Below are 111,536 nucleotides of genomic sequence, written 5' to 3' on the forward strand. Positions count from 1 at the left end.
CTGCAGTTATCAAGCTGTAGAAACTGTTATTAGTATGTAATATCACTTTGGCGTCTTCCCAGCTGTGATGGTATATAATTCCGTTTGGTTCATGTTCGTGGTCGGAAGCCAGCATAGCGATGCGCTCACTTACTCACCACTCACCTTACAACGTTGGCGTGGCCTGTTATGACCATAAGATAAAGTGACCACATTTTCATTGAGACAAAGCGAGACAAGTGGAATGAAATGAGAATTATAATTTAGTTATGAAAGCAGACCAATAATTCAAAAAGCATATTTTATTATATACATTTATATATTTTTCTATAAATATACAAAAATATATTTATTATTAACTATTGGTAACTAGAAAAATATTTGTAAAAAACAATAATCCGAACATTATGTTTTTTAATTAATTTAATATTTTATTTAAAAAATTATGATTTTCTTTCACGCTCATATTTTTTATCCGAGTGAATACTTTGCAATAGATTCGTATCATTTATTAAAATGTGAAATTTCTCACATGAATTGGTCAAATTATATTTTAGGCTTAATACAGATTTTAAAGTTTTAATGTTCAACTGCGTTTTTTCAATTGTCCATATTTATTCATACTAGAAAAAATACGTTCTGTTGCTACATTTGTTCCTGGAAGGGAGAGCGTGTGTTCTACAGTTTTCAAAATATTTTCATAAGGAATATTATTTTGTTTAAAATGTAGGAATAACTCAGTCTATTTTTTGTCTGTTTCCACATTTGCAGACAACCAACATTTAATTTTTTTATCAGTAACGTATCTTTTTACCAATGACACCTCATCAAAAAGATCATTTTCGCAAATATTATTTTTCGCAAAATGCTTACTAATATATTAAAAAGACTTTTCCACATATTCCCATAAAATCTCCTTTTTTAATGTCACGCAATGAAAGTTTTTAATATCCTCGATTTGAACTATCCGTTCTTCAAGATATTCCAAGCAATTATCATAAAAATTTCTGACTTCTTTCAGAAAATCGGGTCGTTTAATAGGGCACTTTGTTCTTCCAACCTAGTGATGTCCTTTCAATTCTCGCAATTTTGTTTTTCAGTTATTAATTTCGTTTGACACTTCCGTAATGGAAATTTTGTCCCCTTCAATAATTTTCACAGCATTGTGAAATAATGTAGCTTGGTTGACAAATTTGGGATGTGTCATTTTTCAAAAAAATAGCTGCAATATTCTTGGACATATATCTTGTGATAAAAAGTATGATTTTAATGGTTCGCATATTTTTTAAATAGTTTCTACAGTTGGTAAAAGAGCTAGTCATCGTGTTTTGTTGTAATCAATGATTCTTTATATTCAATTTCTCCGCTTTCACAAAAATCCTTCAAACTTTCGACAAGCACAGTATATATATAAAAATAATGAAAATACGCATAAATTTTTGCAATGATATTTTCAACATCCACTGGAAGTAAGTCAGATGCTGTTTGAATATTATTGTGTAGAATGTGCGCTGCACAACCTACTCGAATAATGTTTTGGTTCAAACGTTCGTTAAGTTTCGTAAAAACGTTATTGATGACTCTTCTAGCTTTTCCATCAAAATTTGCGTTAGTTTCAACAATAAAATTATTCTTTTTCAAAATAGTACTTGAATAAAACTTGACTTTTGTACATGATTTTGTACTTGACAAAATATTATTGAATCAAAAATTACTTGTGAAGTTTCACCCGGCAGCCGCCCAGACGGTATAGTTGCTTTAGGGGAGCCTGACTGAGATATGTAACTGTCCGTCCCTCCATAGGAGGCAATGGTGGCCCACCTATTAGGTGTCTCCATAATAAAGAGACCACCACATCTGGCCTTAGTATAGATTAATGGACTCTATCACAAAACTGTAACTGTTCACAATCTGCCATTGGAAAAGAAAAAGTTTCACCCGGCAATGAGAAAAAGTCTAATATTCTAACTGTCGCGTTTGCTTACTAGAACTTTACTTCCACGAACGCCCTCTGGCGAAAGAGACTAAAAGTAATCAGTTGAACGGCTGACGCGTCTAACAGATGTATAACGATAGACCGTCTCCGTATAAATTATGCTTGTAATCATTATAACTTGTAAATATTTTGTAGATATCTTTCATACGAATTAAAATTTCTAAAAAAATGTTTATAGCTGTGTTGCGCAGTGAATCGAAGTTCATTATAGAGACGGATACCGACAAGAAGGAAAGAAAGCAGTTCAGTGCAGCTCTATTTAGAAGGTAAGTGAACTTTCACTTATCTATTTAATGATCAAAAAATTTTAATAGTGCAAAGTTGATAAAAATTTTTAACATGGCGCCCGAACAGGGACTGCCAGTAACTGCTGTTTTCCTAACTATTGAAACTGTCTAAATTGATATCAGTTATATAGATAATACATAAGCATAAATAATTAGTGAATTGCTGATACTTGTTGAATTGTTGAATATTAAATAATGACGGAATTCATCGATAGATTGAAAAGGAAACGCGGCCACATAAGGGCTGCCGTTACAAAATTAATTGGCCGAATCGAAACTGAATTACCAAAAACAGAAGTGAATGCAGAGGAACTAGAAATTTTTCCATCCCACGACGGATACATTAGATTAGTGAAACTGAAAACTGCACAAGGGGAGATTATAAGACCTACTAAGAACCTCATACCTCTTGAACTCAACTTTACACCTGAGTCGGATATGCTAGTGAGGTACAGAACTCGACCTATGACGAAATCTCAAAAGACTTGAACTACAGGTCAGTTGAGGTCCATCCTCTGTTGATACTGGACCTCAAGGTGGGAGTGTCGCGTTTGCTTACTAGAACTTTACTTCCACGAACGCCCTCTGGCGAAAGAGACTAAAAGTAATCAGTTGAACGGCTGACGCGTCTAACAGATGTATAACGATAGACCGTCTCCGTATAAATTATGCTTGTAATCATTATAACTTGTAAATATTTTGTAGATATCTTTCATACGAATTAAAATTTCTTAAAAAGTTTATAGCTGTGTTGCGCAGTGAATCGAAGTTCATTATAGAGACGGATACCGACAAGAAGGAAAGAAAGCAGTTCAGGGCAGCCCTATTTAGAAGGTAAGTGAACTTTCACTTATCTATTTAATGATCAAAAAATTTCAATAGTGCAAAGTTGATAAAATTTTTTAACACTAACTTTAATTCCTGTTTCTGGATCAAAAAGTCTAACAATTGTGGGAAATAATTTTAAATCTTTGTGGTTGTAAGCATCGTAATTTATGGATGTAAATGTGTATTTAATCTAATTCTTTCTGAAATTGCGAAAACGAATATGGTGGAAAAAACATTACAAATAATTGCTTAGGTTTTTCTCCTTGAACGTGCAATTTTTTGTCGTACATTGTTTTGATCATTTGCGACGTACAATCAATTGATCTGAAACTTTGATTGTTGTTTATGGTGTGGAAAGCAAATAGCCCTTCAGATAATGCTAGCTGTTCCTCCGTTAACAATACATATTGACGAGAGTAACGACAATGATCGAACACCACCGAGTAAATCTATCTCGTTACATCGCCTACTTTAGTTTACTCTGCATGCATTTTATGTGTTATTTTTTATTTCTTTATATTCACTGTAATAATTAATAAATAATAGGTAATATAATTTTACAGTACATTTAAAATAATAAATGCAGATGTTTTCTAAAAAGCGGGACATTTTTAAAAATCGGCGAGACGCGGGACAGTCCTCCAAAAAAGCGGGGCTGTCCCGCCAAAATCGGGACGTGTGGTCACTTTACCATAAGACCAACTTGTTTGGTTAGGTGGGTCGGGCTGCGCCCACTTATAACCTTATAACTTTAATCGTACATGGTTTCCATCAATTTCAAGCAATGAAATGTAACTACTGATTGTGCTCTGTGATATTGAAAAGTTCGAGTATTTTTGTGAAACGTTCCAGAAGTATAAAGTGATCATTTTGGTAAAATAAATTTCATCAAGGTATCATCGTTTCTGTATGCATCGAAACCTATTACGATCGATTAAAGAAAAGTTATAAACAAGCGTTTTTTTTTTTTTTTTTTTTTTTTTTTTTTTTTTTTTTTTTTTTTTTTCTTCTGTCAGACATCAAAAACTGTTGAATATTCAAAACCCTTTTTAGAGTTTAAATATTGTCAGAATTAAAAACAAGCCTGCCTTATTATCGCATTCAAGTGTGACAGGTTTTCATTCTTTGTGCATTTTCATTTCTTTCATTTCATTCATGCTGACTGATAGCAGATCTGTTAACACCTATCATCAAAAGCATAAAAATAAAATGAAAAAATTATTTACAATTGTTGATGAGTCGTACCCTGGATGTCACTTTATTCTTTGAAAGCAATTTATAATACTCAATAAAAGTAATGTATTCGCAAATATATAGGTCCCAATTTTATTGATCACAGTATCTGTGTAAATGTACTCGTAGCATTCAAAACTTGACTGGCGAACTACATACTTCTGTCTTCTTAATGCAGCTTAAAGTTTTTGGTAAGAGATTAAAAAAAGTATTCCCCAATAAAAAATAAATAAATCAGGGAGGTCACGCAATGAAGCATTCTTTTAAACGCTCTGTAATTGCTGGTGTGAAAAATTGGGTTAAGGTAGAAAAATAACAAAACTTGTTTCAAAAAGATTAATAACAATTAACAGCTTTCAAGTACTTTTATTTTCTCGTTATGCCGGTAGTTGTGAATTATTTAAACCAGTATGAAAGGTAACAATTTTTTGTAAAAAAATTCTTTTGCCTCATTTCTATTATTTAGTTTTTCAGATATCAGTAAATCGGCTGATAAATAGTTTGTAGATATATATTCGGCTAATGTTTTTATTTGTATTGATTTATTTTAGTTCAAATATACACAATAATTTCAAACTGTTATCAACGTATTTTTATAAGATTATTTCTCATTAAATGGGGTAAAGTTTCCAAAATGATAACATTTTTTCTGTTTCAAATTGTGTGTTTCTGAATGTTTACTCTGAAATAAGGTTAGAAAAATTTGAAATTCCAAACTAAAACCAATTACGTATTGGAATTAAAGAAAGTTTGAGTTACTGAACAAATCAAAAATTAAACAGCCAGAAATGAAAATACATCCAGCTTCATATATTATACTGTATCTATGAAGACTGACAATCCAAGAAATACGCAGAAAATTTAAATTTTCTAAAATATGGCCCTAAAGTTTAAAAAAATGCTATGATTGATTAAAAAGATTGTTGCGGGCATACGGGCTCTTAATCGATTGAATGCATACAGAACCGACGATAGCATATAATAAAAAATTTAATGTTTCCAAGAGAAACACTTTGCAGTTCTGGAACTTTCCACAAAAATACATGTACCGCTCTTCTCTAGTAAGCACTTCAAACTACTAAGAACGTTGCATAATACAATGCAAAGCGTATAATACAATGCAAAGCGTATCCAAAGAGCGAAGCTCGCGCAGAGATCTCCTAATCGAAGTCAACTCTAAAATAAAAACTGAGAACTGACTCTCCGGGATTAAATACATTTCCCCAGCCATCGAGAGATATCTAGTACCTTCCTTTCTCGAAATTACTGAACATACGGTTAAAGTTACATTTAAAAGCAGGATACGGTTACAGTTACAGAGAGGGATCAATAACAATAATTCAGTTGCACTGATTGCCCTATATCACTGTAGCGATTACAGTTCTATAGGGTCCAAACAAAATATCTTTAAGTTTAGAGACATAAAAATATCAGTCGCCAAAACCACTAAACTTATCTTTTGTGCCCTGGGGTGTTGTTCAGTTCTTCTGTACGTGGCCTTCCCCACCGCAGTTCCAACACTTTAGGGATGGTTTCTTCTCATTCCTATTCCGTCTCAAGACATTGAGTAGTCTCTTTAAATCGTCTTCTTATTTTCTGTGGCCTGGGGTGTTCTACAGTTCCTTTGCACATGGCCCTCAGCACCGCAGTTCAGGCACTTTAGTATCAATTTCTTCTCAGTCCTACTCCGTATCAAAGCATTGACTTGTTGGGTTAAATCACCTAAACGAGCAACCACTTGATCTACTGGTTCTTGGACTCGAGCACCTCTAATTGGGTAACATCTCTAAGAGTTGCTTGCTGGATTGCCTCGAATTTCATGGCCTCGAATTCCAGTCAGAGCGCCTTTTAAGTCCTTAACATCCGCTATTCGTAGAGCTTTCTGTATTTAAAGATTTCGGATGCCGTCGATGAAGTATTGCGTGACCAGAAATTTCCTTGTTTCTGTCGGGCAGTCTGAAAAGGAGAGATTGGGCAACCTTTCAACATCCGTTTCGAGCTCCAGAAGTGTTTCCATGGTTTTCTGTTGACAGGATTTTAATTGAAGCCTACTGTAGTCTTTTAAACGTTTCTCACCGAAGCGCAGCTCCAACGCGCTTTTTTAGATACAGCGTCGAAATCTAGCCACTGGATTTTCGAGAAGAGTCTAAAGGATATTCGCTGCGTCTGCTCTCAGAGAATCGGAGAGATGACAGGCCATAGTTTGGGAATTCCATCCATGCGCGTCCGCCACGCAGAAAATTGTGTCTTATACATTTGCTAAAAGCTCAAAGAAACAGTTTAACAATTTGCAATTCGCAAAGTATAAAACCAGTAACAGAGGCGGATAATTTATCTTTTTGTTGTTGTTGCTGCTGCCATTGTGATTCCGTAAAGAAGCAACTAAAGATGCCATTACGACGATATCGAAGACTTTACAGACAACTAAACGACTTCGAACGTAGTCGCATTGTAGGGTTTCGTGAAGCTGGGTGGTCATACCGAGCAGTAGGCCGCCACCTGCAGGTTACAGACACTGCTGTGCAAAGATGTTGGCAGCAATGGTTACGACAAGGAAACTGCTGACGAAATGAAGGCTCTGGATGGCCAAGGAGCACAAATGCGAGACAAGATAGGATGACTGTTTGCCAGGCCCGAACCGCCCCAACGATATTATTGCCGGCTATTCAACGCACTACAGCCACGTCTATACCCCCCGTGGTACAGTCCACCATTTCATGGCTCTTGTCTGAGCCGGGGTTACACTCACAGAGGCCTTTAAGACGTTTGCCTTTGACCCCACAACATCGGCGGAGTCGTCTAGAGTGGTGTCGCAGCCGATCATCATGGCTGCCATCAGACTGGCATCGTATAGTGTTCAGCGATGAATTCCGCTTCACTCTTGAAGCCCATGACACCGGGTTCTTGTCTGGAGAGGACGGGGCCAGCAGTTCCACTCAGCTTTTGTTTTGCAAAGGCATACAGCCATAACCCTTGGTGTGATGTTGTGGAGTGCTATTTCTTATGACAGCAGGTCATCTTTAGTCCTCCTCCGTACATCTTTAACAGCTCAACGATATGCTGATACCATCCAGAGGCCGGTTGCATTACCCCTTCATGGCACTTCATCCTGGGGCTATTTTCCAACAACTTCATGGCACTTCATCCTGGGGCTATTTTCCAGGCCACATACCGCTCTCATATCTCTGGACTGTCTCCGTGCGGTTGATACTCTTTCTTGGCCAGCAAGGTCACCAGACCTTTCACCAATCGAGCATGTCTGGGGTATGGTAGGCCGCCAGTTTCGAGCACCACAAAATATCGCAGATCTGGAGCGATAACTGATGAATGACTGGCAGAATGTGTTGCAGGATGACATTAGGAAACTCTACCATTCCTTGCCTCGACAAATTCAAGCATGCATTGCTGCCAGGGCCGGTTCGACCAACTACTAATTTGAACATTCAATGGGTTATTGTGAGCCGTGAACATGTACTATGACCTTGATTTTTTAATCATTTTATTATCTGTATATGAGCTATAAACATATTCAATTTCATCAAAAACAACCACTTCCTTCATGGTGCTTCGATTTTTTTTCCCCCTAAACAGTGTATATTACGTAAAATGGCAGAGAAGCCTTTTTTTCTGCGTACAACCTGCGCAATTTTTTTAATGGAGGACCCTCGCTCGGGAAGAGTGGTAATAATTTTCTTTTTATCTGGGGTAATGGGTAGTCCACGAATCACGTTTTGATGAGTTAGCTGTATCTAAAGTTGATGGCATAATGTTCGATAGTTTTCTCTTTGTAAAGAACGCTTATGACTAAATGAATGCTTTCGTAGAAGGAAATATTATTAGATGCTCGCCATTCAGTTTGCCAAGGAATTTGGCTTTCATATTTTTAGCTAGTTCACTGCGTCTTCGAAGATAAGTTGCCCGGATTCATTATTATGGGGGGAATCTCCGGAACTCTAGTGTCCGGCTGCTGCTCCTCAAGAAGAAGGAATTGAAGGCGCTTCTGCATTGGTACCAGAAAGGACCTCAAATTTATTTTGGATGAATAGTGATTCCTTAATTTTATCTGTTTAAGTTGCTTGGCAGTTTTAGCGAATATCTTGTAACCCTCTTCCTCAGAATTAGTATCTATTCTGGATTCGGGGATGGGTATTGCAATTTTGCGGTTTTCCTCTATTTTTAATTAATCCGCAAGTATTTAAATTCAATTTACGCCTGATGTTCTTTGCCTCTTTTCTTAGGATTGAAAGCTTGTTGAGCCAATATGTCCGTGACGAAAGTGTCGGAGCCAAAGACTGGTCGTCGTTTTTTGGTAAGCCATCATCGTGAACTTATGTTTATATTCAGCTACCATCTCTTCGAGTTTAAGTAATAATTTTTTTTTTATCTGCAGTCAAGCCTTTCTCGACAGAAGTAACTGCTTCAGCATTAATAGGATCAACTCGAATGTTAAATCATTTAATCACAACATTTTTCGTAACTTAAATTCTGTTTTCGGATTAAAAAAAAAATTTTTTTTAAATGCTTTTCTTACCTCCTTTGAAAAGGAAATTTTCACTTGGTCATTGGTGTTAAATAATGAATTTACAAAGATCATGAATTAGTTGAATTTCAGATTACAATCTAACACTTGAGAGGAAGATTTTACTATTAAAACAAAGTCTGAAAGTGTAGACTGAAATAACCTGTGAATTGATTGGGCATTAAGAATACTAGACGTCATTGATGAATGGACACGGATAGAACACTTTGGAAGTTGTCATGTTGAAATCAGCTGCAGGTCACTGTCACGCAAAGAAATCCATTTCGACAAGTCTCATCTCCAGCAATGGTGCAAATATTTATAAAAGTTATCATTTGGATGTATTTCAAATTGAACTAACTAAGTGTATTATGAAAGTAAATATATGAATTTTTAAGAAGTATATTTATTTCTCTTCAATCACTCACTTTCTTAAGCAACTAAATTAATAATTTGGAAGATGAATTGAAGATCTTATGCCACGTTGAAAAGCAGCATCACAGAGAGCTGTTAATTTGCCAGTACGCACGAATGATAAATTTAAAAGCTTACGCTTTCAAAAAGGAGGCACTTGCTAAGCTAAATGCCATCTAATGATTAAATTAAGTCTTCGTGAAAGTTTACTGTTTTCCTGTTTAATTCTATATTTTATTTTCAGTAATCAATTATTAAACAACAAAATGTTTTTGTGCATTACAGTTAATAACAATTAGGAATGAATTAAAATAGCGTTCTAAAAGTATCGCTTTTTATCAGGTTTGTCAAAGTATATTGTGGAAGAGGAAATTTCTACTGCAAAAATAAAATACAATGATAATAGTTTTAAGAATTTTTTGGCGAGCTTAAACAATTTTTTTCGATAAGTAAAATATTTAAAACATTAACTTTTTTTGAGGGGAAGGGAATCTCAGAATAAACCCCTACCAACTCCAGGCTCTTACTGAGAATTCATCTCTGCAACAAAATTATTAACGGTTAAAGAATAAGCATTTATTCTGCTTTTCGTTTGCTTTTCGTTTCCTGATCCCATTACACATATTGATGAATAACTCTTTAATCATCACAATAATCCCTTATTTATGTGAAAAGATTTATCCTTTCAGTGTGGAATCTCCGCCACTCCCTATGGTATTTAATAAATAGCAAATTTTGCTAAAGAATATCCACGTGTGGCCCTTCACCATCCGAAAAACTCGAATATAGGTGAAATTATTTCTTCTAACATTCGAAATCAAAGAAAAAATTATAAAGACGATTAATTTCTTCTAGAACATCGGTGAAATGAGTGAGTGCAAATGCGTGAAAATTTTATTTTCATGGTAATTTAGTATTAAAACAAAGTTTGAAAGTGTTGTGAATTTCCTTACTCATGTAATAGAAATATGAATCACATCTCAATTGAAGGCAATCTCAAACTCAAACTGTACTCAGACTGAGTACACGATATGAAAGCTGCTGATGAGTCAGTATTTTTATATAAAATGAAGTTTTTTGAACAAAATGTAATTTTTTAATAAAATCTTAAGTTTTATTTACTAAATATTTATCAAAGCATGTATAAACAGTAATGATAATGATGCAAAGAAAAAAATTCAAATTTATCCTTATTTTCTGTCTGAAATCCTCATTCATCTGGAAGAAGTTTCTATTGGTTACACTTTAAGCTTAATTACAGCTAAATATTAATTTTCAGACTGATATTTATTTCAAATAATTCTCAGAAATTAAATTAGCCACTAAATAAATTATTTTCATTTTAATAAATAAATCACAAAAACTTATTAAATAGGTTAAGCGGCCCCGGGCGCCGCTCGCAGAGAGGCGCCAAATGGTCTCCAACAAGATTTTCGTCATATCACTGTGTTTTTTCCATGGAGGTCCATGGTTTTTTCGTGAGGGGGTGCCAAAAAGGTATTTTGCCCCGGGCGCCAGTTATGCTAGCTACTTCACTGTACTTGCATGGAAATCATTTTAATTTTCTTTATTTCTTACTAAAGCTCATGGCATTTCGATTTTCATAAAGTTTCTAACCTTGGAGAAAAAAATTATTAAAAACTATCACAAAAACTGTAGATGCTCTCATTGTTTATTAATAGTGTGTAAATATTTCTGTGAATTACACCGGTTAGCATAGTTTTTGATGTTTCTATATTTTGCCTTATTTCTAGAATATTTTTGATGCTGATTTCAGAAATATAAGTATTTTTTTAATTTTATTGAATGATGTACATGGAAAATATGTATTTGCAGTTAATTTTCTTTCCAATAGATGGCAGCACCTTATTTAGAATAGTTTACTCATGTGATTCTTTTTAAACTCATTTTTTTTTCTTAGTCTTAAATTAATTGTTAAGTTTCAGGTTATTTTCAGTCCTTTTAATTAGAATTTTATGAAATATGACTTCTCGTAAATGTGTAAACGATGCCTATATATTCTGTTATGTTTGTGGTAACTATGCACTAGTAAAACAAAGACAAAATATTACAGATTTTGTTAAAACGCATACTTTGCGCATTTTGGTATTAAATTAGGTGATCAAAACAATCCGTGGGCTATGCATAAAGCGTGTCTAACTTATATTGATACTTTGCGCCTTTGGAGTAAAAGTTGGAAAAATTCAATGCCTTTTGCAATTCCAATGGTGGTAGAACAGTGGTTCTTAACCGGGGGTGCCCGCACCCCAGGGTTGCGGGAATGTATTTTGGGGGGTGCGGGAGAAGCCCCTACATAGCCATAAAAATTATTAAATATCATTTATTAAATTTCTTATAATAAAATATTTGAGATCTATAATAGTGTCCCCAATATTGAAGCTCAAAAATTGGTAGCACCTAGCTCACTTATCGGCAAAAGACACAGGAAAGAGCCGGTGCCGATGGGCGTATACACTACGCTATGAAAAGGAATAAAACGCTACAAACGAACGCGAACAGGCAGCTAGGTGACGGAGAAAGAAAAAAAAAACTTTGTGGGAATACAAGCGGGGAACGTTATCCCAGCTTGCGCATGCGCTGAGTTCAATATGTGCTACTCCAATAGAATCTACGAATTCACAGATTTGTATCTGGATCTACTGCGGCTGTGTTAGGTTGAGTCAGTAGAGTCAACTATTGTGTCTGCGACATGTGTATTGTGTATTCTGACTTATCAGAAACCTCTTGAGACTAATACATTCTTAATTGCCCGTTCAAGCCGAATAGGATTCAGTGATATTACAAACGTAAAAACATTATATATATTATATTACATTATTTCTAAATAATTAAATCGATTATAGTGAACCTCACTATGTCAAAAAAAGACAATGGAACGATAAGTATGCCGGTTATGGATTTAACCTGTACAACCGAAAAAGATGGCACACAACGACCGCAATGCATCTTGTGTTTCAGATATTTTCAAACAGCAATCTCAAACCATCAAAGTTATTAGAACATTTCAACAATCTGCATGGTGGCGAAAAGCGCATAGCATGAACAGATTGAAATCAAAGAAGGCTCGGTTTGATACCAGTGGAACTATCCTAAAATTGTGCGGACCAGCAATTCAAAAACCTTTATTAGAAGCGTCATATCACGTGGCATATTTGTGCAAAAAAAAAAAGGAAAAGAAAGAAAGAAAGAAAGCTCACACGATCGCTGAAGAGTTGATTAAACCTTCTGCTTTAATTATTGCTAAAACAGTTTTAGATTCGGAAGCACATAAAAAAATCCAACAGATTCCATTATCGAATGATATTATACGATCGCGAATACAAGATCTCAGTGAAGATATTTTAATGCAAGTAATTGAAGACATAAAAATCAGTCCACTAAAAATAAGCATGCAACTGGATGAGTCAACTGATGTTGATAATTGTAGCCAACTTTTGGTATTTGTCAGGTATGTGAAGGAAAAAGAGGTTATAGAAGAATATCTATTTTGTGAGCCATTGGAGGTGAATACGAGAGGAATTGATGCTTTCAATCGCATCAAAGATTTTTTTACTAAATATCAATTACGAATGAATGTGATTGGCTCAATATGCACTGATGGAGCCCCAGCAATGTTCGGCAAAAATTCAGGATTTTTTTCACACATGAAGAGAGAATTACCGGAAGTTATAATAACGCATTGCATGTTGCATTGTCATGCATTTGCGTCGAAAGCATTGCCATAAAGTTTAAAACAACATCTAAACTACAGCAGTAAATGTAGTAAAATACATCCGAGGGCGAGCGCTTAATCATCGCATTTTTCGTGCATTTGCGAAGAAATCGGTGCTGATCATACCGTGCTCCCATATCACACCGAAATACGATGGTTATCTAAGGGTCCGCATGCTTAATAGAGATTTTGAATTGTGTCGAGGAAATTATTCAATTACTGAGTAGTCAAAACTGTTATTTAGTAAAAGATTTTGAGAGTAATGATGCAATGCTGAGGCTGGCCTACTTAGCAGACATATTTAGCCATTTAAATGAATTGAATCTATCACTGCAAGGATTTGGTATAAATATAATATCTAGTGAAAAATTATCTTCATTTATCGCAAAATTAGCAAATTTGGATACGTCGAGTAGAAAAGGGAATTTTTGCAAACTTCCCTTGCTTGATTCTGTTATTGCGAAAAATGAAAAGAATTCAATTATACCCAACATTGTAATGCATTTGAGACGATTGAGCGAATCATTCAATGGATATCTTTTCTACCGGAAATATTACCAAAACTCAGAGATGGATACTGGATCCATTTCTATTTGACTTAAATTTGATGGATGATAGCGATCTGAAAAATGATCAACTTATTGAAATGCGAGCAGTGGACATGTTCAAATGGAATTCAAACAATTAGAATTGCAACAATTCTGGTGTTCACAGTTACAACGTTATCCAGAGTTGGCGAACGGAGCACTGCAGTTACTCTTACCCTTTGCTACCACCTACTTGTGCGAAATGGGATTTTCATTGCTTTTGCATATAAAAACTAAAGCGAGAAATCGCTTAAATGCAAGTGAAGACTTACGCGTATGTCTTTCAAAAAAGGAACCTCCCTTCGCCAGTATTGAATAATGAACAAACAACAATAGACTAGTCATTAAGAAAAATAATATTGTTTTGTATTTATATAAAATGTACAATGTCTTTCAATAAACAATAAGTTTCGCAAAAAAAGGTATTTTTCTAGACTAAAAAAATTAAAACGCATTTTTCAATGGGGTGCGGAGATATATTTTCAGATTCAATGGGGTGCGACTCGCTAGAAAGGTTAAGAAACACTGGTGTAGAAGAGAACAAAACCATTATGACGACTGTTATTTTTATGTGACAAATGTTACTGGTAATAATGCAAAAAATACAAGAGGTGTTGTATACCTAATCTAAACCTACCGTATAGCAATGAGACCTATAGGTCATAATGCATTCCTCATCCTTAAGCTATTATGAAGAACATAAGTGATATAGAAATTTATTCAGATTTGCAAGTAATTGAAGAAGAGAAAGCTGTATATACTTGAAACAAATGAAACTATACCAATATTAGTGGTTCATGCCTTAAAGCTAAAAATTCACTACTACCACAAACACACTTTTGATGTTACAGACACCGTGAAAAAGAACTGATACCATAATTTTTTGGAAGAAAGCTCATTTGTGTTCTGCAATGATGTAAATGCAACAATGAATTTCTTTAGTATTAATCACAATTTTTCTGATTGGCAACTATTTATAGATTCCTCAAAAAGAAGTTTGAAGGGAGTTTTACTTCATAACGGAAATCAATATGGATCGATTCCAGTGACACACTCTGTTCATTTGAAAGAAACATATGAAAACACATCATTTTTATTAGACAAGGTAAATTATAACATAAATGGCTTTTATGTGGTGACTTGTAGGTAATGGAAACGTTATTTGGATAACAAACTGGTTACACTGAATTTTCATGTTTCCTATGCGATTGAGATAAAAAGAAGCACTGGCGAAAAAAAGAAAACATTGGCCTTTCCGAGAGTGTCTATCACTTGGTTTTAAAAATATTCTTCACAAACCACTAGTTGAATCCAAAAATATTTTGTTTCCTCCACTTGACATTAAATTAGATATTATGAAACAGTTTATCAAAGCTTTAAATAAAGAAAATTATAGCTTTAAGTATATTTGTGGCAAATTTCCTTTTATTTCTGATGCTAAACTTAAGGAGGGAATTTTTGTTGAAGCTCAAATTCTAAAACTTTCTAAGCTCAAATTTCAAAACTAATTCTAAAATTCCGAATTTGAAGTAACGATGAATGATTGTGAAAAAGAAGCATTGTGGATTAAAACAGGTGAATGAATATTTTTTAGGAAACAGGAAACAAAGATTACAAAATTATTGTAGAAGACGTGCTGTAAAAATTAAGATTTCTTGAATGCAACATGAGTATCAAATTACATTTTTTACTGCACCCAAAGGTTACTTTCCAGAGAATCTAGAAAAAAAATCAGTGAAGAACAAGGTGAACGATTTCATCAGGATATTATAAAAGACATAGAAATACGGTACCAAGGAAAGTGAAATAAAAATATGATAGCAGACTATTGCTGAAAAGAGAAATGTGACCTAGTGAAGAAAGCAGGCGAAAATCAACCAAAACAAAATTCTTGCCAATGCTTAGCTTTAACACATTCAGCTAATTTTATAACATACATTGTATAAGAGCAATATATGGAAGTATATTTTCATGTTCTTTCGATTCAATTATATGCTTTATACAGTATACTAAATCTATTTATATATTTTATAAAGCATATTAAGTAAATTTTTGTTATTTTGCAATTTATTTATAACTTATATCACTAAAATAACTTCATTAATATAAAGCAAAACACAAATATTTGTGAAAATATAAAAGCTCCCAATTTGCAAAAAATCTTGACATGGTACAGAAACTCGGATTCCATGTTTTGAATCAGCACTAAAAATATATGAAATTACCTTTTAGTTTTAAAACATCAGCATTTTTTTTAGATGCAGACTAGTGTTTTTATTTTGATATTTGTGAATACTTTGATTTTGATTCTATAAAAAGCTCCTGTAATATCTGGCAAAGCATGTGATTTTATGAAACTGATATAAATAATCCTATAATTTACCCAGAGCAGCTTTTAAGCTAAATAATAATGATACATTGTTATAGCGAATTATAGCGAATAAAGTATGATACATTGTTCGCTTGTAGCAACCCTGGATTCCAATGCATTTCCTTCAAGGGTCTTGTATGTCCATGTAACTCGACAGCAATTTTTTTAATTAATGTCGCATTTCCTCCCAGGCCAGGCCGTGGTGTACTGAGAGCAGATATTTTCCTCCAGAACACACGCAGTAACAGCTTAAGCATAATAGTGTTGTCCTCACGGGGTGAAGACAGCAGAGACAATCTGGTTCTTTTCAAAGACATTAATTTTTATCCTAGAGAGGGCAATTTCACACATAAATGTAATTCCAAAAACAAAATGGTTAGTTTTATTGCAAATATTCGTAACTGAGGAGGTTTATCTTTTGACAAATACGAATAAAAGTAAATCAAATCTGTATGTTCAAATCTTTGAATACGTTTTATAGCCCAATGTAAATTAATTAGAGCCATGATTTTTTCGTGTAAAGTTCTCATGTTCGTTTTTGTAATGAACATAATGTAAAATTGATTTCAAATCTCTAAAATCTTTAATTTGTTTTTTCAAATTCTTGTCATAGTAATGCTAGTTTTTTTTATGGAAATGAATACATTCCCATAAATTAACCAGCATTATAAATTTGCGCCATTGCTAGTATTATATATATATATATATATATATATATATATATATATATATTTGAATTTAACAAACATTCTTTATTCGTAAAAAGCAAATTTAAAGTTAATTAAATTTTAAATGAAAGTGAATTACAAATAAATGTAATATATATAAATTAACTAGCGTTGCATATTCGGCCCGCGTAAAATTCGCGGCCGAGTAAAATTGCTTTAGGAACTGCATACGGCCCACAGACTGACAGTTTGAGACCACTAATCTACAGTAATCTTCATTCAGTAAATCTCTCTGGAATACTGCATATAAAATCAAACTTTCAAAACGCAACTCTTTGGTTGTCGGTTCGATATATTTTATGCAATTAATTGTTATCGAATTGTTTAATTAATTTAATTTCAAGTTCAATACCATCTTTTCAGAAATATGGAAATTTTACATATGACAAACATAATTTAGATTACTCTTCTATTTTTTTTTTCAGAAGTAGTGCTAGGTACGTTTCTAATATTGTTTAGCAAAGAATAAAATTCTCTGTCTATTGAAGGTTTATATACCTTTCACAATGTAATAAAGGGAGCTAAAGATTAAATAAACATTGGGTACCATTAAAAGCTAAAAATATTTCAGTATCAGCCTACCTCATAGAACGATAAGACTTCATTTGTTTCTTTGTGTTGAAGAGTGGCAAATATTTATCTTCTGCTTTTACATGGAAGCTGAAATTAATTGCAAATTTATGGCTTAAAAAAAGGAATGAGAACTGTTTGTATCATGCATATCGAGCGGGGAAAGAACGTTCTGAGGCTGTGCATGAAGTGCGTTCTGTATAGCTTTACGTTCTTATTTTAAGTTCTTATGCATACTGATGTATAGTAGTTATCTTTCAATGCTCTTTACATTAAAAAAGCGGAATGCATATCTGTTCTAAGAATGTAAATACATCTGAGCTTAATCAAGGTTTAATCTCTAGAATGGGAAGTGCTATGGAAGGCTGTCAAGAAGGGGAGGGAAAAAATAAATAAATAAAATAACTAATACAATTTTTAAAAAAAATCCGAAGGGTTTCAGATTTTAAATTACCTCCAAAGGGGCATTTTTTAACATTTTGTGTGCTACCTTTATTTATTAAATATCATATTCTTCGCACTTAAACCATAAAATTCAGTTCAAGATCAATATCACAAAATAATTTTAAATTGAGCATATCTTTAGAATTTCCAATAGACAGTCTCACGCGCTGGAGATAAAAATGTTTTATCTGTACAACGTTGCCATTACTCGCTTTGAAATCCTTGATTGTGTTAATCAGCAATTCATTAAAGTTTTACAAAATATAAAATCGATCATAAAACAAATTCTAAATTTCAAATTTGGGCTTCCAGATGCCCATATTCACAGTAGGATTGGGTCATTCAAAAGTGGATGGCTCTAGGTACCGTTGTTTTATCGCAATGCGAGAAACATAGATACATTTATGAAAATTCTTCATTATTTAATTTCTTCAAATATAATACAGGGCGATAATATTTAATGGCAACAGTTTGAAAAGTAATACAGCTTGTTAAAGATTTCATCGCAAAATGCCAAAACGAAAACAATAGTCCCTCAGGGGCAAAGCTCCTTTGGACTAATAATTAAAATAATAAAATAAAAATTCAATAAAATGTAAAGATATAAAAATTTATGAAATTATTAAATTTATTCTGGTATACTTTGGTAACATACACTAATTTAAATTCCTAGTAGTCTGGGAGCAAATTATCGCTGCTTCTGAAGTTTAAACAGTCTTGGGAAGGTTTTAAAACAAACCTTTTTATGAAATCCAAACTTGAACATTAACGCACGAGTTTGCTTAAAACTCAACCACCACTCGTGGCAGTGCAACTTAAGTAATAGTAAAATTCAAATATTAAAAACTAACTTACGTAACAGTCAAATTCATTATTAAAACCAAGTCAAGTAGCAAAGGCTGCACAATTTATGTACCGCGAAGTTGGCTCGAAAATTCTCCCCAGGTTAATGTCAGCAATTAATACAAAATCGAAGACTACATTCTTATCTGAGCTAGCAAAACCTAGTAAAGTGGTCTCGATAGCCAAACCCACGCTCTGACTTACAATCCGAACAACCTCAGGTTAAATATTCTGAAACTAAATCTGCATTTTGGTAGGGAAACGGAAGCGAGAAGTGACTAAAGATCTAAATCATAATATAACTGATTACACGCAATTATTACAACCTTACAAATTAATAATTAATAGTTAAATAAAATGAAATATATGACCTCGTTGTATGGGCTTCGGTTGTAATTACAATTTCGCTCGAAAAGTAAGAAACAGCTCAGCTAGCCTCCAGCTGAAATTAAAGCGCTTAATATACGGTATAATGTACTATTTCAAGAGGTAATAGGAACAGAAATAACTCTTTATTGAGCCCACCAATGAAAAATGGTTAACGGTAGTAATTGAACCGTCACTAAGGAGAACAGAGAGATTACCAGTAAAAATATGAGAATGTGGGAAAAAATTTGAACATAAAAATATAGCTTCGAAAACAAAGAGAAAAAAGTTACACATTCCGACCTCAATGCTCTAATTCTAGCATCAAGAAACATTTGACAGTCAGTGGAAAAAATTTCCTCCGATTCCGATCCGATAGCAGTGTGAAAACAAATGTGGGACTCTGGTCCCCCGTACAAATAGATGACGGCTTTAAAAGCTTCATCCTCTGTCAAAATGTTTGTACTGCTGGGAAACCATAGCACTAGAGCTCTTTTATTTTCTCAATATTAATAAAAGAATTAACATGGCAATAATATATCGTGTCAGTTATACTAACCTTCAAAATAAAAGTTGCCATCAGCAGCTACTTAAATGCTGACATTAACGAACAATTTTCGACATGCAGTGTCGAACACTGCGACATGCATACAATCGCGGGTTTTCTTCAGCTTCAGAATATAACCTTATATATTAATAATATATTTAATGTTTAGCAATATTATTTTTAGCCCAAAGGGGCAATTTGTCCAGAAGGCTTATTAATTTCGTTTTGACATTTTGGTTTGATTCGCTGTAAACGGCGAATTACTTTTTAAATAGTTGCCACCCAATATCAGAGCAGTGTATTATATTTAAAGAAATTAAATAGCGAAGAATCTGCATAAATGTATGTATGTTTTCCGCATTGTGATAAAACAACGGTACGTAGGGACATCAGATTTTGAATAAAGTACGTCTCCACCCGAATATGGGCATCTGGAAGCCCAAATTTGGAATTTGGAATTAATTCTATTATCTGTTTCATGTTTTGTAAGGCATTTATGAGTTTTTAAATTAAGAAACTCAACGATTTCAAAGCGAGCAATGGCAATAATGTACGGGAAAAAAATTATCTCCAGCTCGAGAGACTGTGTATCGGAAATTATAGAGATATGCTCTTTTAAATATTTTATGATATTTCTGTTGAATTGAATTTTATAGTTTAACTGCGAAGAACATGATATTTAATAAATAAAGGTTGTTAGCGGATGGAAAGTAGACACAAACGTTCGTTACTGCGTTTATTAGACTGTGTGAAGAACAAGTTCGTACAATAGATATACAAGTAGTTCGGCACTCGCAGGCGCCCTCTTGCAGGGAACAAAATCAAAATTTACATAAGGCGCGAACATGCCGCCCACTTTGAAATACTATTTCAACATTTAATGCTTAAAATTCAGTAAATTTAAAACACAATACAATATTAAAATTATGATATAATACTTAATTTATAATACATGAATTAAAACTCAAATTGGTAATGGACACAATTTTGTAATATTTCTTTTAACCATGCCATCTGAAGTCTTAATAGTCACAACCCTAACAACACTATCAAGACCAGGATGTAACTGAGTAATTCTACCCATTTTCCATTTAGTTGGAGGTAAGTTATCCTCCTTTATGAGACACAGATCATTAACTTGAAGATTTTTAGTTGGCAAAAGCCATTTTGGTCTTTGTTGTAATCGACACAGATATTCTTTGTGCCAACGCTTCCAAAATTGTTGAACCATTTTTTGAATATGTTGCCATCTGGTGAGATGGGAAACTTCAATGTAATTTGGTTCAGGAATGCTTGTTAATGATCTACCAATAAGAAAATGACCAGGCGTTAATGCTGACAAGTCATTTGGATCATTAGACAAACTTGTTAAAGGTCGCGAATTAAGACAAGCTTCTATTTGTGTGAGAAATGTTTCAAATTCTTCATATGTCAATCTCGCCTCACCAACTACTAGTTTTAAATGGTATTTTGTTGATTTTATGCCAGCTTCCCAGAGTCCACCCATATGTGGCGCACCTGGAACGTTTAGATGCCATTTAATGCCATTATCAACCAAATATCTGCTAACATTTTGGTTATAAGTTGCAGACCTAGCAAGCCTTTCAAATTCCATCAGTTTGCGTTTTGCTCCAACAAAATTGGAACCACAATCGCTATATATATCACTGCTTTTGCCTCTGCGGGAAATGAACCTCTTAAGAGCTGCAATAAAAGCATCTGCTGAAAGATCAGTCACTATTTCTAGGTGAATAGTTCTTGTCGTAAAACAAACAAATAGAGCTATATATGCCTTGAATGACCTAGAGCCTCGACCCTTATTTGCTTTAATTTGAAAAGGACCTGCATAATCCACTCCACAGCGCAAAAACGCAGGAGCAGGCGAAACGCGACTAGACGGCAAATCGCTCATCAATTGATTAGTGACAGATGCTCTAATTTTGCAACACTTTATACATTTCCTAACTAAATCTCTGATAACAGCTCTACCATTTATGATCCAATATTGTTCTTGAATGCAAGATTGCATAAGTTGTGGACCTGCATGCAAAAGTCTTTCATGGTAATGTCTAACAATGAGATGAGTTAAAATGTGCTTCTTTGGAAGCAAAATTGGATGCCTAAAACCATATGCAAGGTTTGCATGTCGCAAGCGACCGCCCACCCTGAGAATACCTAAATTATCTAAAAATGGATTCAAAGATAAAATTTTGCTTCTACCAGATAATGATTGATTTCTGCCTAAAGTGTTAATTTCATTCTTAAATTCAACATATTGCATTAATTTAATTAACACATGCATAGCTTTAATTAATTCACTTGTTTTTAGAAATCCACTTACCTGATCTTCTGAATTTTTACAGTTATTTACAAACCTTGGACATAATGCTACAACACGTTTAAGTTTAGTGAGAGGAATATTTATAAAATAAATCATAAGCGTCTGTCAAGTGACTGGCAGCAGTTGTTGACTGAAAAGCACATCTTTGCTCTGGCACAGAATCATTCAATAGTGGTGCAGACAATGCTTGCTGAAAAGGAAATAAATTATACAATAAATCTGGACCACGTAGCCACAATGAAGAAACCAGTGCAGATGATGACACACCACGCGTTGCAAGATCAGCAGGATTAGCATTTCCACTCACATGATGCCACTGGACAGGAGAGGATAAAGTCTGGATTTTTGCTACTCTGTTGGCGACGAAGGTCTTCCATCGGCTTGCTTGAGATCTTATCCAGGCTAATACAACAGTGGAATCAGTATGAAAATAAACTTGCGATATAGGAGTATTTAAAGCCCTACAGGTGAAATCCATTAATTTAGTCAACAGTAATGCTCCACAAAGTTCCAATCGGGGAAGTGATATGGTTTTTAGTGGTGCAACTCTTGTTTTGGCTATCACTAACTGAACATTAATTTGTCCAGTATCTAACACAGAACGATAATAAATTGCAGCGGCGTAGGCCTTCTCTGAGGCGTCACAAAACCCGTGCAGATGAAACTGGTTATCTGATTCAACCAACAAGAATCGTGAAATTTTGATACTTTTAATGGATAACATATCTTCTGTAAGTTGTTTCCACTCACATTCAATATCTGGAAGAACCTTTTCATCCCACTGAAACTGATGTTTCCACAATCTTTGCATAATCAATTTATACCGAACCGTGATCGGTGCCAACCATCCAAGAGGGTCAAAAGTCTTTGCGATTATTGAAAGTAATGTTCGTTTGGTTAAGACTTCAGGATATGATGAATTGACTTTGAATAAAAACATATCTGAAGCTGGATGCCACAGGATACCTAACGTTTTTACAGTATCATCATTTTCTATGTTCAAAGAAACATTTGATAAGCACAAATCTGGATTAATTGAATTCAAGACTTCTTTGCTGTTAGAAGCCCATTTTCTTAGAACAAATCCTGCGCGTGACAACATCTGATTCAATTGCATTTGTAATTCTATAGCTTCAGTAACTGAATTGGCTCCGGACATCAAATCATCCACGTAGAAGTCCCTAACACATGTCTTGGAAGCCAAAGGAAAATTAGTTGCTTCATCTATGGCTAACTGCTGTAAACATCTTACCGCAAGGTACGGAGCTGATGCAGTACCGTAAGCAATCCTAGTTAATCGAAAATCCTGAATTGGTTTATAAAGTGAATCACGCCAGACTATTCTCTGAAAGTCTGCATCTTTTAATATAATTTGTCTGTACATTTTCTCTATATCTGCAGTTATAGCTATTCTGTGAATTCTGAAACGAATAATTAATGTTGTCAGATCAGTCTGAAACTGTGGACCAACCATCAATTTCTCATTAAGAGAAATACCGCTAGAAGATTTTGCAGAACCATCAAATACGACTCGAAATTTATCACCATTTTTATCCGGAACTGAATGGTGCGGAAGGTAAAAACTAGAATTAGCTGGAACATCAATTTCATTTTCTGGAATCAATTCCATATGACCAAGTTTTTGATAGTCCTCCATAAACTTGTGATATTGACTGGAAAGAGATTTATTCTTAATAAATTGACGTTCAATGCTTTGTAAACGATGTACAGCAACATCCCTTGATGACCCAAGTTCATTTCCCGATCTACGAAATGGAAACTTAACAACAAATCTACTTGTTGAATCACGAAAAAAATTCCGCTTGAAATGATTTTCACATTAAATTTCCTCTTCTGTGTAATGCTTTATCTCCGAAATTTCTTCCAATTTCCAAAATTTTTCAAGCTGGAGCTGAACATTGGTACAACTAGCATGATTCGATACAATTGTCTGCGATACACTTTCAGTCTTTCCGATAATGACCCAGCATAATATTGATTCCAAGGCTGTTAACGAATGACCCGGAACAGTTAAACGTCCATGAAGCATTATCTCGCCAAATACATCTGCGCCCAAAAGAATATCTATTGGGTCAGTCTGGAAACAATTTGTATCTGCCAACCACAAATGTTTGAAAGATGTCAAAACAGATCTATCAACTTGATATTGAGGGAGGTCACACGTGATCTTGGGTATAGTTAATGCATTAACTGAAATGCTTGCGTTTTTATAAAATGGAGATGTTACTTGTAATTGAACTGAACTTGAAACCTTTCCAATTTTTTGCGAGCTCAGGCCATTTACACTTATGTTTGCACTAGTGCACTTTAACTGCAGTAAATTTACACAGTGCTCTCGAATAAATGAGCCCTGGCTACCTGAATCAATTAGAATCCTGCATTTTTGTAAATCGCCATTAATATCTTTAACATAAACAATCGCAGTAGGCAATAAAACTGCTTGCGCAACGGGCACCGTGGCGTTATTGCTACTAATAGCAGAAGTTCCGTGTTCCATGGGTATATGACATTTTTCATCATTTGAATTTTTCCGAACATAACACTGTATTATGTGGCTTTGAACAATATTTACTGCTTGCGAACAATATTTATTCCTGCACGACATTTAAAAATGGGATGCGTTTTACTATCTTTCAAACAATTAGCACATAATTTATTCCTTTTAATAATATCCCATTTTTCTTTGATAGGGAGTTCTAAAAAACTATCACATTTAAATAACTGAGAATGAGAATTACTCTTACAATGAACGCACACATTAGCCACAAGTTGGGACGAAAAAGCGTATCTGCTACCTGAACCGCGAGTTTTAATTTCAGAAGGCAAAATTGACTTCTCCCTCTGGCACTTCGCCAAAGAGGCAATAGCATTCGCTCTGTTTAGAATAAAACGCTTGAATTCAGCGAAAGCAGAAATTTTCTTGTTCGAATGCTCTATCGTCCACTCTTTTAGTGTTTCATAATCAAGTTTTCCTTTTAACAGAAAAATAATCATAGTACCCCAATGCTCTACCGGCTGTTTAAGGATTTTTAATGTATCAATACACTGTTGTGTTGTATCAATTAATCTCCGCAAACCTGAAGCTGATTCATGTTTTAGAACAGGTTGTGAAGTTAATTTATTTAATGCTGCGTTTATTATTTCTATTTCGTTTTCATAACGTTCAGTAAGCGCTTCCCATGCCTTTTCATAATTCGCGTTTGAAATTTGAACTGATTGTAGTAAAACAGCAGCTTCACCTTTCACAGAAAGCTTAAGATATTGCAATTTTTGACTGTCACTTAATGTACTATTATTTCCAACACTGGCCAGAAATAAATCCCTAAATGATATCCAGTCAACATAATTAGAAGTAAACACTGGCAATTCCACGCGAGGAAGTTTCAAGCCGTTTGCATTAGGATTTATTATATCTTTGCCTGAATTTCTAAGTTTTCTTGATTCTTCCTTTAAAGTAATTTTTAATGCATCTAATTTGGAAAATAGTTCATTCATTTCTATTTCATATTTACTAAACTCTGCGTCAGAACAAGTACCAAGAATGTTATCGTTTAAACAGTTCACTTCAACACTTAATGCACCAACATCATTTTCGTACACTTCAATGGCAGAAAAAGAATTTTCTTGATTTTGTAAACTATTTATTTGTGATATTAAACGAGTCAACTTACCCTTAATAATTCGCTTTTGCTTTAAAATCGACTCCATATTCCTTCTGCTGTTTTCACAATCCAGACAAAATATAAATCCGTTTTCCCTGCACGAAATGTCCTTCTATACCAGAACGTTAAAATTGTCTTGACACATCATCCAAAGAAATGCGCTGGCTCACGACGGACCATGTTAGCGGATGGAAAGTAGACTCAAACGTTCGTTACTGCGTTTATTAGACTGTGTGAAGAACAAGTTCGTACAATAGATATACAAGTAGTTCGGCACTCGCAGGCGCCCTCTTGCAGGGAACAAAATCAAAATTTACATAAGGCGCGAACAAAGGTAACAAAACAAACGTTAAAAAAACGCCCCCTGGGAGTTATGTAAAATCTGAAATCGGTCTGATTTTTTTATTTTTTACTTTATATTTTGTAAAACTTACAAATTTTTGATTAACAAACTCTACGATTTGAAAGCGAGCAGTAGCAACACTTTTCGAAATAAAGCATTTTTATCTCCAACGCGCGAGACTTGCCACTCGGAAAAATGAGTGCGAAAATAAGTATTTTCAGAGTTTTTAATTAATATCTCGGCTGACTAAAGTCGCACGAAGATGGGAACAGTCGAAATGGCTTCCCACGAATTTTTTGCAATCGGTAATAATATGTGTAATGTTTGGCAATGCTATTTTTATTTTATATTTTGGAAAACTTTGAAATTTTTTATTAACAAAGTCTACGATTTGAAAGCAAGAATGGCAACATTTCTCGAAATAAAGCAAGATTTTTATCTCCAGCGTGCGAGACTGTTGCCACTTGGAAAAAGAGTGAAAATTAGCGTTTTCAGACTTTTTAATTAATATCTCCGCTAATTTCGTACGAAGGTGAGCATGGTCGAAATGGCTTCCCAGGAAGTTTTGGAAGAATGCCCAGAAGGGCTATTAATTTCGTTTTGACATTTTGCGTTGATTCGCTGTAAACGGCGAATCACTTTTTAAATAGTTGCCACTCAATATTAGGTACCTATCGAAATACCTAGTGTCCAGGGTATCCGGGGGTACCTATCGAAATTCAACTCTCCGCCGTTCTGGAGGAGATAATCCCCCGAAGAAACAAACAGACGCGCATAGATTGCAAGAGTATAGTTGTTTTAACTAAAATAGATAATTTCACCAAACAAGATCAAAATGGATTGTAAGATCTCCAAAATGACAGTGAAATGTCGCCAAGTGAGGTGTTACATTGCTAAATAGCTTTGTTTCGATTTCAGTCAAAATTTAAAATTAGGCTGTAAGATATTTCTCCCGCTTTCCTAGCGTGCCTTTGTAGTGTATTGGTTCTGCACACTGGGACGGTATTCCAGAGGTCCATGGTTCGATTACCGGCGAAGGAGGTTTGCTAATTTTTCATCTTGCCCGCTTCCGAAAAATCCTAATGTCTCTACAGTGGCGCCTGAACTAAGAGGGTGGTGGCTGATGCTTTCTCCCCACCCAGGATTTGGCGATTGGGTTACCTAAAAACCCCAGTCGTTCTTTAAAAAGGGGAGTATATAAGGTATTTCTTCCGCCTTCCTAGCGTGCCTTCGTAGTGTAGTGGTCAGCACACTGAGCCGGTATTTCAGAGATCCGTGGTTCGATTCCCGACGAAGGTGTTGCTAATCTTTCAATCTCTCTTGCTTCCAAAAAATCCTAATGTCTCTAGAGTGGCGCCCGAACTAAAAAAAGTGTTGGATGATGATTCTTCTCCCCCAGGATTTGGCGATTGGATCCCCTAAAAACCCCAGTCGTCCATTAAAAGGAGGAGTATATAAGGTATTTTTCTCGCTTTCCTAGCGTGCCTTCGTGGTGTATTGGTTCTGCACACTAGGCCGGTATTCCAGAGGTCTGTGGTTCGATTCCCGGCAAAAGCAATTGCTCATTGTTCATCTTGCCTGCTTCCAAAATGTACCTAATGTCTCTACAAGGCAAAGAAACAACCTTAACCTGCTTTCAGATTTTGAATAACTGTCGATTTTGATGGCGATCAGACAAGTCTTTTTTTCTTTAGGAACAAAGAAAAAAAAATACAATTTAAGAAAACCTGAAAGGTTTAAATTTTAAATTACGTCCAAAGGAGCGTTTTTTTTTTAACGTTTTGTGTGTTACTTTTATTTATTAAATATCAGGTTCTTTGCACTTAAACCATATAAAATTCGGTTCAACAGCAATGTCGCAAAATAATTTTAAAATAAGCATATCTTTAGAATTTCCGATACAGTTCCGCGCGCTGGAGATAAAAAGTCCCCCCCCCAATAGAGTGTTGTCATTGCTCGCTTTTAAATCGTTGAGTTTGTTAATCAAAAATTTGTTAAAGTGTTCCAAAATATGAAATCGATAATAAAACAAATTTCAATTTTAGGCTTTCAGATGCCCATATTAGCAGTAGGATTACGTCATTCAAAATTGGATGGCTCTAGGTACCGTTGTTTTATCACAATGCGAGAAACATACCTACATTTATACAGATTCTTCATTACTTAATTTCTTCAAATATAATACCGGGCGATAGTATTTGGTGGCAACGATTCGAAAAGTGATACACCGTTTATAGGGTTCCGAAGCAAAATCGCAAAACGAAAATAATAGTTCTTCAGGAACTAAGCCCTTTTGGACTAAAAAAATTAAAATAAAGGATTGGTTTCAGATTTTAAATTATGTCCAAAGGGGCATTTTTTTAATGTTTTGTGTGTTACCTTTATTTATTAAATACCATGTTCTACTTGTTCAAACCATAAAATACAGTTCAACAGCAATATCGCAAAATAATTTTAAAATGAGCATATCTTTAGAATTTCCGACACATATTCTCGCACGTTGGAGATAAAATTGTTTTTGTGTTTTCCGTACAGTGTTGGCATTGCTTGCTTTGAAATCGTTTAGTTTTTTTAAATCAAAAATTCTTTGAAGTGTTACAAAATATGAAATCAATATCAAAACAAATTTCGAATTAAAATTAGGGTTTCCACATGCCAATATTCAATGGAAGATTACGTTATTAAAATTTTAATGGATCTGGATACCGTTGTTTTATCACAATGCGAAAAACATACATACTTTCATGCAGATTTTTCGTTATTTCATTTCTTTAAATATAATACAGGTAGATAAAATTTGGTGGCAACAATTTGAAAAGGGATTCACCGTTTATAGTTTTCAACGCAAAATGCCAAAACAAAATTAATAGTCCTTCAAGGCAAATTGCCCCTTTGAACTAAAAAGAATTCTGTAGAATTTTTCTATTTGATTGAAAAACAAATTCTTTGAAACGAAAAAATATGATCGCTTTTATTTCTTAATTTAAAATTTTACGTTAGTATGTTCCCTTCCAATTAAAAATGCTCTCCGGATATTAAGATTTGGGCTTGCATCGGTCAAATAATTTTCAGAAACGTTATTAAAAGTCCATAAACAAGATTTTGTATTTTCCTAATTAAGATGAAAATTCCCTATACATATAAAAGGGGACCGGAAAGTAATGTGGCTTTCTTACATTAAATTCACACGAATAAATTTTTAATACGTTTTTGTTTTTAATCAATAATGTAATCACCCTCGTTATCAACAACCTTTTGCCATCTAGCGTGCAGATTTTCAATCCCCGGACCGATATAAATCAATTGGTTTTTGAGTAAAATTTCTCAAGATGGCATTTCGGAAATCATTCAAATTTTCAAATTTTTTGGCACTAAGAAAATGTTGTAGGGATTAGAATAAATGGAAATCCGAGTGTACGATATCGAGCGAGTATGGTGGGTGATGCAGCACCTCCCATCCCAATTCATTCATTTTTTCCAGTGTCCGTCTTGCACAGTGCGGTCTTGCACTGTCGTGTTGCAGAATGATGCCTTTTGTATTGATAACCGCCAGATATTTTTCGATTAAAGATTAGTTCACTCGATCCAATTGTTCACAATAAAGATCTGCATTAACAGTTTGTCCAGGTTTCAGCAATTTAAAATGAACAATTCCGCGAATAGTCCACCAAACACACAGAAGCGCCTTTTTTGGGATGTAAACCCTTTGTAACCCCTATTAAAACTGCGTTTTGCGTTTTGTATTATCATATAGAACCCATTTTTCGTCTCCAGTAATCAAATGATCAGAAAACGATTCTGTATGGTGCCGTTGAAGCAATACGTTGTATGTGATGGATCGGTTGGCTTTGTTCTCTTCGGACAGATTAGGGGGGACTCAAACTCCTGCTTCGCTTATTTTTCCATTCTGCTTTAAATGTTATTGGGTGGTCCACCAAGGTTGGTTAAGAGTGTTTGACATGGATTTGCTTCCACTTCTGCCCTTACCATGTTGTTGTCGACATGCGCAGAAACGACATTACTTTCTGGTCCCCCTATTACACTGGTGTGCAAAAATTAAGGACGAAGTCGAAAAATTAGCATATCAGCTGAACGAAGAGGCAGAGCGGACAGAAAGACCAATCAGGAGATTAAGTAAGGTGATGTACGGTAGCACATGCGCAGATATGCAGGTAGACGTAATGGGGGAGTGTCTGAGTAGTATAAAGCATGTTGTCGGTGTAAGATCAGTATTTCTGGCAAAGAGATTGCACGCCGTATAGCAGTTAAAATCACACCGAGTTGCTGCCTCAGCGAGAAATGGCGAATAATCAATCTGTTAGACGACATCTGGATGCTTTTACCCGAGGTCGAATCATTGGGAAGTTGGAGGAAGGCCGCAGTGTCACAAGTGTGGCTGCAGAGTTCGGAATTGCTCACAGCATCGTTTCACGACTTTGGAGACAATTTCAAACTACAGGAACAGCTATTCGGGGGTTTAGTAGTGGTCGTCCACGAGGAACCACACCCGCAGATGATCGGTATATTGCCTTACAGGCCAGAAGAAACAGGCGGCAGACAGCGGGAGAAATCGCTAGACACACGACACAGGCGACTGGACGACCGATATCGCGTTTTAGCGTAGCCAGAAGACTGCACGGTAGTGGTCTCTTTGCATGACGCCCTGTACGGTGTGTACCTCTAACGCCTGCCCATCGGAGAAGGCGTTTTCTGTGGTGCCGGGAACACCGGAATTGGAGAGACAATGAATGGGGACGAGTGCTCTTTACAGATGAGAGCAGATTCAGTCTGAGTAGCGATTCTCATCGCATACTCATCTGGAGAGAGCGGGGAAGCCGCAATCATCCCTCGAACATCATTGAAAGGGACAGGTATGGAGGTGGCGGTGTTCTCGTTTGGGGAGGCATCATGCTTGGTAGTCATACAGACCTTCACATCTTCGACGCAGGTTCAGTCAACGGGACCCGTTATTGTAACGAGATTCTTCTTCCATATGTGCGTCTTTTTAGAGGCGCTATGGGTCCGCAGTTCTTTTTCATGGACGAAAATGCACCATATCATCGCACAGTAGCTGCCGAACAGCTCTTAGAGAGTGAGGATATTGAACGTATGGATTGGCCGGCACGATCTCCGGATCTCAATCCCATCCAGCATGTATGGGATTTTCTAGGCAGACGCTTGGCAGCTCGTACCTTACCACCAGTAACGATTCCAGAGCTTCGATTGGCGCTGCAAGACGAATGGGCAGCAATGCCTCAACAACTCATTGACACCCTCATTCTCAGCATGGCAAACGCTGTGAAACCTACCTAGCAGTCAGGGAAGATCATATTCCCTATTAAAGACCGGATGTTTCTTGCTGGACACCCATCACAGGGATGTTTCGGCCTTCAGTCGCATTGCGCTTCATGCTACTTTTTCAATAAAGCTTCTTTTTATCCCTCTGATTTCTCTTTTAGTAAGTGTTGCTTACATTACTCATGTCCTTACGTATTGGGGATCTTACGGTATTGAATGTGTTGATTTGGAAAGCTTTTGTACAAAGTTATATTGAAAAAACCGTCTCGTCCTTAATTTTTGCACACCAGTGTATATAAACATATATATGTTTCATATTTTTACATTACATCAGTTAAATTCCTTTGCTATTTTGAAGGACTTTTTTCTCATCGTTTAATTTATCAAAATAACGGTGAATAAACGTGATCACATTAAAGTTGCACCTACTGTATGTGACAACTGGAAAAAAATGGGTGGACTCCAACTGTGCGAATGTACATCCCCCCCCCCCTTCGTCCTGGTATAGTCCAACTGCACAAATCAAAATTTCTTCCCCCCGTTGCCTATAGGAATAGAATTTTACTTTTCGAAGCCAATTATAACCAAGAGGAAAATAAAAATAAAGAAATAGAATTACATATATTACATATCACAATCACAAGAACAAGTAAAGAATATTTAACAAGCAGGCTATACTTGAGTAACAGTAATAAATGCGAGAGCTAACAAAGAAAATAAACTGTATTATTAAACATACACATTAGCATTACAAACATCTTTCATTATTTACAATATTACAGCAAGGAATATTATAATAATATCATAAATTAAATAATTATAAAGCATACCAATTGTATTTTTATAAATGACATCAATAATAGTCATGATGTCTGAACTAGACTGGAAAATTTAGCATAGCTCACTGGCGTGCAAAAGATTATTCCGGATCAAAGTGTGCTAGAAATATTTTTTGTTAATTAAAGTAATCATATAAATATTTGCAGAAATTAATAGTTAAATTTAGAAAAAAACCTTAGCATGAAATCTATTATAACAACATTACTATGCGTTTGGAACTCCGACAGATAAATTGTAAATAAATTTTAATTATCCTGATAACCTACATATGAAACTTGAATACAGTGCAACAGTATGTGAAAAAGGAATGGATTAAAAGGGAACTGAAAATCCCAAGATATAAAGGAGTTAGATTTTTTTTAATTATGAAAATTCTGAAGACGCTCATAATTATCAATTTATTAATTAAATGTGCATTAGAAATTAAATATATGCCAAAGTACATCAGGTAGGAATACAGAATAAATATTTAAACATTTCTAGTATTAAAATATGGAATCTGTAAGAAAGTTAAGTAAATTTAAAATAGCCATAAATAATAAACCATAAATAGATAAATAACTTCAATGACTAAAATGGAAAGCATCCAATTTTTAGATTTAATAAAGAGAATTGTTTAAATTAAATTAGAACTGTTTACCTAAAATGAAAATTTAATAGGTAAAAACCATTCTGCTACCTAAGATAATTTGTTAATATTTAATTAGACAAGCAACTTATTTAAGGTGCGCTACAAATCCGATATTTGATAGGTTGATTATGAATCAGTTTTGTGTATGTCATTAATCTATCAATTTTATTATTCAGAACTGATATATATAGATATATATATATATATCAGCGACTAAAATCTACAACTTGGAAAGTTTTTAATTCTTACAGAGCATCATAAAACTTCAAAATGAGTGTAAAAGAAATTCATTTTTACTTTAACACACGCCAGACTTTAAATTAATATTTGTTTTGTATGCACAATTTTTACAATATTGATAAACGAAAATAGAGGCCTTGCATTCTCAATAAAATGTCCCATTAATTCCCATTAATGGGGATAAATGACTTTTTCTAGCACCCAATCTTTTTGGTAAAGAAAGAGGGACAGGAAACGTCGCACAGTTCGTGGATTAGATAAGAGGGGAAGGAGGGGATCTTCGATCAAAGTTCGCGCAGTTCGTACCCTACCAAAAAAATTTTTAATCTTTAATTGTGGGGAGGGGGATTTTTTTTATTCTTCCTTTATATCTGCAATCACTTACTACCTAAAATTTAAATTAGTCATTGTTTTAAAAATTCGTATAATTTTAGCAATATTTTTTTAACAATTTATAATGTTCGGTTCCTTATCTGTACTCAATAACCTTAATGTGTAAAGTAGTTATTTTGTTGTTTGTTCTGCCCGATATGTCCAAAATCAACTTCCAAATGATCAGAATCTTCTCTATTAATGTCAGTTTTAAGAAACTGGAAAACATAAATTTCACACTCTTGGTTACCTTGCGTAAGCATCTATTTTATTATTATTCCATTGTTATAATGTATATATTTTCTATTTTCGTTTTCATTTATATTTTATCACAAAAATGGGTTGGATATCAAAAGCATATTACAAAGAGATTTATATAAGGAGCATCAATTTCTGCATCACTGTACAAGAAGCATCACTATAGAACAATGATTCTCAGCCTTTCTTTGCTCCATGCACCCACACCATTGCTAGACGATTATCCCCCCCCTCTTTTCCAAAACACTGAAAATGCATATACATTTATTTAAATTTAGATTATCTTTAATGTGTTTCAAAAATTAGAGAAGAAAGATATAGAAATTATTGATAAATACCAAATTTCTAATAAAAGTAGTTTTTATATTCATAAACTAAAACTGAATATTTAACAGATATATAAAAGACTGACCGCATTATCTCCCTCAAACTATGAAATTCTCCCAGGTTGAGAAAACCTGTTATAGTATCATACAAATCAATAAAATATTTTAATACATATGCTCAAATAAAAGTAATAAAATGCAAATTATATTAGCTGCCAGTTATTATTCAAAATTTGCCAAATACAATTAATTTAAATGCGCATTCTACTAGAAACTCTTTGAAAGGAAGCAAATTTCAGAGACAAATTAAGTAGTTCATTTCGAAGCAATTTATTGAAAGCCCCTCTTTAGGTTCGTAATTATTCTGAGTGCGTGACATCATAATTTGGCAAAAGTGACGTCATATTCCATTTAGATCATTTCGTAAAGATCGAAAAATTAGATGTGGATGCATAAAGTACTATAAGTATAATGTCAGTCTCTCATGATTGCTAACGTAAGTATCTCTTTTACATTTTCAGAATTATTTTGGTACTTACTAATAAAAACTCGTAAGCTCAGATAATTTTGAGGAAAAAGAGCTTAATAATAGGAAGTTTGATAACGGAAATTATAGTATAAGTATTTCAGAGGATAAGTGACTGTGCGTCTTGAAAATATGTCCAAGAGTAAAATTTTGAGTTGCACTGAAGATAACAGAGTGTTTTCTTTTTAACACTCTGTCTCGATTAGTTATGTGTATGCATAAATACAAATCTAGGAATCCTAAATTTTTTTAATGTGGAAACTATATGTTTCTCGAATCTTTCAAATTCTTCTTGTGAGAAGAAAAAAACTTTTATTTAACGATAAACGTTTTTAATTAAAGCAAAACTTGAAATATGCCTTTAAAAAAGAAATATTTAAGAATATAATTTTAAAAAATACACTTATTTGTATTAAGAAGATGAAAAGAAAATTTAATTAATGTAACACATAGTTAAAATTTTAAAATCTTGACGTTATTTTCTCACTATAATTTGACAAAAATATTTGAGTAATAACAGTTCAATTTGTTTTTTACGTTTTGTAGAATCTTTTCAATCAAAGCAAGTACAGAGAGGGCAGAAATATTTCAAAAATTATTACATATATGCATTAAATTGGAATTCTGAATTCTGTAGAAGATTAAAGTGAGGACACTTAGGGCTGATATGAATTGATACTGGTATCAGAAATCTTTTATAATATTCGTGGAACTTGCGGGTTCATTTATTTCAACCTTTAAAACTTTTATATTTCTCTATTAAGAAATTCCATTAATATATTTCCTGCGTAAATATACATCATTTACTTAAATATAAAATAATGTTTTCCATTTGACATGGCCTACAGGAAACCATATCCGTACATGCTTAGTCTAACATTTAAATAATAGCACATGTCATTTATCATTTATGCCTTAAATTAAAGAATTAAGAATTAAAGAATGCATTAAAAGAACGACGGTAAAAGAAACGACATTAAAAGGATGGCTTTAAAAATGTTAAAAGAATTAAAGAAAGCAATTACTTAGTTTTACTTTATTGTATGGTTTTTACCAAAGTTTGTACCAAGTTTACTTTTTTGTAAAGCATTTTATATCTACCAAATTTATATATATGACTTATCTTCGTTTGTATGCTAGTTTTTCCAAATTCCCGCAGGTCTATACTGTATTCTTTTGTTTACAAGTAAAACTACACGCTCCGAACTGACGTATTTTACGGGGTATTTAATTTTCTTCAGAGGTTTTGCAAACTGAAATCTGCCCTTTTTCAGACAGCTGAAACGGAAAATATATGGAGTTCCAGCCAAAGCACCGGATTTAATATGCCTGAAAGAGTAATTTATTCTTATAAATATATAATATTTTTACATACTTACAGCATTTAAATATTCCGATTTAAGAATGTCCAGTTTGATCTGACTTGGCAAGACTGGAATTTTATCACTGTCAGTTCATTTCCTTGCTTAATTGTAGTCGGCTTGGAGAGCTGTATAAGGAGCAAGTTTTAATTGTAAAAACTCAGTGCAAGAATGGCGAGTTTTAACTGATAGGAAAAGTCTTGCAATCTTTGGATGAGAAAGTGCACCTAAAGAAACAACAGTTCGAGGGGTGATAAAGAAACCAGAGGACATTGAATCACCATGCTTTTGATCCAACCGGTTATCGCTATTTTAAACATCGCTATTGTGCTTAACATTTTTCTCTTTAATTTCGGATTTTTTTAGACTTGCAATACACTGTTGTGCGTAACAGTCATACTCCAAGTATTAAAAAAAATCCGAGATTAAAAAAGGAAAAATAAGAGAACTTAAAAAGGAAATTAAATAAACCCTTAGCCACCTCGATAGGCCAATAGGTGAAAAAGTTATTACAAATTTCATCGAGAGATTGCGATTCTGCAAGTCGCAGAAGACATATGCTGTATATTCATCACGTTTCGTTCTTAAATCGGAACAGTGATTCTATAGGCTGAGTATCTAGGCTGTTTCTCTTGAAACAGCCTAGATACTCAGCCTGGACTCAGAGTCACCGGTGATTTCCAACTACAAGCCATTGCGATTGGAAAACCTTAAGGATGTAATTAGTTAATATTTGAATGTTTCACCAAGTTTCTTATTTACAATAAAATTGTTGCTATTTATTTACTATAAAATTTCTATGCTAATTAAAAAGGGGAAAATGTAGTTTTATCCATCTATTAAAAATAAGATATGATCTTTAATTTTCCTTAATTTCGATAACGAAATATTTACAAATGCTAAGAAAGTATTGTAAGGATTATTTTAATTTTCTAACAGTTATTTTTAATTTTCTTTAAATTCTTGTTTCTCATTTACAACTCCCTACCAGAATGAGTTTTAAATATCGCGTTGCATGTACATGGGGTAGAAAGAGAATAAGGAAGTTTCGCTTTACTTGTGGAGAAGAGCTTAGGAGCCCTTAGTAACGCGAGTTTGCCGTCAGGCCACTTCGTGGTTAGGTTCACTATGCTTGGCTGTATTGCACGTGCCTGATGATATTCGCTGGCAATTTAATTAAGGACTAACTAAATTATGTAATTGTGTATAGCTTCGGCTTAATTTAGAATTAGATTAGTTTTCTTATTTTACTATTATCTTGAGCTTAAAGCCCAAGTGGAGGCTTTTCTGTAAGTCCGAGAAAGGAGCCTACTGTATCTTTAGTTTGAGTGAATAAAAGGATGTTTTAAACATTTTTGGGCTTTATTGTTTACATACATGAACTCAGCGCTAAGTCACTACATAGCTCAATAAGTTCCAGTACGTTCAGCATAGACAAAGTAGTTAGGAACATTAAATTGCATTAATCTATGCACTTATCGAAGTAGCATAATTCTGCTTAGTGAATCCTCGTTCTAGTACACTCAGCACTAAGTCACTACATAGCTCAATAAGTTCCAGTACGTTCGGCATAGACAAAGTAGTTAGGAGCATTAAATTGCATTAATCTATACACTTATCGAAGTAGCATAATTCTGCTTAGTGAATCCTCGTTCTAGTACATAAAAAGGAACTCTCTAAGATCCACAGATAAGAAATGTGACGTCATTTTCAATGTTCTGAAAATAATCTTTATTGGAAACAAGAACATTGGAACTTCACATTTACAAAAAGGTATTCAAAGTAATCCTTGTGTATATCGACTTATGCTTGGCTCACCATAGAATGATTTACTGAATATAATCCAGCAGGTTGCAGTTACAAAAGGGAATGCAGCATAAAGACAAACAGCTAAGTACCTTTCTGTAGTAAATGAGGTTACATACATCATTTTCTTCAAGAGGCCTTTTAAGAAAAAAATTCCGAAGGGGTCAGGCCTGACGATCGTGACAATCAATGAATCTCGAAGGCGACTGTAACGCCAACGTATTCCTTATCCAATAACCACGTACAGGAAAACTAACATATGTCGGCGTTCCATAATGCTGGAACTATAGGCTATGTAATATCGATAAGGATATATCATCGAAAGAAATAATTACGGATACCAAAAAAGCTCGAATTCCGCCACGCAAACAGCAAAGAAAACAAATATAGCCCCAAAATAACATTACCCAGTATGTCAAGTGACACATTTAGGGATCAGCCGACTGTCGTCTCTCCGTGGGAGGGTTGTATGAGAATTTTATTGCGACTATACGCACATGTTTTGTGGACTGAAGATTCCGTCACATATGATACATGCTTCATCGGTCCACAATATTAGTACAACGAAAGTATTGTCGGTTTCATGCTGTTGCAATAGTCGATTCGTCACTAAAGTCACACAAGTCGATTCGTCACTAAAAATCATTTAGAATGTGCATAGCTTTGTTGCATGTAATATCTTTTGCACATTACTTCTACTCTCATTAAATTGTTCAGATAGTGCGCATATGCTCACCTCCATATTTGCTTCCTGTGACAGGATAGACATAAGTTCTGTTCTCCTATGTTGCGAAAAATTTTTTGTAGCCTCAGCTGTACCAATATTTCTGAATCTGTCATCAAACCTGAGGATGATGACGAGGTGGACAGAGACGAGCCTACTGCCTCGCAGCATGAAAAGCATTAATCATAACATTTCCGAAAGGTAAAATGTGCATGTCGTAACACTTTCGAAAGAAGCACCTTAACGCCAAGGGAAAAATTGCTCTTTTCCAGTAGTCTCTATAGATCCCGCCTTTTTACACGAGACAAACAAAGTTTTTTCATTTACATTGTAGGGTTTATATTTATTTTAAGTTTAAGCTATCTTTCCTGTCAAGCCCTACTTTCCCCTGGAATTGCCAATGCCAGAGTATGTAAATTTTAGTAGAACGCGCAAAGTATTCAAATTTTTAGCAGAAGTAATTTTGAGTTAAATACAAGGGAAACGAGTTTGTAGGTGTGCTTTCTTGATTCACGAGGGTGAAGGTTGCTAGGTAGAAATTTAAGAAACGCGCGTTTCGGCCTGTGTGCTTGCTTCGGCAGTTAGTTGAATCTTTCAACGTTTTATTCAGAACGTTTGCTGAAATCTCAGCTGTATCTTAGAACGGGGTTAAGTTAGTCACGTTTAGAGAGCCTCGTAGGTAGTGACTTGTCATTATTCATTTTTAGTTGTACTTTCTTATTTTTATTTAACCGCCGGGTCGACGTAGTTTATAAGCGTCAAGTGAACGCATCTGTAACTTCTAAAGTGGAATGAAAAGGGAGTTAAACCCTTCTTAAGAGTTTGTGTACTTTCCAGTTGATAGTAGTCACTACTATTGTTGCGGGCAAGCTGGGGCCACGAAACACCACACTGGCGCCCGAACACTTTTCGAACTGAAATGGCCGAAAACTGGATGGAAGCTCCTGGACAAGTCCAAAAACAAGAAACGGCGAGCCAGTTGGAAGGATTTGGATACCTGGTCCAGACGATGAGAGCATCAATCAAGCCAAACGTCAATTTCGACGGAAAAAATTCGGTGGCGATATTCTTAGAAGGTCTCGAAAATCATTTCCAGCTCTACCCTGTGCCTCAAAGACAAAAAGTTGCCATTGCCACATCTGCACTAAGAGGACAGGCCTCACTATGGTGGAAGAATATAGGTAAATTTTTATTAGGGGAATTCGGAGGCCAAACATATACCTTAAAAAATTTCAAAAAATCATTATTAAAGTCCTTCCCCATAGTGAAAGACCGAGCAAAGCTAGAAGCCGAACTATATAGTTTTTATCAACGGAATATAGAAGAGTTGACGGACTTTATTCTGCGAAAAATTAAGCTGACGGATATGCTGTATGGGAAGAACCCCGACGCGGAGATTATTGAAATAATCTTACCAAGAGTGCTACCTGCTGTTCAAGATTACTTCGAAATTCGAAACCCAAGCACATTGCAGGAACTCTTCGAGTTGGCGGTCAAGTTCCAAAATCGCAGAATAGCGGAAAAAGCTAGAGGGGCATCGTATTCTCAAGGTCTCCGAAGGCAATCCTCAAATGAACAGACCGGAAACACAAATCGCTCTTAAAGGGGAAAGAGCTATCCTGCTAACTCATCGAAGCTCGAAGGTCAAGGCCCAAAAAGGAAATTTGAAAACAACCGTCCACGTAAGTTGAAAGGAAAGCTTTAAACGAGTAGAGGGGCCTGTAAAAGTGAGGGTCCATACACCGGAAGTTTCGAAAAAACTCTCAAGAAGATACCTAAATACGGTCGTGGTAAAGAATTCACAATTACCAATTATACAAGTCCTGGTTGGCGATGTACCAGTGGAAGCTCTCATTGATACAGGAGCAGAAGGTAATTTTATGAGTGATACATTTTTCAAGAAGAATTTTAATAGGTTACGATTATTTAACAATAAAAACACAGAAATTATAGCGGCGCAAGGAAAAACCTGTCAATGTATCGGGAAATTATGATTAAAAATACAGGTAAAAGATGAGAGCCTCAAAGTATTAATTTTTGTGGTGAAAAATTTGCAGAGTCCAGTCATCTTAGGCATGGAGTTTTAAAGGCCGCGAAAGCCAAACTAAATTTTCAGGAGAATTCGATTATGCTGGAAATGGATCGGAGGGTGGTGGAGCCAGTGAAACAACCGCAGGTAGACCTTAGCTATTTGAATGACCATGAAAGCCAAGCCATCCAGCAAGTGGTGAGTACTTTTTCGAACTTGTTTTCAGAACGGCCTGCTAACTGTCAAATTGTTACGTGTGATATACAGTTAACTGCCGACAAACCCTGTAGGACTAAACCTTACCGGTATGATAAACAAAAAGATCAAATTATCGAAGAACACATTCAGGAAATGTTAAAGAACCAGATAATAACGCCCATAAATAGTGAGTACGCGAGTCCAGTCGTACTATGTAGGAAAAAGAATGAGTTTCCTCCTTCGGATAAAAGGGCTTAGAGGTTTGCTATCGATTACACAAAACTTAATAGTGTTACTAAGTTCCCAGTTTAACCTTTGCCGGTTATAGAGGAAATTATTAGAAAGATTAAGTCTACGAGATACATGACTATGTTGGACTTAACGTCTGGGCTACTATCAAATAGCTATGAGACCCGAAGACTTACATAAAACCGCGTTTATCACAAAATCGGGCACATATGCATTTTTACGCATGCCCTTTGGGTTGTGTGGGGCCCCGTCAACATTCCAGAGATCTATGGACATTGTTCTAAAGCCTGTCCTAGGAAAATCGACTTTAATCTATCTAGATGATATAATTATAACGAGTAGTACGTTGGAACAACATATTAAAGACTTACAAGAAGTTTTTAAATTATTAAAAGTGGCCGTTCTTACAATTAACGCATCAAAATGCAAGTTCGCAACTAAAGAACTTAAGTATTTGGGTTATAAAATTTCGCAAAAGGGTATAGAAACTCAGGATTCAAAAATAAAAGCCATCAAGAATTTTCCACCTCCCAACACAGCCAAGAAACTTTCTTCTTTCCTTGGGTTATGTTCTTATTATCGGTCGTTCATAAAAGATTTTGCGAATATTGTTGAACCATTGTTAGTAATTAAAAGAAAGAAAAGTAAATTCACGTGGACAGCAGAAGCAAATACTGCATTTGAAAGGTTAAAAGAAGCGCTCATCAATGCCCCTGTTTTGAAATTCCCGGAAAAGACGAAAACCTGGAAATTGCAACAGATGCGTCGGACTATGCTGTAGGTGCTGTTCTCATGCAAAATGACCATCCTTTGGCATTTTTAGTAAAACTTTGAACCCTACGCAAAGGAATTATACAGCTACAGAGAGAGAAACATTAGCCGGCTGTACACAAATTTCGAGTTTATTTCGGCAAAGCGCCAGTAACAGTCTTTTCGGATCATGCGGCTGTTGGTAGACTTTACTCGGGAAAAAACCTAATGCCCAGGTTAATAAGATGGGCTTTAAAACTTCAAGAGTATAACCTCATAATTAAATATAAACCGGGTAAGGAAAACAATGTAGCTGACGCACTATCTCGTATAAAACTGGACGATGAAGGCAATGAACTCAAATACGCTGTGTTGACTTCAAAAATTTTAGATTCTAGAGAAACAATTATTTCTGAATTGAAAGCTGATCCTGAATTTGGAAGTATCTATGCATATTTGAAAGACCCCGAAAGCTTTGAACACACAGATATCGATGCGATAAGAAATAGAGCAGAAAACTATGAAATAATAGATAATTTATTATTTTATACGAAAACAACAAACGAAAATTTCGAATACAAACCAGTCATCCCAACCTCGCTTCGATTAAGCATTTTGAAGGAATTACACGACGCGAAAACAGCGGGTCATTTAGGGGTCAGAAAGACTTTAAATAGGGTACGCGAGGCGGTATATTTCCTGAAATTATACAAAATAGTAACTGCGTATGTCAGGTCCTGTAATCAACGTCAGTTAATAAGTGATATTAATTACAGCCCGGCCGGGTACTTAAATAGCATTCGCGCTACATTTCCGAATGAAATTTTAGGCATAGATCTTCTTGGTCCTTTCCCCTAGAGTGAGTTAAATAAAAATCGTTTTCTTTTAGTAATTGTAGATCATTTTTCAAAATGGACAGAAATTGTTCCACTTAGACGCGCGTCAGCCAAAACAGTCTCAAATGCATTCTTACACAGATGCATTTTAAAATACGGTGCACCGATAAAAGTCATTAGCGATAACGGTAAACAATTCGTTAGCCAAATATTTGAAAACATTTGCACTGGACTTGGCATACGCCATATCAAAATGGTTCCGTATAGACCACAGGCAAACATCACAGAAAGAGTTAATAAAAATATTGTAAAAATAATTCGAAGTTATGTTAGCACACATCACAAGCGCTGGGATGGCTACATAAATGAGTTAGCTTATGCTTTAAGAACAGCAAATCACGATACTACGGGGAAAACTCCAGCAGAGTTATTTTTAGGACGGAAGTTAATTACGCCACTAGATAAATTATTCTTTGTGCAACAAAGAAGGCAAGAATTTAAGCAAAAACTCATTGATCAGGCGGTTAAAAGTTCGGATACAGCAAGAAATAGACAGAAATTGTACTATGATAGAAAACGCCGTGAAGCAGATTTTAAAGTTGGGGATAAAGTGTTAAAGCGGAAATTTTCTTTATCAAGTGCCCCAGACAATTTTTCTGCAAAGTTAGCTCCAAAGTTTGAAGGCCCCTATGTAATTCAGGAAATCAAGGGAGTCGTATTGTACCTTAAGAACGAGAGAGGGGAAATCTGTAAAGCAAGTCCCGACAAGGTGAAAAAATATTATAATCAAAATGATTTTGAAATCCTTAAAAGTTTCTTGCAGGACTCAAGCGCAAAAGAAGTGGAAGGTCCAGAAGTAACGTCACCCGCTCCACCACCCAAGAAGCAGAGAACAGAAGAGGAACCTAGCCCTTCTACAAGTCATGCTACGGTCCCGAAAAGAAAAAAGGAAAATGTTCAGACTCCAGCATTTAAGAAATACAAGAAAGCAAAGCCGCCGTGTATAGAATCTTTGGTAAAGAGGAAAAGACCAGTTACAACGCACCGCAGTAGAAATTCTACGTCGAGGAAACCACTTCCAGGGCCAGATAGTCAGAAGCAAACAAGGCCGCCGCTCACGAGACAAAAAAGACAGCAAGAGGAACGAAAAGACCACCACCAACAGAAGAAATTCAAGCACGATTCCAGACCGGACGCCGCCAAGACCAGCCGTCCAGGGGCAAAACGGAAAAGACAGGAACCCGACGACTACCACTCCAAGAGGCCGGCGTACAGAGGGCGAAAAAGAAAAATCACCATGGGCGAAACTCGAAGAACACAAAGGAGACGACTGACTTCTATGACCTTCATAACGTGGAAGCAGTTCTGCCAGAAGAGGATGTCGGAGTTCCAATCATCGAAAACTCAAAGATAAGTTAAATCTTCTATAATTTTTTTTCTTTTGTTCCGAAATGTTATGCGTAAATACGAAGTTCTATGTTTTGACGGAAGTCAATTTGTCTCGGTTGAGACTTAGTTTTGTTTTACTTTATTTAGCTAAGGCAAAAGTATTATTTTCTTTAAATATAAAATCTAATAACAAGCAGTTCCTTCTGGTCGAAAGACTAATTCTGTTATGTTAAAGCCAAAATTTGGCTGAAAGTAAAATAACTTCGTATTCTTGTATTAATGAGAAATTTAGTTTCAGTGCCGCCAGCTTGGCGAAGAATGTGTGAAGTAAAATTTTATTTTTATCTTATTCATTGTATGGTAAATTGTAAAAATCATATGTATTAGAATTTTGTAAATATACGTAAATACTTGAAAGTTATGTAAAAGTAGAATTTAATCTAGAAGCATAAAATTTTAGATGCTAAAAGTAAATACTCAAAGAAATGAATTGAAATTTAAGTATTAAACTGTAGATAAAATCATGCTTTAGAGCCTGCATGTCTAAAGATGAATGAGGGAGAAATTAGAATGAATGTGTTTTGTAGGGTTCTCCACCTACACTTGAATTTTAAGAATGTTAAATATAGCTCATCGAGTTTCAGTATGTCGATTAAGGTGTGTCTATTTGGTCGTCGAATTCTAACAAATCATTGTGGTTGGGGGAAGTGTTGTAATACTAAAACACGAATATTTCCGTGTGACACCACACATGGTGGAGAGCCAGGGTAAAGTTAAATTCATGTTTGAATACTTGAATGAATGTGAATTAAGCAGTTAATTAAGGAAAATAAAACGATCAAAAACAAAAACTTTATCCAGTGTTAAGAAAGTGTAAATTATAATGTATTTAGAAGATACTGATACTTATTCCTTCCAGATGCTGGAAGGAAGAGAACAGATTGATTGCTGAAATCCAGGAAAGGTTGCTGTAAAAAGAGATGGTAAAATGATTATCTACAGAAATTTATTCTAATTTGTGAGAAAACAGTTTGGTTTATGTAAACGAGGCTCTTGAATTTTAGTTCAGAATATGGAAACTTTTCAACAGGTCGTTTCTAGGTCTTCCAAGTTTACCAAATTCTGGCAGCGGCAAATGTAGGGTTTATATTTATTTTAACTAAAATTTATTTTAAGCTCTCTTTCCTGTCAAGCCTTACTTTCCCCTGGAATTGCCAGAGTATGTAAATTTTAGTAGAACGCGCAAAGTAATCAAATTTTTAGCAGATGTAATTTTGAGTTAAATAGAAGGGAAAAGAGTTTGTAGGTGTGCTTTCTTGATTCACGAGCGTGAAGGTTGCTAGGTAGAAATTTAAGAACCGCGCGTTTCGGCCTGTGTGCTTGCTTCGGCAGTTAGTTGAATCTTTCAACGTTTTATTCAGAAAGTTTGCTGAAATCTCAGCTGTATCTTAGAACGCGGTTAAGTTAGTCACGTTTAGAGAACCTCGTAGGTAGTGACTTGTTATTATTCATTTTTAGTTGTACCTTCTTATTTTTATTTAACCGCCGGGTCGGCAGCGTCAAGTGAACGCATCTGTAACTTCTAAAGGGGAATAAAAAGGGAGTTAAACCCTTCTTAAGAGTTTGTGTACTTGCCCCAACTTGCCCGCAACAATAGTCACTACTATTGCTGCGGGCAAGTTGGGGCCACGCAACACCACAACATAACAGATACTCATCTATCATTAATCACTTATGAAAATTTTCTATTTCAAAAGCATAATGATAGGTAAAGCCTACATTTATTTTATTTTTACATGTTGTGCCCTTATATGTAACCAATTTTTTTACATCGTATGTGATGTTATGTTTTTCTTTTTCATCTTTCTTGAAAATTATAAATTATAGAAATATGGTTTCTGTACCAAATTGTATGTACTCGGAATGAAGCCTCCTGCGTTTCAATTTCTGAAGTCTCGATTAGATAATCTTTATGTGTTAGTAAGTGCTTGGACATATATCACATTTCTATTGCGAAAATTTTTCTAATGACTTCTATAATCGTTCTGTTTTATGTGTTCATACATGTCTAAATTTTAATTTTGTGAAATGCAATTCGAAATTTATAATATTTAATTACAGAATTTAGATCTTCAAGGTATCAGCTATGCCTTGGACCAGAAAATTATCTTTTGGGGCATATGCAAAAGACGTTTTAAGCAGTTCTTCTATACGCCCAGTATCACAGTTATTCTCCTCAAGCAGCCACTTTTCAAAGGCATTTAATATATTTATATTTGCCATCAGTATTTCGGGATGCCTATACCAATTAATAATATTCCTATCCATGTATTTTGAGAACCCAACTATTGTGGAAGCATATTTGACTACACCAAGCAGCATGCTCTTACCTGCCGTTACTTTGTGCAACATCAACGGGTAAGTCTACTCTAATTCAAGATGTCGAAATGAATATACAAATGATTAACAAATATGAAGATTTGATGAAATTTTGAATTTATATTACACCATAATAATAAAAATGAGATAAAAAAGGCTATTTTCTTGGTAATGATCTGAGAACTAAATAAAATGACTCTGTTTATCAAGAAAAGGGTTTTACTTTACCGGATATCATTAGATGATGACTATCGAAGTTATAAACCGATATTTTTCGTGATGATGTTGGCATGTTATAGATATTTCTATCATGTCTCTTTACATCCTCCTTTTCCATCATCTTTTAAATTCCCCTTATTTATTTTATTTATTTATTATTTATTATTACTATTATTTATTATTATTACTATTATTTATTATTATTACTATTATTTATTATTATTACTATTATTTATTATTTATCATTAGTCCAAAGGGACTTTGTCCCTGAAGGACTATTGTTTTCGTTTTGCGATTTTGCGTTGAATCATTGTAAATGTCCGTTTCACTTTTCAAATTGTTGCCATCAAATGTTAGAGTCCTGCATTATATTTGAAGAAGTTAAATAATGAAAAATCTGCATAAATGTATGTATAATTCTCGCACCGTGATAAAACAACGGTACATACAGCCATCGAATTTTGAATCACATATTTCTCCTACGAATATGGCCATGTTGAAGCCCAAATATGAAATTTGGAATTTGTTTTCTTATGTATTTCATATTTTGTAAAACTTTAACGAATTTTTGATTAACAAACTCAAGGATTTCAAAGCGAGCCATGGCAACGTCGTGCAGAAAAAAAAACATTTTTATCTCCAGCGCGTGAGTCTCTGTATCGGAAATTCTAAAGATATGCTCAATTTAAAATTATTTTCGAAAAAAAAGCCCCTTTAAACGTAATTAAAAATCTGAAACCTTGCAGATTTTTTTTTTTTTATGTTTCCTTCTTTCTTTATCTATTTATTTATTTTATTTATTTAATTAGTTTATTTTTTATTTACTTTTTAATTGATGTTTTAACTATACAACTGATTATGTCACAATGTTTGTGAGCAAGAAATAGTTAGTAATGAAATGTCTTCAATCTAAGAAAAAGTTAAATTGCTCATGAAATTAAATATTCCATAAAACGTCGGTTTTTATTTTTGTATGGACGCAATCCGCCAAATATTAAAAGCGTCAGGAATTGTTTTGCAAAGTTTCAAAGAAACGGGTAGCATTGATGACCTTCTAAGAAGTGGTAGGTATACTGTTAGTGATTAGACCGCTGACAATGTTCGCGATTCGAATGGAGGATGTATCAAGGGCGACCTTTGGCACTTTATTTCCAGTTCGTGGATATTGATACTTTGAAGGGTATGATAGCAGGCGCTGTGCCAAATGTTACAGAGCAAATATTGAATAACAAACACCTAGCGAAATCTAGAATTCTATTTAATATTCTCCAAAGAAAGCACGCGCTGAAATTTATTAATGTAGTATTTTTCAAAAAAAAAAAATACCTTAATTATTGCAGCTATCTTTATCAAAAAATCATTTATGTGTAATTAAGATAGTTTTCCCTATATAAGTTTTTGTAATCAGGGACAGACTTTAAGCTCACTCTGTATAACACAAGCAGAAGAATGTCGATAAACAGCAAACTAACGTATGCTACATTCGAGTAATTATGTAATAGTACCAGATGTTATCACATAATATTTACACTGTGAATGTGTTCGCCTTCGCACCGAATCGTTTTATTATATTTTAAAATGATATCGTTCAAGTAATTGTCTGAAGCCATATACACTCTTGAAATCAGCTATAAAGTCTGAATAGTTCTTGCTGTTTCCTGAGGTTTTATCGTACATTCCACTCATACCGCGTCCATGAACTTGTCAGTAGTCTGATGTTTTTATCCATAAAACGTCCATAAAACGTCGGTTTTATGGAACAGGACCGTTTGTTTGTTGTTTGAGGACTTTTGGATGTCCTCCAGAGGCAGAAAATATAATTAGTGGAAGTTTTGTGAATGCGCCAATCACGAGATGTTACCATGCGATGCTATTAGACGCTGCTGAAAGCCAGTGCTTCAGAACTTGCAAGAGATGCTTTTGTTGCAAAGCATATTTACTCATAATTTGCATTAATGCTAACAAATGGCATAGTATGCTCCATCTGTTTGGACAATAAAAATTTACATTTCATCTCTGCATTATTTCAGATTACGAAGTATTTCCTGCTGAAACCTTATGTTTCAAATTCTCAAATAATTCGCCTCAAAATATTTATTTGTTCAAGGTATAAACTACAACAGCAGATTTACATTGATACCATAAAACATATAATTTTTATACTGAAAACATTTATCCTGTTTTAATCTCTAAAGTGTTTTGTCTGATTACAGAATCTCACGAACTGATTACTGTAAATTGCACCCTTGTCATGTAATTCCGAAAAAGAAGTTGTGTAAAAGGTATCCTGTGTATTGTCTCCTGAGTTTCAATAACGATCTAGATGATAAAGTAAGTTTCTGGCATTATCAAAGTTAATCATAACTAAACTGAAAAAATTCATAAAATAAGCTGAAATGTTTCTTATCATGCTCATGTGCATGAGAAATAAAAATCTAGTAATAGGAAGAGGTCTCTAATTATTCTATTCTTCAGTTCTCTTTGGGGGTACGGCCATGCACTAATGAAAAGAGAATTAAATTCAACGGACCTGCATGTATATGTGCCCAGCAGGTTTACCGATTCATTTCTCGTTCTTTTCTTTTGTGATGCTTTAAGACGCAGAACAAAAGGTATATTCTCCTGCAACTCGTACTACAGAGTCATGAATTAAGTAAATTTTATTAACTACAAGTAACCAAAACGCTAAGAATTAGGTTAAGTATTTGATTTCCTATGAGGATACTGCTTTCAGATTGGTTTAAAACGAGGAAAGCTTTTTCAATAATATGCGACGTGTGCAAGTAAAGTAATGAGACTTGTTTTTTATGAATTTTTTTAAATTATAATTGCCATAAGCTGGGTCGGTTACTGTCGTTTCAATGTTTTATAGATTTCCAAAAATCTTGGGAAAAGATAAAGGTCACACGGACTTAAGTCAGAGCAATAAGGGGGCGGAGGTAACACAGGGATGTTTTAACTTACCAAAAACTCATTAATTAAAAATGCAGTGTGATAAGGCGCATTTTCGTGAGGCAGCGCCCAGCTGGTTTTGATTCTTATCTCACACGCATCACCCTTTATCGAAGTCTTTCTAGAATTTCTTGTTAAAAGATTTGGTTCAGCTTCGGAGACACAAAATCTTTGTGGACGACTTCCTAGTCATAGAAAAACCAAATCAGCATACTTTTCTTATTTGACTTGCTCATTCTTACTTTTTTTATCCTGGTGAGTTTGAAGTGGGCCATTGCCGGCTCTGGCTGTTTGTTTCTGAATCGTACTCGAACACACAAGACTCGTTACTAATATTGACAGGTTAGAGAAAAGGAGGATCATTTTTCGTCTGCTCAAAAAATCAACTTGTTCCTGCGAAATTTTTTCCAGAACAATTTTCGCATTTTTCTGGAACAATTCGATTTCCTTCATCCTCAATTCATTTGTCAAAATCTGATGAATAGTAATGAGATTGATCTGATCATTTGACTGTCAGGCGACGATCAGAACTCACAAGATCCCGGATTCTGGCCACATTTTCGTGAATTCTTGCAGTTGTACCTTTCCTTGTGAAGTTTGACTTCATTCGATTCACTTCCTTCTGAAAATGTCTTAAACCTTATGAAAACCTGAGCCTTTGATAAAACATTGTTTGCACAGGCCTGCTGAAGCTTCGCAGAAACTTTTAAGCAAATTCTACACAACTTTACTCGACATCGATATCGCATATTTTCAGGATGCACTAGGAAAAAAATATGACTCCAGTTGAAACACACATTGGCTGTGCATCGAAATGTTCCTTTATCCTTTCCGCCAAACGGGAAGTCCACAGTGTTGCCAGATCGAATACTACGTTTCCAGCCTCATTACTTTATTTATGCACCTCGTAATATTAAGTGAAATTAGAAATTGATACTTATGAAATTATGAGTGTTAATACTGAAAATATATTTATTCTCAAGGCGAGGACCATTTTTATCTTATATCCTGTATATAGATAGTAACCCTGCTTTCATGAGTATTTGTCGTATTATGCCTTCTTTTCTTAAGAACTTCCACCGAACACATTTGATATTTTCTATATTAAAAGATATCACTGATTGACAACATTTAAAAGTTTCTCGAATTAAATTACAAATCAAAAAGCTAGCTCATATATTCTGAAAGATCAGAATAGTAGACATGCAAAATCAATGCAAAATCTATAACACGTACTTACCTTATGCTCCCAATCTGTTGTCTCTCACTTTAAACCCGGTACCTCAAATAATGCAGATTAGATCGAAATATATAAAATTAGCGATTAAAGATATACAGTGGTGGCCAAAATTCTGAACACTTTTGGAAATTTTTATGTTTTTGAACTTTGTATGCTTATAGAAAATGTTACGTTTCGCAAAATGCAAACTTGTATATATCATTTTAAAGAGAATTTATTACTGAATTCAATACAAAACACAAAATTCAATTATTTGCAATACAAAAAAAGTTATACGTACTTTAATATAAATAAAAAACACAGTTATGAAGTGGTTTGTAATGTCTAGCTTTCCTGACCAATCACTGTTCTTGTTCTGAGAATCAATCAAATGTTAGTAACTGCCAGTAGAAGCTGACATCATGTTTACACTTGAAACAATTCATTATTTTGATTTGTTCTGCAAGTGGAGGACCTGTTTCTTATACACTGCAATTACAGGTAGAAATTTTTGTAAAAATTTTTAATATTTAGTCAAGAAGCAATGACATCAAATAAAAAAGTAGATTGGACACCTAGAAAGAGATGTAATATTATTTTGTTACGAGAAAGTGGTCTTTCCTATGCTGAAATTGCAAGACAGGTGGGTGGTTCAGTGACTACATCTGGAGTCCGAAAGTTTTGTTTACGATATCAGGAGACAAATTCAATAAAAATCAAAGAAGGAAAAGGCCGAAAAAGGTGCACCACATCTATTGATGACAGAAGAATGAAAAGACTATGTCTCCAAGATAGAAAAATGTCATCAGCGGCCGTCAGAAGTGATCTGAATGATGCTGGTGTTTCTGCCAGTTCAAGAACAATCAGGAGAAGATTAACAGATGTTGGACTGAGAGGTAGAATTCCACGAAAAAAGCCTTATCTTAATTTTCAACAACGAAAAAAAAAAGACTACAGTGGGCAAAGGAACACATTAATTGAATAGATGATTAGTGGTCACAAGTTATATGGAGTGATGAAACTAAGATATCGTTATTCGGTAGTGATGGGCGAAAATATGTAAGACGTAGAATAGGAGAAGAGCTACATCCTGACTGCATTCAAGCAACTGTGAAGAACCCAGTTAGTGTTATGATTTGGTCATGCATGTCAGCAGATGGTATTGGTCGGTCGCCTTCATGTCATCGATGGGACACTGAATGCCAGAAAATACATTGACACTTCTAGAACCAAAACTTCTACCTTCCATCAGAGACCTGTTTCCCAACAATGCTTCGTTTATTTTTCAGCAGGATTCTGCTCCTTGCCACACGCCAAAATATCGAAAGAGTGGTTTCGTACAAAGAGCATTAAATTGTTGTCATGGCCAGGAAACAGTCCTGACCTCAATCCTATCGAAAATTTGTAGCACCGTTTGAAAACACTTGTCCGAATGAGGCGCCCATCAAATAAAAGGGATCTAATTGAGGCTATAATTGTTTCCTGACATCATGTAATAACGAAAGAAGAGCTTAAAACTCTTACCAGCTCAATGAAACGTCGATGTGAAGCTGTAATCAAAAATAAAGGGTATCCTACTAAGTACTGATAACTCACTGCAATCATCACTAAATTCAGCGGCCATATTTGCAGCAGTAGGTCGCATTTTCGTTGCTCCTCGTGTTTCGTCTTTAGCAGCGGAAGTTTTTATTTTCAGGTGCTGAAACAAGTTTTATTATTTAGCCCACATCAGTAGGAATACGTAGACACTAATGTTTTGGTTCTACGACCAACGGTTCATTAATTTCTCAGTTTAACATCCAACGGGGCTGAACCTTAAATTGCTTTTGAGCGACCGCCGGAAGCCGAATCATATTGAATTTTATATCGCTGGAAAGAGGACCTTACAAGGAGTATTTACAGACCAGTTTCAAGACAATTGGTTAATTATACCGCTAGTAATTAATTTTTAAAGTAAGTGATTCTGCAGCCACGAGGTGTCCGTGACCCTCGACCTTTTCAAGCGATCCAACGACCACCTGCTGTCCAGCGACCCCCCCGGCGTCAGCGACTTCCTTTCTATCAACAAAGGGGAAAGAAGACCAACAAAAGGGACTGTGTTTTAATTCGTCTTTTCGCTAATTAGGCAACTAACTGAAGTAGCTGTTCGGAACCTTCAGTTTTGGACTCCTCATGTGACAGGGATTACAGGGATATAAATTTCAAATTTTTTGGACGACTACAACCCGAGTTTTCATTTTTTGTGACTTTATTTTGGACAGGATTTTCACCTTCGCGCGCCTGTGTTTACGTACAGTGTTTACCTGATTTATGTCCATCTCTTGGATTACACAGTGACAATATTTGAACGATTTCTGCAGAAACTCATTATACAGAAGAAGAGCAGAGAAAATAGCGGCCAAGTGTCAATTCGCTTACCGCGGCTGCTCTTAGATAGTACAGAGAAGGTTAGCAACCAAGGTAGGATTGCCTGTTTCTAATTAAATCAATTAGTTTAATTAAGAATCGCATTACTTACTGGTTAGACTCGGCTAATTTTAGTCATTAACTTCATATTATAAAATAGGCTTCAGGTATAACACCGGATACTGTATAATTATCAAACTATGTCAATTTGTGTCATTTCGCGCTATCTAATAATATCTATTACGGCTATGTTAATTTAATTACAGTTTCTAACGCTACAATTTTGCTGTGATCGTGTGCATTTAATTTGTACTCTGCACAGAAGGCTCTAGCTCCCATTACAAATCTGTTTTATTTACCTCAGTTCAAACTGGCTCATTAATTATATTAATTGCCAGTATAATTCTCTTGTATCAGTATTTGATAATATGTTTTTACGGAATGCATAAACAGTAGCATTTCTTATCAGAGCATTATGATTTAGTTTCTCTGTACTTTATTCTAGACTTTTACGTGTGGTAATTGGCTTACCGACGTGTTTTAATTAGGCAGTAATTAAACATAAATAGTAATACTATATTATTTGTGTGTATCCCTGTGCATATTATTTATTCCGTGAATGTATAATAGTACTATTACAGCATTCTGGTCACCTTTTGATTATTCTATTTTATTAATTAGCATTAATTAATTTGTTGACCATTACAAATTTCTTCGAATAAGAGCATTAGCGTTACTTAAAGTGCAAGTGTGTGTGAATTACGAGCAGAGTTAGTGTCACAGTGAAATTTTACTGCAGTGAAAGTGAATAAGTGATTATTAAGTGCTTACAGTGATACGTGTGCAAGCAATTAGTGCACAAAAAGTGCATTAGTGATTAGTGCTGATTAGAGTTAGTGTCACAGTGAAATTTTACTACAGTGAAAGTGAATAAGTGATTATTAAGTGCTTACAGTGATAAGTGTGCAAGTAATTAGTGCACAAAAAGTGTATTAGTGATTAGAGTTAGTGTCACAGTGAAAGTGAATAAGTGATATTAAGTGCTTACAGTGATACGTGTGCAAGTAATTAGTGCACAAAAAGTGCATTAGTGATTAGTGCTGATTAGAGTTAGTGTCACAGTGAAATTTCACTACAGTGAAAGTGAATAAGTGATTATTAAGTGCTTACAGTGATACGTGTGCAAGTAATTAGTGCACAAAAAGTGCATTAGTGATTAGTGCTGATTAGCACAAGTGCATTTACGTTCAGTGAATGCATTTACGAGCAGAGTAAGTGTCACAGTGAAATGTATAAGTGATCTTTAAGTGTAACAGTGATACCTGTGAAGCGACTTCTGTGTGTCTCTATGTGATTTTACTCTTTGCATCAAATTCAGTGCGCCATCTCAAGTCCACAACTGTTTCTCGCACTGTATAGTGCAAGTGATTGCTACTATGACACGGCCATCAACCTCAGTGGCTGAGTACGACAATTCTAACTGCGACTCTGATCCGGCAACTCTTGCTGGCTCAGAATTAGACTATCACACAAAAATCAATAAGCTCTGCGAAAGTCTTAGAAAAACAGCCTCCATACAAAGACGAAGCAGATACCTTCTTCCTTCAGACGTAAAGGTATCTCTCCAGGATTTGATAGACGCAGTGCACACTTTGGCACTCGAAGGTCCAAATTACATACCGAAACCTGAAGCAGCAGACGCCTGTACCAACACTCCCTCCATAGTCTGTTGCGGTTCATTGCACGGCACAGCTCCCAACGATTCATCAGCGCTTAGCGATACCGTCGTCAGAGTCAAAACATACGCGCAAGCAACCAGACCGAAGCCAAAACATACGGTTTCAATTTATCCCTCTGAGGGTACTGCACAGGGTAATAAGGACCTAAAAGCTGTCCTTAACGAAAATTTCCCTATTCAGAAGCTTGGAATTAAAATCTCCTCCATTAGAAATCTACAGAAAGGAGGACTAGCTGTAGACTGTGTTTCCAAAGAGGACGTGACCAAGCTCACTACTAGTTTACAAAGCACGCAGGGACAAGTAATAGTCAAGATCAAGCAACCACTGACTAGACTACCACAAGTGGCTATCCACAACGTATCTCCTGACGTCCAGCCAGAAGAGATAGAAAATGCACTCGCCTCAGAACTCCACCTCACCAAAACAACAGCCAAAGTCATGTACCGACTCAAGGACAGAGGAAACACCGTCAAATGGATACTTGAATGTCAACCAGCAGCATTTAGAAGCCTCCTCCAGTCATCCAAGCTCTTCATTGGGTGGAGAGGACATAGGATTGCTGAGCACTTCGACACAAAAAGATGTTTTCGATGCCAGGAGTTTGGCCATCTGCAGCAAACATGCACCAATAGAATCTACTGTGCCTTCTGCTCTGGAAGTCACAGTGTTAAGGACTGTCACGCCAGCAGGCCAACATGCATCAACTGTTCAGACGCCAACTATAAAACGCGCAGCACAATGCCATGCAACCATCCGACCTATGATACCAACTGCCCAACGTATGGACGATACATCGAACGCGTCAGAAGGAGCACTCTCTATGAATAATGAACAAGAGCCGAACAGCACGACAACAGAACAAGCGATACGTGGGCCAACCCAAGAAACTTCAAGTGCGGAAGCTAATTCTAATCAAGCACAGATAAAGTGCACACAAATTAACTTACAACGGGCGGTAGCTGCGACCACGCAGGTAGTCCAGCATGCTATTCAATATAACTTAGATTTCTTGATAATTCAAGAACCTTATTGTCGCGAGGGACAAGTGGCAAGCCTACCAATGGCATGGAAAATTTTTCAGAAGAAAGCCAATGCATAACAAGCACCACGGGCAGCCATTGTCTGCTGCAACCCCTCCTGGTCTCCATACGTAGTAACCACAGAAAGAGACTTCGTTACTATTCTAGTCATCTTTGAAGAGCAGCAATTCCTCCTAACCTCCGTCTACTCCCCGCCCACGGAAGGTCTTACGGATGTGACTTGCAACTTTATACGAGTGAAACAGAAATGCCCAACAGTACCTCACGTCGTTGGAGGAGATTTCAATGCACATAATACTATATGGGGCTACCAAGACACAACGCCTAAAGGGCGAGACATGGAAGACTTTATGGCCTGTCACGATCTACATTTACATAATAGTCAAGGGGCACAACCAACCTATGACAATACTTATCATAAAGGATGGCCTGATCTTACACTCTCAACTGCTAATTTTGCCAACAACTTTAGCTCATGGGATGTTCTAGATGATGAGAGTAACTCAGATCATCGATACATCCACTTCACACTAACACTTGAAGCCAGCATTAATATCCTCCAGAGATTCAAACTACCGGGCGGAAAGATACGATGACTGAAGAATGCCTTTCAGGAGCTGCTCATCAGAGAAGAAGACATACTAGAAGACCTTACCAACCCCCAAGAACTGGATCATTACACAGACCACATTCTGTCATTACTCAGACAAATATGTCAGCAGATCCTCCCTACAAGGACCGCCAAAAAACTCCAAGGCATATCCTGGTGGACGGGAAGACTGAGAGAGATGAAACAGAGGTGCAGAGCTCTGCGCCGCCGCCTCAGATCTGCTACCAACGAAATTGTAGCTTCCAACATCCTTACGGCCTTTCGGCAAGAAAGGGCCGCCTACAAGAAAGCAATTCTTGAAGCTAAAATTAACAGCTGGAGATCTTTCTGCACCAGTAACAGTAATCCATATGGAATTTTACACAAACTGGCAACGCAGAAGATCTTCCAACCAGCGCAAGTACCAGTTCAAACAACAGCACCACATACTATGGACGTAGCGGCCTCCACCGCCAAGGAACTTTTAAATGCTATCTTTCCCACAGATAATACACAAGCAGATACTTCAGAACAGAGGCAAATTAGAGAAGATACAAGCTCGCCATGCACACCGAATGATATACAGTTTTCTGCACAGGAGATACGTAATATATTCCGGTATCTGCCACTAAAAAAGGCCCCGGGTCCAGACGGACTCGATTACGCAATTATCAAAGTTGCATATCAGGCACGACCATCCTACTTCCATAAATACTACAACCAGCTTCTGCATTATAAAATATTCCCCACAGCTTTCAAAAAAGGCAATGTGGTATTATTTTTAAAAAAGGATAAAGACCCCCTAGTATCGAGTTCCTTTAGACCAATTTGCCTTCTGTCGGCGATGGGAAAGATTTACGAGAAGCTCATCGTCAACAGGCTAAAATTTCATCTACATCAATACCAAAGCATTAGCCCAAGACAATTTGGCTTCAAACAAGGCAGTTCTACCATTCATGCCCTGCATGAAGTCATAATCCATGAAGTCATAATTCAGAACAAATCGCAGGGCTACCAGACGGCTTTTATATCGATAGATTTGCAAAGTGCGTTCGATACCCTCTGGTGGCCTGCCATCAGGCAGGCCCTCAGAGAGGCAAGATGCCCAAGAAATATCTTTCAAGTTCTGGACAACTATCTGGCAGACCGGCAACTGATGATCTCTAACAACAGTAGTACTGTTTCAATAACACAAGTGAGAGGATGTCCACAGGGGTCCTGTGCAGGGCCTCTGCTATGGAACCTCACCTTTAATAAAGTCTTAGAGGCAAGGTGGCCACAACATACTGTGTTAGTTGCATACGCGGACGACGCGGCATTACTGGTCAGAGGCCGCACACGCGCTGAGCTTGAAGCCCATGGCAGTGAGTCATGCACTATCTTTGCCAACCTCTGCGAAGAGCTAAAACTCAAAATATCCACCACAAAGTCCACTGCTATCATCTTTCCAAGAAAGGGTACAAATCCAACACGTAGCCCATGTATCAAACTACAAGGCCGGAATATTAAAGTCGTAAAAACTTTAAGATACCTTGGGGTAATATGGAACCCAGGTCTGACTTGGCTTCCGCATATCCAGGCACAAAAGATTAAAACATCTGCAATTGCCAGGAGATCACGACAATTCCAAGGCCGGAACTGGGGACGGAATCTCCACATTCAAAAGGTACTTTATAAAACTGTAGCTGAGAAGGTGGCACTCTATGCGGCAGCTATATGGGCACAACCCATGACCGCACGCAAGGTTAAGCAACTCCTATCACTACAGCGCCCATTCGCCATAGGCTTATGCAGAGCCTACCGCACCACTGCAACTTATGCAGCACTCACCTTGGCAGGCGTCATACCACTTCATATCCAAGCGGAGCTAGAGGCCACATATACTAAAATAATACATCTACAGAAAGACGCAACCTTTGCAGGCACCTTACATAGCCCTGCAAATTACGAACATCCATGTACTCCTCTCCACACGTACCCAGCACACAAGGGACTTGGCATTCACACTGTCCTCAAACCGTCACGAAGTCAACCAGAAGGAAACCCTATTATGCACGCGTTCTACACAGATGGCTCGAAAACTGCTGAGGGTGTAGGTAGTGCCTTTATATACTACAGGCAAGGCCATGCTGCACACCATTGGAAAGGGCACCTCAATCCAAATAATAGCATTTTTCAAGCAGAAGTAGTTGCCATAACAGCTGCCATTGAATACGTGGCGCTCAACAACATCACACATGTGCAGCTTTATACAGACAGTATGTCGACACTGCTTGCTCTTGACAAACATAGTCACGCCTCCCCGCTGATCATACGACAGCAGCATATCCTAAAAGATAATCGGCACGCACATGTTGACCTAGTATGGATTAAAGCCCATGCAGGTAACATGGGTAATGAGACAGCGGATGAACTCGCTAAAGAGGCTGCTTCGAACCAAAATGCCAGACCGATATCAGTATCAGCACCACCATCTTTCCTCAAAAGTCAACTGCGAAATGCCGCTATCCAGTGGTGGCAAAGAGAATGGGATCAGGGCGACACGGGAAGGAGAGCGCATAGCTTCTTGCCAAAAGTAACCACGGAGCGCCTTATGGCAATTGCTCCCCTTACCAACTTCATTACTGGTCATGGTCCCTTCCCGGATTACTTCTACCGCCGCACCATCTCAACCACGGATCGCTGTGTTTGCGGGGGTGAGGGGTCACCGGACCATTATATCTTTCAGTGTCCACTCACGGAACAGTTCCACTTCCCGATACCAGCCAATATCTCAGCATTTCACAAGTTCCTAGCCAAAAACAGAGCGGCCATAAATAAAATCTGCAAAATAATAACCACCATTGCAGCATATGGCCAGGACCTCTGTCAACCAGAGTAATATGGCTTACATGCATTACTTGCACTGACATATGCACTCTAATGCTCTACCATCTAATCTCTGACTGCATAGGGAGCAGAAGAAAATTGAACACCATTTTTAGGTGTTTAATTTTCTTCTTTTGTTATAACCTATTAAGTGTTTTTTTTTTTTTTTTTTTTTTTTTTTTTTTTTTTAAACCGTGTCTGTATGTTAATTCAAATGTACTTCAAATGCCAGATGTCAAACAGTTGCCCCTGTATGGCCATGTATCCACACTTATAACTATTAAATAAACTCCAGGGGAGGACGCGGGACATATGCCTGTTAACCTCTGTTAAACTTCAGGCGTCCCCGTCCTCCGTCACCTGCCACCTGCAATCATCACTATCACTATCTAATGTATATCGATAACTATTATCGTTTAACTTTTTTTGTATTGCAAATAATTGAATTTTGTGTTTTGTATTGAATTCAGTAATAAATTCTCTTTAAAATGATATATACAAGTTTACATTTTGTGAAACGTAACGTTTTCTATAAGCATACAAAGTTCAAAAACATAAAAATTTCCAAAAGTGTCCACAATTTTGGCCACCACTGTATTTACAACTTGTTTTAAATACAGTATGATATATATTAAACTCAAAAAGCGCTGGCTGTAAAATGTTTTTTTAAGCGTAACATAGTTCTGGCAAAAAAAAAAAAAAAAAAAAAAAAAAAATTAGTTCTGTTCTTGGAAGAAAACAATCCTGCTATATCTTCCACAGCAATATTTGATTTTCAAGCTCTCGAAATGAATTAAATTTACGACGATTTGTTAAAACATGACTACAATCGAATTTCACAAAAATCGAGCGCATTGCAAAAATAAATTTTAAAAAAATCTATTTGATGTTTTGGAAAAATTATAACGCCATATACTCAGTACAGAATATCACACTCTTTTAGGGTGTAGTGACTGAAAATTACAAAAGATAAGTGTAGCCAGAAGACATTACGGGTGATAATGCAAAATTTTTTTTAGCAAAGAGACTCTGAATTAGCCTTTATAGATAATAGACTAAAAATAATACTCATAATACTCAGATCCTCTGGAAAAAGTGGTACTAATGTACTAATGGAAATTTTTTAACCCTGGAAGAGGAAATTCGCGTGAAACGTAATAACAGTGATTCAAGAACCTGTGAAAAGGAGGAACACAAGAAACTTTCCAGCAACAATAAAGGAAATAATGGGACCAACTTACGCTTATGACATTTGGTATGTTTTGAAGTCATTCAAATCGTGTCCAAACTCTTGGTAGAGGTTAAGAGAATCATCGCTAAGTCTAAAATAACAACTGAAATTTGAGGAGGGAGTAAAAGACTCTTTATTTAAAACTAAATAAGAACAGAAGGCACACCTGGTGCTCACAACTCAGTCATCCACTTGTAGGAGATAAATTAAAGTAACAGTAAATTCAAATGTAAAATTTAATTTAAATAATATAGTAACCAAAGACTACACACATCAGTTAACGCGAAGTTGGCTCAAAACTTAACCGGCGTGGATATATTCAGCTATCAGAAATTATAAGACCGAAGATTAGCAATCTTATTTGAATTGGCAACCTAGTAACCTGGCCTCAAGAGGCAGAACACGCTCTGTCTTAAAATCTAAAACCTTGATCTTAAATATACGCGAACTAACTTGCATTCTGGCGAAGAAACGGAAGACTGAAGTGACAGCAAAGATCTAAATCAAAATCATAAAATAACTGGTTAATTAACAGAAATGAATTTTACACAGAAAATGACAAAGATTTCTGATAGAAGCTGAAAAGTCAGAGATGCGTTATAGATGTAATATCCTGATATGGAGAATTACTTCAGTTTGACTGATGACTTCGTAAAATATTTTACGTGTCCTTTTCTTCCGTTTTTCTCAGAAGACTGCAATGTTAAAAACATGTAATTTCAGAAAAATCGGTACCTTTTGTCACAAAAAAGTATGCAGGAATGTATACGATTATCTCAGTTAATATGAAAAATAATTATTTTTAGTTAATATGAAAATTATTTTTCCTATTAACTAAGATAATCGTTTACTTTAAAGTAAACTGGGATAAACCCCAACTTAACAAGATAATTTAAGCCCCAAGAATTATGGACACTACTTATTAAAAGGTTTCATCTCAGCAGTTTCGTTTAACCTTGCCTGTCCCCCAAAAACGAATTGCAAGCTCTAAGCGGGTATTAGTGTATTTATTTAATATGCACCCTTTACTTACCTCTTACAAATAAAAAGATACATTTCTTTAATCGAACTTAAGAGCTCACGACTAACTGGAAATTTATATGAATCTATTTCATGAATTCTGTCCGCCTTTAATTTAATTATAATTAGCTATCAATCTCATTTCTTTTGAAATATACTTAAATACAGCATGAAGAAAACTTATTTATATCTCATAGGTTTCATATTCAAACATCTCCGAAATTTTCAATTACTCGGAAGAAGACCTCAAACCATACCGTAATAATTTCCTGAGTGATGCTTCGAAACAAGTTGCCCAGCTACTTGATACTGACCGAAGAACTGTAGATGTGTTTAAGTATGTAAATATTCATTTATTTATTCAATAATTTTTTTTTATAATTTTTAGCCCAGAACAGCTATTAATTTTGTTTTGGCATTTTGTGTTTAACACTTTAAATACCCGTTTCACTTTTCCAATTGTTGCCACCAAATATTATCGTCCTGTAATTAAATAATGAAGAATCTGCATAAATGTATGTATGTTTCTCGCATTGTGATAAAACAACGGTACCTAGAGACATTAAATTTTGAATAACGTAATCCTCCACCGAATATGGGCATCTGCAAGCCCAAATTTGGAATTGGTTTTATTATCAATTTCATATTTTTGTAACACTTTAACGAATTTTTGATTAACAAACTCAACGATTTCAAAACCGAGCAATGGCAACAGCGTACGGAAAAAAAGAAAAAAAAATTATCTGCAGCGTGCGTGACTATGTATCGGAAATTCTAAAGATATGCTCCTTTTAAAATTATTTTGCGATATTGCTATTGAATTTAATTTTATGGTTTAAGTGCGAAGAATATGGTGTTTAATAAATAAAGGTATCACACAAAAAGTTTAAAAAAAGAACGCCTCTTTGAGCGTAATGTAAAATCTGAAAGCATCAGACATTTTTATCGATTTTTAAAATTTTTACTGGAATTTAAATTCATTTACTTTTTTTTTTTTATTCAACGGATTAAATATTCATCCACTTTTTATATTCAGCCCAAGATTCATAAATAATCTCGCCATATACGCAGTACTTTGTAAGAAATCAGAATATATATTTTTCCATGATATTAATTGAAATTACGTGTTTAATAAGTCAAAATTTGTATTTGAATTTATAGCTAATTTTCAGCTGAGAATGAATAGCGACTCTTGGACAAATGTTTCTTTGGAGATAGTTAATAGAAAATGGCACCTTACTGAGATATTAGATATAATAGGATACCGCCAACGAAGTCCAAGTTTCGTCAATTATTGCCTCTGGCTCCCAGAAAATATGTTCTTTTATGCGAAGATTAACTGGTATTACCTATTGCATCATTCTAATCCCCTTCCCTTTCTTGATTTATGCAGAGCATTTTATACGATACTAGTAAATCCTCGGTACGCATATTTCACAAGTGCACATCTGTGTAGCCACCGAGGGAGTGGCTTCTAGGATGGACCAATGAGCATCCAGTAATATTTCTGTCATGTCACATGACCTTTCGCGTGCTTTAAGATTTAAGCAAAATGGTTGAAAATATTCTGCTACGCAGTTTTTCTGTACAAAATTAAAGCATCGTCGAGTGCTTCTGAAACTTTTCATTGGGAAGTTAGATCAAATATAGGCAATTATGAAGATTTCACTACCTGGTTGAAATAAATACAAACACTTGTCGGAGACTTTGCAAAAATATCGATGTGAAATATTACTTAATAAGTGGTAAATAAGACGAAGAAAGAAATACGTGATAAACATCTGAGCCCAAATGCAATCTTTACATAAAACTATGCGTATGAGAAAAATATTTACACCAATTATATATAGTAAATAGAAGTCAGCACTTTTTATTGCAGTCTATATGAAAAAGATGTTCTATAATAATAACCAATGCAGAATTTTATTCAAAGCGAACTTTACTAATTTGCATTCATATACATTTAGTGTGTTAAATTTCACATTTAATAACTGCTCACTCTTAAATGTACTGTCTACGCAAGAAATACTCATCAAACAGAATGAATTTATCTTATTCACAACGAGTATATGCAATTTATTCGCATATAACTTTTAATATTAACCATGGATATAATCAGATTATATGTATTCTGAATCTTACACTTTAAAAATCAAAAGAATGTAAGCACTGAAATAAGAAAATACTAGCTAAATTGTAATACTTTCAGTCATTCTCAGCTCGATTAAAAAAATATACTCTTGAATTCTCTTACTCCACATAATATGCCGTGAACATCAATCCAAATATTAATGCGGAATAAAAAATCGCGAAAGTGAAATCACAGCGATTAATTAAATTCAGAAAACGAAAGCACTACAAGATTTCTACTATTACGCCACATATTTATAACTGCGAAACAAATGCAAATTAAAGCTTAAACAACGTACGCTCACATGCAGGAAGATTTAGCGTCACAAGAGCAATAGCAGCTCATTGGTCCATTTTCGAAACCCCTCCCTCAGTGGCTACGCTGATGTGCACTTGTGAAATATGCCCTCGGCACTCTAAAGAATCAAACAATGCTTTAAATTAAAATGATCAGCTAACGTTTCTGTGTTCTGTCCAACGTTCAACCCTAGTTTTCAGTCCCAAATAATGTCTCGAATAATCTTTTTGTGTGTTAATATTGATATTAACTCGTCGACCACACGGAGAGAAATAAATTTTTGATTGCTCCGTTATCTCCCTCATACTTTTTTGGATCATTCTCATTTTCGAAAATATTACTTGTAAATGTAAATATCAATTAGCAAAGTGCGTCCACGCCACACGCATTTTTTGTCTCCTCCCTTCTTTTTTCATAGGCATTTTTTATTCGCATTTCTCAATCATAAAAACCAAAATGTTGATGTCCGTGCTAATCCTGAAAATAATAACTAAAGCAACTCAAAACTAAAGCAACTTAAAACGCATTAAAATAATAACTAAAGCAACTTAAAACGCATTCATCTCATAATATCTTAAAACTAATCAAAACAGTTCTCAGAATGCAAATTACAAAATTACGTCATAAAAAAGATAATAAATCAAAAAAAGTCTGAATGAGTTCCTATTTTAAAAATCGCCCAAAAAAGATTTATTAAGGTTGTTTTATGCTCTTGCTGAACTCGCTATCTACCAGCTTGCTATATTGCATTCACTTCTGCTAGCTTTATTATTAAATACCATTTTCTTCGCATGTACACCGTATATGAGTCAACAGCAAAATTACAAAAATTTTAAAAACAACATAGCAGCATATGTTTAGAGTTCCCGATGCAATGTTGTTAAGTGTTGGTACGCGTTTTCTATTTTTTTCAGTATTTTCTCAGTTCATCGTATCAATCGTCCCTTTTTTAATAAGGTGGCTAACAAAACTTTTTTTTTTTCTTCTTTTTATTATTAACGCTTTGCGTGTTAGATTTATTCATTAGATGTTACGTTTTTCGCACTTGTGTCCAACAGTAATGCCGCAAAATATTCAAAAACTTCAGTCCAACAGCAATGCCACAAAATATTTAAAAACAGCATATCTTTAGAATTTCCGGCAGATAATCTCGCGCGCTATAGATAAAAATATTTTATTCCGTACAGTGTTGCCACTTCTAGCTGTAAAATCTCTGAGTTTTTTCATCAAAAATTCCTTAAAGTTTTACAAAATGTGAAATACAAAATTCGAATTTCAAAATTCGAGCTTTCAGGTGCAGATGTTAGGGTAGAGGACAATGTTATTCAAACTATAATGGCTCTAGGTTCCGTTGTTTTTCACAATGGGAGGAACATACATACATACATACATGCAGATTCTTCATTATTTAATTTCTTTAAAGATAATACAGGGCGATAGTATTTGATGGCAACAGTTTGAAAAGTGATTCGCCCTTTATAGTAGACGACGCAAAATCCCATTTCGACAGTAGGCTAACGCCCTTTTAGGCTTATAACATCCTACTAATTGTTTAATTGAAATCTTAAACTTCCCAAATTTAAATATGCAAAAGTAATATCTTTCTTGTTTTCCAAAATAAAAATTTTTAAACTTGAGATTCCATAAGAGTAATTAAATTCAACATTCTGATATTTTCAAATACCGAGTTAGTATACTTTTATGTGTTAACAGCTCGTATAAACTTTGTGCATAAACATGCTAGAAATGTGGCAATTGTTATAATACACAGCTAAAAGGGTTAATGTTTCTTTTCTTTTCTTTTTTTTTTTTTTTTTTTTTTTTTTTTACTGAGCTAGCTTTTTCACGTACTGAGCTAGAAGCAATTCCAAAAGTACGTCGATCATTATATTTTTAAATTGTCAAAAATGAAATAAAATCTGAAAAGGTACATCAAACGTCATATTAGGAAATTTAAAATGTTATTTAAGAGCTGTACCATATTGTATATTCTACCAAAAAATTAACATCGAATCGTTTTTTTTTAAAGTAACCGACTTGAAAGGGCCATTTCTTTGCAATCACGTTACCATACATTAAACCGAATTTTTTTCTAATTCTTGTGCTCATCTGTAAAAAAGGAATCTTTATTTAATTTTTAGGTTAGAACTCGGTGCCTCTGTCCGTAGTCTCCTAAGAATTCCACCAGTTTGTTATACTGTGAACCTGATGAGAAACCAGACTAAGAGAAGCCACGAATTTATTCCTACGACATACAGTAATATATTTACAAATATTCAATTTTCAACTTTAGTTATTTAATAATAGCAATTGATTGAATACAAGATGTGCAAATTTTGAGGTTATATATATTTTAAGAAGACAGTTTCATTTTTTTTATCACTTAAACCACTTTATCGTTTGCCTCGAAAAAGACTCGCCAATTTGAAAAGCATCGTCAGGCGTCAGCAGCGAAACACGCTTGTTCGGTTTACACGCGGCCTGTATCTTCACTCCCAATCGTCACACGTCGTTTCTTCTTTCCCAATCCCCAGAATGCGGCGAAAATGAAAAGAGAAGAGTTATGGAATAATTGGGTACTCTCTAAGTTCATTTAAACAGTTGGGAAATAAGAATGCATTTTCCGTTCTTTCAGCTGGCTCTCCAATGGGTGGCTTGGCAAATGCGGTCAAGAGCAGGAGACTGACGTTAATTACGGAAGGGGAAAGTAAACGGCTGTGTCAGGGATCATAAGGGGAGATATATTTAAAAAGAAAGTGTTTTTAGGTCTCATTCAGTATCAGTATATCAGAAATAAATGATGCACATGGTATCAGAATGGAGGCAAATTACATAAGATACGAAAAGTTATATTTATTTGTTTATTAACATTTCATTATTACATTGTTTTCGTTCAGGAATTTCCTTCCACCCCCTCTGAGCAATACATACAGGTACATGTAAGTCGGCTGAAAAGCACTGCTATAAACAAATAATCCAACCCAATTCCAGTTGAACAGCGCTTATTAATACTAATTGTTTACGGAAAGCATCTTAGTTTTTAAAAAGCTTCGTATCATCTAACATAAAATTAATTAATTAATCATCTAAATAATGATTTTGTGTTGAATATGGCAAAACATATGAGGGTTAGCTAGGCATGATTTCATGGAGAATTTTCTAAGGAAAATGGGCTCATATTTACATACCTTAAGGAAATCCACGAAAATGCTTACACAAAGTGGTACGTTGCAGTAGGGTTCCTTCAATCGATCTGTTAAATTTGCATCTAATTGTCAAGTGCTCCCATCTGTTAAATTTGCATCTAATTGTCAAGTGCTCAATTTTTTTGGCTAGTTTATACATTCAAAGGAAAATACAAGTTACTCACTGAACTTCGCACGTTAGTCTGAATAACCTTTAAACCCGATGAACAGCATATTTCTGTGACAAGGCGAGCTTTCTGACTGTACAATCTGTTTTACATTTATGGAGCTTGTGCCGAATAAGTTTATTCGTTATTTTATGTAATTTCTGCAATATTTTGTAATTCTTTCATTTTTTTCATTTAAATTTTATTTTTTTAAAGATAATTTCTTTTTATTCACAAATATTTATATTTTATATTTTTATAATAAGTGAAACATTTAATTAGATTCTGATATTTTGTTTTCATAATATAAAGTACGAAACCTTTGTTAAAATTTTCATTGCTCACTGTATTTCAGTGACGGTATTTTAATGTGCTATTTTATTCGCGAGTCCATTCATCCGATTTGAAACTTGGAAATGAATTAACAAATCGATCTTTCCATTCAATTGGTCCTATCGACTTGAATACAGTGAGCCTGAGTAAACGGGAAGTATCTTTCCTAAATATAAAAACCATTATAAGCGCATTTCTAAATAATAATTTTAAAATATAATTTTGACAGCTGTTTGACGCTGCTTTCAAAAGATTTCTTAATTATAAATATAAATATATATACTGAAAATTACGAAGAGAATAACACATACGTATCTGTTATTACGAGAATAAGTATTTCTAATGTATGCAATAGGGTAATTTATTTACTGTATCGATTTATTACTTATTGTAATGGATTGGAGTATTTGAATATGAATTAGATGAATATTTAAGAAAAATATTATGACTGCGAGAATAGGAAAAAAAACATTTTTTGAATATTTACTTTCTTATAGAATGCAGATGAATTCATTTTTACTCAACGAAAATCAAAATTTAGTAGCTAATTAATCTGTCCTGTATCGCAAACTTTAGTTCAGTGATCCGTATTATTGTGCGCTTTTTTTAAAAAAAAAATTTAAATGCTTCAAGAATAATTAGAAAAGGGCATAATTCTCTTCTTACCCTTAAATTTTTCAATAAAAAAAAACTGCATTTTGAGCTATAACCAAGTGAAATAATTTTCTAAATATAATTCAAAGCATGAAAAATAAGGTACATAAACAGTTTGGAAATGGAACTAGCATTGAGATTCTCTTTAAGAAATATGGTGAAGCTTAACAAAAAGTCTACGAAGTGAAGTAATTCCGTAGAATATTTTCTAACTCTTTATGATTAAATTGCACTCAATTATACTTTATAAACGACATGTAAATACTATTTAATGTATATGTGTGGATGTGGGGGGGGGGGCTCACTAGCGGCTGAGCTGTCAAGTCGTTGAACTCTGGCAGGTCAATCCGGGGTTCGAATCCGGATCGACGGGGGTGGCTGTATTGGCGTTTTTGAGGTTTTCCCCACGTGTAACGTGCATAAGAGTCAGTTTTGCTTAGAAAGTTCTCCACGAGGCACCCTTACCCTTAGGCAAATAACCGTTTAATTCTTTGCTATAATCAAACAAACCAGACCAAACAATAGATATATAAATAAGTAGCTTAAAAAACTGCTATATTTTATGTATACTTATCAAGTAGTATTTCAATATATATAATGATTAAAAGAAAGGAAAAGTCGGATCCTATCTGATTGTATATAATGTAATCCCTAACAATTCTTTCTAGGCCCTAACAATTCTTTCTCACTTAAAGTCGTAACCCAAAAAGAGAACAGGTAAAATTAAACTTCAGATACGTATACAATACTGAATCTAATACAAAAAATACAAAATATAAAAATAAATTATATATGTACGAAACCTAACTAACTATTTATATTGATATTACGCAAATATACGTATAGTAATGAACATTGTATAATAAAGATATTTTATACCTTGTTCTATATTTGGTTCCATTTATATATACCTATACATAGATATATATAATTTAATGATTCCATTTAAGGATTATAGTAGTAGTTAATACTACTACATGTAATACACAAAAGTGCATCAATAATGTATTTTTCAGTATTATTTAACTTCATTCTTAAGAATTTTCTGCAGTCTAGTTTGCGTTATTTTATTCATAAGTCTCAAATAAAAACAGTTATTGTTTATATGTCATTAGAAAATTAACCAAAAAGCAGCGACCACAATGTAATTGAGAAACAGTCCTTAGCCGTGAAAAGGTTGAAAGCCATTCGGTTATGACTATTATCTCACATACTCAGCTACTTCGCATACATGGAACATAGCATTTGAAATGTAAAACTCAATATTTACTACAAATTCATTCGTGTAACAAATATCTGTTTTTCTACACCTATGGCTTTAAAAAAATGTTATTTATCTTACAGTTTATCGTTAAGTAATACATTTTGATTGTACAAAATGGCACTCATTCGAAGAATTCAATTCGTATTTTCCTCTGTATAAAACTGAATGTAGAGAAATTAGATGTTTAAACGACCCCCACATTTTGTCAAGAGCAGGAGCAAGATTATCCCCTACTTTTCAGCCCCCCCCCCCGTGAAAAAAGGGGTTCTAAATTTACGACCTGACCGCATATGAGGGTATTTCCTACAATGACGCTATTTAACATCCTTGAGTGTGACAAGTAGACAATCTTTTAAATGGGTCTTGGCAGCTCGTAAAAGGGTAAAGAATGATTTCTAAGGCCAGTTTCAGAGGCAAGACGTTTATGTTTGGAGGTAAAAAAAGAAGCAAACATGTGAGTTTCACAAGACTATGAATTGATTAATATGACTAATGAGTTATATTCGTCCTATCTGGCTACTCAATTTCATTTCTGATAGTCATTGCAATGTATTACTTCATTCATCTAACCCGTCATACGTATTCGTTGTGCTATCATGCAGGGTTGACCACAATTTTGTGCTAACGTTGGCAAGGAAAAGGTACTGGAATTAAAAACAAGCATTAGATTTTTATGTACCTTTGAGTAGTCACTTTCATAGTCACTTTTCTTATGATAGTTTACTATGCTACCACCTTATTTTCATTGATGAAATCATCGCAAAATACTAAAATGAGAAGATAAACGGAAGCAAAATATTTACTCACCAGAGTGAAGTGTTTACGAAGCTTACATTTTCACTTATTTAATTTTTCTATTTACATTGTAGATCATTTAGTTATTTAATATAATAACTACATGTAGTTTTACACACGAAAAACGCTGGAAATATTTATTGATTTAGTAGAATTTTTATAAATTAATTAACTCTTAAGAAATTACAAAATTCCTATCTGACGAGCGTTTTAATTTTTCCTTTACGAAAAGGAGATAGCATCAAAGTAGTTGTAAATAACTGATTCCTCGTTCTATGCTTTGCGATTGTCATTGAACAATTATAAATGACGTATAGTTGACTCGCCATTTATAATTGTCTCAATAACAATGGCAAAGCAAAGAATTTCTCAGGGCCAAACGGTAAAGTGGTATTGCTATTGGGAATACTTTTTAAGTTGGTGCAGATAAATTAGCAAAATAACAACAGAGCTTTAATTAATATTGTTAAACTATGGAACATTTGTTCTGGGGTAGGATAGTTTCCTAAAAAGACGTGAATTTTTTACCTTTGGCCAGTGCTTCTACAATCCTCAATAGATGCCATTTTCTACCAAGTTTTTCATAGCTATTTTTTTAATGCGACTTTAATGAGTTGAGTTGAGTTGAGAGCAGAATCTGGACACCCGTGCGGCTTACTAAGACTATTCGGGTCTAGTCCAGGTTCCGCAACTATCCGGGGCAACACCTCATGGGGCCTATAAGGGCATACATTGGTCCTGTATACATGCTTACATAGTTCATAATATATGCTTACATAGTTACATAGTTCATAGTACATGCTTATATACAAGTAGTTCATAATACATAGATCTTTCATAATACTTGCTTACATAGTTCATACATATACATGCTTACATACGTAGTTCATACATATACATGCTTACATAGTACATAATATATTGAGCCTGTTACATAATACATACATATAGTTCATAATAATTTTCATTGGCCATAGTACATACATGTTTCAATGCGACTTTAATGAGACAGACTAAATCTCTTTGTAATATAAAACAATATAAAGCAAAATTTATTGGCGAACAATTTTTTATATATAAGACGACCCGATGGCGCAGTGGTTAGTGCATCGCGCAGCATCACCACAGGTCCGGGGTTCTATTCCCGGGCTGGGCAAGGTTGACTCAGCCTTTCATCCCTTGAGAGGATCGATGAAATGAGTACCCAGTTCGCTTGGGGTCCTGCGACAAGCTGATACCTTGTCCAGGCAATATGCACAAGCACCACGGGGCCCACGGTCTAGAAAGCAGATATCAGGGCACTGCCGGCCATGGTTCTCTGAGGGCTGTTTGTGCCACCGAGTTAAGTTCACTTTAGTTTTAAGACGGAAATCTTTTGTATCTAGCAATGTATATATAGAAACGCTCCTTACTTTACGAACGTGTTAGTTCAGAATGATCGTTCATACTATGAATTTGTTTGCAAAATGTAACTAAATTAATCTCTTGCTTTCCTGTCCTGATCTTCGTGGGATAACAGATATAAATAATATTACATAAACAGTTTAAAATAGTAAAGGAAATACACAATGCGTTTTAAATTTTATATACAGTATATTATAAATAAAAAAAATACAAATAAATAGAGTTACTTTTCTGTACAATGTGTACAGTGGACTCTATGAACGTGCACATAAAGAAGGAAAGCTTCCATAAACGTAATCTAAACCAGGTTGACTATTGCACCGCTAAATCGTAGAACAAATTCTCTTCGCCAAGTCATCAGGTGTGCAGGAACTAAGCTCAGATTTTCGTAGATGTTTTTACTCAAATTAAATAATCCATTATTTAATGGACTTGGGCGCATCACTGATTTAATTTACATCGATACGGAGGGGGGGGGAATGGTCTCATAGATGTTTGAACTTTTCACCAACACAGTCTTTGACCTTCAACAACTTTGACAACTGTTATAAATATTTTAGACTTTCCAGAAGCTCGTTAAGCGTTATTTTCTATTCTACTTCAAAAAAATTTCACTATTTGAGTATATGTTTGTTGGTATCTACGAGAACCGGTTAAAGTGAAAATTCGAAATGTGAGGAACTTCTGTATTTCTTTTAAGTTTTAAGAGAAATCAAAAATTTATTTCTGATAGAAAGTTTCATCAGACAGTTGGCCATACCTTTTTCAGTAATGTATCTGTATAAAAATACGTCATTATCTACAGAGAACTTGATAAATAAGAACTGCCCTAGGCTCTATATAAAGCAATATCTCGACTACATAAAGAGGTACAATAAAACTATATTATGTCACACAGATGCATCTATTCACAAAAAAACGTTAATGATTCGTAGCCTGTCTACTTTGAATTATAATTCAAATTCTTTATGAGAAAATTCTGCATTCAGTTTAGTTTTTTGTCTTTATTTTAGAAGAAATTACAGAAAAAATTGTGCAATGCAAGGGAGAGCGCTCAATAGGTGTTAAGTTTTCACCTATACTCGATTATGATAAATATCTAAAATTATTTCATGTCCTGTAATACATTAGATTTTAAATTATCATTTAGTTATGCTAATAGTCGGAAAATGCATTTAAGTCGCAACTTATACTATAATCTATAATAAATAATACTATAATCTGCAAAAGTTTCAAAACCACTGAAGTATGAAATTACTTTAATTAATAAAAGACATAGTTAAAGCGGTCTCTTTCTATAAATTTCCTACATTTTCAAATACTTTACAAAAAAAAATGTAATATTATCTTCAAAATTTTTTTATTTGTATTCCATAAGTTAAACTTTATATCCATAGTATTTCAATGCAGCTTCTTCTGAAGTAATGAAACTTCTTCTTATTTACTACTTAAATATAATATAAGTGATGCATTAAAAGAAAAACAAATTTCTTCAGTTGTTAAAAATGACCAACGACAATAAAGGTTGAATAAACGTTTAATTTAAAAGCTATTCTATTGCTTTAATCCCACGTTAAAAACTTTTTTTCAGCTCTTTTCTTTCCTAAAATCTATTTGTATGCAGAAGATATTATTTACGGTCCTGAATATGCTGCCATACAAGCTTCAGTTCATTCTCCATATAGCTATGCGAATCCTTTCATTGCAGGATTTGAGTTGAAGATTGGGAAGTTTTACACTTTCAGAGTGAAGCAGGTGAAACATTTCATATATATTTCTGTATATTATTTTATTACCCTGAAGTTCAGTTTTATAAATGATTCAATAAAAATCGATCGATTAATCCAAAAAAATATAAGAATAATTGAAAAAGAAAAAAAAATTAAATTGTAGATACAGGCATAAAAAGAATGCAAAAAATAAGAATACAAACATTAAAATTTCAGAGTTTGTTTCTTATTCATGTCTGATCACTAACAGACTGACTCTGACATTCTGCTAAAGCTTTTAAATCTACCGAACAAGAGTGCCAACTAAGAAAATGCTTTTCTAATAAACAACAGACAGACAACAAACAGAATGTATATGTAGTAATTTCTTCACAACTTTCTCTTTTATTCTTGAAACTGATCGTTTTCTGCCTCATATTTCTCCAATGTACTTATGGAAATAAATAAATAAAATACTCATCTCACAACATGAGAAAAGTTCACTGCATTTCAAGAAAATATATGAACCCGAATCACGCATGTCAATTTGTCCTCGTGGACAGACTAAGCATAGCTCAACTAGAATTTTTTGGTTAGAATTTCTTTGATCACACAATTTAATCGATGTTGACAAAGACTGATATCAATAATAAGAATTTGGGAAGAAAACGAATGATCTTCCCTTACCAATTTTTTGTCGTTATTTAATATTTTTCTGGCACTCCAAATAGACAGGTAGGCCAACTCAACAGAGCTTTGTCCCAGAATATCTTGAAGAATGAAAATCTGGAGTCTCAGATCTCTTTTCTCTTGCCCATAATTTCTCTGCAGGACCTTATAAATTGATAGATTTTAAATATTAACATACTACAAAAACGCTATATAGTTACAATACTTATGCCTCCTCAGAAATTCGAACCCAAGCCTAATGACTTTGTAGCTGATATTACTACGCATTAGACTATCTCAAATAGCATAAAAAGGAGGTCTTCTTTATTTCTCAATCTAGCGTTTTCCGAAGCAATTTTGCACTGTCCGTGAATACATTTCCCATAACTAATTAATATTATTATGACAAGAATTTTAAGAAAAATTTAGAGATTTTTAATGATCTGGAATATAATATGCATATTATTTTCATTACCATTAAAAACGAAAGTGAGGAATGTCGTATAAAAATTTCTAAATGGAACTAATTGATTTACATTGTTATACAAGTCTTATTCAAAATAAGAAGATACAGATTTGATTAAATTTCGTTTGCGTTTATCAGAAGATATTAACTTTGTATTCCTTATTTTAATAAAAATATTTATTTCTTTACTATTTACAAAAGTTTAAAGACAAATATCTTGAGTTACAAGTTTTTGCAATAAGAATACTCCGCTTTGTTTGGGAGGACATTTCTATATGAATAGTTTTTTGCACTAACTGAAAATTAGTAAATATGAGGGGAAAGGTAGATTGGCCAATGATCATCTACACTTCGTAGCAAAAATAGTTTTTCAATTTTTTCTCCAAGGTTACAAACTTTATCAAAATCGAAAAACTATCAGGTAAGAACTAAAGATGTTTATAATTATTTAGTATGGAAATAGTATTTTATACTATTTATTTTTCAATACTATTTTAATAATATGGAAATATACGCATTTTTTAGCATGCATCGAAGAAAAATTTAGTAAATGAAAGAAAGAAAAGATATTGCCATTATTTATTTATAAGTTTTGCCCTACTTGGAAAATTTTCATAATTTATTTGTTTTCAGCTTAAGTAAATTATCTGTTATTTAGTCGAACATATTAGAATTATTTGAAGTAAATGTCATTCTGAAAATTTAGTATTTAGCTCTCAACACAATCCAATTACAATGTGTAAGCAACAAAAATTTCTTGCAGGTACCAACCTTTAGATTTCAGGCACAAAATCTATATAAATTTCAATTTTTTCATTTGCATCATTATTACTACTTTTTATGTATGATTTGATAAATATTTATTAAGTAAAATTTTTAATTTAGAAAAAAATTTAATCTAATTAAACAAAAAAATATGTCCTGTGGGCTTTTTTACTTCCTTGTATGAAGTAAAGGAAGTATTGTAATCACAAAAAATTCCGAGTATCATGTTTCAACGAAAACGTCCATTTTTACCACTACCGAATGCAAATTAACAATATTTTTGAGTGAATCTGCACCGTAAGGACAGAAAAAAAAACTCTTTTTCCAGAAACGAATTATAAAACTGATTTAAAATTAATTCAGAAGAGAGTTTTTCGTGGCGTCCGTACGTTACGTATGTATGTATCTCGCATAACTCAAAAATGAGTAGTCTCAGAACGTTGAAATTTTGTATATAGAATTACTATAGCATGTAATTGTGTACCTTTTATTTTGGTTGCAATCGCAGCACCAAAGGTATACAAATATATATATTATATACATATATGTACATATATGTACCCACTCTGCTACTCAGCTCAGTGAGCTCATTTTTTTTATTCATATATTTTGGTAAATTGTAAATTGGGCGTTTTTTGCTTTAAAAATTATTGAATAATGTTATTCTTATCTTCCAGTTAAGGTTTTTATGACTTTAATCAATCTGCATGAAATAGTTGTATAATTATCATCAATTTTAAAAGTTGTTCAAGTGCGTCTAAGCCTAATTTTCTTTTGGCATAGCAGCCATGTTGGTTTACATTTGAAACTTAGCAGAATAGTGAATTAAGTTTTTCTGCACCTTTAGTGTCTTTTTGCCGAGTGGGAGCAAAAGGAAACTTAGTTTCATGCACCAAAAAACATGTCTTCTTACCTGCTGGCCGAATTGCTTGTTTTTGCGTAGCAACTCTAATTTCAATTGTAAAAATTATTTTTTCAATTGTTTTAACTGTATTTGGTGTTTTATGTTTTTCTAGATCTTCCAACTTTTAATAAAAATATTCTGAGTTTTTATGTACTTTTGCCTTGCCGAGAAGTGAGAACTGAATTAATTGAATGAGAAATATATCCCTAGTGAAATTCGAGAAGATAAGTTTTAAACGAAATGCAGGAAAATTGCGTATCATTTAGCATTCCGTACATGGAATCTGATGTAGTGTACACATCAGATTTTTTAAGTTATGCATTCAGGCCTCATTTAGTTTGAGTTTGAAACCACTTGTACAAAATACAGATTTCATTAACAATTATTAACTTAGGTGGTGGTGGTGTATTTAATTATGGCAAAGCACACTAGGGCTATCTGCCTAAAGGAAGGGATGCCTTCGTGGAGGACTTTCTAAGGGAAACTGGCTCGTATACACGTTACACATGGAGAAAACCACGAAAACGCCCATGCAGCCAGCCCGTTCGCGGGATTCGAACCTCGGACCGAACTACCAGTGTTCAGCGACTTTACCGCTCGGCCGCTGGTGGGCTATTAACTTAGGAGTTTTTTTTTAATGGGTTTCTTATATAAAATTTTAAAAATTAAATATTTAGAAAAGAATTTAAGAAAAAGTATTAGTTCCTATTTTACTTTTGAAAATACATGGTTTTGTAAATCATCTAGAACTGTATACTATATAGTATATTACATTACTATGTAGTAGTTGTAAGAAAGTACAGTAACTTTATAAATACCCGCAAAGTACAACCTTAGTCTTTTTTCAGAAAACTTCAACGAATTTTTAAGAAGTTTGATAAACATCTCACTTCTTCCTCTTTCTTTAACTCGCAAATTTCAAAATAAAAAGAAAAAGGGAAATAAAATGAAAATCTGAATTTTTAATTTTATAGCCTTAAATGACTGAATCTTATCGAAATAAACATTAATATATTATGATGAAAAGAAATCAGTTTTTTTTTTTTTTTTTTTTTTTAAGAAATCTGTTTTTACTTCCTTGTACAAAGTAAAGGAAGTATTGCAATCGCGAAAAATTCATCGAAATATCCATTTTGACTGCTCTTGAATTCATTTGAACTATATTTTTGGGGATATCTATACGTACGGACATAATGAAGGACTCTTTTTCCTAAAACGCATTGTAAAATGGTTTTGAAATTAGTTCAGAAGAGATTTTTTCGTGACGACTGTACATACGTACGTATGTGTCTCGCATAACTGAAAAGAGTAGCCGCAAAACGTTCAAATTTCGTACACCGGCCTGCTATAGCATGCAGTTGTACACCTCCCTTTTTTATTGTAATCGATCGCACAAAAAATATGTATATATACCTACTGTGTTCCTCGGCTCGGTGAGCTCAGATTTTATTCTTATATGTTAGTAAATTGTGCATTTTTTTGCTTTAAAAGTGATTGAATTATGCTATTCTTATGTACCGGTTAAGATTTTTATGCCTTTAGTTAATCTGCATGCAACAGTTGTAGAATTATCAACAATTTAAAAGTTGTTTAAAGGCCACTGTAAATTGTTTACATTTGGAATTCTTTAGTAGCATAGTGAATTAAGTCACTTTCTGCACCAACTTCAGTGTATTTTTGCCGAATGGTACCAAAACTAAACTTTGAGTTTTGTGCACAGAAAAATCTGTCTTCTTGTCCATCATGTGGTGTCAACATCAATATTTTTATTTATTTATTTATTTTTATTTTTATTTTTATTTATTTTTTACAGCTCTAAATAGTATAGTGTCTTTTAATTAAAAATAGCTTTCTTTTAATGTATTATTCTTAATCTTCTTAATCTGCATTTTGATTTCATTTCTTTATCATGTCTGCGGCTTTTAAAATGTCCTTATGTTTGCTCTTTGAATTCGAATTTACTACTTTTTTCTTCATATTGGAATCCTTAAGGTTGAAAAGAATTTACTTCCATGGCCATATAAGACGAATTGTTTTAATTATTTGGAAAAGATAAAGCAGAATGGAAAGCCTGGACCAGCAAACCAGAAGGTGAGCTCATAAACAATAGCTTTATGAAAACTTTTCTATCATCACTTTGTTTTTAACTATTTAACCATTTTTAACTATTTAACCATAACTAATAATAGCATAATTACTGATCTGCGATGGCACTGTATGTTTCAGTCCTTTCGCAACTTTTATTTTCAATTTAAAAAAATATATCATCCTTTTCATACAAAACAAATAACATTTATTTTTTAAAAAATAATTATCAGTACCAAATAGATTGTATTTTCTCTCAGTCCTTTAATTGGTAATATTTACATGCACAATTTTCAGGGGGAGGGGGAATTGCTTTCTCTCGTTTGGTTGATTATGAGACCTTTGGCATGTAGTATCTCATGATTAAGATATGATTTAACTATATTAGTTAAATCCGTGCTTCTTAATCAGATATTCTAAAATGTTTTCATGATAACACGTAAGCGATATTCCCCAAAAACGTATATTATATATATGAGTATATGATAAACTATATTCCCCAAAAATGTTATAAACTTTCCAAGAATTAAAATCTGGTAGAGATTTGCTGTATACCGACAGCCCGAAAAGCTCCGAAATAGTATGAATGAAAATTTAATGCTTCAGGTGGTCTACACAGTCTCCTCCCACTTGAGTACAACGCACAGAAATTAATTAGACGCCCAGAAATTACTCAACTTGCGTGCCACCGTGGCTTGAATGTCTCTTACGTCATCATAGTGTTGACACTTCATGTGAAATTTGATTTTCGGAAATAAAAAAGTGTCATTCGGGGCCCAATTTGCTGAATATGAATTATGGTTAGAAGTGGCGCATGTTTTTTGCTTGAAACTGCACCATAACTCCAGCCGTGTGAGCGAACGGGGTATTGTACAGCAAGATGAAATTTCTATTCTTCCATCGATGCGGGCGAACTCTCTGAGTCCTCTTGCACGACCGATCCATGACACAGATAAAACTGGGAATTGCATTTTAAATTTTATTTCAGTTATGACTATATGCTAGGAAGAAAAATTTCTGAGCTTTTCGGACAGACAGTTATTTGAACTAATGTATAATACTGCATTTGTAGTATATTCAATTTAATCACTTCTATTTGGAATTTTCTAGTCTTATGTTTTAGTTTCTTCAGATGACCGTTTTTTTTATGAACTAAGGTAAACAAAGATCTAAATTTGGATATAGCACATTAATGTTTAATATGTCACATTATCTTTTTATAATTTTTTTCCAGGAATGTGTAGAGAACTGCAAAGTAAACTTAAGTTTGAAAATGCTTGGATGCGTTTTAAGGTCTATATGGTATCCCCATAATTACAGAAGATGTGAGCCACGTAAGTTTTAATAACTACTTTATCATAGCTAAGCGTGATTTGGTTTCTATCTATATCACGTTTAAGAGTCTGAACGTTTCATAGTCATAAAAATGTTTCAGTCCTAGTTAACGATCCCAATTCCAGTCCTTCTTTACCCTTTAGCTTTTGATGATATTTTGTCCTAATTGTTTTCATTTTTTATCAATAGATGGCGCCAGTAGCTTTCCTTCTTGCCTCTTGTTAGCATTTGAATGCATGCTTCTCTTTCATGATTTGCACTTCTGCAGCTGAAGAAGGGGTTTTATATTTAAATCTTCAAAGCTAGTCCTTCAAACTTATGAATATTACTCTGATTCTTGTTTCCTGAACTTCTCCAATAATGCTTAAGTATCTTAGGTTTAAAAATACAAGGAAACTGAAAATAGCTACTAAAGACAAAAGATTTAAAACATTTTACATTAAGTTATTTACCAAAAGCAATATCTATAAAATTTGATATCTATAATCCGCGTCTTGAATTTCTATGCTCGTTGTTTTGAAGGCAAAAGGTATCATCTTTTTGAATTCCACTTTCCTATCTCATTTAAGTGTTCAGTAGCAATTTTTTATATCCTAATATTACGATTAAAATTTGCCAATGTTGTAAGAATAGAAAAATACTTCTCGACAGACCGCTTTGAAAAATGGGACATAGCCAATCCATCACAGTCAGATAAAAATGGGGATTGCATTCCAAGTTTTATCCCTGTTATGATTATATGCCAGGAAGAAAAATTCGTCTCGGAAATTTCTGGACAGAACGTTATTTGAACTAATGTCTCATTACTTCCCATGATCATCGCATACTTCCTATTTCACCTCATTTTTCAAGTAAAGTACTATATAACAAACCATTAACCTAAGAATATATATATTTCAAATTTAAATTTAGATTATCCTTCTCAATTCACCTTTATTCAATGCTTATTCTTTTATTTAAATCTCAAAATCCGGTATACATTGTCCGTTGTCTAATTTTATTTTAAAAGGACGTTAACTCATTTTTCTATAACCTTTGTTTATTAACCTCATTCGGGTATGGATCTATTGCACTGATTTAACCTAAACTATGATTAATATGAGTCTCGTAACTACGATGAGGAACATTAGGCAACACTGGTCCCAGTATTCTGAAACTGAAAAATTCCCTTAGTTTTATCTACTGAAAAAACTTAAGAGAGGAACTGAGTATTTTGAGTTTATGAACATTTTTGTTACTTAGAATCTGTTCGATAAATCTTTTCGAATGATAAAGCGCTATGCATAAAAACTGCGAACTCCAGATTTTGCTCTTATCAGTCCTATTCACAGGAACTCCAGTGCAATGTAAGAAAATAGCGAACTTATATCTTATTATTATTATTGACCAAGCAACAGAAAATAACTTTTGAAAACCTCAGAAAATAACTTTTCTCTAATAAATACTTGCGAAGCTCGTGAAATTTAATATTTTGAGAACTTATGTATGTAATTATTGTCATCACTAAACAAGTAATATATATTATTACAAGTACAGTAAAACATCGCTTAAACAACCACCCACATTTCTATATCACTTTGGTCTTCAATGAAGATAGTCGCATCAGAAAGTTGATGTCAGTACCAGTATTCATTTATGTTCTAAAAAATACTGATTACTTTCACTAGAAGTGATCAGCATAAAAGCTTTAACTGTACTTGCAGAATGCTGTTGCATTTGAAGCAGGTTTACCAAGCAGATGTAACACTAATAAATAAATCATCTTGAGCCTGAAAATTTAATATATTACCTAAGTTCACTGAGAGTTATGAATGAGTAATGTAGTATGCTGTTACAATCTATAATCAATAATGTTCCCGCTGATTTTTAGCAACTAACTGAGAAAGAACATATTATAATTAACTTAGAATTCCTACATTATGACGTACTTCTTAATTTGGTATTTTTAGTCAGTGCGTTCTGCCCATTGAATAATATTTAATCAATGTGACACAAATGAAAACTACATCTCTGGAGTTCGAAAATTTTTGGAAAGTATTCCCACGTCTTTCCGAAAGTTGTTGGGAGACTGAAAGATTGAAACTCGGAACAGATCAGAAAAGTAAGAGAAACGACAGAGCTTCAAATTTCAACTGATGTTCAATTCTGACATTATAGTGGTGAAAGATGTGGCTTTCATTTCTGATTAATACTTGGGATGCTTAATTTACAAAATTTAATGACGACATCTAATTCATGGCATCGCACTGACAGCTGTGCCAAATAGAAACCTGCGATGCATTAATTCTGTAGAACATGAAATCTTTTCAAGGGGAATATTGAGTTCTGCAGAATCAAAAAGCTTATACTTGTCTAACTTCCATCCTAAGCTACGCCTCGGTATTCTTTTGAAAAATGAATCACTTACATTCCCCAAGAGCAGTGAAAAATATACTCCAAAATGCCCCAAGATTTATTGTTTCCTTAAATCCTTTATAAATTCATTTACTCATCCCTTTATTTCCGCCATTCCATAGAATTGATTTTACATAGAAACTGACTAAATCTTTCAACAGATTTATATAGGACTTCAGGGATTCAATCTGTTTTTTCCTACGATCATTCCTAAGATTCAACGGCCGGTCGCTACACGAGCATCTTCAACATTCAGATTCCATGATCCGAATCTGAAGCATTTTCGAGCCGTTCAGTTATAATGTTGCGAGGCCCCAACTTGTCAGCAACAGTAGTAGTGACTGCTATGAACTGTAAATTACACAAACTCGTAAGAAGGGTTTAAATCCCTATTTATTCCACTTTAGAAATCACAGCTGCGTTCACTTGACGCTCACAAACTACGCCAACCCGTCGGTTTAACAAAATAGAAAAAGTGCAACTAAAAATAAATGACAGGATGCATAAATAACGAGATCACTACCTACGAGGCTCTATAATCGTAACTAACTTAACCGCGTTCTAAGATACAGCTGAGATTCAGCAAACTTACTGATTAAGAAGTTGAAAGATTCAACGAACTGCCGAAATAGGCACACAGGCCGAAACGCGCGTTTTTTTAATTTCTACCTAGCAACCTTCGCGCTCACGATTCAAGAAGCACACTTACAATCTCGTTTCCCTTCTATTTAAACTCAATTTACTTCTGCTAAAATTTGAATACTCTGCGCGTTCTACTACAATATACATACTCTGGCATTGGCAATTCTAGGGGAAAGTAAAGGATTGACAGGAAAGATAGCTTTAACTTAAAATAAATGTTAGTTAAAATAAATATAAACCCTACACAGTCATTGATGATTTAGTAGAAGTAATTTCTAATATATATTAGAATATCAGAAGTAATTTCTAGCAGTCTCTTTTCTTTTGCTTGTATAGGAAATGAAAGAGATTTGTTGTCTTATTATCATAAAAACTGCTCGCAGCGATGTCAACCTGCCTGTTCGTAAGTTAAATTTATTATTATATTTTTTTCAGTTCAGATATATATATAGATAGATAGATAGATATACTGATTGATAGATACAAATACATATATTAAAAATAGAGGAATGTTTCTGTTAAAGTACCATTTGTAAAATTCGAGAAGGAAGATGTTCAAAGAATAAAAAAAAATGCAGAATTTGGGAAAGGAATCTACTTGTTTTTAACAGATTACAAACAGCAATTCAATAGGTAAAGAAAGCGAGAAATCCAAGACCATCTTACATAAAGAGAAAATAAAGTATCAAATTAATTTTGACTTCATAGAAAAAAATATATTTTAAAGCAAATTAATAAAAATGAAATTATTTTTAATATTATTATTTTTCAATTTATACTTTAACATTTAACTCCTTCCTTTACACAGTTAATAACTGTGTAAAGACAGTTATTTAACTGTTAACTTATCAGGTTCAATGTTTCTTCTTACCTTCTTCGGAAACATACAATGACCTGACTAGAACAGAGAGCTTACTAAAGCTATGTTCACTAATTGTAGTAAGTAGACAGGATACAGACGAAGGGTATACAAAACCCTTTATTTTTTTCTTTATATACAATGACTTCCGTACTTCGGAATACAATGACCCTCCACTCGGGGTCTAACTTAAAAGATATCAAAATAAAACTAAACTCTAATTTAACTTTAGAATAAGATTGGCCTTATAATAACAGGAAGCGTATGTAGCACAGAGACTGTGAACACTACAATACGTTTAATTTATCAAGAGGATTAAAACCTCTGGCCTGGAAGGCAAAGTAGCAACTGCGTAACTTCTAAGGTAAGCGGCCTGCTTCGAACTCACGGCTTCCTCTCTTCTGCTTGGCAAAAAGGCCACACTTAAATACTTGGCGTTCGCCAGACAACTTTGCATAAACTCCTTCACGCTTATAATTCTGGCCGGAAGTAGAAAATAAGAAGTGATAGTAAAGATTTAAAATAAAATAAACGTTAGTAAAACTTAAGATCCTTACAAACTGTGTTTAACTATTAACTGTGTTATTTAACAGTTATTTTAACTGTGTTTTACACAGTTATTTTATTTTTAACTCCTTCCTTTACACAGTTAACTACCATATTCTACACACCATTAACTATTATTTTTTACATACACTTAATTACCATAATCAAGACATGCTGCCAAATATATCGCCCGGTAGGCAAGTATACGATTCACTTCGTTAGACCAAGTTCTACAGATCTGATCTCATGCTGTGTTGCCTGAGTAAGTTTTCCTGCGGAAATTAGAAGCGTAGTATATGAAAGTTAGCGGCTGAGCTTGATATGTTGTTTCAAGAAGTCAGATACAGCAGTTCCGACCCAGCTTTAAACTCAGCATACCGTAGTTAATAATTAATTACAATCTTACTACTAAAGCAGGTCATCTCAATTTTTAAAATTTTGTATAACAAGAAGTCAACATTTTATTTTGCTCCAGGAATGGGCTAATCTGGTTAATGTTGAATTTAAAAGTGTGTATTATATTAACATTTCAACATTTTCAAAAGAAGATTTTCTAAAGTAGTGAGGTAGCGTTTGTTATTAACCGTTAGGTGATAAGGTTAGTTTTAAATTGTTTCGCACTTCAGAAGTTTCAACTAGACTAAAGCAAAAAAAAAAAAAAAAAAAAAAATCTGAAAGTTGTAAGAACTACTTGCTTATATTTTAAGTGATAAATGTACGTATAGTAAGTTCGTTTAGGAACTACACAGGAGAAGGGTTAAAAGTACCCTTTATTAAACTCTTTAAAATTCACAATGCGCCAACTTGACGTTAGCACACGCCTCACTCGGGCGGTAACTGAAATAACAAGAACTAAACTAAAAATTCGAAAATATTAACAAGTAGTAGAAATTAAGCTACAGAGTTCAGAAAACTCCTATTATTTAAAACTTCATCGAAAACTAGTGGCAGCAAAGTAAAAGCGGTTATGCCACGTAAACCTGAAATAGATGCAGAGATAGAAGCTCAAGCTACAGAGGTGATGGCGAATGCTTAAAACTCTCTCACTTTCCTTCTAGAACTCGGTATTTAAACTGTTTCTTATCAAGGTAGAATTTGCATTACTTCAGGGGCGCTACCAAATTTAAATATTCTGGCATTGACAATTAGGGCAATGAAGGCTTATAGGAAAGAATATTAAATGAAATTAAATTGGTTATTTAAAATAAATACAAATCCCTAAAAAGTAAAAATTTATGCTCACAACCTGATTACCTAATTGTTTTGCATTATCTCGTTCTGAGCATTTCTTATCACTTCTCTATCACTCATCACAGGCAAAAGCACATATGGACAATATTAAATAATATAAATGACTCGTATAAGAATAACTCATATTAAGAATCTTTAAACTGATGCTTTAACTGCTGCACTCGTTTTAAAATTTATCAATGAACTTTAAATAATAGTAAAATTAATCTAACTCTTTAATATTTCACAAAATTTGTTGTGAATGAAGTATGTTTATTTATTCCGAAATAAAAATAACGATTTATCTCAGAGTATGAATTCTGGAATTTCGAAATTAAACTGAGAGCAGTTCTATTAAATTTTCCAAAACCAAATAATTCAAAGAAATCTGCAAAATCAATTTGAGTATCTAAAAGATCCTAGACATTAAGCAACACGTCTGCGTAAAATCTGAATTTTTAAGATCTTGATCTCTTTAAAACAGAAAACCAATATGATGAAAATGCCCGTACGGTATATAAAACTTGCCTAAAGCAATAATTTTTTTTTTTTCCTCTACAAGAGTTATAACAGATTCGTTTAAAAACAATGGTATGTCCAATGGTATGTCTTTGCAGAATCAAAAAGTTAAGCTGAATGCGCTTCAGTGTAAAAATACCCTAGGCACTGTGTTGTTTTTTATATATGTTGGGTATGTGCTCGGTGATGATTACCAAGATGTACACAAACATCGTTTATTCTACATTGCTCATCTACTATTCTATATTACAGTTATGATTAAAGATAATAATAGATACAGTTACAGTTACATATATAACATCTCCCTTTTTTATCAAAAATAATAATAATAGTAAAATTAAACATATTCTTTTAAATAATAAGGTTTCTTAACAGTCCTACCATATCGAGTAACTTAGTTATGTCCATTTGAAAAATTTGATGAAACCTCTATACCTCTTTCACTATTTGGTGACACAACACTTCTGTTAGGTTTTGAAGGACTTAAGGCACATCTAAATTTGTAGTGCTCCTGCTATTCTCAGGCATCTCGGGTTCATCTATAACTTCATTCTCATAGTTGTTTTGTATTCCAAACTCTTTCTGATTAGTTCCTTTAAGAAGGTCTCTTCTGTTCCTTTCTACAGTTCTTCCATCTGTTCTTATAATCCTATATGAACGTGGTCTTTCTGCTTTTTCTATAATTTTCCCTCTTTCATTTAGTTTTTTCCCTTTCTCTTTTATGTAAACATAATCTCCTATTTTCAGTGGTTTTAACGGTCTTGCATTCCTATCATAATAACTTTTTGTACGGTTTGCCTCTTCAGTAAATGTTGTTTATGGTCTTCATATCGTTTAGCTTTGACGAAATTCTCTTTTATAGGCATCAATCCATTCACTTTTCTTCCAAAAATCAATTCTGAAGGTGACTTAATTTCATTTGAAATAGAATTACGATATTCCAGTAATACTGAATATGGATCCTTGTTGTCAACTACAGCAAACATTCGCTTGACAGTTTGAATATGTCTTTCAACCATTCCATTAGATTGTGGGTAATTTGGACTTGAAGTTCTGGTTTCAAAATTCCATCTTCTTGCAAAGTCTTTAAATTTTCTGCAATTATATTGTGGACCATTATCCGAATATACTATTTTCGGAATACCATGGCTTGCAAAAATTGATTTCAATTGCTTTATCACTGCTACACTTGACAAATCTTCCAAATGTCCAATTTCAACATATATTTGCTAAAATAATCTATAACTATTAGATAATCCTTTCTTTGAAAGTAAAAGAGATCTGTTCCCAATACTTCCCATGGACCATTAGGTATTTCTTTAGATATCATTGGTTCTTTAGTATTAGCTTTTTGTAAACTTAAACATGTTGGACAATTCAGTACCAAATCTTCAATTTCTTTCGACATTCCTGGCCAATATAATATTTCTCTTGCTTTGATCTTGCATTTTACTACTCCTAAATAACCATAATGAATTCTGCTTAACATATCTTTTCGTAAACTTCTTGGTACAACAACACAGGAATTTTTAAATATTAATCCATTTGCTTCTGATAGTTCTTCTCTAAAGTTAAAATATGGTTTTGCCAGTTCTGGAACCATACATTTTTCATCTGGCCAACTAGTTTTAATTAGTTTTCTTAAAACTTGTAGTTCTTCATCTTTATCTGTTTCCAGTTGAAAAACTTCCATTTTATCTTTAGACATTGGTATACATTCTACAACCAATCAAACATGAGTTTCTAGTATGTCTCCTTCAAAGAAATCAGATCCTTTATCAGTGAATGATCTTGGTAATGCATCCGCTATAAAAAGTTCTTTTCCTGGTTTATATTTTATCTCAAACTGATATGGCTGTAATCTTATACGCATTCTTTGTAATCTTATAAGACATTTATTTAATGGCTTTTTGAAAATTGATTCCAGTGGCTCATGATCACTTTTCCACAGTAATGTATTTTCCAAATATATACTGGTGAAATTTCTCACACGCAAATACAATAGCTAAAGTTTTCTTTTCAATTTGAGCATAACTCTTCTGTGTATTTGTTAATGCCTTAGATGCATATGCTACTGGTAAATTATTCTACAGTAAGACTGCTCCTAGTCCTTCTTGAGATGCATCTACAGATAAAACTACTGGCATCTTTATATCATAATACTGTAAAACTGGTTTATTTACTAAGACATCTTTTAGTCTTCTAAATGCTTTTTCATGTGTTGCATTCCAGTTCCAGATAACTTGTTTTTCAACAAATCTCTTAAACATGATGTCAATTCTGATACATTAGGTATAAATCTAAAAACATATGTAATCATTCCTAGAAAAGTTTCTAATTCTTTCACATTTTTTGGTGGTTTTTATATCTAGAAAAGCCTTAATTTTGTCTTCATCTCGTTTTAAACCATCTTTAGAAAATATATGTCCCATATATTTCACTTCATTCAGCCCAAATTTACATTTATTTGAATTAAATTTAACATTATTTTATCTGGCTCTGTCCAACAACTTCCTTTAATCTTGAATCATGTTCTTTTTTATCTTTACCCAAAACTAATAAGTCGTCTATATATATTTGAACTCCTTCTAAATCACTGAAAATTTCAGAAAACTTCTGTGGAAAACTTCTGGTGAGGATCTCAGTCCATATGGCAACCTCAAAAAACAATATCTACCAAACGGAGTGTTAAATGTAGTAAATTAACACCTTGAATCTGACAATTTACTTTGCCAAAATGCTTTGTTGGCCTCTAAAATACTAAAAACCTTTGCATTTGTCATTTGAGATGAAATTTCTTCAAAGGCTTGTATGTAATAATGTTCTCTCAGTATATTTTGGTTAAGGTGCTGAGGATCTAAACATACTCTTAAATTACCATCCTTTTTCCTTACTACCACTAATGAATTCCCGAATTCCGTTGGTTGGTTGACTTTCTTTATAATACCATCTTTTTCTATTCTTGATAATTCCTTTTTTAAATGGATTTAATAAGCTAAGTGGAATTTTCCTATAGGGTTCTATTTTACCAACAGCTCTTGGTTTTAATTTAATATGATTTGTATATCCAGTTAAATTCCCAGTTCCTTTAAACAAATCTTGATATCCTTTTAAAGATTCTGGTAACTTTTCATTGGAATCAGGATTTACTGTACAAATCATTTGTATTAGGTTTAATTTTTGCAATGTAGGTAAACCTAAAATAGCTGGAACAGTTTTATCACATGCTACGACTTGAAATTATACTTCATCCTTGTCCCCTTTCGATGTTTCACATAATAATTTACATTTTCCGACTACATCAATTGTAGTACCATTGTAGTTATTGAAAGTGACTTTTGATTTAGTCAAGCATTTATCTCTTAAATTTAATTGTTTAGATTTAGGCAATGGTAACATATTACACTGAGCTCCAGTATCTAACTTAACAAATAAATATTTAGATATGTTTACTTTTAGTTTTTCAAACCATTCTGTTTTATTTTTAGAAAATGGATTTGTATCTTCTACTGACCCTAAATATATTTATTACCATTATTATGTAACTCCTGCTCTAAATTATTCTGTACAACATTAACATTTTTATAAGTGCACATTTTAAAAAAGTGATTTTTCTTTTTACAGTACAAGCAAATCTTATTATAAGCAGGACAGTTGTATAACTTATGAAACGTTCCACATTTTCTACATGGTTTTGGATTATTGTACTTATTTCCTTGATAGTTTGAAGAAGAATTAGTAATTTGTTGCTTTTGTTTTACATGATAGTTTTTCTTACAAGGCTGACTTTTTTCCTCTGAAGATCGAAATTTATTACGTTTGATCGCTTCTATTTTATTTTCTTCAGTTAAAGTTTTCAGCTGAAGTTCTGCTAATTCAGAAGCTTTACACATTTTAATACATTTCTCCAATGTTAACTGATCTTCCCTTAATAATCTATCTTTGAGATTTTTATTTAGAATTCCACATACTATTCTATCTCTTATTAAACTATCTTTTAATTCTGCAAATCCACAGTTGCTACTTAATTTCTTTAAATCGGTTAAGAAATCATCAAACGATTCACCGACATGTTGTGTTCGACAGAAAAATATACCAATACTTTCGTTTGCTTTCGGTATGCAAAAATTTTCGACAGCTTCAATTACTTTGTCAGCATCCTTCTTATCTTCTTCACTTAAATTAAAAGTATTAAACTTTTCAAGTGCTTCTTCACCAATAATATGCAATAAAATAGCTACTTTAATTTCAGGTGATTTAGTAATACCACCAGACAGTAATATATAAATTTGGAATTTTTGTTTCCATTTCTTCAAATTTTCGCTTAAATTACCTTCGAAATTTAGATTACTTGGTGGCTTTAAACCCTCCATATTTAATTTAGGACTTTAAATAGTTTATATATACGTATTTTTATCTACTTCACATAAAAATAAACAACGCACTTACCAGTGATAGAAGTTTCGATTTCACTGTAAACAACTTCCCATCATGCTCTTGTTTAGAATATCTTTACCAACGCTGCATAGTTCTTCAAAAAAGATTTTCTTTTTTAATCTACGATCGACTCGACTGCGCCATGTGTTGTTTTTTATAGATGTTGGGTATGCGCTCAGTGATGATTACCAAAATTAAAGATAATAACAGATACAGTTACAGTTACATATATAACAGGCACTATCTATTTCCTTTGAACTTGCTTTTGCAAGTTTGCATGAAAATATTTTATGCAAACGCCAAAATGTCATATATTATTAGAACATTCATCCAAAATTATAAATTTTATAATGTATCGATATTTAAAAAAGACATACGGATACTTTTGAATCTGTTATGGTTCCCAAGACAGCATGTTAGTAAATTTACTGTCATTATTTATACAAATATGCATATTTATGCAAATATCAGTGCTTTTGCAAACTGATGGTGCTCCAAACAGCGACTCAGCTGTTATGTTTCTACAAAGCAAAAACTATTTAAAATTTGAAAACAGAAGAAAACAGTATTATCTAAAATTAAAAAGTAAAAGAAACTCGCTTTTGTCAGTAAGTGATCATTGTAGTCGAACAAAGAGAGCTGGATTATGTAATGCAAATGGATTATCAGGACAACTTGAGACAAAAGCATATACTTCGCAATCTACAAAACATTATCTCAAGGTTGTGGTGAATTTTAAAGGAATTAAAAACTACCAAATTCTTTAGCTTGTTCATGTGGCAAACGAAATCAGGTAGCAGATCTTAACAGCCTATCGCAAAGCCTGTGTGGTAACAGGAACCGTTAGAATGAATACATAACGGCCCTCATCCAGTGCTTACTTTGAACATTTCTTTTACTCGTCCTTGCTGCAAAGATCATTTATGTTGATTCATCAAGTATGGAAGTTAGAGCAAATTTTTCAAGTGCCTGCCTTACAACCTACGTTGGTAAATATGGTGGTCGTAATGAATGACACGGAGAGTTTGATGACGGACAAAGAGCCTGAGAAGCACTTACCAGATATCAAGAAGGCAGCCAGGCGCGCAAATTACCGATTTCCAGAACGGAGAAGGAAGAAAAATAACAAGGCAATGCACATTTTAGTGTGCGAATCTTAAACATGGGAGCTCTTGAAAAGCGTCATTGGAGGAAAGTGCCTGCATATTGCAAGGTCATAATATAGTCAAAGACCAGCCGTTCCCTGTTAGGTTTCTTTTAACACAGAATTTTCTGCTCTGTGACTGAAACCTAACATATGTTCAGTAATTTTTATTTTTCCTTTTCATTAGTTCCCAGTACTACAATCATGAATGTTAATATACTAGTTACTTTATTCTACTGAGAGATTATTATTCTTTTGCCACTGGAAGCACTTCGGGTACTTAGCAATGGTTAGCATTATCCTTAAATTTACATGCATAGGGGAAACAAAACTAATATTGGTACTTAGACGAGACAAATAAATAAATTTTGACAGTAATTTTTTTTGAGTAGTTAATGTTTGATCTGCTGAAAATGTTCTATTACAGTGTCTTGGTACGTGCGAGTATTAGCATTTCGAGACCTACTTCGGTTACATGAAAGCTATGGAAAATAGTGAATGCTATACATAATGTGATATTCCTATAACAACCAAAAGTATACTTGAAATTTGATTGATAAACTGAGTGAAATAAAATATTATCAACTTTAAGAAATACACAATAAAGTCTGTTGCATGCTGTTATATGTTTATTACACATTCCCTCATATGTATGAAAGAAAGGTATTCTGATGTTTTAGCCTAATTTTGAAGGGAAGGTTAAAAAGAAATACTACATATGTAATGTATAACATAGCACATCAATTTCCAAAATACAGCAGAGCAAGAGCTATCGTGTTTTGTCTTTAAAGTACCGTGTAAGCAATGCAACTTCGTATTCATATCTGTGTTCAAGTCGCAAGACTCATATGAAAATAATACTGAATGCCTTCCGGCTGCTGTATTTCACCAAGTTAGGTCTTATTTTCTCTAGATGCGTATTTTTAACTCATAAATAGTTACTTCATTTCTTTAATTTTTTAAGTTTTTGTTGGTGCGCAGCAAATTAAAATTGCAGGTATTATCAGGTTCAATGTTTCTTCTAACCTTCTTCGGAAACATACAATGACCTGACTAGAACAGAGAGCTTACTAAAGCTATGTTCACTAATTGTAGTAAGTAGACAGGATACAGACGAAGGGTATACAAAACCCTTTATTTTTTTCTTTATATACAATGACTTCCGTACTTCGGAATACAATGACCCTCCACTCGGGGTCTAACTTAAAAGATATCAAAATAAAACTAAACTCTAATTTAACTTTAGAATAAGATTGGCCTTATAATAACAGAAAGCGTATGTAGCACAGAGACTGTGAACACTACAATACGTTTAATTTATCAAGAGGATTAAAACCTCTGGCCTGGAAGGCAAAGTAGCAACTGCGTAACTTCTAAGGTAAGCGGCCTGCTTCGAACTCACGGCTTCCTCTCTTCTGCTTGGCAAAAAGGCCACACTTAAATACTTGGCGTTCGCCAGACAACTTTGCATAAAACTCCTTCACGCTTATAATTCTGGCCGGAAGTAGAAAATAAGAAGTGATAGTAAAGATTTAAAATAAAATAAACGTTAGTAAAACTTAAGATCCTTACAGTATGACCTCACAACTACACAGGATTTTATAAAATGCTATGTTGCACGAAATCCAAATGCTATTTACATTAATACAAGAGTTAAACAAAAAAATTTCACAGTTTATGTATATATTTTTTTCTTTTAGGGAACTAACGTACGAAGTAACAAAAGATGAACAATATTCAAATGAAGAAGTAAGAAATTTTACAACACTTTCTTATTAACATTATTCTTTTTACCAGTCTTAATAAATGTTGTCTATTGCTAATTAAACGTAATAATAATAATTATTATAATATGCTATAAATTTAATGTGCGTCACCAGATCTTACCGTCCTGCTCTGTAATAATAACTCAAAAGTTCAGAGTTTATATTTTTGACACTATGAATATCTAAAAACCATTCTAATATCCATTCATTCCTATTTTTTTTTTTTTTTTAATTTCAAACTTTAATTTTTGATGTATTAAGTCAAAAAAAAGCTGAAAATAGGTATGGCAAAAATGATAGATATGGATATAAAATGACATGGATATAAAATGATATGGATATAAAATGTGAAGATACCTTTAATCATACAAAACAAAGTTTTTATCCTTTCAATGCTTACCTACAACATTTACGTAAAGCTAGAAAATTTTAAAATGCATTATTAAGTTTTGCCTTTTTAGTAATCATAAATTGTAACCAATTTAAGATAGACTGGCAGCTAGTTATCGCTAAGTCTAAAAGTAACGACAGAACAATCCTTTTTATTAAATTAGAACTTCAACATAAAATGCACTATTTTACTTACAGTTCATCCATCCACTTGTAGCGATGTAACGTAAAGTAACAGTCAAATGTAAAATTTAAATTCAAGTAAGTTTGTGGCCGAAAGCTACTCAATTAAATTTAACGCGAAGTTAATTCGCAAACCTAAACCAGCACAGATATTGAAATACCGGCAATTACTATACAAGGTCGAAGAATACAAATCTTATCCGAGATAGCTAACTTAGCAACGTGACCTCGAGACGCAGAACATGGCCTGTCTTTATTTGAAATTTGTTGAAAATAATCATGTGTGGATTCTGAAGTATTTTTTTTTCCTTTTGTTTTTAGTACAAATGCCTTACTGATTTTAAAGCATTGATGATAAGGTAATCAAATTCACACATTACATTTGAATATATCTACTCTAGCATATATTTTCCAATAAAACAAAATAATTTCTTTCTAATATTTCTTTTTCTTTATAATTTTTTTTTTTTTTTTTTTTTTTTTTTATGCTAGCACTGTTTCAACTGCACTGCAGGTTACCTTCGAACCAGCTGCAAAAACCGTTTACACAGTGATACCAAAATACCAGGTAAATACTGTAAATTTCATAATAATAATCACCAATAATTGCATAATAATCACAATAAGAGAAATTTTTCTTTAAAGAAACATATTACTTAATTTTACACGAAATTACCTTTGTGTACAATAGGAAGTGTCAAAGAAAGACTTTATTGTGAAGCTCCAAAGATATTAATACAATTCTACTTTTTGCAATATGTTTTTAAATAAAACTTATTCATTTGATGATTAATATGTATTAATGTTTTTGAGTGCTCTGATTATGGAATAATAATATTTCAAAGCCTGTCAAGAATTATTTTTTATGTTGAGCAAAACAATAAAAATAAAAATAGCTTTTTAATACTTTAATAGCAATGCCGAGTTATTTTAGCACTATAAATATCAATGCAATTAAAACGATTAAATTTTCTTCGTATGAGGAAGGTCTCCCAACCCTGAACTCTCAATTCTTTTGGAAAAACTGAGTTAATATACACTGAAGTGACAAAAGTCATGGGATAGCAATATGCAAATATACAGATGGCAGTAGTATCGCGTAGAAAATGTATAAATGTGAAGTGCTTTGGCAGGGCTTTCATTTGTGTTCAAGTTATTCATGTGAAGAGGCTTTGACGTGATTATGGCCGCACGACGAGAATTAACAGACTTTGAACGCGGAATGATAGTTGGAGCTAGACGCATGGGTCACTCCATTTCGGATATCGTTAGGGAATTCAACATTCGGAGATCCACAGTGTCAAGAGTGTGCCGAGAGTATCTAATTTCAGGCATAACATCCCACCATGGACAGCGCAGTGGCCGACCACCCGCACTTAACGACCGAGACCAGCGACGTCTGCGTAGAGTTCTCAATGTTAACAGACAAGCAACACTGTGTCAAATAACCGCAGAAATCAATGTGGGACGTACGAGGGACGTGTCCGATAGGACAGTGCGGCGAAATTTGTTTTCCTTGGGCTATGCCAGCAGAAGACCAACTCGAATGCCTTTACTGACAGCACGGCATCGCCTGCAGCGACTCTCGTTGGCTCGTGAGCATATCGGTTGGTCCCTAAACGAATGGAAAATAGTGGCTTGGTCAGATGAGTCACGATTTCAGTTGGTAAGAGCAAATGGTAGGGTTTGAGTGTGGCCCAGACCCCACGAAGCCATGGACCCAAGTTGTCAACAAGGCACTGTTCAAGCTGGTGATGGTTCCATAACGGTCTGGGCTGTTTTTACATGGCATGGACTCGGTTCTCTGGTGCAACTGAACCGATCATTGACTGGAAATGGATACCTTCAGCTACTTGGAGATCACTTATAGTCATTCATGGACTTCACGTACTCAAACAACGATGGGATTTTTATGGATGACAATGCGCCATGTCACCGGGCCACAATTGTTCGCGATTGGTTAGAAGAACATTCTGGACAATTCCAGCGAATGATCTGGCCACCTAGATCGCCCGACATGTATCCCATCGAACATTTATGGGACATCATCGAGAGGTCAGTTCGTGCCCAAAACTCTGCACCGTCAACACTTTCACAATTATGGATGTCTATAGAGGCAGCATGGCTCAATATTCCTGCAGGGGACTTCCAACGACTTGTTGAGTCCATGCTACGTCTAGTTGCTGCACTTCGCCGAGCAAAAGGAGGACCGACAAAATATTAGGAGTTATCCCATGATTTTTGTCACTTCAGTGTACTTGTCTTGAAATACACAATAGTAAAAAAATGAGCTCCTAATATTTTAGCGATAGGCAGTTAAAATATTGAAAAAAATTTAATATTTGGCGATACAAAGCTATTTGGCAGCTTCCGAAATTTCCAGAATTTTTATATTAATAATACAATAAACTTCGATCTTAATTTTTGTAATCCTTAACCGAATAAATTTGAATTACCTATTTTTTTTTTTTTTTTTTTTTTTTTTTTTTTTTTTTTTTTCCCTAATGTGGAACTTGTGAAAATATTTTATTCAAATTAAACTGGTCTAAGCAAACTTTTCTGGGAAAAGTATAACATTTAATTCCATTCAGAATGAAATGTTGTTTAAAAATGCATTATTTTCATATATACTTAGGAATCTGAAATATTATAGAAAAAGAAAATATGCACATTTATACGTATATTTACGATGTAATGACAAAATGTTTACATCCGATCATTTCAAAACCGATTGATCTAACTTCCTACCCCCATGGGTTGCTCTTCCTCAAAATTGGGGGGGGGGGGGGGGGGAATAGAAGTTCAACCTCTCTTCCGAGTAGGCTGAGGCAACCATTGTTCCATGTAATACAAGACAACAGTCATAAAATAAATTCATGCTTTTATGTGTAGTGATAGATATGCATAATTATGATAACAATTATTTTCTTCAGAGGACTAATATTTTTAATAAATGTGTATTTTCTCTTTAAGACTTTAGAAGTCATTAGTAGTATTGGTGATATCATCGGGCTGTGGATTGGCTTATCTCTCATTGCTTTCTTCAACTTCATTGAACAAATTATGAGGATCATATTATATCCATGTCAAGCAACCAATGTCACTAGACGAACAAAGGTCATCAAAATGCAAGGAATTGCTATGGATAATGCCTGAAGAATTGATATTTTGTGTTGTAACTTATTGTACACTCACAACAAAAGCAAACTATTTTCGTCATGAACTAATAAATGCACAGTATTATAATATAGAATATTGAATACAGTAACATATTACCACATTTTCACGCATGCAAAGTTCTTGAATATCTGTACCAATACATAAAATATCTCAGTTTTTGAAATTCTTAAGTAAAATAAAATTAATGACGTAATAAATATAAGCAGTAACAAAAAACGGTACTTACATATTAACGCCACCGCAGCAGAAGTTGCGCTGATGCCCCAATAAAGAGCAATCCTGTTGTTCTCACGCAATTATCTTTTGGATTCCTTTTTACCTTGTTGTTTGCTGATTTTTGACGCCATTTTTTAGTGCTACGAAAATGCGTCTTTAGGATTTGCCAAACACAGAAGAAGATGCAATTTTATATTTTCAGGAGCGAAATATTTTACCAAAAAAACGAAAATGTATCTATTCTCATGATATGAAACTTTATTTTGGTAAACATACGTTTTGGAAATGTAATTTAAGACAGTGGGATCAGCAAGTCGGACTTAGAAAGACAACTGGTTTGAAAGAAGCAGAATTCTATTTTGTTCAGCTTTGAGATTCATATACTGCTGGTGCGAGGAGTTGACGTCGATAAAATTTTGTGAAAAGCAACTTGGTTTATCGGATAAAACTGTTATAGATTGGAATAATTACATGCGTGAATTATGTGTATTGGATAGGGAAAATAAACCAAACAAAAAGGTAGGTGGACCAGATTGCATTGTGGAAATTGATGAAAGTTTGTTTACTAAGCGTAAAAATAATTGTGGTCGAGTATTACGGCGGCCCCCTCCCCAAAAAAAAACTTTCAGTAATACAATGTATAGAATATATTCGTAATAAGAAAATAATTCAAATAGTAATAAAATGCTGAATCTGCTATAAAATACTCAAAAATATATTAAGAATAGTCACTACCTAACTACACTAGCCTTGGATTCGGATATGCATCTGTGTCGGGGGGAAAATCAGACATACTATGATCTAGAATTAGTTAAAAATGTGTTATTTATTTTGCATATTTATATAAGTGTTTTTAAAAAGTACAGTTTTTAAACAATTAAAATGTACAGATATGTGGCAACTTGCCTACTACAACTCAACACTGCCAGTCTGGTAACCCATAGCAATCAAAAACAAAATAATATTTATTCTATTCAATTGTTATAATTATTTAACGATCTTTCTCAAAAAAAATTGTACTACCATAATTGGTGACCCGTATTTATTGCGAATAGCAACCTTCAATGTTGCACGAATATGGAGTTTATATGTCAAAATTCTGAGGAGCAGTAAGTTATCCAGTGTGATGAGATGCAAGTAAGACATTTCACCTGTCATTTCAAGCGTTGTGCCGCATTCCGGTGAATCAACTTATTTCTGTCATAATTTGAGCGGATACATGTATCGTCTAATGCATTTGAGCCGCCAATTTCTCTGATTTCAAGTACCAAAAAACTGTGTCGCTATATATATATTGATTATTTTTCTATATATATTATTATTGTGCATATTCTATACATATTATTATTGTGCATATTTGATTGATCTAAAGTGATTGACAACGATGATGCTTCACAATTGGCGCGAGTGGAAATTAAGCCACCGCCTTTTGTCGCCGAAACCCATCATTATGGTTCATTCAATTGGATGCGCAGTTTAAATTGAGTCACATTACTCAGTTTTATACAGAGATCGCCACGTTAGAATCAGAGGTACTGCAATCAGCTCGTGAAATAATTTTGAATCCACCGGCGAAGGACAAATACAAATCTTTAAAAAAAAGATTAATTTCTGTTTATGAAGAATCCGAGATAGTTAAAATCAAGCAGCTGTTCCACGAATTACGGTTGGGTGATATGAGGCCTTCCTCAATTGCTGTCTAAAATGCCAGAATTAGCCGCCGGTAACCTAACGGATAACATTCTTAAAACATTATGGATGTATAGACTCCCATCTAACATGCAAACCATTTTAGCTGCCAGTAGCGAGCCACTTAAAAATCTTCCCAAAATTGCTGATAAAATTCACGAGCTGGCCATTCCAGTACAAGTACACGCAGTGCAGGCTCCTAGTCCAGGTATTATGGCGTTAGAGGCTCAAATTGATGATTTGGGCAAATAGGTTGCTCACTTAGTAACCATTCAAGCTGAACCTTTTCAGCGCAACCGCTCCACATCACGTGGTCGAAATACACGTCATAGCCCACTGAGGAAACGTTATGAAAGCCCTCCTCCGGGTATTTGTGTTTACCACCACAAATTTGGAAACAAGGCAAATGCCGCTCACCGGATCGTTATAACGACTAGGGAAACGAGAAGGGCCGTTGCTCGAAGTCGTGAACGACAGCGGCCGGAATTTTGCACACCTTTTCGTCATCGAAAAGAATTCGGGCTTAACGTTTCTTGTAGACATCGGGGCTGATGTTTCTGTCGTTCCACCACATTTTCACGAACAAAAGCGCCTTACAAAGTTACAACTTTATGTAGCAAATGGAACTCCTATTCAAACTTTTGGTGAACGCCTGATATCTGTTGATTTAGGATTGCGCCGCAACTTCCAATGGCCATTTATTATTGCTACTGTTTCAAGTCCTATTATTAGCGCTGACTTTTTACAAAATTTTCTTTGCTTGTCGATCTTAATAATCGCCGTTTGATAGGTTCCGCAACCAACTTAACTTATCCTGGAGTAATTAGCAATAGTCAAGATTTTAGCATTAAATTGATTTCGGGTAACTCCATGGCATCAACTTCTCAGAAAATTCTCTACAATCACGCGCCCAGTTAAGGGTATTTCCGAACCCAAGCACGATGTACTACATTATATTGAAACTATCGGACCTCCAATTGCCGCTAAACCAAGACGCTTACCTCCGGACAAGCTTAAAGCCACCAAAGAGGAATTTCAATACATAATGAATCAGAAAATTTGCCGTCCTTGAAAACGTTCATGGGTGAGTCCGCTCCATCTAGTTCGGAAACGAAATGGTAATTGGCGATTATCGCCGGTTAAATGCAGCTACAATTCCTGATCGTTACCCAGTCCTGCTCATTCAAGACTGTATGCAAGTTTTAGAATGAAAAACTATTTTACAACCCTTGATCTTGAGCGGACGTATCACAAAGTGCCCGTTAACCCAGCTGAAATTCCAAAAACTGCGGTTATTACGCCTTTTGGACTATTTGAGTTTCTGGTCATGACTTTCGGCTTATGCAATACTGCTCAAACGTTCCAACGCTTCATGAATCAGGTTTTAAAAGGCCTCGACTTTTGTATACCTTATTTTGATGACGTCTTAATCGCCTCATCTTCAGAGCAAGAACACCTATCACATTTGAGAACAGTTTTTTGAACGTTTTTAAGAGTACGGTGTCAGTCTTAAACCTTCCAAATGCGTTTTCGGCCAATCAAAAGTATCCTTTCTTGGTCATGAAATTTCCGCTGATGGCTTTCGACCCCTTACAGATATAGTCACCGCTATCCGTGATATGCCCGAACCATCTACAGTGAAGGACTTAAGAAGATTTCTGGCTATGCTCAATTTTTATCGACGTTTCTTACCTCATGCAGCAACCATACAAGCACCTCTAAATTCTTTTTTGGTTGGAAGCAAAAAAAAACGATAAACGTGTTATAACCTGGACCACAGAATCTTGCGAAGAGTTCCAAAACTGCAAAAATGATTTAATTTCTTCAACAAATTTGCAGTATCCTTCCGCATCTAAACCATTATAACTTTATGTTTATAAAGTAAGAATTATAAGAACTGGAGGCTCCCTTCAGCCCACTTGGACACGAGTGTCCCCATAGCTCAAAAGAAGGGGGCCCGTATCTCCACAAACGAGGGCAGCTAGTAACACAGCCACCCCCAAACAACTAACAAAATTACTAAATCAAATATAAGTAAGCATATCTAACACAAAATTACAGACCAACAAACAAACAAAAGAAATCCATAAACACAAATTCACAACATAGAACACCACAGATATCTAAAAACCATATAAATACAAAATTCAATTTTAACAGAAGATTCCTACCAGCGCCCTAGTTTCATTGATAAACTTCATTAAAGCAATAGAATAAGATTTAAAAACTTTAAAATTAATGACACTTACATTAAAATTAGTAATGTTAAAAATCTGTCTAATAAGGGCTGTTAAACTAAAATCAACCACGAAATGCCTAGCATCACCATTAACCTGTCAACTATTACATAATTTATTTTCCTGCAGATTAAATCGGTTGAAATAGAACGGAAACCTACCAAGTCAAGTTAAAACCTGATCAACATCAATATTGTTCATACATTTCATTTTATTTGTGATTTTAATTAGTTCCATAAATCCTTTGTTTTTAGGTGAAGAGAACCACTGTATTTTCCATTTGTTAACGTAAAATTTTTTTATTCTTTGAATAGCAATTCTCTTCGAACCTGACATTTGAGACCGCCTGCTTGGCCAGGCTTTCGGCCCTCTCATTACCAATAAAGCCTAAATGGGCTTTAACCCAATGTTGCTTAATATTTAAATATGAATTCAAAGTTTCTAAATGACTCTTAATTTCGACAATTAATGGATTGAAATTGTCTGGGCGAGAGAGCGCGTGGAGAAATGACAGCAGTCAGTGTAAATATTTACAGACGTGGGTATAAACAAGGTATTTTTAATCCATAATAAGGCTTGTTTGAACGCTTCACTTTCTGCCTGGCACGCCTGGAAAACTGAATTATATATATTCAACTTAAACATTCTATAATCCACCTCAGTTCCATTGTAAAAAACAACAAAGGCAGCTCCTACACTCCCTCCGACCCCTGAACCATCTGTATAAATATCAAACACATCAACAGTCGGATTATTTTTATCAAAAACAAAACCAAATCTATTGGAAGGATGTATTAAATGAATATTAAATTCTTCAAAAACATTCTTTGTAATTAAATAATCTTCATACATTTTCAATTCCATTCGTCCAGTTCTAAATAAAAATTTCTCATAATAAAATTTGTATAAAATTGAGAGAGGAGGCAGCCCAGTCAACACAAAGACGGCTTCGGTAGGCACCGTTCTAAAACATCGGGTTAAAGCAAAACCCTAAGCTCTCTGAATACTGTCTAACTTCATCCGTAATCTAACCAGTTCCCCTGCCCTGGATCCCCAGACTCCAATTCCATACATGATGATTGGAAGCAGTACATTTAAATAAATCTTCAGAATGGAGGAATTCAAGGCTAAAATCTCAGCTGCAAAAGTTCTATAATTTAATAAAATCAGATCAGTTCGTCTTTGTACCAACTTAAAATGTTTTAATTTATCAATCATAACGCCAAGATATTTCATATTATCTACAAATTTGATTCTTTTGCCTTGATATTTCAAATTTGGTGGTCTAGTCTTTTTATCTCCTCTGGGAGAAAACAATGCACATGTTTTTCAGTATTAAATTGTAATTTTTCTTTCTTTTGCCAATCACTTAGTATTAGAGCAGTTTCATCAAATAATTTTCCATTTTTTCAAGAGAATCGTGTTTCATAAGAATCATATCATCATCAGCATATGCAATTAATTCCACATTTTTTTTGAGGAAACTTAACGTTTATGAGGTATTTCTCTCGCTTTCCTAGAGTGCCTTTGTGGTTTAGTGGTTCTGCACGCTGGGCCGGTCATCCAGAGTTCCACGGTTCATTCCCGGCGAAGGCGTTGCATATTTTTCATCTCTTGTGCTTCCAAAAAATAACCTAATGTCTCTACACGTTGACGCATCAATAACAGGTATAGGAGCAGTTTTACAACAGAAAGATCAATAATTATGGAGACCACTTTCATATTTTTCTAAAAAACTTTCATCAGCACAAACCAGATACAGAACTTACGATCGCGTATTAATAGGAATCTATGAAGCTGTCAAATATTTTCGACATATGCTAGAGGGATGCGTTTTCATGATCTTCACAGATCAAAAACCCTTAACCTATGCTTTTCAACAGCGTTCGGATAAAGCTTTTCCTCGTCAAATGAGACACCTAGACTTCATACGGCAATTTTCAACAGATTTCCGTTATACTGAGGGTTCGCAGAATATTGTTGCAGACACCTTGTATCGTATTGAACAACTAGCCGTTCCTTCGCCAATAAACTTTGCTGCCCTTGCGGATGAACAACACTAGGATTCAGAACTACAAACCCTCTTGAAAAGCAAATCTTCCACCAATCTCAACTTGCAGCCTATGCAGCTGTCACCTGGAAAATCCCTTTATTGTGATGTTCAGGATTCAAGATTTCGACCTCATGTTCCCTCCGGGTTTCTCCATGCCATTTTTAGTCACTTACATCATCTGTCACATCCTGGCATCAAGGCTTCGAGGAAACTGATACGTTTCGTATGGGCTAGCATGCAAAAGGATATAGCTAACTGCTTCGAGTGCCAAAGATCTAAAATTGTCAGACACATCACCAGCCAACTTAAAAATTTTAATTGCCCTCATCTCGCTTCAATCATGTCCACCTCGACTTGGTCGGGCACTTATATTTATTAATAAAAATATAATACATCAATAAATTAATTACTATGTATACATTTTTCTTACCTTGGATGAAGCAAATTTATCATTTACTTCATCGAAGTCGATCCTTTCAAATTTTTCTCTTTCCACACTTAAAAATGTTAGATGACGTAGGGGATCTTGTCCCATCGTTGATTATAAATATGTGAAAATTTATTTTAATTTGCTGAGCAGCATTTGATAATGTATTTGAAGTAAGTAGTATTTGAAGTGCGACTCTTAGGTTTGGAAAAACATTTTCTCTATAGATCTGTAGTGGAGTTTTAGGTTCCGTTTCTTTTCTACTGCGGAGTAACGTCATGCAGTCATATTCACTGCTCAAAACAATTAGGGGATATTGTGGGTTCGATATGAAATAACCATATAATCGATAACCTTTTTTAACAAAAGGAAATAGAAGAGATTATAAAGCAAAATTATAACGTTTACAAAGTTGGGAATATGCAAATTTAGTCTGTGACGTCGAAAACTATGCGTTTTAGATAAGGAGTAAGGAGCGACCTGCAGTATTCTTTTTGTAATAAGAGATTAAAAACAATTGGCATGCGCTGAATGCTTCGTAGCAGTGAATATATGATGTCTCAGGAAGATGACTTAGTTGAATCGGTAGCCAGGAAGTTTACAGGATAGTCAAACGCAATCCATTGTAGCGGAAGCGTTAGGATTTTCCCAAAATGTCATTTCCAGATTATGGAATCGAATTTTGAAAACTGCATATGTTTGAGAAATTCGGGACAAGGTCGTGTTATCATTTTAAAATAAAAAGCGAGAGATATACGTGTATTTCGTTTAAAAAATAAAGTGGTCAGAAAGAACGTTTTGGTTGATGTACTGCAAATATTTTATTACATATTTTATCAAACAAATCAAGAAAATAAATAATTATATTATAACAGTTATTAATTTTAAATATATTTTCCAATAATCCATTAAAATAAAAACTGAAATTTTCCGGAAAATTTGTTTGGAGACCATTTGGCGCCCCTCTACGAGCGGCGCCCGGGGCATCATGCACCCCCTCTCCCGCTACGCCACTGCCTGATACAGGAGTTCATACACAAACAGTTGAGATAATGTGAGGCAGTGCTAAATGGAGGAATAAAAGACATAGGGGGACAGCGAGCCATCATTTAGAATCTTATTTATCAGAGTTCATATGGCGATAGCATCAGGTCAAAGAAAATAGAGACTGTTTTGAACCTATGTTAAACTCTATATCGGCCTATTTTCCACCAAATTCCGATTGACTACTTTGATTTTAAATAAAGCGTTTTTATCTTTGAAGGTGTTTTGATTTAAAATAAAGTGTTTTAATTTATGATTTGTCGCAAAAATTTTAGATGTAGATTGGAGGCACTTAAAAACCGCCAAATCTGCAGCTGTGGTGGCGTTAATACATAAGTACCCAAAAAGCTTCTTTCGAAGGCTAGAAAATCTAATAATCTCCTACACAGAAACTGCCATCGATGCTAAGGGAGTTATTTTGCTAATGAAATTAATTATCTTAGTAGTAATTAGTACCATAGAGAGAAGGAGGAGGGCCGGAGGAAGACAGTTGGTTTTCTTATAAACTTCCCTTTTTGCCTTGTTTTTTTTTTAATAATATATTAAGGAGTTTGACTCTATCAGTTCTTATACGCAAAGTTCACAAGCTAATTATTTAAAAAAAAAGTGTGTGTGTGTATATAATTCACTTTTGTAGTGAAATATACTCAGTTATAAGTCTTTTGGTCGATAATTTTTATTTATGTTTTTGGTTGTTAAAATTGTAGCTTTTAAATTTTAAGCAAATATGCATTCTTTCTAAAAGTAATTACCCAAGTTTATCTTATTTTCTTGCACTATTAAGAGCCCATGTCATAATAACTACCAAGACCCACACTTCACACCACTATCACTACTCATCACTCGTAAATTCTCTCTCTGCGGTCTATTGCATTCAAAAAAGAAAAGAAACTGATACAGCTCACTATATATCAATTGTATTGAAACCATCATCCTTTCAGTAAAATTTTCAGAGGATCAAAGATGAAATTCTACATTTAGAGATCTAGACTGTATGACAAATATGGCAATTTAAAAGATTTTTACTTTTGTGGCATACCTCTAGCAAGGGTCAGCAACGCAGTTTTAAATTGCTCACCATTCAAATACCCAAGTTCCAAAATTTTAGGTATTTGGACAATAAATAGTCGTAACTGTAATGAATAATTTTAGTAAAAATTTTATCTTCCCCATTTTAACGATTGTATGAACTGCATAATTAAACTTCCGACAAAAACTGAATCTTAGCTTTCAAATATCTATATTTACTGATGGATTAGCATTAATTAAAATTTGCTTTAGAGTAAAAGAATTATCTGGAAGTTCCTAAGCTACCAAAATTAAAAACATCAAAGATTTCAATAAGTTATAAATAATTCTTCAGTATATTCCAAATAAATTTTTGCTATTATATAGCAAAATTTTTCTGAAAATAAACACTCACATTGAAAAGAGTTCCAGATCAGAATCTACAAAACTGTTATTATTGAAACTTATTTCATGCTTTTATTAGTTGCTAAACATATTCTACTCTTTCAAGATTCAAAAGAAAATGTTATTGTTTTCTCTATGCAAATTTCATGTCTGGCAAAACAGAAAATATTATCACCTCACTTGTGGGAAGTATTTATTGTAAGCTTGTAAACTAGCTAATCTAGTTAAAAAAACAAAAACAAAAACAAAAAAAAAAAAAAAGAAAAGAAAAATTGCACAGCTAATTAACATCTAAAGACATTATTGAAGGTATTCTTACTATATAAATTTCAAATAATGGGAATATTTATTTTTAATTTTTAGTTGCATCACTTAAGCATACAATTCATTCACTAGAATAATGGGAATATAGAAGAAAGAACTTTCCTGGTGGAATGACAAACTAACGGCAAACAGAAGCAGAGTTCGGGCGCTCAGAAGACTGGCACAGTCAGAAACAGATTCCATACAAAGGGACCAAAAAATGCAGACGTACAAGAAGGCACAAACTACAGATAATAAAGGCCAAATCCGACTCCTGGCAGGAACACTGTAGTAGAATACCGGAAATTTTTGGGAAAATACAAAAAATCGCCGCAGGTAAGGTCTTTAGACCGACTCAATTGACTGCGAATGTGGCCCCTGACGCACCAAATACAAGAAATATTCTTTCGGTAATACTGAAAACGGTTTTTCCTTCAGATGATCCCGCCAATGACTCAGAAACGCATACATTAATAAGGACGCAATTTCAGGAAAAATTCTGGTCTTCCATAAATGGAGACTATCTCCCACCAACAATAGAGGAGGTAGACCTAATCATAAATGGTTTGGCAAGGAAAAAGGCACCGGGGCCGGATGGCCTAGACAATATAATACTCAAGGCATTGCATAATGAGTTTCCAGAGCTGATCCACTCAGTCTGCAAAGCATGCTGGAAAGTAGGACACTTTCCGAAAGATATGAAGCTGGCAGAGATCGCTCTGTTTCACAAAAAGGGGAAAGATCCCTCGGATCCGACCTCCTACCGCCCGGTAAGTCTCCTTCCCACAATTAGCAAAGTTCTAGAAAAAATCATTCTAATGAGGCTAAATTATTTCCTGAATAAAAGTTCAGTAATTAATAAAAAACAGTATGGCTTCCGTAAAGGAATATCTACGGAACAGGCAGTAGCAGATCTCCTGAAAGTGCTGAAAAAGAACAGAGAGGAAGACAATCACTCAATAGTAATATCTATTGACATAAAGGGAGCCTTCGATAATGTCTGGTGGCCTGATGTAACAAAAGAATTAGATTCAATCAACTGCCCAATTCAGATCTTAAAGTTGATAAGGAGCTACCTTGAAGACAGACAAGTCCAAGTAACTACAAACGATGGAATAATCCAGCATAAACTGGAGAAAGGCTGTCCACAGGGTTCCTGTCTAGGGCCAACCCTGTGGAACCTAGTAGCTAATTCAGCGTTCCAAATTTTTGAGATGGAGAGCGAAATACATCTGCAGGCTTTTGCGGATGATTTCCTTCTAGTAACTTCGGGAAGAAAGAATATCGAGAAAATTACACAAAATGCACTAAATAGGTTCTTAGAGTGGGCACAAACACATAAACTTACGATCTCAGCAGAAAAAACTACCATGCTATTTATAGGGCGTAAAAGAGTAATGAAAAGAAATCCCACCATTAGACTCAACGGTAGCTCAATAAAATGCTCTTCAAACATAAAATACCTAGGATTTATCCTCAACAATAATCTCTCTTGGATTCCCCACTTAAAAGAACTCAGGAAAAGATGTATCGCACTCACAAACATAATGCTACGCACAACAGGACTGCAGTGGGGAGCACCACCATGGGTGCTTAAGAGGTGGTACCAAGCAATAACAGAAAGAATTGTTCTCTACGGCGTAGCGATCTGGGGAAATACACTCAACGTAAGCATGCGTAGATTACTTCTGTCCATGCAAAGGCTGCAACTCGTGCTCATCTGCAAGGGCTACAGAACTACTTCAACGACAGCTCTGCAGGTTCTAGCAGGAATTCCTCCGCTAGACCTGCAAGTGGAAAGGGAGTCGTTAATTGCAAGAGTGTTAAGGCTAGGTGAGGATGGAGTTCTATGGAAACAACACCACTTTGCTGAAGACTTTGAAAAACACAAGCCAGTGACTCAAGGACATCCGGCTGAAACACATCTAAAAAAGTGTATTCTAGGCCACTATGTGACACTAAAAGATAACCACACAGCTATATTTACAGATGGCTCAAAAACCGAGACGGGTACTGGCAGTGCCTTCTGCGTTCTAAAAGGTAATACAGCTGTGTATAAATGGAAAAGAAGACTTGGCAGTAGGAACTCAGTATTCCAAGCTGAGCTGGCAGCACTTAAAGCAGCAATTAATTATGTGAAGAGGAACAGACTTCTCCACATTACTATTTACAGTGATTCTGCCTCTAGCCTTGACGCAATCAAAGGTTACAACAGTAGAAGCCAGTATGTCCAAGAAATTAGAAAAATCCTCCTCAGTCTTCCACCATCAGAAAGGCCATGCCTCACGTGGTTTCCGGCTCACGTGGGCATTAAAGGCAATGAGGAAGCAGACACCCTGGCAAAAGAAGCGGCAAAGGAGGTCTCAAGAACAGAACTGCCAGATAAATTACCTAGGTCTCATCTCAAAAAGATCACTCTAAAACAACTGATAGACAGATGGCAAGCCAGATGGGACACAGCAGATACAGGAAGGAGAACGTATATGTTCTTCCCAAAAACAACGCTAGAGTTAAACTGCAATAGTGGTAGTCAGACACAGTTTTATACAGGTCATGGCCCATTCCTGACCTATCTGCATAGATTCAGCCTGAGTGACACAGAAAGATGTCAATGTGGAGAGGTGGGGGATCCAGACCACTACGTCTTCCACTGCAAAACACGGCACAGTACCATATAAGAAAGCCAAGTCAAGCTTACTGGCCACAATGGGCGGCAAATATGAGAACAAAGAAAACAGCAAATAAAAAGCTACAAGCGGTAATCAGCCATTGTCAGAGAAAGTATTCTCTAATACGATGATAAGTGTCCCCAAATAGAAATAATCAAGTGCTTAGCGCTCTGAATCATAAAATGTATAAATCAAACTAAATCAATCTGGGCACACACCTCGAACCTCTCAACCCAAGACTAACTTAGATAATTAGGACTATGGCAACAACCTGCCTATATTCTTTATAATGTTTACTTTTGCAATTAATGTACAGGTCTAGGACTCGCAAGACCAGATCGTGCCAGTAAAATCTTCAACAGCAATGAGTTTTTCCTACACTTACTAATCGTGTATTTAAATTACAAGTTTGTGATAAATAGGTTCAAGAAGGGCAAGGTCAACTTATGTTATCACCTCAAGTTTATGAATGATATTATTATTGGTATGGCATTTTTGCCTTCTTAATTTTAATAAATATTCAACTTTTTATGCAAATCTTAGGGAAGAAATATCTGTATTTATGTGATCAATTGCATGTTTGAATCTCTTCCCTAGTGATCAGCATTACGTGCTTAATTATGTTTTGTATAAATTATGTGCATGTTCTAAGGTGATAAAACTAACTATAGAATTAATGTAGGTAAGTTTCTCTTTGTAATTATGTATCAGCATTATGTATTCAAGTGTTTGGAATCAGATATCAGTTTTACTGAGTATGGTGCTGTACTTTTCTGTTTATGTTCACTTTAAAGTACTCAAGTCTGTATTTATTCCTTCTCAGCATGTACTATGAAGGTCAGTTCGTACTTGGCTAGGATTTAGACTACATAGCAGTACTTAATGATCAGTTTTATGTATTATGCTTATCAGTTTTATTTTTAGTTTTCATGTATTATGTATGCATTTTTAAGTGTTATGTATGCAGGCATTAGGGATCAGCTTTCTGTACTTAGTATCATGTTAGTTTTTCACTTTAATATTCAGTTTTGTACTTATGTATGTATTATCCTGTCTGCAAATACTACGAAAGAAAATGTAGGTGAATGGTTCAATTTGTAAAACAACTACAGTTTAAGTATGCGCAAAGAACTAAATTATGCAGGAATTTGTTGTCTTAGTGATAACAGGTACACAATCTTTTAAATGTTCTTACATAAGAGTCAGGCACATGGAAAGTAAACTGCGTTAAATTATGTTTGGGCGCTAGGATTTTTTTAATCATCTTTTAATCTCTCTCTTTATTATTTTTTTATTTATTTTTTTTTAAAGTTTACTATGTGCAATAATTTAATAGGTTACAACTTTCCTCCATGCAGGACCAACGATTTCACAGAAGCCCCATAAAGATATGACGGTTGTGTCACGATAAGCACCCGCATGTAGACATTTAGCAAGTCCAGAAAATCCACGGCAGTTAATTTTTCAGGCAAAGTCCTTCTATCTTTACTTTATCTAACACAAGTTTCTGTCTATTCTAACAGCGATTCTTAACAGTCTTTTGATTGCTTCTTTGCTTAATTTTAAGTAGTTCCTAACAGGATACTCTTTCCCCGTACAACAACATCCAAGCTTATATGTAGACTATATGAGGCTCTTAGCCGTCTATTCGGCTGCGTTCCCGGAGCAGGATGGAGCAGAGAGTAGATGGTTTCTGCCAGGAAGATAACACACTGTGAGGCTAAGGCCAGGTCAGTGGTCTTCCTTGGTGGCGCTCACTCACTCACTACATCCATATGGAAGGAATATTTATTACAAATATCATACACAAGCAATCCAATAAGAAAAAAAGAGCACAGCTAAAATTAAATGATTATGCTGTAATTTTTTTTATTAAATAAATGCACGTCTCCATGACAGAGTAATATTGTACCTTATTTGTACTATTTGTCATAACAATTTTCAATGGCATGCTTTCAATAAATGATTTTATTTTGCACCTTGAATTTTTGGAAATTTAATTCTGAAGTTATTAGGTCTTGTAATACTTGGTTTAAAATGAATTCAAGTTTTTAAATTGAAATCTGATTATGAACACAAACACTGTAATTTAAAAAATTTTAAATGAAAAATCTTTTTTAAGGCAATCTAAAATTTTTAGAGCATAGAATTTTTTTGGTGGGTATGTTGGTAAATATTCATACAGTTAAATTACAGTACTTTTAGCTTTCATCATATATTTTCCCCCAACTCCACTAATTGGTCACTGGCTCACTAGCTTAAAGTATAATAATAAATAAATATGCAATATCTTTCCCCCCCCCCAATTATCAATACAACAATATTGCTGAAAAGGTATTCCCAAAAATGTTCGTTTTATTCCAAAAACTAACTTTAGCTGGAGAGGTACACAAATGTATTACATTTCACGTTTTTGTTTCCAATGCTATACCTGTTTTTAACATTTAATTGCCCAAAACAGAAACACTAAAAAGAAAAAAGTTTTTTTTTTAATCTCTCTATCCCCACTTAGTGAATTTCAGGTTCTTTTAAAATGTGCAGAAAACAAAAGCAAAAGAAACTTGCATATGTAAGAAATAAAATTCTTTTTGCTTTTCGTAATACATGAATGAATATTTTTACATCACAACTTTAAACACATAATATAACTTCTCTTAGTCTAGAAAGGGAGAGTCTAGTTTCCAAATGAAAGGATACTTTCATTTGTTGATAGCAGGTCCCAGCT

At 34.4% G+C, this 111,536-nt stretch overlaps 1 protein-coding gene across 3 annotated transcripts; it reads left to right on the forward strand.

Moving 5' to 3' along the window:
• The first annotated feature begins 2,144 nt into the window (after window positions 1-2,144).
• On the forward strand, window positions 2,145-96,939 carry LOC118180741 (uncharacterized). 3 transcript variants are annotated; one of them, XM_085815303.1, is made up of 15 exons: window positions 2,174-2,241; window positions 3,002-3,096; window positions 8,562-8,632; window positions 45,767-46,063; window positions 48,457-48,574; window positions 61,505-61,644; window positions 65,877-65,992; window positions 73,129-73,292; window positions 78,043-78,141; window positions 79,370-79,469; window positions 82,843-82,909; window positions 92,942-92,990; window positions 93,902-93,939; window positions 94,073-94,148; window positions 96,554-96,939. In XM_085815303.1, exons 4-15 carry the CDS (start codon window positions 45,792-45,794, stop codon window positions 96,734-96,736), a joined length of 1,422 nt encoding a protein of 473 aa, XP_085671429.1. In that variant the 5' UTR covers window positions 2,174-2,241; window positions 3,002-3,096; window positions 8,562-8,632; window positions 45,767-45,791; the 3' UTR covers window positions 96,737-96,939. The 3 variants fall into 3 exon arrangements, with proteins under 3 accessions (XP_085671427.1, XP_085671429.1, XP_085671428.1); XM_085815301.1 differs by having other exon boundaries at window positions 2,145-3,096; XM_085815302.1 differs by lacking the exons at window positions 2,174-2,241; window positions 3,002-3,096 and having other exon boundaries at window positions 5,666-8,632.
• Window positions 96,940-111,536: the final 14,597 nt, after the last annotated feature.

This window comes from Stegodyphus dumicola, chromosome 4, assembly GCF_044657685.1.
Source record: "Stegodyphus dumicola isolate Sdum_Otavi_A_Nest chromosome 4, ASM4465768v1".
NCBI classification, from domain to species: Eukaryota; Metazoa; Arthropoda; class Arachnida; order Araneae; family Eresidae; genus Stegodyphus; species Stegodyphus dumicola.

What these genes read in the sequence shown, in the direction of transcription:
- LOC118180741 (XM_085815301.1), top strand. Translation starts at nt 45,792, where the DNA reads ATGCCTTGGACCAGAAAATTATCTTTTGGGGCATATGCAAAAGACGTT. An exon ending in AGAACTGTAGATGTGTTTAA is followed by an intron (nt 61,645 to 65,876) that starts GTATGTAAATAT and finishes TTTAATTTTTAG; the next exon opens with GTTAGAACTCGGTGCCTCTG. An exon ending in AACAATATTCAAATGAAGAA is followed by an intron (nt 92,991 to 93,901) that starts GTAAGAAATTTT and finishes TTTTGTTTTTAG; the next exon opens with TACAAATGCCTTACTGATTT.